The sequence below is a fragment of the Mesoplodon densirostris genome, chromosome 9, assembly GCF_025265405.1.
Source record: "Mesoplodon densirostris isolate mMesDen1 chromosome 9, mMesDen1 primary haplotype, whole genome shotgun sequence".
Lineage (NCBI taxonomy): Eukaryota > Metazoa > Chordata > Mammalia > Artiodactyla > Ziphiidae > Mesoplodon > Mesoplodon densirostris.
The window spans coordinates 95300893-95445071 of NC_082669.1; the positions used below are offsets into that span (position 1 = coordinate 95300893).

Consider the following 144179-nt stretch of genomic DNA (forward strand, 5'->3'; position numbering starts at 1 on the left):
AACAGGCTGGTCTATAGATTTGTTGCCCTTAGGTCAAGCAACCATCCTTTATCCAATCATCTGTGGCCAGAGCAGTGACAGAGAATCAAGTAAAGAACTCTTTAGAAGGGGTCTGTGGGTTTGGTCTCTCTGAATGCATGGCAACAAAATAGAAAAGAGTGACTGGAAGCACTCTTCCTCTAGATTTATCAGTTATTTTAATTTTTTTCTTTATCTTTTTTTCTGTAACTTCTAAATCGTCTGCACAGGATATATATGTTTTATTTTTATATCCTAAAAAAATTATTAAAAATCCATGAGAATTTGGTAAATATTCAATAAATGGGAAAAATTGGTCCTATAGGCACAATTAAGTTTCTTACATCACTCTATATGTTAAAACAAATTTTAGATAAATTATAAAGAGTTAAATACAAATCAATGCTTATAATATAAATGGTGTGTTAAAAGTCAGGTGCACATGTATATCCAGCATAATATAGGTTTAAAAATATTCATGTGTATGTATAGAAAAAAAAACACTAAAAAGATATATACCAAAATAGTATCAGTTATTATCTTCTAGTGGTGGGATTGTGGCCGATTTTTATTTTCTTTGTTCTTCCCGATATTTTCAACAATGAGCATTTTATAATTTTTGAAGTATTCATATAACTTTAAAATATTAATATGTCATTTAAAAAGTCTGCCACAGCAAAGAGATGTTTTATGAGGGTGATGTGTCATAATGAGAATGTCAATTTAAAAAAGGAGTAATGCTTTCCTTTATTTCTGAGTTTTATTATTGTAACACTTTGGGTTTCCTTTCATAAATTTGATGATGAAAAACAATAGGCCCCACTAAATGGCCACCCAAGTCTGCACATCTCACTGGATACTAGAGACTCTATATTATAGTTAGTTAACGAATTATAATGACAGTGTTGAAACTGTAGATCTCTGAGGATTTATTCACACTCTGGATTTTTAGTACAGTTAGGTAGCTTGATAAGAGTACAGTGAGAGAAAGAATATCTTAGTTTAGGCTGTTATAACAAATTACTGTAGGCTGAGTGGCTTAACCAGCAGACAGTTCTTTCTCACACTTCTGGAGGCTGAGAAGTCTGAGATCAGGGGGCCAGCGTGGCCGGGTTCTGACGAGGGTCCTCTTCCTGGTTTGCAGATGGCTGGCTTCTTGCTGTGTCCCCACATGGTGGAAAACAGAGAGAGGAAGCAAGCTGTCTTTCGTCTTTTCTTATAAGGGCACTAATCCCATTCATGATGGCTTCACCTCCTGACCTAATTACCTCTCAAAGGTCTTACCTCCTTATACCATCATATTGGGGGTTAGGATTCCAATATATAAATTTGGGCAGGGTGGGGTAGGGACACAAACATTCAGTCCATAGCAGAATTTTTTAAAAAAATTTTTTTTAAATGCCTACTAGGCTGCAGTGGGCTTATTTATCATCTGTTCCCACAGTGAAAAGGGTGGGTCAGACGTTCACTCAAGTCTGACCCTTCCCTCATGGTAACACATGTGCCTTTCAACCCAGCCACTTTTTGACTCCTGACTTTCAAAGCATTTTCATTTACTCTTAATACTTCCTTTGATACAAAAGAAAAGTAATTGTTTGAAAGGCAGAACTTGCTCTGTGATCCCTTTTTTGGTGTGTGTTTTAAATGAAGAGGTATTCTTTTCCAAAAATAAGAGACCAAAACGTATGTGTTTGGGGTTGAATTGTGTACATAATTCAACTCCCCGCAAATGTACATATTGGAGTCCTAATCCCAGTACCTCAGTGTGTGACCTTATTTGGAAGTAGGGTCATTACAGATGCATTTAGTTAAGATGAGGTCATACTTGGGAAGGGTGAACCTTTAATCCAATATAATTGGTGTCCATATACAAAGGAGAAATTTGGACATACACACACACACACTGCAAGGGAGCTTGGGTGATGCAGAAGCCAAGGATGGTCAAAGATTGCCAGCAAAACACGAGAAGCTAGTAGAGAGACCTGGAACAGACTCTCCCTCACAGCCTCAGAAGGAACCAACCCTGCTGACATTGATCCTGGGCTTTTAGACTCCAGAATTGTGAAACAATGACTTTCAACCATTCAGTCCTCGGTACTTTGTTACGGCAACCCTAGCAGGCAAATAAAATATATATTAAAAATCCAGTGAAATTTTTGGTGCCATTTTCTTTCCAAGTTCCCTTCAACATACTCTATTTATATCTCTTTGGCCATAAAATCTATGGATTATTGTTTTTAACTAAAAGAAGGAAGAACATCTTTATGCTTCTATAGTTTGGAATAAAAGATGTAACCCATAAAACCTAAATGCATCTAAGGCTGTGTTCAGGGCGAAAAGACTCAGTCTGGTCATACTTCTAGAGAGAAGACCTCAAGCATGGGTTAATCGTGGCCCTTTTCCACTGCAAGGGTAGAGGAAAGAGTTGTTCAGTGACTGGAAAATCCAGATGTTGGCAGTACTGGTCTCAGTGTATATACTTCTCTAGGAAGCACTTCTTGGACAAGCTCACTTACCTTACATGGAAGCAAGAAATTGGGAAACAAAGTCTTCTAGGAGCATGGGTGTTCTACCTGAAGGGGGCTAGCATTCTGTGAGGGGGTCCAAAAGCTGTTGTCTAGTAACAGGAAGACAGACCCAAGAACTCTGTCCAACCTAGTAAGAGGTACCCCCGCCTTCAAGCAAGCCATTAGACTTCTCTAGTTGATAACCAGTAGTCAAAACTAAGCAGAAGCCACAGGCACAGGAAGATTGCCCCATCCTGGAGTATCCCTGCCTGGGAATGTTGGTGCCATCTGGCCCTGGCTGTAGTTGATAGGAAGCTTAGGTCCAGCGAGCAGCCCATGTCCATGCTCAGCAATATGGAAGCTTTCCAGGAGCACTGGTTCTGGATTCCAGCCATGAACTACTGCCCAAGAGCTGCAGCCTCTGCTTGCCATTCAGACACATTGGACGTGTCCCCTTAGTATGCCTACACCACCCACTGTATTTCATCCTGGGTCAAGGACAGGCCCAGAGAGCTAATTGTACTGTGTTTCCAGTGATAGAGCTCCTGGGAACACCTCATTGAGACTTGCTTCTACCCTTTACATCTCTGGTAGTCATAACATCATCCTGGTAAGATGTGGACACCCTCACTTAAATGACAGGCTTTATCTTGCATAGACCCAATTTGGATCAGCCTTTGCTACTGCTACGTATGAACTGAAGTTAAATGTGGAATGTGAACAAGTGGAGGTCAACTTGAAATTGATCCTAGACTCATACTTCTTTGCTGAGACGGGAATCATTACGTTGGAAATACAGAGAAGAAAGCATAATCATAGCCAACTACTAGGCTTTGCAGTAAACAATTATCTATTGATTTTCAACATTTTAAATCAACCTTTAGCTAAATTATGAAAAGACATAACTATGAATACAAAACTTAACACAGGGCTTCCCTGGTGGTGCAGTGGTTGAGAGTCTGCCTGCCAATGCAGTGGACACGGGTTCGAGCCCTGGTCTGGGAAGATCCCACATGCCGCGGAGCAACTAGGCCCATGAGCCACAACTACTTATCCTGCACATCTGGAGCCAGTGCTCTGCAACAAGAGAGGCCGCGACAGTGAAAGGCCCGCGCACCACGATGAAGAGTGGCACCCGCTTGCCGCAACTAGAGAAAGCCCTCGCACAGAAACGAAGACCCAGCACAGTCAAAAATAAATAAATAAATAAATATTAAAAAAAAAAAAAACTTAATACAATCAATTTTGACAGTAAAAATTTCCAGTGACAAAGTTTAGGAGGTGGAGATGGCAAGTGAGTATATATCATCTGCTGTTGATGGAACAAGAAATGGGGATTTTTAAATATGATACATGAAGATGTAGATCTGACCAATGGAGGAACTGAAAATAGTGATAGAACTGTTTGTGGGGAGAAAAATGGGGGGAGGTTATTAAGTTAGCTAAATCCTTTCTGATCATAGCAGAAATCTCTATCAAATATATGTTTAAAACTGGCAAGTCAATAAAAGTCAGTGACATGTTATTTAGAAATAAAAAGTTTATTGTCAGAATATCTAAAAACATTTAAGAATGGTTGGCTCTCAGGAGAATGAAATTGGAGTCACTGTTACTTTCTATTTTAAGCCCTTCTATATGACTTAATTCTAACTATATGTATTTAGTAGGCTGATTAAAGTGTTAATGAAATGTTTTTAAAGAAATGAGTAAAATCGCAGAAGAAAAGATGAATATATTTTGATTATATAAACATTTTAAGTTGCTCTAGGTCCAAAACAAATTAAAAAGGAAAATAGGAAGCTATATAAAATATATATTAATAACTTATATAGGACACTATATATGATTTATAGTATATGTAACATCTAACATATATAATATATTGAATATAATATTCATATATGTTATATATTCAATTTATAATATATAATTCAATATGTAATATATTCAATTCAGTATATAATATATTATAACATATATATTCACACAAATTGATATGGAAAACATTTAGATCCTCAAAAGAGAAATGAAGAAAAGAGGTAAATAGTTCACAAAAGCTAATTAATGAATACAAGAAATAACGTGTAATCTTGCCATGAACAAAGCTCAGCTGTTCACAGTGCTCCCTCTGCAGGATGAGCTTTGCCTCAGTGGAGCTGCTTCCTCCAGAGGAAGCCAGGAAGCAGGTGGAGCCCAAAGGAGAGCAGCCAACTGGTAGGAAGCCCACTGGCCCAGATGCAGAGACTTCAGGCACCCAGGTCACACCCCAACCTTGTCCTAAAAAGGAGGACAAAAAACTAGCCTTAGGTATGCCCAATGTGTGGTCCAGATCAGGCCCCCAACACGCTTTCATTTTTCTCTGTCCTTGAAATAGCAAGGACTGCCCTATATAAACTGCACTTGTTTCTGAAGTCCTAGGAATTAGGATCAATGCCTGACTCATCTTGTTTTATAGACTCCAGCACCTCGCAGGATGCCTTGCTCTTAGAAGATATTCAGTGATGTTTTGTATAATGGATGAGAAGTTTATGCTAATATGTACAGTACTTAACATATCAGCTGCTAATAGGTCTTGGTACCTATGTATCATTGAAAACTTTAGCTCAACAGAGATATGTTCGCAAACTACTGAATGATACAAAGATAACCCAATGATCATATGGCCATTAATGGTATTTCATCTCAAAGATATATTCATTTTTCATTTTTCAGTGGCATGGAGTCCAGTGATTCCATGAAATACTCTGCATTATTTGAGTCTTGTCCGTGGTCAAAAGACTTGCCTTTTCGGCCTCCAGAAGACAGAATTTATTCACACCCAGAATCAACAATAGGTGATATTGAGGATCAGGCCCTAAAAGGTATGAGTCATTTACATATTGTTCTCATATAAATATTAATATTATAACTATATCTATTTCCCACTGTCTTTCTGTTTCTGATTTTTTTAAATTAAATGAGTGTTTAAAGTGAGAATCTCTCCTTTGAGGCAGGATGGGTTATTTATCCCCCATGGTAATAGATGAGAAACAAAGTTAAAAAAGATCAGGAATGTGCCCAAGGTTACTTAGCTACTTAGAGTGGACTGCTGCTCTGCCCATCTGGCCACACTGCCTGCAGGGGTTTTCTGGGATGAGGGGCACGTGCTCTCGAAAGGAGGTTTTAGCAACTTGGGCTGCATTCAGTGAAGGCGAAGAAACGCAGGGAAGTTTTCATATCACTGACCAGTCTCCTGCTCTGGGGGTCTGGCAGAATCCTGGCGGTTTGGGGTTTGAAGGATCAGGCCAGCCCCTCCTCTTCACCTCCTTTTTACACCTTGCTCCCCAACAGACTTGTGAATGCATGTCTCCTGGCACAGACAACATGGCCATCGCATTTTTGTCTCTGGCAATGTTCACAAAGAACATTGAGTAAAGACCTTAAACAGTGTGGGGAGACTGAGGGGCTAGAGGTGAAAATGGAAAAGGGAGAGAGTAACCCATTATGGGGCTCTGTGAGCAACTGATAGAGGAATGAATAAATTGGGGGCACTTCTCTAGGACCTGGAGGCTAAGAGGAACCACCATTAGTAGCCTGCGGGGGGTGGGGTGGTCTGCCTGAGACTGGAAGAAGACTTGAGGATCCCCTGCTTGCTCAGGTGACCATGGGAGCCAGAAAGAGAGTACAGACGTGTTAGGTCGCCAGGGACAAGAGGACACAGTAGGTGGCATCTCCAGAAGGAAGGTCCTGAATCAGGCACCTTCTAACCATTTCAGAGGTGGGCTCCCTCTTCAGGTGTAGCTGTATTCAGGACAGCTGACCAAGATGGGGCATTTTCCAGCATCTTACTCAGAAAGGAGGACAGAAGCAATACATTAGAATCTGTTGGCCTGAAATCAACAGACCGCCAGGTATTTCTCCAGCCAAGATGGGTTTACTAGTGATCACTTCGGTGTCTTACAACCACAGTGAGCCACATGCAAGGCCCCACAGGGCAAAGGAAGGTGAAAGCTTCTTATAGAGAGGGAAAGGGAATTGGGAGAGCTTTAGTAAACCAAGAGTCCATGGCTTTTCATTGACTGAGGCCTTGCCAGGAAAGAGGAGACATCTTCCTTTGGGGCTCTGCTATGGTCGCAGGGCGTGAGAGGCTCCCCCTTCTGGTCTCCCGGCTCCATTTCATGGAGGTTTCTGTTTATTAATTTTTTACAAGTCCCAAGACTCAAGTTCTAGGATATAATCCCCAATTCTCAAGTAGACATACTATGTCATCTCACAGCATGTGTGAAGTGTTCTGGGAACCCTTTTAAAGGCTGTGAGCTGCCACTTCAGAGCCTGAGGGAACCCAGGAGCCCTGGAACAGACATGTCCCCAAAGCTCATCATGGTTCTGGCTTCCCACAGGTCGTGTTCCCAGACCTTTCCCATCTCATTTTCTCTCCTCTGCCTGTATCCTTCCTTATAAATGGGATACTTAGAGTTGAAAAACTACATTCCAAACATAGTCTGGCCAGAGCAAAGGGGGGCTGTTACCCATGGGGCAGGGCTGTGGAAAGAGCATTGCATTCTGAATCAGAAGACCTGGGTTTTGGTTCCATTTCTACTATTGTCTGGCTGTACAGTGTTGGGCAAATCAATTAATGTCTGAGCCTTAGGAATAATATCCGTCCCACAATAATATAGTAATATCCTATATTACTGTAATATATATATATTATAATGTAATACATAATATAATAATACAGGACCAGCAAGGTGCGGTATGGTGTAAGTAAGAAGTAAAGTGCTAGATATCTGCTAGGTATTATGATTGTAAATTTTTATACACATAAAAGATTGTGGTTGTTTTCTGCTGGGATAGTTTCTGGAGATTTATTTCATGTGAATGGGCCAGGTTTTCCTGCTTCTTTATGTGCATTATGATCGCGTGTTGAAAATTGGGCATTTGAAAAAGCAGCTACCTCTCCCAGGACGTAGACTGGCTCCGTGCAGGGGACCCCCGTCACTGATTGGTGGGCATGTTCTGAGCCCAGGATCAGTCCAGTGTGAAGGCTCAAGGTCTTTTCAGTCCCTTTCCGGGCATGCCCTTTCCCTGACCTCTGTGTGTGCTTTTCCCCAGTTCCCCAGTATACACAGATGCTTTGAAATGAATGTATTAATTTCCCTAAGCATCTTTCTCCTGCTTTTTCTTGGGGCCTTAGCTGTTCTACGGTGTTCCTCAAGTAAGAATCTCTTGTCCCAGGCGTCTTTAGGTCTGTGCCCCCTCAGGGTTTTCCAGGAGCTCTGCCCACTGCTTCCTATGGCTTCCTCTAGCCTGAGATCCCAGCTGTGCCACTTCTAGCCATCTGGGCTATGAGTTAGGTGACACAGAGGCCAATCAGGCTGCCCCTAGATAGGCTCTCAGGAGGGAACTGGGAGCCAGGCCTCTCTTCCCGCAAACTGTACCTCAACCCCTTGGGAGGGGGAGGGGCAAAGGTGAGTAAAAACTTCATGAGATTTCTTACCGTTGCTAATGAGGTTTTTTCATGGTTGGGCGTTCACTTTGTTGCTGTAGATCACTGACTGATTTCCAGAGCTCCTATAAAGTTATTTTAGCTAGTCTCTAGCTTTTCTTTTAATGTTTCCCTGGGAGAACAAGGGCCTGGAGCTTCCTAACCTGCCATCTTGCCAACATCTTTCTGTGGTGATTTTCTCAGAAATCATATCACACTACTGGCTCTGGGTCAGTTAAACCCTCATTTTTTTTTTTTTATACGAACTGCCAAACCAAGTTTATATCATCCAGTATATGTGCTGTTGATTTTTTTTTTTTTTTACATAAATGCAACTTTTATCTTCAGCTTTTTATCCTTTTGGTTTCAGCCCCATGTTCCAACTTGATTAGATCATTTGGGGTCTTGATTCATCTTCCGTATTTTACTACTTTATAGATTTCTATTCAGCCAGCAAACATGCCACCTATGCCTTTGTCATTGTTGCTGTCAACATTGGGACCCAGGACTTGGCTAAGAGAAACATCCTGTGACAAGTCTCTGGACACTGACTTCCAGGGAGAGTCTACCTGCTTTGTGACGCTTACTCACATCTCTCTAGTGCATTCACACGAGAAACTGCGATGCATGCCTTGCATTATATCAGTCGTATTTTCTAACTCAGAGGTCAGCAAGCTTTCTGTAAAGAACCAGACAGTAAATGCTTTTGGCTTTGTGGACAATATAGACTTTTTTGCAACTACTCAACCCTACCATTGCAGTGTGAGAACAGCCATAGACAATATGTAAATGAATGGGCATGGGCTGGTTTCCATTAATCTTTATTTACTAAAATGGGCTGCAGACCAGATTTGTCCTATGGGCTATAGATTGTTGACCCCTCCCTAAGTAAAAGGGAAATTAAGTTAATTTGAAATAATTTTTCTTTGCAAATCCCTTCCAACACTTATCACTCACTACAGTTCTTTCTGAATGCACAAACCATTTATTTAATAAACTGGAATTTGCTGAGATTTAAAGTCAGGTGTGCTGGTTTGTAGATCTTTATTTCCATTTTTTAAATGGAAATATTTGCCTCCAGTACTTTTCTCATTGCAATGAATTCTCAAAGACCAGACACTCTAAGATTACTTCTGTCAGTTATTTCAGCACCCTGGGAGGTAGCTTACCTGGGTGTGGACAAGGGAACTGATGTGGAAGGGAGGCCTGCTCTTCTACTGTCTTCTTTCTTCTTTGGGGCCTTTATTTGCTTAAGATGTTTTTGTTACCCTTTCCAGCTTAAAAAAATATCTCTGTGATGAAAAACAAGTAGAAAATAAGGAGGAGCCTTTTCTTTTTTCTTTTTTTTTTTGGCCGCGCCGCATGTGGGGATCTTAGTTCCCCAACCAGGGTTTGAACCCACGCCCCCTGCAGTGGAAGCGTGGAGTCGTAACCACTGGACCACCAGGGAAGCCCCTTTTATCTTTTTTTGTCCTCTGTGAATGGGATATCATCTTCTCAAGGAGTATGCCATTTTTGCTCTAAATATACCTTAAAAAGGTCAATTTTGCCTTTCACATTTTGGATTGCATTGGTTTGTTTAATACACTGCGTCTTCCCGATCTTTATTATAAGTCACGCCATTTTGCTCACTTCCTGTAGAATCCTCTGCCTCACTCTCTCAATCCCTCCTACACTGCTTTCTCCCCACTGAGAATTCGGCTTCCTCTGTGGCCACTATGCTTCCACCTTCAGTCTCTACCCTCCAAACTCCTCTTGCTTCCACAGTCCCCAGAGGAACCTAGCTCTGTGGTTCATCCTTGGTGTCTTCCTCCTTGGTGAACAAGCCAATCTTAAAGGGCATTAGATGAGGTTTCTCTAGGAAGGACTTCAGGGTGTGTGTGTGTGTCTGTGCTAAGTCTACTCACATATGACTGAAAAGGAATATCGTGCAGGGCATTATTACAGAGGGTATGAATGAGCAGGGTAGAAGAGTAGCATAGGAATTGCTTGCTGTAGCAACCTTCTGGTCGTTGGGCAAGGCTACCCAGCCCAAGGTTTGTCCAGCCACGCACATGATATATTCTCAACCTCATCCCTTATTTTTCTTATTTGGGTGTCATTTATTTCTTATAGTTTGTTATGAATGAATTCTAAAAGTTATTCTGGTTCTTACATCATGCAATGTCTATTTTCTTTGTTTAGTGTACCAAGGGGTTAACTATACATACTGTATCTTTTTTTGCTTAATGTTTTACAGCACTACATGAACAGGTATTTCCATGTGAAAAAGGGTCTCTCCAACACAGAAGACACACGATCTCAGGCATCAGTCGCCCAGGTTCCAACACCAAACCCACCCTGCCTCCAATCCCTCAGGGCCGCAAGTAGACCCGTATCTGACGTTTGATCTTAACATGGAAAACTTGCTCTGATCATGTCCAGTCCCTTTGTCTCACCTGGCCATGGATCCTGGCTATTCCTCACTCAACCAACTACCTACAAAAGAATGTTCTATATGCCTTAATTCTCTCAGTTTCTTTTGTGATTCTTTGAATAGTGTCTATCTTCTTTAAAATGTAAGTTATTCTTAGCTTTTATAAATGGAATTTCAGTTTTTCCCACAGCTATGAATGAATTTTCTAGCTGCTTCCTGCTCTGAAATATCAGATGGCAAAGTCTCCCAAGATCTCTGCCTTGCTATATGCATAGTGATTGTGGGATAAAGCCAATGAAGATTGTGCTCTTAAAATTTCAATGTGTCCATTTATAACATTAGTGTATACTTTACAGGATTGAAATATTTTGTTCTTCTCATTATGAAAAAATTATAGAGTTCCATTTAACTTCTGACCAACATGATACCTCAACTTCCTTTAGCAATATGAAGGAATAAAGAGTATCAGGTATTTCTTTTTTTTTTTGCGGTTCGCGGGCCTCTCACTGTTGTGGCCCCTCCCATTGTGGAGCACAGGCTCCGGATGTGCAGGCTCAGTGGCCATGGCTCATGGGCCCAGCCGCTCCACTGCATGTGGGATCTTCCCGGACCGGGGCACGAACCCGTGTCCCCTGCATCGGCAGGTGGACTCTCAACCACTGCACCACCAGAGAAGCCCAGGTATTTCTTTTATTTCACCCTTTTTTGACTCTGATTATGAAAGGTTTATAAGCAATTTTCATTGTCTTTGTGGTTTCACTTCCTGCCATCTGCAGAAGAAAAATTGAGCAGTTATAGGCGAGGCTGGTATTCGGCTGATTTGTGTGAGCAAGACTATGCTGGTTGTTAAAACACTGAAATGCACCCCTTTGGATGGGTAAATCGTCTTTCCTCTGAATCCTCTGTGCATGGTGATTCTTGGGAACAAGAGCCTTCCCATAGTACGGCACTAATTGTTAAATATTTTAAATATCAAAATCCTCTAATGCTTTCCTTTTTAAAAAATATCAAAACCTCCTTTGATAATCCCCTTTCCCGTAACTCAAATTTGGGTGTAACACGATTTGCTATTAACTCCTATTTTCCACCTAGCCCTGTTCTCAACAGGAGCTGGTTAAAGTTCTTTTCTTGGGGTGGGAGAGGCTGGGAGGGGGAACGTGGAGGAGAGTACAAGGCTGAGCCAGAGAAGGGAGGCAATGCTCTCTGGAAAAGTAGGGGTGCAGAGAGTGGGTCGCTGTGCCCCAGGGATTCACCAGCATCATCTAATCTTTTTAAAAGTTATTATGAAATATTTTAGACACGCTGGAAGATATAAAAATAATAGTTTCAATTTCAAACAATATGGAAGAGATGCTTTTTAAAAAAATTTCTCCTACTAAGCACAGCTAAAAGCATAGAAATTATATATAAAACAAAGGTAAGATTGAGATTTAGAAGGAAGAAGGCAGACCACCTGAGGACCCTGGGACCTGAATAATGACATAATGGTAATTTCCCTGGGTTTCCTTTTGCTTTAGTTGTCCTAAACTGGGTGCTGGAGAAGCTACAACCCCAAAACACTAATGATACAACAAAATTTCCAACAAAGAGCCTGCTCTTTCTAGCTAAAAGACTAGGAAAGGAGCAGACTAGCAACACAGAAACCTTTTAGACAAGGACTGCTTTACTCCAGCTAAATACTGTGAATAAAATTCTGGCCCCATCCTTTTTCTCACCCTTGTTAGCAAAGGCTTCCACACTTTTCTAGCTGTAACAATGTTCCCCTTCTCTTCCCTGCTGTGATAGTATCAGGGAAATTTTTGTGGAGAGCCAGGATGTTTACCACCACCCAGTGTTAATAAGAACCCCCTCTCAGAGTATCATTGAAGGCCACTTAGGGACCTAGACTGCCATTCCTCACCTGGTAGTAATGACGCACCTTTTCCTCTTCCCATCAGGTGGTGTCAGAGAAGGTCTTGTGGAGGTCCAGCACCTTCACCACTGACCCATCTCCTTGCAGTGTCAATGGAGGCCATGTGAGGACCTAGACTTCCACACCCGCTCAGCATTAATACAGCATCATTCCCACTTTTCCCACCCTAAGTGTCAAGAGAAGCCAAGTGGAGAACTTAGACTTCTACCTCCACCTGGCAGTAATGACTCAGTGCTCTCTCCCCAACTGGCGTGGTGTCAGAGAAAGTCAACTAAACAGAAGGTTTAAATAAGATCCAGAGTCTCATACTATCCAAAATGTCTAAGATATAATAATAAAAAAATACTTATTGAGAATCAGGAAAACCTTAACTTAAATGAGAAAAGTCAATCAACATATGCCAACACAGAGGTGAAACAGGTCTTGGAATTATCTGACAAGGATTTTAAAGCAGCTGTGATGAAGATGTTTCAACAAGCAATTATGCACATGACTGAAACAACTGAAAAAGAGAGACAATCTTAGCAAAGTCTTGAAAAGAAATAGAAGACATACAGAAGAAACAAATGGAACTCTTAGAACTGAAAATGCAATAACTGAAATTTTAAAACTTATTGGATGGACTCAACAGTAAAACAGAGAGGACAGAAGAAAAAAATCAGTGAACTTGAAGACAGAGCAGTTTTAGTTACCCAGGCTGAACAGAGAGAAAATATACTGAAAAATAAAATGAGCTCCAAGGACATGTAGGACTACATGAAAAGATCTAATGCTTATGTCATTAGAGATCCAGAAGAACAAAAAAGAGTATGGGGCTAAAAAATTAGTACTGAAAATTGCCCCAATTTTGCAAAAGCCAAAACCCTACAAATTCAAGAAGATGATGAATCCCAGATAGGAAAAACCCAAATAAATCTGCAACAAGACACATAATCAAACTTTATCAAAAAGACAAAGAAAAATATCTCAAAGCAGCAAGAGAGAAACAATATCTTAATTATAAGGAAAAAACAAATCAAGTGATAGCATATTTCTCTTCAGAAACTATAGTACTGCCAGAAACCACAGAAATGGAACAACATTTTCTAGTGTTAAGAGAAAAAACCCTGTCAATCTAGAATTCTCTATTCAGTAAAAATGTCCTTCAGGAATGAAGGAGGAAATCAAGACATTCTCAGGTGAAGGAAAACTAAGAGAATACATTGACAGCAGACCTAGCCTAAAAGAATGGCCAAAAAAAAAAAAATTCTTGAAACAGAATGAAAATGATAAAAGAAGGTAATTTGAAACATAAAGAAAAAAAGAACAGTGGAAATAGTGAAAATATGGATAAATACAATAGAAGTTCCTCCTCATCTTGAGTTCTCTAAATTATGTTTGATGGTTGAGCAAAAATTATAACGTTGTCTGATGTGGTTCTCAATATATGTAGAAGGTATATATAATTTAAGGCAATTATAAGCAGGAGTAAAGTGACTTAAAAGGAGGTAAGCTTTCTACATTTCACTCAAACGGTTAAAATGTCAACACTGGGAGACGGTGATAAGTCACATATGAATAATGTAATGCCTAGGATACCACTAAAAAAGCTACTTTGTGAGATACACTCAAGAGCACTATAGATAAATAAAAATGGAATTTTAAAAATGTTCAAGTGACACACAGGAAGTCAGGAAATAGAAAACAGAGAACCAAAAAACTAAACAAAATACCAAAAGCAGCCTTAAGCTCTACCATACCAACAGTTACATTAGAGTAAATGGTCTAGATACACCAATTAAAAGGCAATGGTTGGTAGAGGGGATTAAAAAAAACATGACCAAGTTATATCATGTCTACAAGAAATTCACTTAAACTTAACAACATAGGTTGAAAATAAAAGAATGGAAAAGTGTTTGCGTATATCATGCAACCATTATCAAAAGAAAGGAAGAGTGGTAATATTTGTATCATATAAAGTAGGCTTCAGAGAAAAAAAATTACGAGATATAGAGATACATTATATAAGGATAAAAGGGTCAATCCACCAAGAAAACATAACGTGATTAACTATGTATGCACTAAAGAACAGAACTACAAAACATGTGAAGCAAAAACTGACAGAACTGAAAGGAGAAACAGTTGTATATTTCAACATCTCTTTCTCAACAGTTGATAGAACAATTAGACAAAATCTCCAAGAGTATATAATAATTCAACAACATCATCAACCAGTAGGATTTAATTGACATTTATAGAACGTTCCATTCCAGTGACAACCCAGTAAACACTCTTTTCAAGAGTGTTTCATGAATGTTCTCATGGAACATTTGCCAAGACAGACCATACCCTGGACCATGAAAGAAACCTAACAAATTTGAAAGAATTCAAATCATACAAAGTATGTTCTCTGACCACAATGGAATCAAACTAGAAATTAATAACAGATAATAGAAAAGTCTCCAAACATCTGGAAATGAAACAACACAGTCTTAAATAATCTATGGGCCTAGGAGAATTAAAGAGAGATCTATGGTCTCAAGGGAATTAAAAAAATACATGGAACTATATGGTAGTTCTGTTTATTACTCAGCTATAAAAAGAAACAAAATTGAGTTATTTGTAGTGAGGTGGATGGGCCTAGAGTCTGTCATACAGAGTGAAGTAAGTCAGAAAGAGAAAAACAAATACCGTATGCTAACACGTATATATGGAATCTAAAAAACAAACAAAAAAAAGTCATGAAGAACCTAGGGGCAGAATGGGAATAAAGATGCAGACCTACTAGAAAATGGACTTGAGGACACAGGGAGGGGGAAGGGTAAGCTGGGACAAAGTGAGAGAGTGTCATGGACATATACACTACCAAATGTACAATAGATAGCTAGTGGGAAGCAGCTGCATAGCACAGGGAGATCAGCTCGGTGCTTTGTGACCACCTAGAGGGGTGGGGTAGGGAGGGTGGGAGGGAGGCTCAGGAGGGAGGGGATATGGGGGTATATGTATGCATATAGCTGATTCACTTTGTTATAAAGCAGAAACTAACACACCATTGTAAAGCAATTATACTCCAATAAAGATGTTAAAAAAAAAAAGAAACTGAAGAGGAGGATTCTTAAATCAATAAGCTCCTACCTCAAGAACCTGGGAAATAAAAATAAACCCAAAATAAGCAGAAAGAAACAACACAGAGCAAAAATCATTGAAAATGAAAACATAAAAGTAATAGAGAAAAAGCAGTAAAACAAAAAGCTAGTTCTTAGGAAAGATCAATAAAATTGACAAACTCTCTCTGGTTAAACTGACAGAAAAAAGAGAGAAGACACAAATTACCAATATTATAAGTGAAATGGGATGAAACTTCAGATTCTGCAGACATCAAAAGGATAATAGGGAATACTACAAACAATTCTACACACATAAATTTGACAACTTAGATGGAATGGACCAATTCCTCAAAAACAAACTACCACAACTCACACAGTATGAGATAGATCATTTGAGAAACCCTATAAATATTGATATAGGAATTGAATAATTAAATTGAATTAAAGAATTCATAATTATGAAAAAGAAATCTCCAGGCCCAGATGCTTTCACTGGAGAATTTTACCAAATGTTTACAAAAGAATTCATACCAATTCTACATAATCTCTTTTAGAAAATGAAAAAGGAAGGAACAGTTCCCAACTTATTTTCTGAGGCAAATATTACTCTGATACCAAAGTCAGACAGATGGTACAAAAAAAGAAAACTGCAAACCAATATCACTCATGAATAGATGCAAAAAACCCTTTAAAAATTTCAGCAAATAAAATTCAGCACTGCATAAAATGAATTATACACCATGACCAAGTAGAGTTTAACCCAGGGATGCTGATTCACTAGTTGAAATCAACCAATGTAATCTACCATAATAACAGGCTAAACAAGAAAAATTTACATGATCAGATCAATTAATGCAGAAAAAGCATTTAACAAAGATTAACACACATTCATGATAAAAATCTAGGAATAGAGACTTTCTTCTATTTGATAAAGACTTTGGTACATGTCTCTAACCCTAAACAATATACACTTTTGTTCACCATGACTTTAAACTTTATTTTATACTGTATATATTCATCAATTAACTTTTTCTCAACTTTATGTTTATGGATTTAATCCATGAACATTGTGTTGGTTTAGTTTTAAGGTTTCTCACTGCTGTGTACTATTCCACTGTAAGAATATACCACAATTTATCCACTTTCCTGTTGATGAATGCTAAATTTGTTTTCACTTTTTTTTCCTACTATAAAAGGTGCAGCTGAAAAAATTCTTCTATGGGAGTGGAATTGCTGGGTTATAGGTATACAAATCCTTAACTTTACCAGACATTGGTTACTCTACTATGCCCTCACAAGTATGTAAGAGTTTTTATTTTTCTACATCTTCAGCAATGAGTGGAATTGACAATCTTTTTATTGCTAATCCAATAGGTGTTAATGTAAACTCATTGTGGTACTTTGGATTTCTCCAAAGTTGAACATTTTTTATAAGATTAGTGGCCATTTATGGCTCATCTTCTGTGAGTTGCCTATTTATATGTTTTGTCTAGTTTTAAATTGGGTTATTATCTTTTTCTTACCAATTTGCAGGATTTATTTATATATTCTGTTTATTAATCCTTTAGTTATATGAATTGCACATCTTTTCAAAGGAAAAATGTTATATTTTAATGAGTAAAAGTTATTAATATGGCCAAATTTTTCAAACTTTTTCTTGATAGCTTGTGCTTTTTTATGTCTTATGTGTTCCTTCCCTATGCCATAGTCGTAACTATAGACTCTTAGATATTATTCTAAATGCTTTTTTCAAAAAAGTTTTGCCTTCCCAATTTAGGTCTATACTCTACCTGCAATAGAGTTTTGTGTATGCTCTGAGGTAGGACTTAATTTTTTTCTAGTTCCACCTCTTTTTCTCTCTAATCTGTAAGACCTTGTCTCTCATATTATTTCTATAAATGTTTGGGTCTGTTTCTGGGCTCTCTGCTCTATGTTACTGTTTTATTTACTATACATTTATAATAAGACTTACAACCTGGTAGGACAAGTTATGCACTTTGATTTTCTTTAAAATTATCTTGACTATTCTTCACATTTTGCTTTCCAAGTAATTTTAGACATTATCAAACTTGCAAATGCCTTATTTGAAGTTAGTTAGAATTACATTTAGTTCATAAATCTGAGGAGGTTTGTTTTCTTTATGATATTGAATCTCCCCTTCTCTAAACATGCTCCCTTTTGTACGTTTTCTTTAATTCCTTTAATAAATTTATATACTTTTCTCCATAAAGTATATATGTATCTTTAGTGAGGTTTATTCCTAGGTACCTTTTATTTTGGTTATTTTAAGTGGAGTATTCTTTAAGATTATATTTTCTGTGACTGGTGTATGGAATGCAATTCATTTCTATAATTATCATGTGTATTATATATTCTGACAATATATTTGCAGATTATTTCAGGATTCCATGCAGATATCATACAAAATGACAATTTTTTCCCCTTTCTTTACATTCCTATTATTATTCTGTTTTTATAATTTCATGTCATTATTTTTTCTTTTAAAAACTTTCCTGGAGAGAACCTCCAATACAATGTTGAGTAGAAACAGTGATAGTGGACATCCTTGTCTCACTTTTCATTTTAAAAAGAATACTTCGAATGTTTCACTATTAAGTGTGAAATTTGCTGTAGATTTTTGGCAGATAAAAATTGGGAAAAAAATTGGAAAAAATTCTCATTTAATTCCTGGCTTACCATGAGTTTTACCATGAAAGAGTATTGAAAGGAAGGTGTTTTCTTTGTAGGGTACAAAAATTTGAGGTATATATTAATTCAGTCATATTAATTGTATTATTTGAACTGTTATTTTCATTTTTTTTAAATTTATTTATTTTTGTCTGCGCTGGGTCTTTGTTGCTGCACGTGGGCTTTCTTTAGTTGCGGTGAGTGGGGGCTACTCTTCGTTGCGGAGCGCAGGCTCATTGTGGTGGCTTCTCGTTGCTGAGCAGGGGCTTCAGTAGTTGTGGCACCACAGGCTCAGTAGTTGTGGCTCACGGGCTCTAGAGCGCAGGCTCAGTAGTTGTGGCTCACGGGCTCTAGAGCGCAGGCTCAGTAGTTGTGGCGCATGGGCTTAGTTTCTCCGCGGCATGTGGGATCTTCCCGGACCAGGGCTCGAACCCATGTCCCCTGCATTGGCAGGTGGATTTTTAACCACTGTGCCACCAGGGAAGTCCCCGAACTGTTATTTTCTTAGTTTTTTTTTTTTCCTACTTACTCATACTGAAATGTTAAAAAAAACACCCTCTCACTATGATTGGGTTTCCCTCCCCTCCCCTCTCCTCCCCTCCCCTTCCCTTCCCTTTCCTTCTTCCTTCTTTCCTTTCTTCTTTCTCCTTCCTCCCTCCCTTCCCAGATTACTTGCTGACCGTGGAAAAGTTAGTGGTAAATAAAAAACATGCTTACCGGGACTTCCCTGGTGGTGCAGTGGTTAAGAATCCACCTGCCAATGCAGGGGACATGGGTTCCAGCCCTGGTCTGGGAAGATCCCACATGCCGCGGAGCAACTAAGCCCGTGCACCACAACTACTGAGCCTGCCCTCTAGAGCCCACGAGCCACAACTACTGAGACCATGCACCACAACTACTGAAGCCTGTGCACCTCAGAGCCCGTGCTCTGCAACAAGAGAAGCCACCGCAATGAGAAGCCCGCGCACTGCAATGAAGACCCAATGCAGCAAAAACAAACAAAAAAAAAGCATGCTTACAGAAGCATCAAAAGTAAACATCACACAAATTTTTTAAAAAGCAGTAGGGTAGTGATTTTATAATCAGACAAAATAAGAGGTCAAGATGAAAATCATTAAACGATACATAAAACACCCTTTTACATTAAAACAGGTGCATCCCATTACAAAGGTATAACAGTCATGAACGCTTAGGAATTGGGTCATATAACATCAAAGTATATAAAGCAAAAAAATGTTAGAAATGTAAATTGCTTTCTATCTGAAAGTGCTCTCATCCATAAACCTAGGATTATAACAGGATTGCCTGTTAGGATTTTTTTTGATGATTAAGCTGGATGATGTGTGTGTGTAGTGAGTACAAATACCTCAGGCCACAAACTCTTAATTTTAAGCTCAAATCCAAAGTGAAAGAAATTTAATCTTATTCCCTATCAATTCAGGGCAATCTCAATCAATTCTGTTGCTTCTCTCTTGCTTTTAACCTGGGATTTCATCCAACTTCTAAGGGTTTATGGAGTTTTAAGGCATCAGCGGGAGGCATCTGGTTCCTGCATTAATGAGAAATTCTTGGGTCTTGCCTACTCTCCAGGGACCATGCCTATAGCTGCTGACACATCCCTATTATTTTGACCATTCCAGGTATGTTGACTTTTTTTTTTTTAATGTAACTTTGATTCTCTTTGTGAAAGCACATAAGAAACCAACTGCTCTGCTGTGCCAATCTGGGTCAAGGGGTCTGTCTTAGGCCCCCTCTGCCTTGACACCCTTGCAGTCTTCTTTCTTTGCTGAGTTCCCAGAACATGGATATATTGGGAGCTCAGTCAGCTGGCTGCCTGGTAGAGCTCTATATGGGAAGCCAAACAGTGGACCCCTGCTCTTCAGGTCCCACATTCAAGTAGGATTTCTATTGTATCCTAGACCTTGAAGTTATCTGTGGAGTAATGGTTCTCAACTGGATTGGCAAGTCACTCTCTCCATAAGTTTAAAAAACACCAGTGTCCAGGCTCCATCCCAGGCCAATTAAATAGGATCTGTGGGGATGGGGGCTAAGGCATTGTATTTTTTTAAAGTTCCCAGAGTGATTCAATTGGATAGCCAGGATCGAGAACCACTGCTCCCGGAAGATAGAGTGGGGGCTTTTCTAGAGTGATTGTATCAATTTTTTTGTTGTCTTCAGCAGATGACTGACCATCTCACCACATTCTTATTAGCATAAACTATATTATAATTTTTTAATGTTTATATTTTTAAATTTTTATTTTATTGAAGTATAGTTGATTTACAATGTTTTAGGTGTGCAGCAAAATGATTCAGTTGTACATATGTATAAAAATATATGTATTCTTTCTCAGATTCTTTTCTATTATAGGTCATTACAAGATATTGAATATAGTTCCCTGTGCTATATGGTAGGTCCTCCTCATTTCTTTTATATATAGTAGTATGTATCTGTTAATCCCAAATTCCAAATTTTTCCCACCCCCCAACTTTCCCATTTGGTAACCATAAATTTGTTTTCTATGTCTGAGTCTATTTCTGTTTTGTAAATAAGTTCATTTGTATCATTTTTTTTAGATTCCACATATAAATTATATCATATGATATTTGTCTTTGACTTACTTCACGTACTACAATAATCTCTATAGGTCCATCCACGTTGCTGCAAATTTCATTTCTTTGTGGCTGAGTAGTATTCCATTGTATGTACGTACCACATCTTTATCCATTCATCTGTTGATCTTTTTGAATCTTTTCTTTTTGAATTAGAGTTTTCTCCATGTATATGCCCAGGAGTGGGATTGATGGATAACATGGTAACTCTATTTTTAGTTTTTTAAGAAACCTCCATACTGTTCTGCATAGTGGCTGCACCAGTTTACATTCCCACATAATTGTTTATCATTACTAATTTGATAGTTGAAAAATGCTATTTTATTGATTAGGTTTAATATTTCTCATATGCTTATTTTTTATTAGTATTTCCGTCTTAGTGAACTGTTGGTTCATATCTTTGTTACATTTTTATCCTGGGATGTCAGTGTTTTATATTTTTGTGAGAGCTTTGTCTATTAAATATTAACTATGGGGTCTCCATTTGTTTTAAATATCCATCCCAATTTGTCATTGGTCTGTATTTATTTTAAATAGAGAAGATTTATTTTAAATAGAGAAGATTTTAACTGTGTTTTCTTATAAAGCTTTTGCTTATGTATGATCATGAAATCTATTCTCTAAAAGCAGTGCTTGTCCAACAGAGCTTTTGGTGATGATGGAAATTTTTCTAGATTCCACATTTAAGCGATATTATACAATATTTGTTTTTCTCTTTCTGACTTACTTCACTCTGTATGACAGTCTCTAGGTCTCTCCACATCTCTGCAAATGGCACAATTTCGTTCCTTTTTATGGCTGAGTAAATATATCCTCTTATTTTTATCAACTTGCTCTGTCGTAAACCATCTTGGTATTATAGTATCTCACTGTAGTTATGTTTCTGTCTCTTCTTACATATCAAATAGTTTTTTGCTATAAAAATGTTTTTCCTTTATTTTGTTTGCTTTTTTATAGTTTTTAAGTTTTCTTGCTATTTAGATTTTGATGTTATGTTAACCAGCTCATAAATGCTCAGGGCTGTTATTTCATAATTATGGATTTCACCTTGTTTCAATATAAAAGGTTCCTAAAAGAGTCCTTTTTGTTTCATCGAATCCTTTTTGCTTTGAACTTTCCTTTGATAATATCAGTGTCACCTCTGCTTATTTCTGTTTGCCTGATACATTTTGTTCTATCCTCTTACTCTTATTCTTTCCATGTGATTTGATTTTGGTCTCACTGTTGTAAGAAACATGCAGTTGGATGTTCTTTTTTAACTCAGTCTGGGTTTCTGCCTTTTACTTCAGTTGTGGAGCAAAACTATTTTTATTTCTTTTTAATACCGATGAGCTCAGTCCTTTTTCTATCGTTTCATCTTAAATTTTGACAGTTTGAGACTCTTTTATGACCATTTCACTTATTGGTTTATGTCTTTTGCTATATATTTTTTTGTTCTTTTCATTTATAGTAATTTGGAAGGTATATTTTTCCCTACCCTGATGTATATCATGGAATTTAACATGTTTGTAATTCTCCCTGCCTTTTCCATTCCCACAGTTATAAATTTAATTAGGAATTGTAGACTCAGTTTATAGACCCTCACCCCTCTTTCTATTTTCCCCAAATAAATCTTTAAGAGATGTTTTGGCTTTATACTCAATACTTAGTGTTATTTTATTTCTCTCTGGACTTTTCAGTAATGTCAATATTTACTACCAATTCTTTTATATGATTACTTTCTTATTGTCAAATTCTTAATCTAAAAGCCTGAAGGGAGAGTGAGGGAAGGGAAGCATTTCAGAAAATAGTCCTACAGTAATGGAGTAATCTTATTTCTGTATTCTAGTAGGAAAAATAAGAGGTGAGAGCGGATGGAACTCTTTTTACATTTTAAAATATTTATTCTGCTTTTCCCAGGATATATTTTCTTTCTACTCTCCCAGGATCCTGCACTCAATAAATATTCCAAGACTTTCTATATGAACTTAACTTTAGATTTCATTCCTAGTACCAGTTACTTTTGTTACTGTTATTTTGTTTGGATTTTATAAGGGCAGTGTGTTTCATTATTTATTGAATGGGAAGTTAGGATAGGTAGCTGGTAATATGCTGCCATATTAACCTGGACATGTATGTTTCAATTTCCAGGAAGCACAAAATTTTCAAGAGTTCATAAAGATGAACATATGTATGTATGTACTTATATATGGTCTACCACTGCATTCCAAAAAGGTTTGAGGACGTGTACAGTGGTGCATTCAATTCAATCAGATAACACATGAAAAAGTAAGGATATTGAGGCAAAGAGAAAGAAGATGATGCTTTAATACATCAAGTGCAAGCCCTAATTGTTGGAGGAGGGTCACAAAATTAAGCTTCCTAGTAGTCACAGTAAAGAAGGAAGCACAAGCAGTTCCACAGGTTCAAGATTCATGGTGACCTTAAGATAAAGACAAGTAGTTGCCCAGAAACAGCACAGCCTTTCTTTCTTTTTTTTTTAATGGGTTTGCTTTTTTTTTTTTACAATTTATTTATTTATTTTTTATTAGTTTCTGCTTTATAACAAAGTGAATCAGTCATACATATACATCTGTTCCCATATCCCTTCCCTCTTGCGTCTCCCTCCCTCCCACCCTCCCTATCCCACCCCTCCAGGTGGTCACAAAGCACCGAGCTGATCTCCCTGTGCTATGCGGCTGCTTCCCACTAGCTATCTACCTTACGTTTAGTAGTGTATATATGTCCATGCCTCTCTCTTGCTTTGTCACAGCTTACCCTTCCCCCTCCCCATATCCTCAAGTCCATTCTCAAGTAGGTCTGTGTCTTTATTCCTGTTTTACCCCTAGGTTCTTCATGACGTTTTTTTTTCTTAAATTCCATATATATGTGTTAGCATACGGTATTTGTCTTTCTCTTTCTGACTTACTTCACTCTGTATGATAGACTCTAGGTCTATCCACCTCATTACAAATAGCTCAATTTCGTTTCTTTTTATGGCTGAGTAATATTCCATTGTATATATGTGCCACATCTTCTTTATCCATTCATCCGATGATGGACACTTAGGTTGTTTCCATCTCCAGGCTATTGTAAATAGAGCTGCAATGACATTTTGGTACATGTCTCTTTTTGAATTATGGTTTTCTCAGGGTATATGCCTAGTAGTGGGATTGCTGGGTCATATGGTAGTTCTATTTGTAGTTTTTTAAGGAACCTCCATACTGTTCTCCATAGAGGCTGTGCCAATTCACATTCCCACCAGCAGTGCAAGAGTGTTCCCTTTTCTCCACACCCTCTCCAGCATTTATTGTTTCTAGATTTTTTGATGATGGCCATTCTGACTGGTGTGAGATGATATCTCATTGTAGTTTTGATTTGCATTTCTCTAATGATTAATGATGTTGATCATTCTTTCATGTGTTTGTTGGCAGTCTGTATATCTTCTTTGGAGAAATGTCTATTTAGGTCTTCTGCCCATTTTTGGATTGGGTTGTTTGTTTTTTTTGCTGTTGAGCTGCATGAGCTGCTTATAAATTTTGGAGATTAATCCTTTGTCAGTTGCTTCATTTGCAAATATTTTCTCCCATTCTGAGGGTTGTCTTTTGGTCTTGTTTATGGTTTCCTTTGCTGTGCAAAAGCTTTTAAGTTTCATTAAGTCCCATTTGTTTATTTTTGGTTTTAATTCCATTTCTCTAGTAGGTGGGTCCAAAAGGATCTTGCTGTGATTTATGTCATAGAGTGTTCTGCCTATGTTTTCCTCTAAGAGTTTGATAGTTTCTGGCCTTACATTTAGGTCTTTAATCCATTTTGAGCTTATTTTTGTGTATGGTGTTAGGGAGTGATCTAGTCTCATTCTTTTACATGTCCCTGTCCAGTTTTCCCAGCACCACTTATTGAAGAGGCTGTCCTTTCTCCACTGTATATTCCTGCCTCCTTTATCAAAGATAAGGTGACCATATGTGCATGGGTTTATCTCTGGACTTTCTATCCTGTTCCATTGATCTATCTTTCTGTTTTTGTGCCAGTACCACAAGCACAGCCTTTCTTGGTAATGAGACTTGGGGGACATTTCTTTCCTAGTTTTCCCAAAGGGGGTGCTGTCTGAACATGTGGACCACATTCTCCATACCTTACAGGCCTTGAAGAGTCTTGAGTTTGACACAGCTATCTCTTATAATGTCCTGCAATGTAGACTGTGTAATATAAAATCACAATCCCTACCCACCTCATCCCATCCCCAAAAAAGCAATTTTTTGAGAGGCCCTGTCTAAATATGTGGAGAGGCGCTATGATATAATGGTTATTAGCTATGTGAGGCTGCTGTCAGAATTCCTGAGTTCAAACCCTGATTCAGCCATTAGCTTGGAGTCTGACCTTAGGCAACTCATTCACGTCTCCGTCTCTTCCACCGCTGGGCTCAGTCATGGAGGGACTGATGGAGATGTCATTTCACAGACCTGGGGGTGGGGTAGCAGTGTAGGGGCTGTAATGAACCCCGCTGTAATGAATGTGGTCTCCAGCCTCAAGTCTCCAACCCTCTGTGTTGGGTCTTGGAGGAGAATTAATAATCAAGTGGTAGAAAACTGAAGGAAAAAGAAAGTGTTTCCTCAATTCTAACTGATAAATTAGAATTGACTAATTCAATATTAAATATTTTAATATTTTAAAACTAAGGGCACATTTTTAAACTGATGGCATGCCATAGCCAAATTGGCAGCATTGTTTTTCTTTCCTGGTGGAATATAAAATGATGGTGTATAATTTGTAACATCTTAGATTCCATAAAATATGATAGTGATAATTATTGCAAGAGACCAGCTTTTCCTCAGGCGCAGCTAAGGTCTGTTTTTGGGAGTAGGATGGATTCCTCTAAACTTCTGGCAATCTAAGAGGGCTGTGGCTGTCCAGTTAGGGCTCTGTCTGAGAAGGTGGTCAGCAGATATATGGTTCTCCCTTTTTTTTTTAATTTTGTTTTTTTGGTTGTGCAAGGTCTGAGTTGTGGTAGGTGGGCTCCTTAGTTGCAGCTCACAGGCTCCTTAGTTGCAGCTCACCGGCTCCTTAGTTGTGGCATGTGTGCTCCTTAGTTGTGGCCGGCGAGCTCCTTAGTTGTGACCTGTGAACTCTTAGTTGTGGCATGCATGTGGGATCTAGTTCCCTGACCAGGGATCGAACCCACATCCCCTGCATTGGGAGGCGGATTCTTAACCACTGCATCTCCAGGGAAGTCCCTGGTTCTCCCATTTTAAAAAGAAGCCCCACTAGGGCTAACCCTTGCATTAGCCATCTTCCCCAGGTGCCTTATAATGAGAGGAAAGAACTGCATGTACCAGGAAATTCCTTTTGTCAACAGGGAGAATAGTCAAACTACAAAGAAGCATAAGGATACGTAATTAGAAAAAGGTACAGAGTAAGTGGACAGCCTGCAAGGGGCCCCTCTGGGGCCACCTCCCTATGGTTATGTATTATTTCACCAAGTCAGCCCCGACTGTTGAGCAATCATTGCCAGTAGACCATCCCTCTGACTTTTCCCTCTTGTGTGGTAGCATGTTGTTGGCAAGGCTGACCCCAAATCCCCTGGGAAGGATATCAGAGACCACTGTGTTTGAGCATTCAGAAACTCACATCAGCACAGGAAGGGCATACTGTGAATAGCTACACCATCCCAGTTTGGGAAGAAACTACATCTACCTTCAGGGGAAGTTCACACCCTCTTCCCCCCAGAAGTGTTCATATAAAGTGCTTGTCGAATGATAAATGCTCAATAAATCTTAGCTGTTTTTATTTTTATAAGTACTTTTGGCAACACGTTTGGAAGATATGAAGAATCTATTAGGGAAAACCAGAAATGCTGCTGTGTTTCATGGTGCCTAGGAATGCTGAGGTGGGGGAGGACCTAAAAATTCCCTTACGGGAATTCCCAGTTTGCTTGGGGCTGTCACAGTTTATACCTGTTGTGCCAGCAAAATTCTTAACAGGGCTCCCTTTCGTTCTCAAAAGCCTCCTAATGTAGATAATAATTGATGTGCTCACGCTATGTGTAGGTCATGTGGGGTCAGTCTTTCCACTTCTATTCATACAATGTGAGAAATAAAATAATTTAAATATAGAAAGATTAAAAATTGAATTAGTGAGATACATAAAAGCTTAAGAACAAGAATTTAAAAATCAAGAAATAAAAAATAAAAACTCAAATAAGAAAAAAAAAATCCATAGTAAAAAGTCCATATGGACTTTTCTCCATGGACTTGTTAAATGAAAAACATTTGAGAAAGTGAAACAACTATTTTAAACTAAAAGCTCAAAATAAGTATTTTAGAAGTGTTACATTAGGACGTGTAATAATATATTTTAAAAGACAAAATATAGAACACAGAGATTAAATAAACTGCAAAATAGGATAAGAATATAAACAAAACAATACAAATAGAGAAAAACTCACTAAAATAATACATATCTCTGTATATAATACACACATATAGGCTTATATTTATGGAATAGTTTTATATACACACAGTATTTATCTCCTTAATAAAACAAATAAGCCAAAAACTAAAAGAGAAATGAGGGGAAAAAATGAAACCTGGGCTGTGACTGAAAGCCACTGAACACCAACACCACCTAGAATTCTGCACTCAGGTGCTTTCTCTCAGTACGGGACTCAAGCAGAGTCCCTGTGGGGGGCAGGAAGTGTGAGGGCACCCAGAGAATGACCTGACCCTCTTCTCCCAAACCATATCAAACCCCCTACACAAAGACTTATGGCAATGTTGGTGAGATGCTGCATTTTTGCCACTCAGATCTCCAAGTGCATAAGCATCATATAATATCATGTTCATACTTTTTGGAGAAGTGGTCACGTGTAAAATCTCTTCCCTGAAGTACCTGATTAATGAAAACATCTCAATCCCAAACTGTATTGATAGCAAAAGGTGTTGTTTAGAAAGATGATGAAATCAACACATAAATAACAGCTCCTCGATATGATAATTAGCCGAGCACCAAGACAGAATCTGTGGTATCACTGCTTCTAAAAAGCATATGCAGCAAGTTGTGTTGAACAAGAACTATGAAAGATGAGAGCAATTTGATCCACTAATTAGAATGGCTCCCTGCAATCAAAGTGACTCAGCTAAGGTCACGTACTTCCTGCTTGCATTTAAGGAGGAGAAAGGTCTGCAGTTTTATATTTTCTCCTATTTATTAACATGTGAAAAGCTCCAGGTTTTTTGTTAACCTGGGCAGTTGTTGGCATGAGAGATTAGTTCAGCAATTTGATGAGGTGAATTTCACAGCATGTTAAATTAGAATCCCAGATACTAAAGCCCCAAATCTAATTTTCACCCTAGTTCATAATGTTCTCTTGAAAATCCTATTATCTAATACATACCTCTAATTCTCTAACTCCTATAAGTTATAGTACTTCCTACCAATTGTAAAATCAGAAGTATTCTCAACTGCCACTGTGGAATATTTAAGTTCTTTATTTACTGGATCATTGAGCTTAGGTACAGAGATCCCATCTATTCTTCCTGAAATTACAGTACTTGTAAATTGTAGCAGAATTCCTGATCTAACTATGAATTCTGCCAAATAAAGATTTTTTTCTTGGGCCAATAATTTTACCTAAATAATAACTCTGCTTGTTTGGGGGGCAGGTCCTTAAAAACCCAGTCAATATATGATTCAGAAAGCTAGACAAAAGGAGGAAAAACAGAAAGGCAAGGTAGCTTTAAGGTGAAGGATGCTGGTTGGTTCTAACGCACATATGAAGTTAAGCTACTGCTGAGAACTTGCTGTAACCCTATCTCAGACACTCTTCCCCCATATAACCACACGGCTCGCTCCCTCACCTTTCCAGGTCTTTGCTCAGACATCACTGTCTTAGGTCTTTCTGATCAACCCATGTAAAATCTATCTAAAGCCCCCATCCCCTCACCCCCTTTCCCTGCTTCATTTGTCTCCCCAGCACTCTCACCATCTAACATTCATTTTCATTATTTATCTTGTTTATTGTATATTTCCCCTTATTAAATGTAAGCCCCAGGAGGCAGAGATAACCACGATCCTCAATTTTCAGTTTCCCATTACCTTGTGTTTTTTTCATAGTACATATTGTTTGATGTTGCTATGAAAATACTATCATTCACTTTGTCATCTTCTGAGTATTGCTTTTCTCATTCAACAGTATGTCTTTGAGATTCATCTTTGTTGATGGGTAAAGCTACAGTTCATTCATTCATTACTTTTCCATTTTCTCATTCTCTTGTCAATGACAATTTTGGTCTTTTCCATTTATTTATTTATTTATTTTTTTGCAAAGCAAGCAGCACTATTATGAACAGTCTTGGATTTGTCAGCTGGTACACCTGTACAAGAGCTTCTCATTGAGTAGAGCCAGGAGTGGAATTTCTGGGTCCCAGGACAGACATGTTTTCGGCTTTAAAAGATAACATCAAATTCTTTTCCAAGTCAGTTGTACCAATTTACACTCCACATCAGTATATTAAAAGTTCCTGTTGATATACTTCTTGTCCACACGCCATTTTCTGACTTTTCAATGTTGGCCAATCTGATGACTGTAACATGATACATCACTCTGGTTTTAGGATGTATTTCCCTAATTATTAATGAGATTGAACATCCATTCATGTTTAGAGGCCAATGGATGTTTTTTATTCTGTGAAATACTGTTTGTATCTTTTTTTCCTGTTCTGTTCTGTTGTTTGTCTTTTCCTTATTTACTTTAGGAGTTCTTTATAAATGCTGGATAGTCTTTATTTTATATATATATAAAGGATATACATATATAACAAATATGTTCTCCTATTTCATAGCTTAACGTTTCTCCTTTCCTCTCTCCTTCCTCCCTCTCTTCCTTGTTACACTTTCCCCCAGAATATCTATGGGCTTGGAACAGGGGGGGACCCATCCATGTCAGCTCAACCCATCACATTATATAGAAATTTCCAATAGACCCTTGCTTTAAAATTTTCCCATTACTAGCATTTTGGGCAATTTTTCCTAGATAACTTTTTGGAAAGATAGACAACTCCTTTGACATATGAGTTAGTCATTTTCATGTTTAAATTGTGAAAGTACAATAATAATTTTTTTCATTTCTCCTTGCATCCTTTGGAGTTGAACCAATTTCTAATATTCCTCCATAACCTTAACCAACTGAACACATAATTTATGGGTAATTACATAATTTATTAGTAATCTGACAGCTGCTATAGTGCTTAGCAAATTTTAATTTGTTGGAATTATTTGCATAAATGGCATTTTGAGAGCCAAAGTTTTCATTATGTTATTTTTTACCTTCTCCAAAGCTCTTAATTCTGCATGAAACTTAACATTAAATTTACAAAGATTCTTGTTCTCAGGTTAGGTCTAGACTCTCAGTTGATTATAAGTTCTGTAAGGGTAGGGATTCCGTTGATTTTGCTCACCAATATTCTCCTAGTGGTGGAGCACCATACCTTGCACATTAGTAGCTTGCTCAAAAAATACTTGCCTAATGAATTATGTGAATTACAGAGCCACTAAAACTTGGCCATATGTCTTTACGAATCTATAATAGAAATGTTCACAGCCTATGGACCAATAAATCTACTTCGAGGTATGTATTCTAAGAAAGGAATCTGATGAAGGCAGACAGATTTATATACAAAGGTGTTCATCACTATTTATAATAAAGTAACTTTGGAAACTATTGTTAACTATTGTTAAATATTCAACAATAATGAATTTGTTCAGTTATGGAGCATCTACATAATAGAATGACATGAAGTCATTAAAACTCCCATTTTCAAAGAATATAAGAACTGCACATTTTGAAAGAATATAAGAACTGCATACAAAATGGTGGGAAGTAAATAGGATGGACATAAAACTGTATATTTAATTATCTGAATTTTGGTATATGGTATCTAGGCATAGAAAACGTTAGAAAGAAATATACCAATATTTTTCAGTAGTTGTCTATGGGTGATGGGGACCACCAATAAGTATAACTGCCACGTTAGACTGTAAGTGCCTTGAAATTAGTTCCAAGGTTTTCCAGGTTGGTATTTTTATAGTTTGGTGCAGCACTTGTGAATTGTTGACAGTCAACAATCAATTAGAATATAATTGATTATATTATAGTACACTTTAGTACACATTAGTAAGAATTCTTAATCCTTCATAGTCCATTATCAATAACTTGTTGTTGATTGTGTATTTTTTAATTAATTAATTTTTGGCTGCGTTGGGTCTTTGTTGCTGTGCGCAGGCTTTCTCTAGTTGTGGCAAGTGGGGGCTACTCTTGGTTGCGGTGCGCGGGCTTCTCATTGCAGTGGCTTCTCTTGTTGTGGAGCACGGGCTCTAGGTGCGCAAGCTTCAGTACTTGTGGTGCACGGGCTCTAGGTACGCAGGCTTCAGTACTTGTGGTACGCGGGCTCAGTAGTTGTGGCTCACGGGCTCTAGAGCGCAGGCTCAGTAGTTGTGGTGCATGGGCTTAGTTGCTCCGTGGCATGTGGGATCTTCCCGGACCAGGGCTTGAACCCGTGTCCCCTGCATTGGCAGGCGGATTCTTAACCACTGTGCCACCAGGGAAGCCCTGATCGTGTATTTGTAAGCTTCCTTTATCGTCATATATTCCTGCCTGCAAAACAAGCAGTTGGCATGCCCCGCCAGCCACATCCACCAAGGCAGTCTGGGTACTGGAAATGGCAGAGGCACAGATTTGTCACCAGCACCTTTGAATGCCTGTGAACTGTTTCAGTGAAGCGTGTTTGTGGAATCTATGCTTTAGCTATGTGAAATGAACTCAACATGCAGTATCCACAGCAGAGTGTGTACATCTTTGATTTGAAATAGATGTATTTTCATTCACTCTTGGTGGGAGATTGTCAAGCACAAGGCACTAAGCATGCTGAGCTCAGATAATTCGTGTCTTCCATAAATTGTCTACAGTGGTTATATTTTGGCTACTTATGGATGATTCAGATATTTGGGATATATGTTTTCATTAAGAAATATTCTGATTTCGTTGACTTACCTGTTAACTGCCAAGATCTGATCCTGTATCAAAAGTGTGTGACTCCAGCATTGGTTAATGTTAGGCCTGATCTTCATGTCTTCCTGGGCTATTCAGTTCTAGGATCACAGTCCTCTTGGCATGAGGGCTGTTGAGGAGCCCTGGCAGAAATGATGAAGAGGGCTTTAGGAAAGTAAGAAGTGTGTTCCAGTTTCCACAGTGGAGCGACTCTGAAAACAGATCTGTGATCGCTCTCAGATAAGCTCTTCTAAGATTGGCCGAAATTCCTGTAGCCACTCAGGAAGGAGAAATCCTCCTTCAGGATCTAGAATCAAGGAATTGGCGTGGATGCATCAGCAGATGCCAGGGACCCCCCAGACCCCACTGGGCACCAGCTGCACCATCCCCAGTCTGGGGGAGGGGGAGTTAATGGCAGGGTGGTCAAGTCCTCTTGGAAGCTAGAATTCCAGGCAGACAGAAGGCTCTAAACTGAGGCCCCGTTCCTTCTTCCCAAGGCAGGAGGAACAAGATCTACAGTTGCACACATTGTTTCTCTGAGCCCTGATCTGCCTCTGCCTCTCCATTCTTTTCCTCCATTAAAAGCCTTTGCCTGGCTCTAATTCCCCCTCCAGAGCCTCTGTGCTCCTGCACCTGAGGTAAGTCAGGCATTTGGACCCACAGAAATGCTAAGAGTAACACAGCCAAGGGGACACCAAGACAGGGTTTCCAGGGCAGGTACTGGAGATGCAAGGTCACCAGGCTTCAGGGACCTCACCATTAAGAATGACCAGAAATTCAGAAACACACCCCCCCATTCATTTTCTAAACATCACATGAGCCTCCTGGGTCTTTGTTCAACCCCAGGGAGATGTGGGAGCCATGGCAAAGACAACTTGCGACTCCCACCAGCCTGGCAGGATGGGGGCTGGGAATCGGTTCTTTAAGTCCATTTCTTTGTATCAATTATATGTGACATTGCTTTCACAATCCCGCTTGTGATCTAAAATTCATACCCATTACACTCACACCCCCTGGGATGGTGGGGAGTGTGGTTTTTGAGCACCGATAACGAAGTTGGGCTTCCCAAAGTCGTTAGGGAAAAAACCCAAATCACATCCACAAATACTTGATCCCCATAAGGCAGGAAGCCTTCTGTCGTCCAGCACGTGACAGCAAAGTGCTAGTCTTAGCATCGGTGAAATACCTTCTGTCACCGTCAGCTGTCTTGGTTTTCTGATGCCCCTAAATGCCATTCATGATTCTATATTCCACCAAGGGTGCCCCTCTTTACGTGATTAACAACCTTCTGCAGTGGTTAATGGATGAGGAAGAAGCTCTCTAAGGAGTTGATCTTAATGCATCCCGTGCCTCCTGTAGGAAGACACGTGCTTCCGTGCCAAAAGTAGACATGACAATGACAGGGAATTTACACTAGGCCTTTCTAGAGTAATTTACTGGCAAACTTGGGTGTATATTATTGTAAACTGCTGCCGACCATGTGATTACAAGACTAAGAAAGGAGTGAATTGCTCATCTTGTCGGTCCAACTGTTTCCTTCCTTGATAACGTTCGTGTTATTGCACTTCGGGTGATGAAAGATTGTAATTGGCTGTTGACATTGATTGAAGGAAGGAGATGTAGGTTGTTGGTTTGTTTTTTTTTTTAAGAGAATTAATTAGCTTGGTGAGGGAGGTAACAATTCAAATCTGCGGCTCTCACAGCTGCAAAACAGAAGTGAACTGTCAAAGAGTGCTTTCATCTCTTTCTTCCCCACCTGTTTTCTTCCTTTTGATGACATCTTTTCCTAGATTTAACACATTTAAAATGGGCCCACCAAAGAAAGAGAGGGGGTTGGGGGGACCGGGGAGCCTTCAAAAGAAAAAGAAAAAATGTCACTTTCAGGATTTTTTACACCAGAAACACTGTAAATAGTGTGTGTTTCATTTGCATGTGTTTAAGTAGCATTTGAGGAAGATGCAGAGACAGACAGATTAAGCTAGGCCAACTCCATGTCACTCAAGCTGTTCTAAACCAGAACAAACACCTGAGCCCTGGCTGCTTGTATGACAGCTAGAAAAAAAAAGGCTCTGGTTTGCGTTTGGTTCAATCTCAATGTGGGCTGATTACAAGAGCAATTAAAACCTGCTGTCCTGCAAGTATCTGCTTAAACCAGCAACCAATACACCTTCCCTTTCCACCCACAGAGAGAAAACATGGGTCCAAGAATTAGGAGGTAGATGTGAAGTGGTTTCACACCATTACCCCTAACCAAACACTTGTAAAATGTGTGTTTTGTGTTCTCACAACTTTAAGTGCTGTCGGTCTACAAGTTTTAGGTCCCAAGGGAGGAATGCCGTTGCCAAGGAATGCAACAGATTCAGTTGAGTTGAAACTGCCATCTGGTCACTTTTGACTTGTTAATGTCACTGAAGCCATAGGCAAAGTAGGGGATTGTTATCGTTGCTGGTGGGGGATGACAGGGTGGGGATTGAGCCTGATTATGAAGGGGAAACAGAGGTCCTGCCACATCATGGAGATAAAAAATGTTTGCGACTCAAGGCATCCTCTGGGAAACTTTCTTAGTGTTTACATGCCCAGAGGTACAAGTTAATGGAAGACACCACCAGTGGAGGCAGCAACTGGCTCAGACCCTTCAGGAATCAAGGTTTGGGTCATTCCACAAGGTAAAGACCCTTGACCAAAGGGAACACAGCATAAGGAGTAGAATAAAAAGTTATAAATACCAATGATGGCCTCACAAACAGTAGCTAAAATGAGGACTAACAGCCTGCCTATATTGCTCCTTGCATTGTTAAGAATATGTTAGTGTATTAACATTAGCAAATTAGTTTTATTTTCAGCAACAAATCCCCAGCCCTCAACCTGTTTCATTTTACATAAGACATGTGGTGGTTAACTTTAAATTTTGGCTTTAGGTTACAGGATATCAAAGGGGAATTTCGACCAAACTAGAAATGGATCTGGGGACTTAAAGGGAAAGAATGAGCGCATGTCCATTTGTGTGAGGGATGTTGCATCTTATTAGGCAGAGGCATGCTGTTTTACTCGAATTGTTGGTCTGGAAGTTAAGTATTATTGTTTAATAGTCCAGCCGTGGGACACACTGTGCTGGCCTGCCTGCTGGCAATTCAGCTGTTTCCCCATCTAATCCTAATGGCTCCCCTGTTTGGGAGTCTTGGAATCTACAGTCCACAGAATCTTTGCCAGCAGTGTTCTGGGACAGATCCCTCTAATGACATGTACCCGTGTGATGTGTAAGGCAGAAATGAAACAGGAGCCATATAGCTGCTCGTCTGGTAACAGTAGGCAGATGTGGGCTTTTGCAGACGTGCCATTTTATGGAAGCTCCCACTTGCTTTCCTTGGTGACTTTCTTGAGTGGCTGAACCAGCCCCAACCTGCCTACTTCCTGTGAAAAATAAACCATTAGGTTAAGTTACTGTAGTTTGGGTTTCTATTACATGTAGTTAAACCTAATTCTGATAAAATTTGTATGAAATGGATGACAGGTAAGTTTTTACTTTCTGACAAAATTACATATGCAAACACATCTGCAGAGACAAATGTTTTCCAGTACTAAAATTTGAGCAATACTATAACATTTATTCTTGTTTGAAAAGGGGATATTAGGCAATCCAGTGGATAATGTATAATGCATTAAACTCCATTTGTGCCAAAGATACTGAATCACTGAAAATGAAAACTCTTGTAATGATCTTATAAAACTCTTATAATGGTTGAAGGTTTATTATCAAAGTGTAATTCAGGGATGGCATTTATCCAGGTAGATGAGATAACATAATTTAAATGCTTTCTGAGACAGAACTTGGAGAAACTAAAAGAATGATTAACACATACATTAAACATTTTGTAAATTACAGCTACTTAGGCAAATCATTGATAAAGGCTTTGTGATTTAATTACCTATGCTTCCATACTGCACATTTGATAATGTTGATTAACCCAAAAGTCATGTGCTTCAGGTACCAGGAATAACAGGAACATTCTGATGTGAGCATTTAAGAAGCAGAACTGTTTCAGAGTCCTGTTTTCACTGGTATTTATTTTCTTCTTTATTTTTTAAGATTTCAAAAATCAACTTTGGGTGTACAAAGTAGCATTTTATGGCAAAAAAAACCCCAGAGGTTTTTTCTTTTTTAATTGAAGTATAGTTGATACAATATTGTTAGTTTCAGGTGTACAGGATAGTGATTATTTTTGCAGATTATATTCCATTATAGTTATTACAAGACAATGGGTATAATTCCCTGTGCTATACAGTATATCCTTGTTGCTTATCTGTTTTATATACATAACAATAGTTATTTGCATCTATTAATCCCATACCCATAATTTGTCCCTCCCCACTTCACTCTCCCCTTTGGTAACCACAAGTTTGTTTTCTCTACCTGTGAACCTGTTTCTGTTTTGTATATACATTCATTTGTGTTATCTTTTATATTCCACATAAGTGATATCATATAGTTTTTGTCTTTCTGTCTTATTTCAATAGGATAATATTCTCTAGGTCCATCCGATTGCTGAAAATGGCAGAATTTTCTTTTTTATGGCTGAGTAATATCCCTGTGTGTGTGTGTGTATGTATCACATCTTCTTAATCCAGTCATCTGTTGATGGGCACTTGGGCTGCTTCCACTTCTTGGCTATTGTAAATAGGCTGTTATGAACACTTGGGTGCATGTATCTTTTTGAGTTACTGTTTTCATTTTTTTCAGATATATACTCAGGAGTGGAATTGCTGGATCATACGCTGGTTCTATTCGCAGATTTTTAAGGAACCTCCATACTGTTTTCCATAGTGGCTACACCAATTTACATTCCCACCAACAGTTTAGGAGGTACCCTCTGTATGCTTTTTGATGATAACCATTCTGACCAGTGTGAGGTGGTACCTCACTGTAGTTTTGACTTGCATTTTTCTAATAATTAGCAATGTTGAGCATCTTTTCATAGGGCTTCTTTAGAAAAATGTCTATTCATGTCTTCTGCCCATTTTTTGATTGGACTGTTTTGTTTTTTAATATTGAGTTATATAAGCTGTTTGTATATTTTGGGCGCTAACCCCTTGTTGGTTGCATCATTTGAAAATATTTTATCCCATTTCATAGGTTGTCTTTTCATTTTGTTGATGGTTTCCTTGGCTGTGCAAAAACTTTTAATTAGGTACCAGTTGTTTATTTTTGCTTTTATTTTGCCTTTGGAGACTGATCCAAGAAAATATTGCTATGATTTATGTCAAAAGTGTTCTGCCTATGTTCTCTTCTAGATTTATGGATTCAGATCTTAGATTTAAGTCTTTAAACCATTTTTAGTTTATTTTTGTATATAGTGTGAGGTAATATTCTAATCTCATTGTTTCACATGTGGCTGTCCAGCTTTCCCAGCACTACTTGATGAAGAAACTGTCTTTACTCCATTGTATAATCTTCTCTCCTTTGCTGCATATTGACCATAGGTGCATGGATTTATTTCTGGGCTCTCTGTTTTATCCCATTGATCTATTTGACTGTGTTTGTGCCAGTACCATGCTGTTTTGATTACTGTAGTTTGTAGTATAGTCTGAAATCTGGAAGGGTTATACCTCCAGCTTTGTTCTTTTTGTCTCAGGATTGCTTTGGCAATTTGTGGTCCCATATAAATTTTAGGATTATTCTAGTTCTGTGAAAAATGTTCTGGGTATTTTGACAGGGATTTTTAAAATCTGTAGATTGCTTTGGATAGTATGGCCATTTTAATAATATTAATATTTCCAATCCAAGAGCACAAGATATCTTTCCATTTCTTTGAATCATCTTCAATTTCTTTCATCAATGTTTTATAGTTTTCAGAATATAGGTCTTTTACCTACTTGTTTAAGTTTATTCCTAGGTATTTTTTTAAGGCAATTTTAAACAGGATTGTTTTTTAAATTTCTCTAAATTAGTAGAAATGCACTAATTTCTGTATCTTTGAGTAAGCACCAACAATACCCACCCCCTCCCCATCTGGACCACACCCCAGGCCCCTGGGCCACCTTTACCTCAATAGGTTGGATCTTTTCCCAGGACCTGGCCACCCTAGATCCAGTGCCAGGCTGTGACATGGAATGAATAGGCTGGGGTGTTCACTTCCCTCGGATTTGGGAGCATGGCAAGGTGGTAGCCGCTAGGGCAGACCTCTCTCTGCCCTGTCTGGTGGCAAGTCAGCACCCACTCACTCCCGATAAGTGGACTCTAGGCTCCTTCAGCCTTTCCACCTGTCCGAGGGGTTCTCCAAGCAGCCAAGGGGGCTTGTCTCCTCTGCAGAGGACCCCAGCGTTGGGCTGCCTAGTCTGTGGCTTGACCTGCTTACTCCCCAGGACGTGTGTCCACCCCTGCAATCCCCCTTTTCCTCTTAGTCTCCTCCCAGGAGTACAGGTCCCCACCTCATGTTTCTTCCCTGTCCTTCCCAATTATGTGAGAATCTTTCATGCAACCCTGGTTGTATGGGAGATCTTCTGCCAGTTTCCAGTTAGTTTTCTGTGAGCATTTTTCCACAGGTAGATGTATTTTTGATGTGTTTGTGGTGGGAGGTGAGCCCCACATCCTCCTACTCTGCCATTCTGATCCCCCTGATCAATACTTTGTATCAATACTTTGTTCTTGCTTGTATCACAGAACAGATCATAAACTCTTGGGAGGAAAAGAAGATAATAAGATGAATTCAAAGACACAGGTTAACATAATGGTGAGAAAACAGATTCAAGACTAATTGTTGACATTTGACGTATAGAGATCAACACCAAACAGAGAGACATAAGGCAAAGGAAGCTCGGTCAGTTTCTTACTAAGATTCTAGAGCTAGCGTAGTGTAGTGATGACGAGAGTGTAGGTTCTGGACTTGGTCTTCATGGGTTCAAATTCAGACTCCAATCCCACATATGAGTATCTGAGGCAACTTAGCTCCTCTGTGCTTAAGAAACTAGGGTAATTTTCTAACTTCAGTGATTTGTCATGAGGATTACATCAGTTAATACAAGTGGAGCAAGGTGCCTCACACATGGTAAATATACATTTGCTATTGCTACTATTTCATGCCATTTAGTTGTTGGAATGAAACCCATTATTGTAACAGTGTTAAAGATTCTGGGAAATTGATATAGATGTGTGGCCTTCATGAAAGGAGTGTGTTCATGCAGTAAACTTCACTTGAAGCTATTATAGGAAATAATAAACCTCCAATAATTATCATCATATGCTCCCTCAGCTTCAGAAAGCATCTGTGCACCATGTAGTCACATGCAATATAATAAAGCCAGATGCTAAGTTCTTGAAGTGCTGATTAAAAAACAATCAAACATGAACATAACTTAATTTTGATGATGGGATGATTTTATTAAGTTAATTTGCAGATAAAGAACATCACTGAAAACCTTTGACTGTTAAATACTTGTATAGCCAGATGTGCTTTTTTTCTTTTAAAGAAAAGTTTTGATACACACTCCATTCATTCATCTGTGTTTATTTCTGATAGTTGAATGCCGAATGTAAGACGAGGACAAAGAAACTGAATCTTTTCTGACATCCACCTGTGTGCTTGAGCCCTTATTAATGAGGGCTATCTAAGGCTGAGACACAGCTACAGCATCTGCAGTTATGTCTTGCTGCTGGCACTGGAATCACAGGGTACCCTATAGAACAGTGGTCCCCAACCTTTTTGGCACCAGGGACCAGTTTCATGGAAGAGTTTTTCCATGGACGGGGTGGTTCAGGTGGTGATGCAAGCAATGGTTCAGGCAGTAATGTGAGCGACGGGGAGCAGCAGATGAAGCTTTGCTCGCCTCCCCACCACTCAGCTCCTGCTGTGCAGCCTGGTTCCTAATAGGGTTCCTAACCCTAACCCAACCTAATAGAGTTCCCCAGGGGTTGGGGACCCCTGCTATAGAAGACTGCTCCACTGATGAGATCATACATTTTGCTGGGGAGTTAAACCACGATTTAGTCTCCCAAAGGGCTACTTATTTTTAGGCTTGTGGTTCATAACTTTTTAGAATTACCACCCTCTATGCCTATATTTCAGAGTGAAGGGGCTTCAGAAGCAGCTGAGACCATTCCAAAGATGCAATTACAGGCTTAGTATTGTTTAAGAACATTGAGTCCTGTCTATCTGATAAAGTTGTGCTGATTTTTTTTTAAATTGTGTGATTTCTTTTTAAAAAATTTTATATTGGACTATAGCTGATTTACACTGCTGTGTTAGTTTCACATGTACAGCAAAGTGATTCCATTATACATATACATATACCTGTTCTTTTTCAAATTCTTTTCCCATTTAGGTTGTTACAGAATATTGAGTTCCCCGTCCTATACAGTAGGTCCTTGTTGATTATCTATTTTATATATAGTAGTGTGAATCTGTTAATCCCAAATTCTTAATTTATCCCTCCTCCCCCCTTTCCCCTTTGGTAACCATACATTTCTAAGTCTGAGTCTGTTTCTGTTTTGTAAATAAGTTCATTTGTATCTTTTTTTGATTCTGCATATAAGCAATATCACATGATATTTGTCTTTCTCTGACTTAACTTCACTGGAGTGTAATAATCTCCAGGTTTATCCATGTTGCTGCAAATGGCATTATTTCATTCTTTTTTAATGGCTGAGTAGTATTCCACTGTATATGTGTACCACATCATCTTTATCATTCATCTGTCAGTGACATTTAGGTTGCTTCCAATGCTTGGCTACTGTAAACAATGCTGCAGTGAACATTGGGGGCATGTATCCTATTGAATCATGATCTTCTCTGGATATATCTCCAGGAGTGGGATTGCTGGATCATATGGTAGCTCTATTTTTAGCTTTTTAAGGAACCTCCATACTGTTCTCCATAGTGGCTGTGCCAATTTACATTCCCAGCAACAGTGTAAGAGGGTTCCCTTTTCCCCATACCTTCTCCAGCATTTATTGTTTCTAGACTTTTTGATGATGGCCATTCTGACTGGTGTGGGCTGATACCTCATTGTAGTTTTGATTTGCATTTTTCTAATAATTAGCGATTTTGAGCATCTTTTCATGTGCCTCTTGGCCATCTGTGTGTCTTCTTTGGAGAAATGTCTATTTAGGTCTTCTGCCCATTTTTTGATTGGGTTGTTTTTTTTGATATTGAGCTGCATGAGGTGCTTGTAAATATTGCAGATTAATCCCTTTTGATCACATCATTTGCAAAAATTTTCTTCCATTCTGTGTGGTGTCATTTTGTTTATGGTTTCCTTTGCTGTGCAAAAGCTTTTGAGTTTAATTAGGTCCTACTTGTTTATTTTTATTTATATTATTTTAGGAGACTGAAAAATATACTGCTGTGATTTATGTCAAAGAGTGTTCTGTCTGTGTTCCTCTAAGAGTTTTATAGTATCTGGTCTTACATTTAGGTCTTTAATCCATTTTGAATGTATTTTTGTATATGGTGTTTGAGAATGTTCTAATTTCATTCTTTTACATGTAGCTTTCCAGTTTTCCTAGCACATTTTCTCCATTGTATATTCTTGCCTCCTTTGTCACAAATTAATTGCCTTGGGTAGAACAGTCATTTTGACAATATTGATTCTTCCAATCCAATAACATGGTATATCTTACCATCTGTGCCATTTTTGATTTCTTTCATCAGCATCTTACAGTTTTCAGAGTATAGGTTTTTGTCTCCTTAGATAGGTTTATTCCTAGGTATTTTATTTGTTTTGATGAGCTAGTAAATGGGTTTGTTTCTTTAATTTCTCTTTCTGATCTTTCATTGTTAGTGTATAGAAATGGAACAGATTTCTGTGTATTAATTTTGTATCCTGCAACTTTACCAAATTCATTGATGAGCTCTAGTAGTTTTCTGGTAGCATTTTTAGGATTTTCTAAGTATAGTATGTCATCTGCAAACAGTGACAGTTTTACTTCTTTTTCCAATTTGGATTCCTTTTATTTCTTTTTCGTCTCTGATTGCCATGGCTACGACTTCCAAAACTATGTTGAATTAAAGTGGTGACAGACAGTGGACATCCTTGTCTTGTTTCTGATCTTAGAGGAAATGCTTTCAGCTTTTCACCATTCAGTATGATGTTAGCTGTAGGTTTGTCATATATAGCCTTTAGTATGTTGAGGTATGTTCCCTCTATGCTCACTTTCTGGAGAGTGTTTATCATAAATGGGTGTTTAATTTTGTCAGAAGCTTTTTCTGCATGTAATGAGATGATCATATGGTTTTTATTCTTCAATTTGTTAAAATGGTGTATCACATTGATTTGCATATATTGAAGAATCCTTGCATCCCTGGGATAAATCCCACTTGATGATGGTGTATGATTCTTTTAATGTGTCGTTGGATTCAAATTGCTAGTATTTTGTTGAGGATTTTTGTATCTATGTTCATTAGTGATTTGGGACTGTAATTTTTTTTTTTTTTTTTTTTTTTTTTGCAGTATGCGGGCCTCTCACTGTTGTGGCCTCCCCCGTTGCGGAGCGCAGGCTCAGCGGCCATGGCTCACGGGCCCAGCCGCTCCGCGGCATATGGGATCCTCCCAGACCGGGGCACGAACCCGTATCCCCTGCATCGGCAGGCGGACTCTCAACCACTTGCGCCACCAGGGAGGCCCTGGGACTGTAATTTTTTTGTGTGGTATCTTTATCTGGTTTTGGTATCAGGGTGATGGTGGCCTCAAAGAATGAGTTTGGGAGTATTCCTTCCTCTCTAATTTTTTGGAATAGTTTCAGAAGGATAGGTGTTAACTTTTCTCTAAATGTTTGATAGAATTCACCTGTGAAGCAATCTGGTCCTGGACTTTTGTTGGGAGTTTTTTAGTCACAGTTTCAATTTCAGTACTTGTGATTGGTCTAGTCATATTTTCTGTTTCTTCATGGTTCAGTCTTAAGTAATTGTACCTAAGAATTTGTCCACTTCTTCTAGGTTGCCAATTTTATTGGCATAGAGTTGCTTGTAGTAGTCTCTTATGATCCTTTGTACTTCTGTGATGTCTGCTGTAACTTCTCCTTTTTCATTTCTAATTTTATTTATTTAAGCCCTTTTTTCTTGATAAGTCTTGGCTAAACGTTTATCAATTTTGTTTATCTTTTCAAAGAACTAGCTTTTAGTTTCATTGATATTTTCTATTGTTTTCTTTGTTTCATTTATTTCTGTTCTGATCTTTATGATTTCTTTCCTCCTACTAACTTTGGGTTTTGTTTGTTCTTTTCTCTAGTTGCTTTAGGTGTAAGGTGAGGTTTTTTGATGAGATTTTTTTGTTTGTTTCCAGAGGTAAGATTGTATTGCTATAAACTTCCCTCTTAGAACTGCTTTTGCTGCATCCCATAGGTTTTGGATCATCATGCTTTCATTTCATTTGTATCTAGGTATTTTTTGATTTCTTCAGTGATCCACTGGTTGTTTAGTAGCATATTGTTTAGCCTCTACATGCTTACGTTTTTTGCAGTTTTTCTTTTTTCTTGTAGTTGATTTCTAATCTCATAGAATTGTGGCTGGGAAAGATGCTTGATATGGTTTCAATTTTCTTAAATTTGTTGAGGCTGGCTTTGCAGCCCAGCATGTGATCAATCCTGGAGAATGTTCCATGTGCACTTGAAGAGAATGTGTATTCTACTGCTTTTCAATAGAATGCTTTATAAATATCAATGAAGTGCATCTGGTCATTTAAGGCCTGTGTTTCCTTATTTATTTTCTGTCTGGATAATCTGTTCATTGGTGTAAGTGGGGTGTTAAAGTCCGCCACTATTATTGTGTTACTTTCAATTTTCCCTTTTGTGGCTCCTATGTTGGGTGCATAAATATTTACAATTGTTATATTTTCTTCTTGGATTGATCCCTTGATCATTAATGAGTGCCTTTCTTTGTCTCTTGTAACATTCTTTGAAGTCTATTTTGTCTGATGTGTGAGTATTGCTACTCCAGCTTCCTTTTGATTTCCATTTGCAAGGAATACCTTTTACCATCCCCTCACTTTCAGTCCGTATGTGTCCCTAGATCTGAAGTGGGTCTCTTGTAGACAGCATATATACAGATCTTGATTTTGTATCCATTCAGCCAGTCTGTCTTTTGGTGGGAACAATTAATCCATTTATGTTTAAGGTAACTATCAATATGTATGTTCTTATTGACATTTTGTTAATTGTTTTGGATTTGCTTTTGTAGGTCTTTTTTCTCTCCTTCATCTTTTGTTCTCTTGTGATTTGATAACTAACTTTATTGTTGTGTCCAGATTCCTTTGTGTGTGTGTATCTACTGTAGATTTTCTGTTTGTGGTTACCATGAGGTTTTGATATAGCAGACTATGTGTATACAAGGCTGTTTTAACTTGCTGGTCTTTTAATTTCAAATGAATTTCCAATATCCTGCATTTATAAGATCCCTTTGCACAAATGCTGGTTTTGATATCATATTTGTGTGTGGATGATTTCCTACCTTTACTGTATGTTTGCCTTTACCAGTAAAGTTTTCCATTTGTAATTTTCTTTTTTCTGTTTGTGGCCTTTTCTTTTCCACCTAGAGAAGTTCCTTTAGCATTTGTTGCAAAGCTGGTCTGATGGTGCTGAATTCTCTTAGCTTTTGCTTCTCTGTAAAGTTTTGACTTCTCTGTCAAATCTGAATGAGAGCCTTGCCAGGTAGAGTATTCTTGGTTGTCGTTTCTTCCCTTTCATCACTTTAAATATATCGTGCCACTCCCTTCTGGCCTGCAGAGTTTCTGCTGAAAAATCAGCTGATAACCTTATGGGATTTTCCTTGTACGTTATATGTTGCTTTTCCCTTGTTGCTTTTCATATTGTTTCTTTGTCTTTAATTTTTGTCAATTTGATTACTATGTGTCTTGGCGTGTTCCTCCTTTCGTTTCTCTGTGCTTCCTGGATTTGGGTGAGCATTTCCTTTCCCATGTTAGGGAAGTTTTCAGCTATTATCTCTTCAAGTACTATCTCAGGTTCTTCCTCTCCCTCTTCTCTTTCTGGGACCCCTACAATACAAGTGTTGGTGCATTTAATGTAGTTCCAGAGGTCTCTTACACTGTCCTCATTTCTTTTCATTCTTTCCTCTCTTCCACAGCAGTGATTTCCACCATTCTGTCTTGCAGCTCACCTATCCATTCTTCTGCCTCCTTTATTTTGCTGTTGATTCCTTCTAGTGTATTTTTCGTTTCAGATATATTGTTCATCTCTGTTTGTTCTTTAGATCTTGTAGCTCTTTGTTAAGCATTTCTTTTATCTATCTTCTCAGTGTGTGCCTCCATTCTTTTTCTGAGATTTGGATTACTCTGAATTCTTTTTTGGGTAGATTGCCTATCAATCCATCATCTGCACTTCACTTAGTTGTTGTTCTGGGATTTTATCTGTTCCCTTGTCTGGGAAATATTCCTCTGCCATCTCATTTTGTCTAACTTTCTATGATTGCAGTTTCCGTTCTGCAGGCTGCAGGGTTGTAGTTCTTTTTGCTTCTGCTGTTTGCCCCCTGGTGGATAAGGCTGGTCTAAGAGGCTTGTACAGGCTTCCTGGTGGGTGGATTCCTGCCTGCTGGTGGGTGGAGCTGGGTCTTGTCCTTCTGGTGGGCAGGGCTGTGTCAAGGGGTGTTTAGCAAGCAGCTGTGGGCTCAGGACGACTTTAGGCAGCCTGTCTGCTGATGGGTGGGGCTGTGTTCCCACCCTGTTGGTTGGTTGGTGTTCCAGCATTGGAGCCTACAGGCTGTTGGCTGGGGCCAGGTATTGGTGAGAAAATGGTGGTTTCTAGGAGGGCTCACGCCAGTGAACACTTCCCAAAACTACCACCACCAGTGTCCTTGTCCCTGCAGTGAGCCACAGCCACCCCCTGCCTCCACAGGAGACCCTCAAATACCAGCAGTTAGGTTGAGCCCAGGATCTTCTGAGGTCACTGCTTTTTCCCTGGGTCCTGGTGTGCATGAGACCCTGTGTGCACCCTCCAAGAGTGGAGCTTCTGTTTCCCCTAGTCCTGTGGAATTTGTGCAATCAAATCCCACTGGTCTTCAAAGCCAGATGCTCTGGTGGCTCCGTCTCCTGATACCAGACCCTCAGGCTGGGGAGCTTGATGTGGGGCTCAGAACTTTCACTCCTGTGGCAGAACCTCTGCGATACATTTATTTTCCAGTTTGTGGGTAGCCCACCTGGCAGGTATGAGATTTGCTTTTATTGCTAATACATCCATCCTATCTTGATGTGGCTTCTCCTTTGTCTTTGGATGTACGGTATAATTTTGGGTAGGTTCCAGTGTTTTTCTGTTGATAGTTGTTCAGCAGTTAGTTGTGGTTCTGGTGTTCTCATGAGAGGAGCTGAGCTCACCTCCCTCTACTCTGCCATCTTGTCTCCCCCATCTGTGCTGATTCTTAAAGAGATGAATTTTAATTATGCTATATTTAGTGCAAATCTATTTGTTTTATCCTTTTAGTGTTCTGTACCTAGGGGCCACTAACTAACATAATTAAATATAGACTGGGGAACAGGCTCAAGATGGCAGAGTAGAAAGACCCTGAACTCACCTCTCATGGGTACACCAAAGTTAAAACAATTTACAGAACAACTATCAATGAGAAATACTGGAACCTGAAAAGATCTAGAACTAAAGAGATTAAGGAGGAACAACCAGATGGATAGGAGGGGTGGAGTCGCCGTATAGTTAAGATCCGCACCCCTGGGTAGGCAATCCACAAATGGGAGAATAATTACAATTGCAGAGGTACTCCTGAAGGAGCAAGGGATGTGAGCCCCACAGAGGGCTCCACACCCTGGGGGGGTCCTGCACTGGGAAGATGAGTCCCCAGAACATTTGGATTTGAAGGCCAGTGGCACTTACTTTCAGGAGACCCAATGGGCTGTGGGAAATATAGACTTCATTTTTAAAGGGCACACACAAAATCTCACATGCTCCAGGACCTGGGGCAGACGTACCTGCTGATCTTGGAGCGGGAGGAGGCAACTGGAGACACCCTGGGTACAAAGACACTGGTGGCAGCCATTTTGGGGAGCTCTTACTACCATGTGGACACTGGTCCTGGCAAGCACCATTTTGGAATCCTCCCTCTAGCTTACTAGCCTCAGGATCCAGCCTTACCCCCCACCCACCAACCTGTAGGCACCAGTACTGGGACACCTCAGGCCAAGCAACTAACTGGGAGGGGACACAGCCCTGCCCACCAGAGGACCCAGTCCCACACACAAGTGCACAGGCCCTAGACTTAGAACTGGCTGAGCGCTAGCCTCGCCCACTAGCCTCAGGACCAGTCTCATCTACCAGCAGAAGGCAGACAAAAGCTCTGGGACCTGCTAGGCCCTGGCCCCACCTACCAGTAGGCCAACACGAGCTTTGGGACACCCAAAGCTCTACAGCCAGACTCCAGGACGCAGCTCTGCCCACCAGTGGGCTGCAACTAGCCCCAGGATCTGACTTCACCCACCAGTGGATGGGCATCAGTCCCAAGATCTCCTGGACCCCGAATCCACCCACCAGTGTGCCAGCATTAGCCCTGGGGCTCTCAGGGGTTTCCCAGCAAGCTGCATCATGATCTGGCCCTAACAACCAGTGGCCAGCAGCCTCCACATGAGGCAGGGCCTGGCAACCAACCAGAGCAGGGGCAAGCCATGCCTATCAGACTTCTCACAGTAGCCAGCCCACCACAACAGAAGGACCCACGCAGCCCTCATAGGGGGCATTGCTAGAGCACATAGCTCTGGTGACCAGAGAGGCATGCACTGCTTGGACTCATAGGAAGTCTCCTACAAAGGGCCACTTCTCCAAGGTTGGGAAATGTAACCAACCTGCCATACATTGAAATAAAAACAGCAAGTTGGACAAAATGAGGTGACAGAGGAACATGTTCCAAACAAAGGAATAAGATAAAAATCCCAGAAGAACTAAGTGAGGTAGAGATAAGCAATGTACCTGAGAAGAGTTCAAGGTAAGGATCATAAAGATAATCAAAGAACTTGAGAGTACCGAGTGAAAAGTTATAAGAAGTTTTGAACAAAGAAAGAGTTAGAAAATATACAGAACAAACTAGATGAAGCATACAATAACTGAAATGGAAAAATACACTAGAAGGAATCAACAGAAGGCTAAATGATACAGAGGAATGGATCAGTGAGCTGGAAGACAGAGTAGTGGAAATAACTGAAGCTGAGCAGCAGAAAGAATAAAAAGAAATGAGGATAAGAGACCTCTGGGATAACATCAGCATACTACCATTTGCATTATAGAGGTCTCAGAAGGAGGAGAGAGCAAGAATAGGCAGAGAACATATTTTAAGCAATAATAGCTGAAAATATTCCTGACTTAGGAAACAGACCTCCAAGTCCAGGAAGCACAGTGAGTCCCAAACAGGATCAACTCAAAGATGACCTCACCAAGACACACTGTAATTAAAATGGCAAAAAATAAAGATAAAGAGAGACTATTAAGAGTGGCAAAGGAAAATCAACAAGTTATGTACAAGGGAATTCCCATAAGGATATCAGCTGACTTTTCAGCAGAAACTCTATAGGCCAGAAGGGAGTGGCACAATATATTTAAAGTGATTAAAGGGAAAAACCTACAGCCAGGAATACTCTACCTGGCAAGGCTCTCATTCAGATATGATGGAGAGATCAAAAGTTTTATAGATAAGCAAAAACTAAAAGAGTTCAGCACCACCAAACCAGCTTTACAAGAAACGTTACAGGGACTTCTCTAAGCAAAAAAGAAAAGGCAAGGGCTTCCCTGGTGGCACAGTGGTTGAGAGTCCGCCTGCCGATGCAGGGGACACGGGTTCGTGCCCCGGTCCGGGAAGATCCCACATGCCACAGAGTGGCTGGGCCCGTGAGCCATGGCCACTGAGCCTGTGCGTCTGGAGCCTGTGCTCCACAGCGGGAGAGGCCACAATAGTGAGAGGCCCACGTACCACCAAAAAAAAAAAAAAAAAAAAAAAAAGAAAAGGCAGCATGAAAATCATGAAAGGGAAAAGCTTATTGGTAAAGGCAAATATACAGTAAAGGTAGGAAATCATCCACATACAAAGCTAGTAGGAAGGGTAAAAGACAAAAGTAGGAAAACATATCCACAGTAAGCAGTTAAAGGATACACAAAACAAACAGATGTAAAATATGATGCCCAAAACAGTAATTATGAGGGGAGGAGAGTAAAAAGGCAGGGTTATTAAAATGTGTTTAAAATTAAGAAATCAGCAACTTAATCATATTTATTTATGTGTATATGCATATATGTGTATATACACATATATGCGTATACACATACATATATATATCTACATTCATACAGCTAATGGTAACCACAAACCAAAAATCCGTAGTACATGCACAAACAAACAGAAAGGAATCCAAACATAACACTGAAGATAGTCATCATCACAAGGGAAGAGAACAAAAGAAGAAAGGAACAAAAATACATACATATCAATAATTACCTTAAATGTAAATGGACTAAATGCTCCAATCACACAACATAGAGTCACTGAATGGACACAAAAAGAAGACCTGTATATATGCTGCCTAAGAGAGACTCACTTTAGATATAAAGACACACATTAGACTGAAAATAAGGGGATGGAAAATGTTATTACATGCAAATGGAAATCAAAAGAAAACTGGGGTAGCAATACTTAATCTGAGACAAAACAGACTAAAACAAAGATGATAAAAAGAGACAAAAAGGATGTTACATGATGATCAAGGTATCAATCCAAGAATATATAACAATTGTAATTATATATGCACCCAACGTCGGGACAACTAAATACATAAACCAAATATTAACAGACATAAAGGGAGAAATTTACAGTAACACAGTAATGGTAGTAACACACCCCTCTTACATCAACGGACAGGTCATCCAGACAGAAAATCAACATGGAAATACTGGCCTTAAATGACACATTAGACCACATGGACTTAACAGCTGTATATAGAACATTCCATCTAAAAGCAGCAGAATACACATTCTTTTCAAGTGCACATTGAACACTCTCCAGGAAAAATCACGTTAGGCCACAAAGCCAGCCTCAGTAAATTTAAGAAAACTGAAATAATAATCAGGCATCTTTTCCAACCACAATGCTATGATACTAGAAACCAAATACAAGAAAAAACACTGCAAAAAACACAAACACGTGGAGGCTAAACAATATGCTACTAAACAATGAATCACTGAAGAAATCAAAGAAGAAATTTAAAAATACCTGGAGACAAATGAAAACGAAAACACAAAGATCCAAAATCTATGAGACACATCAAAAGCAGTCCTAAGAGGGAAGTTTATAGCAATACAAGCTTACCTCAGGAAACAAGAAAAATCTCAAACAACCTAACTTTATACCTAAAGGAACTAGAAAAATAAGAACAAACAAAATGCAAAGTTAGTAGAAGGAAAGAAATCATAAAGATCAGAGCAGAAATAAATGAAATAGAGACTGAAAAAACAATAGAAAAGAACAATGAAAATGTGAGCTGGTTCTTTGAAAAGATAAACAAGATAAACAAAAGTAACAAACCTCTAACTATACTCATCAACTCAATAAAATCAGAAATGAAAAAAGAAGTTATAACCAAAACTACAAAATACAAAGGATAAGAGGTTACTGTGAACAACTATATGCCAATAAAATGGACAAGCTATAAGAAACATACAAATACCTAGCAACATACAATCTCCCAAGCTAAACCATGAAGAACTAGAAATATGGACAGTATCAGTAATTAAATGAATCAATAATCAAAAAAAAAACCTCTCCCAAAATGAAAGTCCAGCACCAGATGGCTTCATAGGTGAATTCTACCAAGCATTTAGAAAAGAGTTAACACCTATCCTTCTGAAACTATTCCAAAAAAGTGCAGAGGAAGGAACTCTTCCAAACTCATTCTACTAGGCTAGCATCACCGTGATAACAAAATTAGGCAAAGATACCAGAAAAAAAAGAAAACAAAGGCCAATATCACTGATGAACACAGGTGCAAAAAATCCTCAACAAAATACTAGCAAACCAAATCCAACAATACATGAAAAGAATCATACACCATGATCAAGTGGGATTTATCCCAGGGATGCAAGAATGGTTCAGTATCAGAAAATCAATGTGATATACCACATTAACAAAAATTGAAGAATAAAAGCCATATGAAGGGGCTTCCATGGTGGCGCAGTGGTTGAGAGTCCGCCTGCCGATGCAGGGGACATGGGTTCGTGCCCCGATCCCGGAAGATCCCACATGCCGCGGAGCGGCTGGGCCCGCGAGCCATGGCCGCGGAGCCTGTGTGTCCGGAGCCTGTGCTCCGCAACGGGAGAGGCCACAGCAGTGAGAGGCCCGCGTACAGCAAAAAAAAAAAAAAAAAGCCATATGAAGAATAAAAAGCATATGATCATCTTGACAGATGCAAAAAAAGCTTTTGACAAAATTTAATATCCATTTATGATAAAAATTCTCCAGAAAGTGGGTATAGAGGGAACATACCTCAACATAATAAAGGCCATATGTGATAAGCCTACAGCTAACATCATACTCTATGGTGAAAAGCTGAAATTATTCCTCTAAGGTCAGGAATGAGATAAGGATGCCCACTCTCAAAACTTTTAGTCAATGTATTGGAAGTCCTAGCTATGGCAATCAGACAAGAAAAAGAAAGAAAAGGAATTCAAACTGGAAAGGAAAAAGGAAAACCATCACTGTTTGCAGATGACATGATACTATACATAGGGTATCCTAAAGAGAGCACCAAAAAACTACTAGAGCTCATCAATGATTTCAGTAAAGTTGCAGGATATGTAATTAATATACAGAAATCTGTTGCATTTCTATACACTAAAAACAAACCATTAGAAAGCAAAATTAACAAAACCATCTCATTTATAATCGCATCAAAAAGAATAAAACACCTAGAAATAAACCCACCTAAGGAGGTAAAAGACTTGTACTCAGAAAACTATAAGACTCTGATGAAAGTGAAAACACAAACAAATGGAAAGATGTACAATGTTCATGTATTGAAAGAACTGATACTGTTAAAATAGCCATACTACCCAAGGCACTCTACAGATTCAATGCATTCCGTATCAAAATACCTATGGCATTTTTTTTACAGAACTAGAATAAATTTAAAATTTGTTCAGAAACACAAAAGACCCCTAAATAGCCAGAACAATCTTGAGAAAGAAGAACGGGCATGAAGGTATCATAATCAAAACAGTATAGTACTGGCAGAAAAACAGACACATAGATCAATGGAACATAACAGCCCAGAAATAAACCCACACACTTCTGGACAATTAATCTAGGACAAAGGAGGCAAGAATACATAATGGAGAAAAGACAGTCTTTTCAGTAAGTGTGGAGAAAAGACAGTCTTTTCCATAAGTGGTGCTGTGAAAACTTGACAGCTACACATAAAAGAATGAAATCAGAACATTCTCTAACACCATATACAAAAATTCAAAATGGATTAAAGACCTAAATGTAAGACTGGAAACCAAAAAGAAAACACAGGTAGAACACTCTTCGACATCAATCATAGCAATATTTTTTTGTATCTGTGTCCTAAGGCAAAGGAAACAAAAGCAAAACTTAAAAGCTCTTGCACAGCAAAGGAAACCATCAACAAAACAAAAAGACAATCTACTGAATGGGAGAAGATATTTGCAAATGATAAGACTGATAAGGGGTTAATATCCAAAAAATATAAACAGCTCATACAACTCAATATTGAAAAACAACCCAATTAAAAAGCAGGCAGAAGATCTGATGGACATTTTTCCAGAGAAAACATACAATGGCCAACAGGCATGTGAAAAGATAGTCAACATCACTAATCATCAGGTTAGTAATGCAAATCAAAACTCAATGAGAGGACTTCCCTGGTGGCACAGTGGTTAAGAATCTGCCTGCCAATGCAGGGCACATGGGTTCGAGCCCTGGTCTGGGAAGATCCCACATGCCACAGAGCAACTAAGCCCGTGTGCCACAACTATTGAGCCTGCGTTCTAGAGCCTGTGAGCCACAACTACTGAGTCTGCACCACAATTACTGAAGCCCACGCGCCTAGAGCCCGAGCTCCGCAACGAGAGGCCACTGCAATGAGAAGCCTGCACACTGCAACGAAGAGTAGCCCCCACTCACCACAACTAGAGAAAGCCCACACGCAGCAATGAAGACCCAACACAGCCAAAAATAAAGTAAATTAATTAAAAAAAAACCCAATGAGATATTACTTCACATTTGTAAGAATGTGGCTATCATCAAAAAGACCATACAAAACAAATGTTGGAGAGGATGTGGAGAAAAGGGAACCCTCATGCACTGTTAGTGGGAATGGAAATTGGTGCAGCCACTGTGGAAAACAGCATGGAGGTTCCTCAAAAAAGCTCCAGAACTACCTTATGATCCAGCAATTTCACTCCTGGGTATATATCCAAAGAAAACAAAAACATTAATATACATGCACCCCAATGTTCATAGCAGCATTATTTACAGTAGCCAAGACATGGAAGCAACCTAAGTGTCCATCGACTGATGAATGGATAAAGATGTGTATATACACAATGGGACAGTACTCAGCCAAACAAAAGAATGAAAGTTTGCAATTTGCAACAACATGGATGGACCTGAAGGGTATTACGCTTAGTGAAATAAATCAGACGGAGAAAGACAAATACTGTTTGTTATCTCCTATATATGGAATCTAAAAAATAAAACTATCCCTGGTGGCGCAGTGGTTGAGAGTCCGCCTGCCGATGCAGGGGATACGGGTTTGTGCCCCGATATGGGAGGATCCCATATGCCGCGGAGCGGCTGGGCCCGTGAGCCATGGCCGCTGGGCCTGCGCATCCGGAGCCTGTGCTCCGCAACGGGAGAGGCCACGACAGTGAGAGGCCCGCGTACCGCAAAATAAATAAATAAATAAATAAATAAAAATAAAAAGTAAAAAATAAAACTAGTGAATATAACAAAAAAGTAACAGACTCACAGATATATAGATATATCAACTAGTTGTTATCAGTGGTAAGAGGGAAGGGGGAGGGGCAAGATAGGGGTAGGGCATTAAGAGATACAGACGTCTATGTATAAAATAAATAAGCTACAAGGATATATATACAGCACAGGGAATACAGCCAGTATTTTGTAATAACCATAAATGGAGTATAATCTATAAAACTTTTGAGTCACTATGTTGTACACCCGAAACTAATATATTATTGTAAATCAACTATACAGCAAAAAAAAAAAAAAGATTGGGTGTGGTAAACTGCCTTGAAAGTTGCTTTTGCATTAAGATTCATTTAGAAACTAACACACCATTGTAAAGCAATTAGACTCCAATAAAGATGTTTAAAAAAAAAGAAGATTCATTTAAAGGCAGCAGATGGAAGATAGAGAGCCGGCCATTGTGACATTACAGAAATACGTTTCTATTCAGGCCGAGAGGATTTGAGGGATTTGCTACAGAAACTTACTGCCGTGAACCTCTAAAATCTCCCAGAGTAAGCCAATCCTCTTTAAATTTCTTAAATAGAAACTGACCTGTAGCCTGAGAAGTGGCTTGTGATTGATCCAGCTGCCAGGCATTAGAAGACACGTTGCTTACCATCGTTTGTAGTAAAATGTCCCACCACTATACAAGGCAAAAATTGTAGAGCTTTTGAAACTGCACGCAAGCACTTGAAAGGTAATGGTGACTGGAAACACCTGCAAGAAATTTATCACTTTTATTAAAAAGCAATGATTGTACAATTCCAGATAAAAAACCAGGTGTCTGATGAGTTGTTTCTGAAGGTAGAAAATAGCTCTTTATAAGAAATCATGGTAAAAAGACTCATTCAATTTGTTTGGCAAAACATTTTATTCACAAAATGTCCCTTTCCTCAACTCTGCTCAAATAACTCGTAAGACTGGAAGCCGACATCTGATATTTACACAGCTCAAAATCTGAATACTCACTAATGTCTTAGCTGTTCTACATACTCTGCTGCTGTCTAGTCCCCTCCTCCCCCATCTCTGTTCTTAAATCACAATATGAATGAAGAGCTCGGAGGCTGGATAAATCAAATCCCCATCATCCCTCCCCAGCCCCACAACACATAATCTGTTACGAAATCCTACTTAAAAATCATCCCCCTTTTCTTTGGAGGATGATGCCATTTTCTGGAATGAAAGCAACTTAACACAGAAATGATTTGTGATTGCAAGTGATACACAAAGACATTTTTATCACGTTGGGGAATAACTACTGCTTCTCTCCGTTCACGGGAGTCTTCTTTACATCTTAAAAACTATAAATAATCCAATGTGCCAAAGAATTATTACAATTTTTCCCTTAAAAAATATGGGTCTTATTTCTTCTAAATGTAGACCAAGCTTTTCCCCTCACCTATCTCTGGTACCCTCATAGCTTGCCTTACTTGATTGAAATTGAGGACATTTTGCAAGATCTTAGTGATTTAAGTAGGTAAAGCTCAGAGGAATGTCTCAGTATGATACTGAGGAGACAAAAAGACAATGAGCTCTAGGCATCAGCTGATGCAAACCAACTCTACCAGCTTTGGAGATGTAAGGGTCACCCCAGGCAGCCTACTCCAAAAACTTTTAAGCATCTTTAATGGTACCCTGAGGGCAGCTGCTGGCACTGAGCATCAAAGAGATGGAAGGTGCTAAATTTGTAATGCTCTGCCCTCCTCCCACCAGGCAACTGGAGGACAAAAAGCCGAATACCCACAACTCCTTCCTTCCCTCTCTGGCTTAGAATCTTAGGACTGTTTCGTCTTATTTTCTTGCTAATCAACTGATGAAGAGTGGGAATGGGTATCGGGAACCATTAGAAGGTTTCTCAGAAACTTGAGGGAGTAAGAGATCTTGGTAAGGGTTTATTTATTCATGGGACAAAAGTCAGACCCTGGTCCCTCCCTTCTCTGCAATGTCCACTGTGAGGAAGCTGCTAGAAAGAGAGAGCACACTACAGAGTCTCCCACCCCAGCCTGGCACACACTGAACATATTCCAATGCTTATGACTAGTTATTTTACTGACACTGTTTATACTCGTTTTCAAAGGTCACACATCTGTAATAAAAATGGATTTTATCTATATTGACAGTTCTTTCAACCCAAGACTGAACTGCCACAGGTAAATTCCACGCACGTTTTTCAGAATAAAGCTATTGAGACCAAAATGCTCATAATTCTATTTACTCCTAGCCAAAGAGAAACAAACTACAACAAATTGTAGGATCTTGATTTCAGATCTCTACGTTGGGGTCCTCTCAAGTGTGCATCTGTGGAGATGCTCAGGTCTTTGCTACATTGTCTCATATGCCAGCTGTCCACCAATGAGCATGTCCACCAGCCCAGAGCTAATTCACTGGTTTACAATTACTCCTGACCTAATGCTTTCCACCTCCTCTTACCACAGGCATTTGGCACTGAGAGAGAAGTCAGCTAGAGGCAGGGTAAAAATGAGCAAAATACAGATACTGCTGCTTTCCAAATATAGACAGGAACGTGGTAAGGATTCTCAGCCCCACTTTGAGCTACAACAGAACATATAAATATTTTCACATTACATTACATTACATCCCGTTCATATTCATCTACACATACATTCACATACTCTGCCAGATATTCGCATCCTTATGGACACACCCCCGTAGTATCAATGCTTGTAACAATGTATAACAAGATACATGCTACACAGATATGTATACCCTGTAAAAACCCACAGAGAAACACCCAGAGGCCCCCAAAGAATAGAGGCATAAACAGATACAAGATTATAGGTGTTGCTCAGTAGAAAACTACACGAGTGACCAGAGGTTGCTGAAGAAACTGGAAGTGGGGGATCAGAAGTGAAAAAAATATGCAGAAGGGAGGAAACGTGCTCAGGGAATGACCACGAGCTATTTATTAGAATCCTTAAAAATTATCAGGTGACCTTCCCAGAAGAATGGAAGGGGTTTGGTAGGGGTGGCACAGATCAGCTCAGCTTTCGTGGTTTTTCTTCACTTGACACAATGACCCAATTAAAGTACCATATTCATTTTGCATAACTGGACACGAAGAAGGAAAAAACTATTTGGATTGTGTCTAAATACTTTAGAACTAGATAGAAACTTATCAAATGCATTAATGGTTTTAGTTGGATGAAAAAGAAAAGAAAGGATCAAAAATAAATTCCTAATAGAAAATGAAAAAGCATTTATAATATGACAATAGAACTGTGGTAAAGGTTCTGTACACATTAAATAAAATAATTCAAGTATCCCCCATATTCTCCTGGTACCTCACGACTCTGGTCAAGCTGTGAAGTGAGTACACGGGTGTACACACACACAGACACACACACACACACACACAATTTTCTGGCTAGTCATTTGCTATTTGATCTTTGTTCTAAGGGTAGAGTTTTGGATGCCTTAAACACCAATCTCTCTTGTAAACAAACTAAACCCTCTATCTCTGGGGCTCAAAAATTACATGGTCTTGATCCAGAGAAAGATGAAAGGCGTTTACTAGACATTTCTCCTCCAATTAGGGATGAGTCTGACCCTCTGTAAAATGGTTTATTTGCTCTTTTAACAGGGATTGAGATCAATTTCAACTTGGGTTGAAAAATAAGTTAACCAAAGGGAATAAATTGTTTAAAAAAGTATTAACTAGTGTCTGTTAGATTTATTTCCTTATAACCAAATACTAGAGAAAAAACCCAATTCCCAGGGCATCTCAGACCTTCTGTTCTTACATGCGCTTATTTCACTGTATGAGTGCTTTAATCTGTCCATACATATCCTCCTATTAATAAGACCAGCAGAGGTGTTCAGACTGAGGAACACACACACTCTAAAGCCAGAATCTAAAACCTCGTGGACCCAGTTACATGCTGTCTGTGTACATCAGCACTGTTTCAGTAACTAAAAATTGTAATATTTCCCATCAACATAAAAAGAGTGATACTACGTCATGTAAGGCTCTATCCTGTTAGGAGTTATCCTGTCAAGACTCCAGATATGCAGCAATCAAATAGCCCCTGGGGACAGGTTCTTCTATTAAACAATAAGAAAAGTAGCTTTTGTTGTTCTTGTTTTTAAGAGGATATCTAACACATGGTATTTATAGCACCATCAGTCTGAGGAAATCTACAGTACCTTTTGAGTCCATGAACAAGTTCACACCTAATTCCACACCTTTTAGTATAGACCTTCACTGGCACTGGACAGCTGTCAATGTCCAGAACGACAAATTGATCTGAAAACCCTGTGACTTCGGTGGAGAAACAGCATCCACATTTTATGTAACAAAAAACCCGAGCAGCCTAAGTGACTTCCCCAAAGCAACCCGGTGGTTCTAGGACACTTATTGCAGACCCATCAGAGAATAGCTCCAGATAGTAGAATAAACACACCACACCCTGGGTGAGCTCAAGAGGCCCTGAGACCCAAATCTCGATATAAGAACACAACCTGAACCCAGCGCAGGAGAGGCCTCTGTCTGTGTGCAAAAAGATGGGCTGGTAAGTCTGACGGCCTCCAGAGCACGTACCTGGGTGAGACAATGAAGGTCCGAACTGAGTGAAGGAGAAGGAAATAAAAACACTGTCACGCTTTCCTCTTCTCCCAAGTGATCACAAACCACACGAGAGCACACACACACCTACATGTGCCATCCTGACACTGTTCTTCTTTCTCAAAGTTATCCCACGGGAGGAAAACCAGACCTTTGAAATGATTAGCAAAAGGGGGGCATGTTTCTATTAATACATATGATAAAACATACACACTCCCATACCCATCAAGAACATTAAGATGACATCCCCCCCCCAAAAAATTTCCATTTTAGTTGTGATTTGGCCTGACTGATACACCACACCCACTGAATATATTGGTTCACTCATTAGCCTGGCTGGTCATAACTATCAGGGTTGCCTGGCGGAGCTGACCCTCTCTGGTTGAGAAGCATTTCAAAGGCTTAACCTCCCCCACGTGGAGCCCACCCGCAGTGCCTGTCTGTGCTCTCTGGGTGCCCCTGCCCCCGCAGCCAGCTTCTCCTGGGCCATCCTGGCGTCACCATCTCAGCTCGAGGCTAATGAACCAGAAAACAGAGAAGACAGAAAAAGTCTCTCTTTCCCAATTCATACACAACCTTTCTTTCTTATTAACGCTGTGCCATACAGAGATGCCGCAGGTTTGTTCTAAGTACAGAAAGCAAAAGGTGTGAAAGCATATGACTTTTCCATAGAAACAAAAAAAGGAATAATGTGGGAAAGGATTCCCACCAGTCCTGCCCCAGGGTCACCAGGGTGCACGGGGACACCTGCTTCTTTCCCAACACACGGGAGAAATCCCAGCCCCAGCATCCCAGTGCCTCGGTTCACCCGGCCACTCGGTTGTTCCTGGTTGGTGGGGGGTGGTGGTGCCTGGAGCATCTGCCTGAAAGTGCTGCTGTGGGTGGCAGGGTGATGGAATAAGGGGAAAGGCCACAGAAGGATAAAGACTGTTACAGCAGAGAATCATCAGGACAGGGATAATCTTGTCCAAGACCGTGGATGTAAAACCAGTAGCTCTGGGGACTCAGATTTCAATAAGCAAGTACAGTGCTGAAATTTTGGTAGAAACAACAAATGGAAAGGCTGTTCAATAGTGGAGAACTGTTCTTTTTTCCTATTTCAGGGTTGGGGGCTCCTATTCAGGGTCCACAAATGTTGGTCTGTATAGGCATGAGAAATCTGAGAAGTCCATCCCTCTGAGGATTCTCTGGCACATGGGGGGTGATTCAGCATTAACCAAGGTGAAATGGTGGCCAGCCCCTGGCTCACTAGCCTCTGGTCTCTCTACTCCAGGAAGGCCTCAGTTCTTCTTGGCCTCCTTGTGAGGCTGGCCTTTGGTTGTTCCCAGGGTGTTCCACACCTCTGTGTACATTAGGGTCCCAATGAAGACAAACAAGGTGCCCAGCCAATGCCACCGAGTGAAAGGGTTCTGGAAGTACAAGATGGAAAAGATGAGGCTCACAAACTTGCGTAGGGTCACGACGAGGGTAACGGTGAGGGAGGCGCATTCTGTGGTCAGGATGAAGACGCCCCAGATGCACACGTACCTGGAGGGGCAGGGTTAAGGTGGTTTTCTGTAGACAACCCAGAGATCAGTGGGAGAACCTTCTGGCATGGTTCTTGGCTTCAACATTCATGTTCTAGGACCCAAAAAACATGGGGCTTGGCTACAGCTGCCCTGAGACTCTCCCTTGATAGAATATCCTGCAGAATTCCTGGCCTGCCATTCCATTTGTGGATCCTAACTTGAAACTGCCTGAAAGCCTCCTATTATTCTCATCCTGGATTCTTGCCAGAGTTTACAGAGAAGTCACCTCCCCAGTAATGACAGAAGGTAACACTCTCCATAAAGGTGGTCACACCTCCTCCCAAAAAGAACTCTGTAGGGCAAACGAATGAGGTGACTTCAGAGGAATGAGGTCAATCTCAATCTGTTTCATTGTTTCAAAGACTCAATGATTTTTATATTGGACTTAACGGTGGTTCCAAAGAGCCATTTTAAAAATTAGGTTTTAGTTAATTTGAAATTTCTTGCAGGATTTTGCGGCAGCTTGTGAAACATCCTAGGACACTGGAAAACTCCATGTAGAAATCGCAGCACATTTCTGTCATGTACTAACCCTTAATTACCCACTGATTTCTACACCTCCACCCAGAGCTTTTCCTTCCTGGTGCCCTGGGACTTACTGACCCTCTACACCACCAGCATCTCTTCCCCCCACCCCGTCTTCCCGCAACAAAGGAGCTCACTGGATGGGCCTGTCTGTCTTCTGCTTACCACAGAAGAGATCAAGGCAAAAACAGAACTCATGGCACTGCACCATTAGAAGAAAAGAATAAACATTCCTATGCCAAAATACCACAGCAAAGGCCATGTGGCAGAGGGGTGCAAAGGATACTGGGTGATGACATTCATGAGGAGGTAGAACCACATGACGGGCACTATCACACCAACGACTGGAACCTGATATAATTCTGCAAAGATGAAGAGGAGAGATAGTTGTATCACTTCGGACAGCTTATGTTTTCATCTTTTTGAACAAAGTAACACAGATGAACATGATAGAAATAGAAGCGTTATTTCTCTTGCAAATACATTTGGATCATACACCACTTACTTGCCTTGATTCAAGGCTACACCAGCCTCAAGAGTCATTACATTGGTTTCTTAAAACAAATTATAATTTATTTTACTTTTAAAATAAACTTTACCGTTCACCTGAATAGGACCCCACTTTACAGAGAAAGAGTGTGAAACACAGAGAGGTTCAAAATGATGTGGCCTTAACTGACAGTTAACAGAAGATGTAAGATAACCCATAACTAAATGCCATTTGGAAATATGTTCAATCCTTAATCAAAGAATTCTAAATTATACAAGGCTGTACCATTCTATATCTATTAAGTTAGCAATTAAACATTTATAAATAATATCCTAATCTGGCAAGGTGGTAGTGGAACTAGCAGCCATTCAGTGGGTGATAGTATAAATTGGTGTTTTTTGTTTTGGTTTGTTATAAATTTATTTGTTTATTTTTGGCTGTGTTGGGTCTTCGTTGCTGTGCGTGGGCTTTTTTTCTCTAGTTGCGGCGAGCGGGGGCTACTCTTCATTGCGGTGTGCAGGCTTCTCATTGCGGTGGCTTCTCTTGTTGCGGAGCACAGGCTCTAGGCGCACAGGCTTCAGCAGTCATGACTTGCAGGCTCTAGAGCGCAGGCTCAGTAGTTGTGGCCCACGGGCTTAGTTGTTCCGCAGCATGTGGGATCTTCCCGGACCAGGGTTCGAACCCGTGTCCCCTGCATTGGCAGGTGGACTCTTAACCACTGCGCCACCATGGAAGCCCTGGTGTTGTTTTAAAAATCAATTTCACAATATGTATTAAGGAGCCATAAAAGTATTGCTGATGGGCTTCCCTGGTGGCGCAGTGGTTGAGAGTCTGCCTGTCGATGCAGGGGACACAAGTTTGTGCACAGGTCCGGGAGGCTCCCACATGCAGCGGAGCGGCTAGGCCCGTGAGCCATGGCCACTGAGCCTGCACGTCCAGAGCCTGTGCTCCGCAATGGGAGAGGCCACAACAGTGAGAGGCCCGCGTACGGCAAAAAAAAAAAAAAAAAAAAAAAAAAAGTATTGCTTCTTATTCTTAGGAATTAATCCTAGTTAATTCAAAAGAAAAAAGTTTTATATATTTTGCAGTCATATTTATAATAAGGAAAAACTCTGAATCAATCTAAATGTCCAATGATAGAGCAAGGACTATGTAAGCTAAGGTAAGCAAGCTAGATGAGGTGTTATATACTTGACAGAAAAAAAAAATCGTAAAGATTATACATAGTCATATAAAAAACTCAGAATGAAAGTGAAAAAGTAAGTATAAAATTATATCTACACAAGGATTTTGACTATGTAAGCATGTATGCGAATAGAGTCAGGAAGGAAACTGGTAAAATGAAATTAGCTCACGTGTAGGGTGATGAACTGTAACTTTCCTTCCTTTAAATACATTCTTATGTTAGTTTTATATCATGAGACTTGCACACTAAATATGTGGGAGGAAATAAAATATCCAAGATCAGAGAATAAGGACATAGTAATCCTCGAAGGGTCAGTTTTTTTATATCGCTAAATTGTTTGTGGGGCTTGAATTATACAGCATAACTGAGGAAAGTGTAACAAAGTGATGTTGAGATCTGGTTAGTAAATGAACATTAATTTTCTTTTGCAAAAAATAAAAATTCATATATATAAATAATTTATTAAAATTGTATGTCTGGACCAGTGGGAAATCCCCATAATTTGGCATTCTATTGTCTTTGAAACACTTAGCAAATACTGAAATGAAAAGAAAGTTAACAAATGTTATTACTGTTTAATAACTTCAGAGATTCACTGTATCAATTTGCTGAGTGAGGAAAGACAATCAGTATGACATAAAGTATTTAGACAGATGTACAGTTCCCTTAGAATATTCAAGGATAACACGTTCATCTGAGACACTTAAGCAAGAGAAAAAAATGTATACTTCACTTAGGAATGATTCTAAAGATTCAAATTTTTGAAAGCAGACCTTAAAAATTTTTTAATAAAAATACCCATCCCTGTGACTTTTAGAAGGAGCATTCTAGTAACTAAATCGATATCAATCCTAAGGAATTTGATAATGGGTTTATTTCCATAGCCCTTTGCTATGTGGGGACTCTAAGAGACCTTAAAAACCACTGCATCAAAAATCAGCTATATGTCAATTATACCTCAATAAAAAAAGTCAGAAATGATTGAGTAATTCAGAGCCTTAAAAACCTTCTTACACCCTGCCGCCATCACACACTTTTTTGCAGGCAAATGGGACAGGCAATTCTGCAAATTCAAACAGAGAAAAGTCACAACTTCACAACTTGTGACCAGATTGCAAACAAATGTTTACTCAGCACCTACTGTCATTCTACAAAATACACTTACCATTTTAGGTCTGAGCAACATGAAGACTTAATTTTAAAAATGTGTATTTGTTCCTTGTGTATTCATTTGTCTGTATAACAAGCTATGTCTTTTAGTAGATAATAGGATTATATCAGTAATTTATTTCACGTTAACTGGCAGTTATTAGCTAATTTATTAAATACTTTAAAAAGTAATAGCTAGGGGCTTCCCTGGTGGCGCAGTGGTTGAGAGTCCGCCTGCCGATGCAGGGGACACGGGTTCGTGCCCCGGTCCGGGAGGATCCCACATGCCGCAGAGTGGCTGGGCCCGTGAGCCATGGCTGCTGAGCCTGCGCGTCCGGGGCCTGTGCTCCTCAACGGGAGAGGCCACAACAGTGAGAGGCCCGCGTACCGCAAAAAAAAATAATAATAATAATAGCTAACTTACACTGTAGACATTTGAACTAATTTTGTTCACTCCTGCTGCCTATCTGCCCTGTAACTAGGAAAAAGCCCTGTCATCATTTTTGTTCCTCCTTGCTCAGAGGCAGCTCGCCCTGGATCTGTGAGCAGACTACCTTTCCCAGCAGAGACGGATGAACAGGAGTAAAGAAGCTGGACTGCTGCCCAACTTCTCACGGCTCCAGTCACTGCAGTATTATTACTATTTGTTTGCATTCTCAGAACATCATACATTCCACATTCAAATGCAAACTTTTTTTTTTTTTTTTTTTTTTTTTTTGTGGAACACGGGCCTCTCAGTGTTGTGGCCTCTCCCATTGCGGAGCACAGGCTCCGGATGCGCAGGCTCAGCGGCCATGGCTCACGGGCCCAGCCGCTCTGCGGCATGTGGGATCCTCCCAGACCGGGGCATGAACCCGTGTCCCCTGCATCGGCAGGCGGACTCTTAACCACTGCGCCACCAGGGAAGCCCCAAATGCAAACATTTGAAACAGAAAATTTGAAGATACTGTCTTGCTTCATTTGCAAATAACTGACAAGTGCCTATAAAGGCTTTTGCTGCTGCAACCACTGATTAATGGCACTACGTTCCAGGAAGGTGGAATGGGGACTGTTTCCGGGGTGACAGATGATTTGGATAAGATCATGAAAAAAGCAATGGTCAAGTCGAGAGTAAAATGAAGACGCTGCCTCTGAAACTGTTAGGTAATTCTACTAGATAACCCCAAACTCACCAGAATTATTGAATAGAACTGCATGGTCATAAATGTCAGAAGCCAGGAAGATGAAACCAGGAAGTGGAAGGGCATGCTAGGGGAAGAAACATTTCATGTAAATTTAAATGCAAAAACATTATAGAAGAATTAGAGTATCTTTACAATGACTGAAAGTTTTACAAGTTGTTTAACAAGCAATATCAAGAAAAGCAAGTCAGACTTATTTATTAAGTTAAAAGTATCCAGTGCTACTGACCACTTACATTGTAGGGCATGATATCAACCCCCAAATTACAGTTCTTGCCCTTTGAAGTCTGATGGTCATTACACACAAAACAAAAAAATAGAGCCAGCATCCTTTCCTCAACAAAAGGGAATGGAAAATTGAAACACACAGTCATTCTGCCCGAAGGATCTGCTACATTTTTACTATTTTTGAGAACGGTTCAACAAATAAAACGCATTTAAAAATTATATGGAATGTGCAGGCAGATTTTAGGGAGTTCAGGAAACTAGTGGGAAAAGAGATTGGAGGACAATATGAAGTCAGGGATAAAGAAATGAAGACAAGAATAAAAAGAGGTTGAAGAGGAAGGGGAAACAATAGGTAAGCAAAGATAAGGTGCTTGACAACAATCCACCACTACTACCACCGCAATAAGAAGGAATCACAGTAAACATTTACCAAGCAGTTAACTATACACCAGGTACCATGCTAAAAGAAACATGGAAACCAAACGGAATGTCCCTTTATTTTTTAAGTTCTCAGCCGCATACTCTAGTTCTAAGTAAATATCTCAAATTGCTTGTCTGCCACTTCAGTACAAACGGTTGGCAGGGAAGGAATCCCTGAGATTACTGAATCTGGAGGCAATGATATCACCATGACCTTGAGGAGCCCGGCATTATTTCAACAGAAAAGACGAACGAGAAAGAGGAAAGTTAGAGGAGGTGGCTCTAGATCAGCAGTTTCAAACAAGAAGCGAAAGCGTATATAATTAACTAATTAAAAATCTCTCCATCAAAGGACTAAAGCCCATCTGAGGGACTTACTCCTCAAATCCCATCTTCCCCAACTCTCCCAAACGCCTGCCCGCACATATTCTCCTTGGCATGGGGTTTCTGAAACTTCTATTCCCTTTCTAGGTTTCCATATTGGTTTTAACTTGATTTCATCTATAGGAACATTGGGTTCCTTGCCCCTTGGGGTTGTTCCTGGTTGGCAGACATGTTCTGTCCACACTGACTGAGGATGAGCCCCTCGTGTAGAGAACTGTGACAGCCTATTAAAAGTGCCAAAGTCCGTGCGCCCCCAAACAGTTTATTGGATAATAAATTGATCCTCCAACTACATGAGAAGGATGACATATCACATTTGAAACAACATATTACAGTAACAATAACAACTCAATAATTTTCATCTTCCCTGGGTTCAAGAAATTGCTTACATTATAAAACAAAGCCTCCTTGGAGTGTTTCCCAAATTGTTTGTACAGAGTCTCTTGGAAAATACCCATCCTTGCTGACATCAGAAGAGCGAAAGTCAGCGCCCCGATACCTAAAAAGCAAACATCAAGTTACAAGATGCCTGCATTTGCTAACTTCCAGATCTTTTCTTAAAGAACATTAAGTTCTACAAACATTACACACTAAATGTGGAACATGTACAAAATTTAAAAAGAAATAAAAATCAACCACAATATTACCATCCAGTCCTAATAGTTTGCTATCTCTCTCTGTATATATACTTAGGTAGATATTTTATGCTGAGACAGGATCATAATGAATATATAATTTTATATTTTGCTTTCTTCACGACCTTTTTCCTGGATTTTCCTTCAGGTCATTCATTAAAATTTTTTCAAAAGTATGGCTGCATATTATTCTATCATGTGGATGTACCATACTTAAATGTCTTATAATAGGAGAATGGTTAGATTACTTCCAATTATTTCATCATTAAAATCAATGTACATCCTAGTACATAAATCTTTAAACAAAATGTTGATTATTTCCTTAGGATAAACTCTCATAAGGGGGATTACTGAGTCAAAGGTTGTAGACATTTTAAAAACTCAATACATACACATACTTTTTTTCCCAGAAAGGCTGTGTCAACTTACCATAAACAGTTTATATGGAAATGGTTGCCTTACTGCATCCTCAGCAGCAATGAGAATAATCATTTATTATCTTGCCAACATAAGAGACCAAAATTAAAAGGTACTGCATTTTGGTTTCAATTTGCATTTCTTTGATTACTAGACTAGCAAGGCTGAACATAAGTTTACTGAACATTAATTGTGTCCCCATGAATTGTGTGTTCATATCTTGTGCAAGTTCTTATTGGATAAGGTATCTTTCTAATAGCTGATAAAGAGCTTTCTATGTTAAGAACAACAACCTAAAGAGATAAAGTTTCAAAGTCAAGAGGCGAGGAGAATACAGTTCTTTCATTGCTACTTTTCTTCCATTTGGTCAGTCTCAATATCTTATTGCCATCACTAACTTTCCCCTCTCTATCATACGCAGCAAGGGCAAAGCTCTATAGGAGTTGTTTAATTAATTCAACAAAGAGATATTTGTATTTTTAAAAACTCCCCAGGAGATTGTGATGATCCGTCAGGTTTGGGAACATTATTGCCATGTGGAACAGCTTATGAGGAAAATAAATCTAAGATTTAGAGATGGGTCCCTTGGAAATTTAGAGAGTCAACTGCTGGAATGTGCCCTCCTTTTGTAGAAGCTTCTGCTCAGCAGACAGATCATAAAGAAATGGATGATACTCCACTCCCAGAGAGTGTGACGGGCAACTAGACGCAGACTTTTCTTTCTACACCAGTGGCAACCAAGAAAGCATCCATGCTGTAGAACACGGTACCATGAATACAGACTTTTTTTTTTTTCGTTTCTTGAACACTAAGGTTCAGAGATATATAATCCCAGATGCCTCTCTCTTCTATGGCATAATTTGTTTAGCTGAAGCTTCTTGCCAAGAAACATATCCCTTAGGAGAAACCTCTGAAAACAGAACTGCAGAGGCAATTAGCTTTATTGTAATTACCGTACTTGCCTAGCAACCACCATGCAAATGCCTGGAATCCATCATTCTCACTCGAGCTCGACTGGGAAGTCTAGGAAATAAGAAAAAATACGAGGTACAGAGACCAGAACTACATTCAAGGGGCCTCGATACAAGGGAAATATTTATGTTACCCATTTCCCTCTTCTCTTTCAGAGATTTAAATTCTTGGATTACATGAGCATTTACATTTATTATATCATTAATAAGTACCTGGGCCCCCAAGGCAAGTAGTGAATAGAAATCATTTGTGAACAGATTCTTACCACCTGCTTTGCTGACATGAAAGTGCAAATAAATATCCCCACGGACACCAGGGCAATGGAGGTATATTTGAATACACTGTATCTGCAAAAATAAGAAAAAGAGCACCTCAGGAAAGCACAGATACAAATTTCCACATGATGTTGACAGTCAGATGGTTCCTGAGAGTACAAATCACCAAAGCACAATCAAGGGGATCACTTCCCAGCAGAGTCCACGTAAGTCTCTGCGTGAAAGAATCAGGATGCCGACTAGTTTCTAAACAACGCCCTTTCTGGTGGTGTTTAAGACGGTTTGTTTCCCATAGTTTGTGCACCAATAGATTGTTTCATCAGAACACAAAGACAGGCCAGACATGACAGCCCATCCTGCTCTCGAGTCCAGATGAAAGCCTGATAGATCTTAAGGGATGCCTGTTGCTTTTCCTGGCTTCTGGGGCCCAGACCTGAGTGTGAAGAGACACAGCACGCAGAGGAAGGACGGAAGGAATACCAGGGACAAGCAGCAGGACTCCACATGCAGAAAAGAATTCAACTGTCCCTTTTCAGGGGAGGGTACTGTTTTTATGTCTCTTAAATATTGTTTTTAAATGTTGGCATAGTTGGATAAAGCAAGTAATATTAACCTAATAGGACTATTAGCATTAATAACAGTGGCATTTCACATTAACTAAAATAGTATCAATTAACATCCCTCTCAGGCTCTTGGTGATAAAGCAAAAGGCTTCAGGCAGGAATGAAAAGAAGTTAAAACCTTACATCTGAAGTTTTCTACTCAAATACTTTGTATAGTTCTGGTCACAGCGCCTCAGAAAAAGGCCAGCGCAACTGGCTGAGGGGCCGAGCAAGGGGCCAAGAGCACCACGCTAGAGAAGAGGGGCGGCCGAGGACACAGGCACTGCTGCAGGCAGGTAGAAACGTAAGGGAACTCTTCAGGCTGCAAAGGTCAGAGAGAGAGGTCTAAAATTCAGGCCTAAACAACAATGAAGGGCATGGTTAAGGTGAATACAGATTTGGTCTTCAAATCCTGGAAAAGGGAACACACTATAAACGTGACGGGTGCTACTCAAGATAAACAAAAGGAGATAATTACTAATCCATGATATTAGACAGTCAGCTTAGGGAAATTCCTGTTCTCTGGGTGATATAGACTGGAGAGTCAAAAAAGACTTAAGAGAGATTCAAGATGACAGACTAAAAACAAGCTCTTGGGCTTCCCTGGTGGTGCAGTGGTTGAGAGTCCGCCTGCCGATGCAGGGGACACGGGTTCGTGCCCCATTCTGGGAAGATCCCACATGCCGCGGAGCGGCTGGGCCCGTGAGCCATGGCCGCTGAGCCTGCGCGTCCGGAGCCTGTGCTCCACAAGCAACCGGAGAGGCCACAACAGTGAGAGGCCCCATACAGCAAAAAAAACCAAAAAACAAAAAAACAAGCTCTTAAGGAAGACTGCAATGTTTAAGGCCCCCGACATTTGGGGTATGTCAGGAGAATACATTCCTTTTATAATAAGTTCTTTTGTATCCCTGCTATGCGCCAAAATCAAAGGTTGGAAAGACCACGGGTCTGTCCCAATGTGAACTTTGCATTACCAAGAAGCACAGGGGTCACTTCAGAGATAATGAACCTGACCATTACCTCCGTGTGCTTGAATAGAGAGAACCTAGAAATCAACTACAATGGTGCTTATCTGGGGAATACATAAGCCTCAGGAGACAAAGAACTCATGATAAGGAGCCTTTTCATGACACAGCCCTTATTACTTAAAAACTCTAGCTTCCCACACTGAATTGACAGCTACTTTCCAAGCTGGTACAGAGAGTTTTAATACTTCGGGCTGGGTATTGAATACATTGAAAAGCAGGCACCAACTTGCACGCTTTTGGTCTGAACAGTGAGGATGAACTTCCCCCTGAGAAGTGTTCCAGACTGCGTGGGCTGTCTCTGCCCCACACCTCTCCTCCCTGGGAGTGAGGCTCCGAATGAAGGTGAGAGACAAATGCTTGGAAACAGCATCCCAGATACTTCTGATATTTCCCAGTGGTACCCAGAGAGAGCCACTGGTGACAGCTACAAGGAACAGTCCTGAAACTTTTCATTGCATCTTGTTTGGCCACTTGGGCCTCTGTTAGGAATTTTCTTTAGAATATGTATGACTATTTCTTAGCTCATTATGTTGTACACTTCCTAGGACAGCATTGTCCCACAGAACTTCAGTGAAGCTGGCAATGTTCCACATCTGGGCTCTCCAAGACGGTCACCACTAGCCACATGTGGCTACTGAGCACTTAAAATGTGACTAGTGGGCCTCCCTGGTGGCGCAGTGGTTGAGAGTCCGCCTGCCGATGCAGGGGATACGGGTTCGTGCCCCGGTCTGGGAGGATCCCATATGCCGCGGAGCGGCTGGGCCCGTGAGCCATGGCCGCTGGGCCTGCGCATCCGGAGCCTGTGCTCCGCAACGGGAGAGGCCACAACAGTGAGAGGCCCGCATACCGCAAAAAAAAAAAAAAAAAAAAAATGTGACTAGTGAGATGGAGAAACTATATATTTAATTTTATTTACTTTTTAATATTTAAATTTAAATGTAAATAGTCACATGTAGCCAGTGGTGACCACGTGGGACAGTGAAGTTCTAGATCAGTGGGCTTCGTAGATTAGTATGGTACTAAAGATTCAACAATGACAAGAGTTTATTAATTCTACACAGAGAATATGCTGCTCCAGAGCCACAGGTAGGGCCTCTTACCTGGTCCACTGCCTCAGGAATGAGCACCACTGTCACAGACAGAAGTAAGAAACAAGGCAGATGGCCAAGCACAAACTTATCATCACTATGAGAAAAGGAATCCAGATGAGCTTATGGCTGGGGCTCAGCTTATCCTTCCTATACACAAAATATAAAAGAGTATTGTTTACCTTTTCTTCAAAATGATAATTCCTAGAATCATGTTGGCGATTAGAGAACCCTGTGAAAAGAGACAACGGAGTTTTAGTGCACTAGGGAAAGAAGATAACACAATTCAAGATAAGTATGAACAGGGGCAAGGTGGGGGAAATAGCTGGAAAGGAGAAGGTCAGGATGAATGATCAGTGAGGTACACCATGTTGCTAGGATGGCAGAAGTTACAAACCATAACAATCTACACGTAAAATAATACAACATTTTCAAGTTGACAATGAGAATAAAAATGATCAATTCTCAATAAGGGGTCAAAGCTGAAGCTGGGCTAGCAGGGATGAAGTATGTTACAGGCTTATTTTTGTCAAATTTCCCATCTAATTTATAGGAGCCTTTAATAAGCTTCTCCTCACCCACAGTCTGACTGAATGAAGTTGTGCAGGGATCTGTCTCTTGTCTGGAAAGTTGTCAATCAATCAGCAAGTGTCTACTGAAAGTCTATTCTGGGATCAATGCTCTGAAGGTCATCTTAGTCATTATAATCAGCTCTGGAAAGTGGCTTTAGGGACAGCACATTCCATCTCACAAAAATCTCAGGCCACACAGAAAAGTTGTAATTCCAATTTTTACCCATTTTGCATTCTTCTGCAATCCTAACTATATTCCCTCTTGGGTTTCTTTCCTGTTCTTCAGGGAACACTCTGTTCTTATTTATATACAAACTAGCTCTCCCACCATGCAGGAGGCAAAGATGAAAACCTGCTGCTTTGGGAGAAACCCTACCTTCATCAAGAATTTCCTTTTATGTAATTATCTGAACTCTCTATTTTCAAAAAAAATCAGAAAAGAGAAGTATCTATATCATGTACTAGAAGTAAATGTAATTTCATGGAAGAAACAAAAAGTGATGAGAAATAAGTTAAATAACATTCATAGCAAGAACGAATATAAAACCCACCAGATGAAGAAAATTAAAGGTAAAATCTGTTATCCAGGGAAATTTTAACTTTCCTTTTATTAATCACCTGTAAGACCTCTGATAAGTAAAAGTAAACCATCCACTTTCATATTTCTCTCTTTGCCCTACTTCTCAGAGAAAGCCAGCCTCTGCTTATTCATCCATGAGACCTATTCTTACACCCTAGACTTTACTCCTTATAGGCCCTTTCTACTTTTGTCATGTGTTTAATGGACCCACTTTGCTGCATCTTCCAGAGGAACATGACACAGGAGCCGGCAGACTTACAGATCGAAATATCATGTGCAGGGGCATGGCAATGTTGAGATTCAGGGCGTAGTTGTTCACCACGCTGACGGTGAAGAACATGGTCACCATTACAGCGTAGTACCTGAGAGGCAGAGACAACAGCTCATCACACAGCAGCCACGATTTCAAGAAAATCAAGTAGAGAAGGAAATACATATTTTTGGTTAAAAAACTATTGTGCTTATTTCCTCTGGATTGAAAGGTCGTGTCACTATTATAATGTGAAGTCAAGCACCAAGTACATATGGAAATACTTCACAAAGCCAGAATAACATGGAAAAAGTTTGAACTATAGAATGTGTTCCAAGAAACACTATTTTAATATTTTTCTAGTACATACAGCAACTATAAATGAGGCTTCGAAAAGAGTTACCTGATAGACAGCAATAGGTTTTTTATCCACAATGGATAATTTTTATTATTGTATCAGTTCTTTGTATGTAATTTTCATGTAGCTCTAAAGAACTTAAAAATTGTTCAACTCTCTCAAATATTTCCTCTATACACTTGTTTATACTATTAATTTTCACTGTTTCTAAAGAAAAGATGTGCTAAGTCAAGGGTTACTTTCACCCTAGCAACTGTTAAAATTATCCCACCTTTTGAACCAGTGGCCTCCAAATTAATGAGGGCATCATTTGACTTGCATAGATTTGTATTTAAAATTAGGGCCCCTGTTTTTTGAGAATGTATAGGTCTTTAAATAATAATAAAAAGCAAAAACTAAAAGAAATCCAGGAACTCTAATCATTTAGAAAGATAAAGGGATGAACACAAATAACAAGTTATAAATAAATAAATTAATTTTTAAGATGCCTTTCATACATATCAGCTTAAACCATTTAAAATGCCATTTTTGGTAGGTCAAAAGGGGTTGAACATCAGCAATTTCATATGATTCAACCTAATACATTCAAAAAGGGAAAAATAATATTTGAATTACATGGCTAAAGAATGCAGGGCAGGGGCTTCCCTGGTGGCGCAGTGGTTGAGAGTCTGCCTGCCGATGCAGGGGACATGGGTTCGTGCCCCGGTCCGGGAAGATCCCGCATGCCGCGGAGCGGCTGGGCCCGTGAGCCATGGTCGCTGAGCCTGCGCGTCCGGAGCCTGTGCTCCACAACGGGAGAGGCCACAGCAGTGAGAGGCCCGCGTACCACACACACAAAAAAAGAATGCATGGCAAAGGTGAATAAGTGGTTCCATATTCTTCAGGAAATGTCGGAAGTCTTTGAGCACAGATCCCCATCCTTTCCACCTCTGCACATCTGGAGAAGGTGACAGCACTGAGTCTCAAGTTATCTTCCCTGACAAGAACCAATTCTGCGTTCCTGGTGAGGTAGGGGGCTATCTGGCCTCCCAGGCAGCCACACCAGGGCTAAATGAACGCAGTCTGCAAAGTCTGAAGAGCTTTACAATGAACGCAGAACACAGTAATACACACATGCAAAGTTACTGGTGAGAGCTACTTCACAGCTTATAAATAATATACTACTGGTGATTTCATAAGCTTTCTTGCCCAATTTTCCTAGTTCCACCTTGAAAAGATGCCATCTGGAGATAGAGGTCATCAAGTTCTTTCAGGATAATTAATTCCAACTATTCCACATCACTGCCTACATAGTATTGCCTAGAAATCGCTCATGGGGATGAATGACACGAGCAAGATTTTGATTAGGACTTCCCAGATAGAAAATAAAATAGCTGGCATGAATTGCACACATGGGAGCATGGTTGTTAGGGAAGGTTCATGGGGAGCCTCCAAGGGCAGGTTAGGGAGTTTGGGCTTCACTTTGAATCTAATGGTGACCTGAGTGCATGTGGAGTGGGTGTCATGATACAATGGTAGGAAGCTGAAATGGAGGGATGAAGAGGTGAGAGGCAGGAGGTCAGCCGACCAGGCTATTACTATAGAAGTCATGGCGAGAGTGAATACGTTCCTGAACTACGCTAGTGGCAGCCAGAGAAGAAAGAAATAGTGGAAGGAGGAGGGAAAGGGCCAGAGGAATCAAAAAATGCTGGGGTTCCTACTCTGATATCAATGCTGGTCTTGGGAGCAGAAAGTTTTATGCAGATACTAAAGCCAATGGGGGAAGGGGAAGTATTCAGGATATCTAGCATCACCTTGGGATATGTAAGAATACAATATTAGTAACAAAATTCAGCCAGATTTTCTATAGCGGGCTACTCAGGAAGGCTGCAAAATAACACCAGTGGGGCTTCCCTGGTGGCGCAGTGGTTGAGAGTCCACCTGCCGATGCAGGGGACACAGGTTCATGCCCCGGTCCGGGAAGATCCCACATGCCGCAGAGCGGCTGGGCCCGTGAGCCATGGCCGCTGAGCCTGCACGTCCGGAGCCTGTGCTCCACAGCGGGAGAGGCCACAACAGTGAGAGGCCCACATACCGCAAAAAAATAAAAAAATAACACCAATGAATCTTAGCCAGTCCTTGGATGCACTCACACCAGAACGTCCCTCTCAAAGGGATTAAGTGACACTATCCTACTAAATACAACTGGATGGATTACACTCTGTGTGTGTGTGGTTCTTTCTTTTTCTTTTAATTTAATTAAACAACAAGGACCTATTGTACAGCACAGGGAACTCTACTCAGTATTCTGTAATAACCTATACAGGAAAAGAATCTGAAAAAGAATGGATATATGTATAACTGAATCACTTTGCTGTACACCTAAAACTAATACATTGCAAATCAACTATACCCCAATATAAAATAAAAATAAAATTAAATTAAAAAAATACACTTTGAGGGCTTCCCTGGTGGTGCAGTGGTTGAGAGTCCGCCTGCCAATGCAGGGAACGCGGGTTCGTGCCCCGGTCCGGGAGGATCCCACATGCCACGGAGCGGCTGGGCCCGTGAGCCATGGCCGCTGAGCCTGCGCGTCCAGAGCCTGTGCTCAGCAACGGAAGAGGCCACAACAGTGAGAGGCCTGCGTACCACACACACAAAAAAAATACACTTTGATTTCTAGTCTCTCACAGCAAGAATGCTGTTTTCAATACACTGTTCGTTATAAGATCTGCCCTGTTTTCTGTTTGGCCCCATGAATATAGTTATGCAAATTTGGACTAATGGATGCAGGTCTGGAAGCAACAATTTTACCTTAGCTTGCCGTTCATTTTCTTTTGATTGAGATGAAAGTCACATAACATAAAATCCACCACTTTAAAGTGAACAATTCGGGGGTATTTAGTACATTTACAGTGTTGTGTAACTACTACCTCTATCTCCAAAAGCCATTAGTCTTTTAAAAGTAACAACGATACCACTCTTAACATATGTGATAACTTTACCAACAAGAGGAAAATATGCATAACTGGTTAAAAATTGGTTGTCACACCAGGCCTTTGACCATATACCAGACAGATACAGACAGACACACACACACATATATATAGTTGCTTCCATGAGAGTTATTTTAAGTGTCGTGGCAGGAATTTTATTCTAAGAATAGGCTCCCTGCAGTGTCACAATGTATTAAATTCAGAAAATGAATTATTCTACTGATATAGTTGATACCAATCTTATAAAACGATGCCTCATATTCCTTTTGTATAGGTACCAGAAAAGCTCTTAACTTAAAAAAAAAAAAAAAAAAAAAAGGCTAAAATGAGACTTCAGTGTGCCATACCTTATTGGGATAGTTGGATGCTTCCTTCCCAAATCAGCTTCAAAGAGGAAGCCTTCCACAGCGATAAATAAAAATTGTGCAAATGTCACGATGTTCCCGCATCCTGGATGCTTCCTGTGTAGTGAATAATAAAAAGAAGAAAAAAATAGACACAGAAAACTGAGATAAAGAGCACTAAGAATTGTTTTATTCATAGTTCAGAATAACAGGGAAGATGGATTTCTGTTACCCATTGTCCTTCTTTATCTCCGTTTTCATATCCCACAGATCACACACACTTAGCAACAGACCCACAGAGAAGAACGTCAGCTTTCTCCCTTTACTCTTCCACAGGTAGAGCAGGCCATGAGTAAGAATGATAACGCTCATTCCTAGAACTATGATACAATTTTCCCAGTAAACTGTAGGAAGTTGGTCATAGGTTCTCGTTGAGATCCTCACTTAACCAAGAGGGCTTTAGTCCAGATCCTTGTCAGCTTGGGCACAAGGCCCAAGGAGAGAAACATGCTCAGATCTCCTGTAATGTTTACATATCCTCCCAACCAGGATATCTCCGAGACTGCTGTCAATCAAAGACTCCTACCCAGTGGTAATGACAGGGATGTTACCTTAGACAGAATCCCCATGGGGGCAACAATGGTGGGGGGCTGGGGGCGGAATCCTACTATTTTTCTGAGTATAAAGCAAGGGTTATATGTACAGGACATAAGTCCATATACAGTGTACGTGCAGAGGGATGATTAGGAAAAAATGTCTACAAAGGGTCTTTGGTGGGGGCCGGGGGAGGGGCAATAATGAAGACAAGACTGAGGAGCACCGCTGCTGTCTTACTAGTCTTCACCACCCTTAACACAAACACATCAGGGACTCAACAAACGTTCGTGGAATTCAATGGCACCTCTTCAGTGGTCTACATAAGGGTTGGGGAATCTTCCACAGTGACTGTTACGAGCAAATCTACAAGGTAGAAAAGTTCCTCTGATATCAATCCCTCTTGAGGCACTCTGTGAAAGTTGGTTACTTCAAATGTTGTGGTTTTCTTGAGCTTGTCCTCCATGAGGCACTGCCCAATCACTGGAAGAAGGACAAAGTGAGCAGTTGTCTTTGTTCTCCTGAGGCCTCCAGAGTTCCCACATTACCAATGATCCCATATTACGAAATATAGCGCCCTGTTCTGCATTTTCATCTTAACCAAAGACATTTACCCAAACCTAGTGATTAGAGGGATTTAATTGTATTATTATATATTACTATAATGCTATTTATTAAAAACAACTCCATTCTCTATGGGTGGTATTAATATTAAACAGCAATGCCAAGGATCACATTCTTAAATACTCCCATCAGGTATAAAAATAAACAATGCTAAGCCTAAGCCATTCCCGTACAGAGCTGTGCTTACCATCGGAAGCGGAACAAGAGTTCCACTTTAGGCTCTACTACCTATGAAGGTTTCCTTGAAAACTACTGCTCTATATCCAATTCAACGTTTTCTTTTAGCACTCCTTATGTGTGAGGGACAGGGCGAAACGTTGCAGGAATCCATAAACAACCATGTAAGACATTGCTCTCATTCTAGGAGCTAATCAAAACCATTAGCCTAAGTATGAGTGACAGGAGAGGGAATCTTAGTTCCAGATAGTTCCTAGCACAGTGCTTTTCAACCCTGGCTAGGCTGCTCTGTAATAACCATAAGCCTGAGAAGCCTCTCCCAGGTGGGGTGGGGCTCTGGATTTGAAAGCTTCCCAGTAGATCCTAACGTGCATCCAGAGTTGAAAACCACTAGTGTAGGTCTGGGGAAAGGTGTGTGTGTGTGTGTGTGTGTGTGTGTGTGTGTGTGTGTGTGTGTGTGTGTGTGTGTGTGTGTGTGTGTGTGTGTGTGTGTGTGTGTGTGTGTGTGTGTGTGTGTGTGTGTGTACGCACGTGCGTGTTTAAGATGCACAGGTAATTCTTACCTGCTGTCACAGGGTTGAGAGCCAGTCCACAGTGCTTAAAAGCACACAATGACATGCAGGATATCCAGCTATGCTGCTAACCTTATGACAGTAGAAGTTTATTACCCTAAGTTTAGTTTTCTTATCTTTAAAATGGGAACAGTATTAGGGCCTATCTCATTGGTTTATTGTAGAGTAAATAAGCCAGTCCCTGAAATGCACTTAACAGAAGGAAAAAGGCAAAAACTAAAACACTAGGATACCTTCAATCTAAGTATAGGAACCCTTTTAAAGACATTTATGTTGAGCAATTTTTCTCACCTGTAAAATAGAAGTGATGTGTTTTTAACGTCACAGTGAGGATTCAATGAGAAAATATACATAAATCGCCAAGCACAAGACTTAGTCCAAAAAGAGCTCATTATACTTCTTGTTTTCCCTTCCATTTTCTCTTTCCTGAAAGCTTAGGACAATTCAATTAAAGAGTAATTATCAAGAACCTATTGTGTGTGCAGGTAGGTGCTGGCTGAGAGGGAGCTGCCAATTGAATGAGACCTGATCCCTGCCAAACACGGAATACGCGACAGTAGGAACCCAGTGCCCTGTGGGGATGGTTAGAGGACCGTCCTATTCATCTTCACACCAACAACCTCTGGGCACCGAGTCTGGCTTTCACCCAAGCAACTGAATGAATGTGGGAGGCCTCACTTTAAGCAAACATGATCTAGAATATGAGGACTGTATGAAAGTTAAAAATAAACTATTTCAAAAAATGATTCGCTTTTAAAGTGTATTCTTCATAGGATGTTGTAAAAGGCATCATAATAGGATCGTATCAAGGTGGCAGAGGAGTAGGACACGGAGCTCACCTTCTCCCACAAATGCATCGAAAATACCTCTACACGTGGAACAATTCTCACAGAATATCTACTGGACGCTGGCAGAAGACCTCAGACTCCCAAAAGGGCAAGAAAATCTCCACATAACTGAGTAGGGCAAAAGAAAAAAGAAAAAAACAGAGAGAAAGGAATCCGGATGGGATCTGCACCCCTTTTGGGGAGCTGTGAAAGAGGAAAGGTTCCTGCACCCGGGGAAGTCCCCTCACAGGCGGCAAAATCAGCTGGGACAGAGGGGGAGCTTCAGAGCCGCGGAGGAGAGTGCAGCACCCTGTTTGCAAAGAGAGACCTGCATAGAAGGTCAGTGCTGCCAGCACTCCCCAGCTTGGGTCGCTTGTCCACTGGGGAGAGTCAGGGTTGGGTGCTGAGGCTCAGGCTTCAGAGGTCAGACCCCGGGGAGAGGACTGGGGTTGGCTGTGTGGACAAAGCCAGCACACGCTGAGGAAAGAGACAGCAAATACCCAAACCAAAAACTGCCCTCACGCCAAAAAAAAATTAAACCCACACAAGCTACGCAGGGACACTCCCACATATAAATAGCCCTCCAAGACTACAGTAGATAATTGTTTCTCCTAAACTCACACAGTAAGAGAAATACAAGCAAAATGAAGAAGCAGAGGAACTACTCCCAGTTAAAAGACCAAGAGAGGGCTTCCCTGGTGGCACAGTGGTTGAGAGTCCACCTGCCGATGCAGGGGACACGGGTTCGTGCCCCGGTCCAGGAGGATCCCGCGTGCCATGGAGCGGCTGGGCCCGTGAGCCACAGCCGCCGAGCCTGCGCGTCCGGAGCCTGTGCTCCGCAACGGGAGAGGCCACAACAGTGAGAGGCCCGCGTACCGCAAAAAAAAAAAAAAAAAAAGACCAAGAGAATCCCCCTGAAGGAACAAACAATGAAACAGACCTCATCAGTCTAATAGACACCAAGTTCAAAAAACAGGTAATGAAAACACTGAAAGAATTAAGAAAGGCTATTGACAGAAATGCAAATTACTGTAAAAAGGAACTAGAAACTATAAGGAGGAGCCAAGAAAAATTTAAAACTTCGTTTGCCAAGACAAAAGCTGAGGTAAAGGCAATGAATAGAATGAATAATACAGAAAAAAGAATAAGTGATCTGGAAGATAGAATAATGGAAATTACCCAATCAAAACAGCAGACAGAAAGCCAAATGAAAAAAAGAAAAAATGAAAGCAATAAAAGAGACCTGTGGGATAATATAAAGCATGCCAATCTACATATAACAGGGATTCCAGAAGGAGAATAAAGAGAAAAGGGGGTTAAAAATGTATTTGAAGAAATTATGGCTAAAAGCTTCCCAAACCTAAAGAAGGAAACAGATACCCAGATACAGGAAGCACAGAGGGTCCCAAACAAGATGAATCCAAACAGACCTTCACCAAGACATATAATAAAAATGGCAAAAGTTAAAGAGAGGATTCTAAAGACAGCAAGAGAAAAATGAAGAGTTAATTACAAGGGAACCCCCATAAGGCTATCAGCTGATTTCTCTACAGAAACACTGAGGGCCAGAAGGGAGTAGCAAAATATATTCAAAGTCTTGAAAGGGAAAGATCTGCAGCCCAGAATATTCTACCCAGCAAGATAATCATTTAGAATAGGAGGAGAAATAAAGAATTTCTCAGACAAGCAAAAACTAAAAGAATACAGCAACTCTAAAGCTATCCTAAAAGGCATATTGAAAGGTCTGTTCTAAATAGAAAAGAAGCAAGAAGATACAGGAAGGAGGAAATCACAACTGGAAAGTAAATCACTTAAATACAGATCAAAAAGAAAAAACAAAACCTACTTGTGAAAGTGATAATAAACACAAGGAACAGCAAAAGGATAAACATGAAGATGTAAAAAAGACGTCAAAATCATAAAATGTGGGGAAGGAGGGTAAGAAAATGCAGATTCTTTTTTTTTTTTTTTTTTTAGAATATGCTTGAGCCTATATGACTATCCATCTAAAGCAAGCAGATACAGGAAGGGGGGTTAACATACTTGAATAACAGGGCAACCACAAATCAAAAACATACAATAGATTCACAAAAACCAAAAAGAACACAAGCATAAAAGGAAAGCATCAAACCACAAAAAGAAAAACAAAGAAGATACAAAGAATCAACTGCAAAACAAAATTTTAAATGGCAATAAATACATATGTATCAATAATTACCTTAAATGTCAATGAACTGAATGCTCCAATCAAAACACACAGAGTGGCAGACTGGATTAAATAAACAAGAGCCTACAATATGCTGCCTACAAGAGACCCACCTTAGGGCAAAGGACACACATGGATTGAAAGTGAGGGGATGGAAAAAGATATTTCATGCAAACAGAAATGACAAGAAAGCAGGAGCTGCAATACTCATAGACAAAATAGACTTTAAAGCAAAAGCTATAAAAAAAATAAAGAGGAACGCTATATAATGATAAAAGGATCAATACAAGAAAAGGATTTTACACTTGTCAACATATATATACCTAATATAGGAGCACCCAAATACATAAAACAAATACTAATAAACATAAAGGGAGAAATTGATGGGAATACAATAATAGTAGGAGACTTTAACACCCTGCTCACATCAATGGACAGAGATGCTAAATGATACAACAGAACAGTTATATTTAATTGATATTTGCAGGACATTACATCCAAAAAAATCCCAGAACACACATTCTTTTCAAGTGCACATGGAACATTCTCTAGGAATGACCACATACTAGGGCACAAGATTCACCACAACAAATTTAAGAGTATAGAAATTATTTCAAGCATCTTCCCTGACCACAGCAGTATGAAACTAGAAATCAACCACAGGAAAAAGAACTGAGGGAGAATAAAAAAAACGATTACGGGCTTCCCTGGTGGCGCAGTGGTTGAGAGTCCGCCTGCCGATGCAGGGGACACGGGTTCGTGCCCCAGTCCGGGAAGATCCCACATGCTGCGGAGCGGCTAGGCCCGTGTGCCATGGCCGCTGAGCCTGCACATCCGGAGCCTGTGCTCCACAATGGGAGAGGCCACAACAGTGAGAGGCCCGCATACCGCAAAAAAAAAAAAAAAAAAAAACTATTACATGGGGACTAAGCAACATCCTACTAAAAAACCAATGGGTCAACGAGGAAATCAAAAAGGAAATTAAAAATTACCTTGATACAAATGACAATGAAAATACAACCATACAAAATCTATGGGATGCAGCAAAAGCAGTTTTAGAGGGAAGTTCATAGCAATACAGGCCTTCCTCAAAAAATATGAAAAATTTCAAAGAAACAATCTAACCTACCACCTAAAAGAATCAGAAAAAGAAGAACAAATAAAACCTAAAGTCAGCAGAAGGAAGGAAATAATAAAGATTGGGGAGGAAATAAATAAGATAGAGAGTAAAAAGACAATAGAAAAAAATCAATAAAACCAAGAGCTAGTTCTTTGAAAGGGTAAACAAAACTGACAAATCTCTGGCCAGGCTCACCAAGAAGAAAAGAGAGAGAACCCAAAATAAACAAAATAAGAAATGAAAAAGGAGAAAGCTCAAGTGATACCACAAAAATACAAAAAAACCATAAGAGAATACTATAAACAATTATATGCAAACAAATTTGACAACCTAGAATAAATGGACAACTTTCTAGAAACATACAGCCCACCAAACTGAATCAAGAAGAAATACATAATTTGAACAGACCAATCACTAGAAGCAAAACAGAATCTGCAATTTAAAAATATGCCCACGGGGCTTCCCTGGTGGCACAGTGGTTTAGAGTCCACCTGCTGATGCAGGGGACACGGGTTCGTGCCCCAGTCTGGGAAGATCCCACATGCCGCGGAGCAGCTGGGCCCATGAGCCATGGCCACTGAGCCTACGTGTCCGGAGCCTGTGCTCCGCAACTGGAGAGGCCACAACAGTGAGAGGCCCACGTACCACACACAAAAAATAAAATAAATAAAATAAAATAAAATAAAAATACACCCTACAGGGACTTCCTTGGTGGCCCAGTGGTTAAGACTTCACCTTCCAATGCAGAGGGTGTGGGTTCAATCCCTGCTCAGGGAGCTAAGATCCCACACGCCTCATGGCCAAGAAACCAAAATATAAAACAGAAAGAAATATTGTAATGAATTCAGTAAGACTTTAAAAATGGTCCATATCAAAAAAACCTTAAAAACAAAAAAACTCCCTACAAACAAAAGTCCAGAACCAGATGTCTTCACAGGCAAATTCTACCAAACATACAAAGAATTTATACTGATCGTTCTCAAACTCTTCCAAAGGATTGAAGAAGAGGGAACACTCCCACAGACATTTTATGAAGCCACCATCACCCTGATATCAAAACCAAAGATACCACCAAAAAAAGAAAATTACATGCCAATGTCTTTGATGAATATAGATGCAAAAATTCTCAACAAAATATTAGCAAATTGATTCCAACAACACATAAAAAAGATCATACACCACAACCAAGTGGGATTCATCCCAAGTTCACAAGGATGGTTCAACACAGGCAAATCAATCAATGTAATACACCACATTAACAAAAGAAAAGTCAAAAACCAAATAATCATCTCAACAGATGCAGAAAAAGCATTTGACAAAATTCAACATCCATTCATGATAAAAACTCTTACCAAAGTGGGTATAGAAGGAACATATCTCAACATAATAACAGCCATTTATGACAAACCCATAGCCAATATAATACTCAATGGTGAAAAGCTGAAAGCCTTCCTGCTTAAAATCTGAGAAGGATGCCCATTCTCACCACTTCTATTCAACACAGTATTGGAAGTCTTAACCATAGCAACCAGACAAGAAAAAGAAATAAAACGTATTCAAATTGGAAGGAAAGAGGTAAAATTATCACTATATGCAGATGACATGATACTATAGAGAAAACCTTAAGGACTCCACACAAAAACTACTAGATCTAATAAATGAATTCAACGAAGTAGCAGGATACAAGATTAACATTCAGAAATCAGTTGCATTTCTTTATGCTAACAATAAAATATCAGAAAGGGAATGTAAAAAAGCAATACCTTTCAAAAATCACACACACACACACACACAAAACCCCAAGGAATAAAACTGACCAAGGAGGTGAAAGACTTATACGTTGAGAACTATAAAACATTAATAAAGGGACTTCACTGGTGGCGCAGTGGTTGAGAATCTGCCTGCCAGTGGAGGGGACATGGGTTCAATCCCTGGTCCAGGAAGATCCCACATGCACCGGAGCAACTAAGCCTGTCCACCACAACTACTGAGCCTGCGCTCTAGAGCCCTCAAGCCACAACTACTGAGCCCACGTGCCACAACTACTGAAGCCCATGTGCCTAGAGCCCGTGCTCTGCTACAAGAGAAGCCACTGCAATGAGAAGCCTGCACACCACAAAAGAGAGTAGCCCCTACTCGCTGCAACTAGAGAAAGCCCGCGTGCAGCAACGAAGAACACAGCCAAAAAAAAAAAAAAAAAAAAAAAAGACTTAAACATAACACATGACACCATAAAATTTGTAGAAGAGAGCATAGGCAAATCATTCTCTGTAATATATCATACCAATGTTTTCATAGGTTAGCCTCCCAAGGCAACAGAAGTAAAAACAAAATAAACAAATGGGACCTAATCAAACTTACAAGCTTTTGCATAGCAGAGGAAACCATAAAAGCAAAACAAAACAAAACAAAACTATGAAAAGACAACCTATGGAATGGGAAAAAATATCTGCAAATTATGCAACTAACAAGGGCTTAATCTCCAAAGTATACAAACAGCTCATACAACTCAACAACAACAACAAAAAAACAACCCAATCGAAAAATGGGCAGAAGACCTTAATAGACAATTCTCCAAAGAAGACATACACATGGCCAATAGGCACATGAAAAGACGCTCAGCATCACTAATTATTAGAGAAATGCAAATCAAAACTACAATGAGGTACCACCTCACACCGGTCAGATGGCCATCATTAAAAAGTCTACCAATAACAAATGCTGGAGAGGGTGTAGAGAAAAGGGAACCCTCCTACACTGTTGCTGGGAATGTAAATTGGTGCAGTCACTATGGAAAACAGTATGGAGGTTCCTCAGAAAACTAAAAATAGAATTACCATATGATCCAGCAATCCCACTCCTGGGCAAATACATGGACAAAGCTATAATTCAAAATGATACATGCGTAGGACCTGTGAAGAAGGGGAGAGGCAGCATGTGGAAAGGGGGGCCTCTGGAGTGTGGTGCTCCAGAGTTTTCAGAGCACACTGGACACAGCAAAAAACTGGAATATCTGCAGAGGAACTCAAGAGAGTGATCAACATTAATGTGTCAGAAGATCGGAAGAAGAACCAAGATGGCGGAGTAGAAGGACGTGCTCTCACTCCCTCTTGTGAGAACACCAGAATCACAACTAGCTGCTAGACAATCATCGACAGGAAGACACTGGAACCCACCAAAGAAGATACCCCACATCCAAAGACAAAGGAGAAGCCACAATGAGACGGTAGGAGGGGCGCAATCACAGTAAAGTCAAATCCCATAACTGGTGGGTGGCTGACTCACAGACTGGCAAACACTTAGGCCACAGAAGTCCACCCACTGGAGTGATGGTTCTGAGCCCCATGTCAGGCTTCCCAACCTGGGGATCCAGCAACAGGAGGAAAAATTCCTAGAGAATCAGATATTGAAGCCGAGTGGGAATTGATTGCAGGACTCCGACAGGATTGGGGAAAACAGAGACTCCACTCTTGGAGGGCACACACAAACTAGTGTGCTCATTGGGACCCAGGGGAAGGGGCAGTGACCTCAGGGGAGACTGAACCAGACCTACCTGCTAGTGTTGGAGGGTCTCCTGCAGAGGCAGGGGGTGGCTCTGTTTCACCGTGGGGACAAGGACACTGGCAGCAGAAGTACTGGGAAGTACTCCTTGGCATGAGCCCTCCCAGAGTCTGTCATTAACCCCACCAAAGAGCCCAGGTAGGCTCCAGTGTTGGGTTGCCTCAGGCCAAACAACCAACAGGGAGGGAACCAAGCCCCACCCATCAACAGTAAAGTGGATTAAACTTTTACTGAGCTCTGCCCACCAGAGCAACAGTCGGCTCTACTAACCACCAGTCCCTCCCATCATGCTTCTTAGATAGCCTCATCCACCAGAGGGCAGAGAGCAGAACCAAGAAGAACTACACTCCTGCAGCCTGACATTCACAGAAAGATAGACAAGATGAAAAGGCAGAGGGCTATGTACCAGATGAAGGAACAAGATAAAACCCCAGAAAAACAACTAAATGAAGTGGACATAGGCAACCTTCCAGAAAAAGAATTCAGAATAATGAGAGTGAAGATGATCCAGGACCTCGGAAAAAGAATGGAGGCAAAGATCGAGAAGATGCAAGAAGTGTTTAACAAAGACCTAGAAGAATTAAAGAACAAACAAACAGAGATGAACAATACAATAACCGAAATGAAAACTGCACTAGAAGGAATCAATAGCAGAATAACTGAGGCAGAAGAACGGATAAGTGACCTGGAAGACAGAATGGTGGAATTCACTGCTGCGGAACAGAATAAAGAACAAGAATGAAAAGAAATGAAGACAGCCTAAGAGACCTCTGGGACAACATTAAACACAACAACATTCGCATTATAGGGGTCCCAGAAGGAGAATAGAGAGAGAAAGGACCAGAGAAAATATTTGAAGAGATTATAGTTGAAAATTCCCCTAACATAGGAAAGGAAACAGCAACCCAAGTCCAGGAAGCGCAGTGAGTCCCATACAGGATAAACCCAAGGAGAAGCACGCTGAGACACATAGGAATCAAATTGGCAAAAATTAAAGACAAAGAAAAATTATTGAAAGCAGCAAGGGAAAAACGACAAATAACATACAAGGGAACTCCCATAAGGTTAACAGCTGATTTCTCAGCAGAAACTCTACAAGTCAGAAGGGAGTGGCATGATATACTTATATGATGGAAGGGAAGAACCTACAACCAAGATTACTCGACATGGCAGGGATCTCATTCAGATTTGATGGAGAAATCAAAAGCTTTACAGACAAGCAAAAGCTAAGAGAATTCGGCACCACCAAACCACCGCTACAACAAATGCTAAAGGAACTTCTCTAAGTGGGAAACACAAGAGAAGAAAAGGACCTACAAAAACAAACCCAAAACAACTAAGAAAATGGTCAAAGGAACAAACATATTGATAATTACCTTAAACGTGAATGGATTAAATGCTCCATTCAAAAGACACAGGCTTGCTGAATGGATACAAAAACAAGTCCCATATATATGCTGCCTACAAGAGACCCACTTCAGACCTACGGACACACAGAGACTGAAAGTGAGGTGATGGAAAAAGATATTCCATGCAAATGGAAATCAAAAGAAAGCTGGAGTAGCTATACTCACACTAGGTAAAATAGACTTTAAAATGAAGAATGGGGCTTCCTTGGTGGCACAGTGGTTGGGAGTCCGCCTGCTGATTCAGGGGACATGGGTTCGTGCCCCGGTCAGGGGCGATCCCACATGCTGTGGAGCAGCTACCGTGAGCCATGGCCACTGAGCCTGTGCGTCCGGGGCCTGTGCTCCACGGCGGGAGAGGCCACGGCAGTGAGAGGCCCACGTACCACCCCCCCCCAAAAAAAACAAGAAGAATGTTAGAAGAGACAAGGAAGAACACTACATAATGATCAAGGGATCAATCCAAGAAGAAGATATAACAATTATAAATATATATGCAGGGCTTCCCTGGTGGCGCAGTGGTTGAGAGTCCACCTGCCGATGCAGGGGACACGGGTTCGTGCCCCGGTCCGGGAAGATCCCACATGCCGCGGAGCGGCTGGGCCCGTGAGCCATGGCTGCTGAGCCTGCGCGTCCGTGGCCTGTGCTCCGCAACGGGAGAGGCCACAACAGTGAGAGGCCCGCAGAGCGCAAAAAATAAATAAATAAAAATTAAAAAATAAATAAATATATATGCACCCAACACAGGAGCACCTCAATACATAAGGAAACTGCTAACAGCTATAAAAAAGGAAATCGACAGTAACACAATAATAGTGCGAGACTTTAACACCTCAGTTACACCAATGGACAGATCACCCAAAATGAAAATAAATAAGGAAACAGAAGCTTTAAATGACACAATAGACCAGAGAGATTTAATTGATACTTATAGCACATTGCATCCAAAAACAGCAGATTACACTTTCTCTCAAGTGCGCACAGAACATTTTCCAGGATATATCACATCTTGGGTCACAAATCAAGCCTTGGTAAATTTAAGAAAACTGAAATCATATAAAGCATCTTTTCTGACCAAAATGCTATGAGATTAGAAATGAATTACACGAAAGAAAACGTAAAAAAACACAATACATGGAGGCTAAACAATACGTTACTAAATAACCCAGAGATCACTGAAGAAATCAAAGAGGAAATCAAAAAATACCTAGAGACAAATGACAATGAAAACACGATGATCCAAAACCTATGGGATGCAACAAAAGCAGTTCTAAGGGTGAAGTTTATAGCTATACAATCCTACCTCAAGAAACAAGAAAAATCTCAAGTAAACAACCAAACCTTACACCTAAAGGAACTAGAGAAAGAAGAACAAACAAAACCCAAAGTTAGCAGAAGGAAAGAAATCATAAAGATCAGAGCAGAAATAAATGAAATAGAAACAAAGAAAACAATAGCAAAGATCAATAAAACTAAAACCTGGTTCTTTGAGAAGATAAATAAAATTGATAAACCATTAGCCACACTCATCAAGAAAAAGAGGGAGAGGACCCAAATCAATAAAATTAGAAATGAAAAAGGAGAAGTTACAACAGACACCGCAGAAATACAAAGCATCCTAAGAGACTACTACAAGCAACTCTATGCCAATAAAATGGAAACCTGGAAGAAATGGACAAATTATTAGAAAGTTATAACCTCCCCAGACTGAACCAGGAAGAAACAGAAAATATGAACAGACCAATCACAAGTAATTAAATTGAAACTGTGATTTAAAATCTTCCAAGAAACAAAAGTCCAGGACCACATGGCTTCACAGGTGAATTCTATCAAACATTTAGAGAAGAGCTAGCTCGCATCCTTCTCAAACTCTTCCAAAAAACTGCAGAGGAAGGAATACTCCCAAACTCATTCTATGAGGCCACCATGACCCTGATACCAAAACCAGACAAAGATACTACAAAAAAAGAAAATTACAGACCAATATCACTGATGAATATAGATGCAAAAATCCTCAACAAAATACTAGCAAGCAGAATCCAACAACACATTAAAAGGACCATACACCATGTTCAAGTGGGATTTATCCCAGGGATGCAAGGATTCTTCAATATATGCAAATCAATCAATATGATACACCATTTTAACAAATTGAAGAATAAAAATCATATGATCATCTCAATACATGCAGAAAAAGCTTTGACAAAATTCAACACCCATTTATGATAAAAACTCTCCAGAAAGTGGGCATAGAGGGAACCTACTTCAACATAATAAAGGCCATATATGACAAACCCACAGCAAACATCATTCTCAATGGTGAAAAACTGAAAGCATTTCCTCTAAGATCAGGAATGACACAAGGATGTCCACTCTCACCACGATTATTCAACATAGTTTTGGAAGTCCTAGCCACGGAAATCAGAGAAGAAAAAGAAATAAAAGGAATACAAATTAGAAAAGAAGTAGTAAAACTGTCACTGTTTTCAGATGACATGATAGTATACATAGAGAATGCTAAAAATGCCACCAGAAAACTACTACAGCTAATCAATGAATTTGGTAACATTGCAGGATACAAAATTAATGCACAGAAATCTCTTGCATTCCTATACACTAATGATGAAAAATCTGAAAGAGAAATTATGGCAACACTCCCATTTATCATTGCAACAAAAAGAATAAAATACCTAGGAATAAACCTACCCAGGGAGACAAAAGACCTGTATGCAGAAAACTAAAAGACACTGATGAAAGAAATTAAAGATGATACCAACAGATGGAGAGATATACCATGTTCCTGGACTGGAAGAATCAATATTGTGAAAATGACTATACTACCCAAAGCAATCTACAGATTCAGTGCAATCCCTATCAAATTACCAATGGCATTTTTTACAGAAATAGGACAAATCGTCTTAAAATTTGTATGGAGACACAAAAGACCCCGAATAGCCAAAGCAGTCTTGAGGGAAAAAAACGGAGCTGGAGGAATCAGACTCCCTGACTTCAGACTATATACTACAAAGCTACAGTAATCAAGACAATATGGTACCAGCACAAAAACAGAAACATAGATATCAATGGAACAAGATAGAAAGCCCAGAGATAAACCCACGCACCTATGGTCAACGAATCTATGACAAAGGAGGCAAAGATATACAAAGGAGAAAAGACAGTCTCTTCAATAAGTGGTGCTGGGAAAACTGGACAGCTACATGTAAAAGAATGAAATTAGAACACTCCTTAACACCATACTAAAAATAAACTCAAAATGGATTAGAGACCTAAATGTGTGACCAGACACTATAAAACTCTTAGAGGAAAACATAGGAAGAACACTCTTTGATGAAAATCACAGCAAGATCTTTTTTGATCCACCTCCTAGAGTAATGGAAATAAAAACAAAAATAAACAAATGGGACCTAATGAAACTTCAAAGCTTTTGCACAGCAAAGGAAACCATAAACAAGACGAAAAGACAACCCTCAGAATGGGAGAAAATATTTGCAAATGAATCAATGGACAAAGGATTAATCTCCAAAATATATAAACAGCTCATGCACCTCAATATTAAAAAAACAAACAATCCAATCCAAAAATTTGCAGAAGACCTAAATAGACATTTCTCCAAAGAAGACATACTGATGGCCAAGAAGCACATGAAAAACTGCTCAACATCACTAATTATTAGAGAAATGCAAATCAAAACTACAATGAGGTATCACCTCACACCAGTTAGAATGGGCATCATCAGAAAATCTACAAACAACAAATGCTGGAGAGGGTGTGGAGGAAAGGGAACCCTCTTACACTGTTGGTGGGAATGTAAATTGATACAGCCACTATGGAGGACAGTATGGAGGTTCCTTAAAAAACTAAAAATAGAATTACCATATGACCCAGCAATCCCACACTGGGCATATACCCAGAGAAAACCATAATTCAAAAAGACACATGCACCCCAATGTTCATTGCAGCACTATTTACAATAGCCAGGTCATGGAAGCAACCTAAATGCCCACTGACAGAGGAATGGATAAAGAAGTTGTGGTACATATATACAATGGAATATTATTCAGCCATAAAAAGGAACAAAATTGAGTCATTTGTTGAGACGTGGATGGATCTAGAGACTGTCATACAGAGTGAAGTAAGTCAGAAAGAGAAAAACAAATATCGTATATTAATGCATGTATGTGGAACCTAGAAAAATGGTACAGATGAACCAGTTTGCAGGGCGGAAGTTGAGACACAGATGTAGAGAACGTATGGACACCAAGGGGGGAAAACCATGGTGGGGTGGGGATGGTGGTGTGCTCAATTGGGCGATTGGGATTGACATGTATACACTGATGTGTATAAAATTGATGACTAATAAGAACCTGCAGTATAAACAAACAAACAAACAAAGCAACTAATACTAAACTTTCTTTGCATTATTTGTATGGAAATATGTTAATATGTTTCAGACGTTACATGAAATTTCTAAAAATCTTATATGTTCTGGTATAATGTTATAAGTCATAATTCTAGTTATTACTTTAAAATGTATATCTCAGAAATAACTAAATTTCCTTGTCAACTGCATTATTATGAACTTTCATCAAATCTTTAACCGTGGTCATTTTTAAGTCTTTTGTCATTTACAGACAGTTCTGGGTGTACTCTGATGCTTTTGCAAAAATGTTCCTATAAAAGGGTTTCATCTTCAAGGAATTCATGGAGAAGACTCTGACAAGTACAGGTTTCTGGTAACTGACTATACTGCTGAACTGAATGAATAAGCATTTTCAGAACTCTAATGGAAAACTGATGAATTCATAAAAGTGCTAAGAAAAGATCAAGATAAAAAAAATTAATTACATGGGACTGAGTGAACTGATGAGGATGATTATAATTTTTGTGACTTTCTGTTTGAAAAAAAAAAAAATCCCACAAGGGCTCAGAGGCAAAAAATATACAAATCAATTTTCACTGCAAAGTAAAGGAGCTGTTACAGTGGAGGAATACTGGACTGAATGTCAATATTATGACATAGTATAAGTGTGTTTCGTGTTTGGTAATTGCAATCATTGCTGCTTTTGTTGTGGTCATCCATTTACAATGCTTGGTGTCAGTTTATCTCTTGTAAAAATAGAATACAGTGTGTGTGTGTGTGTGTGTGTGTGTGTGTGAAAAAAAAAGATACATGCACCCCTATGTTCATAGCAGCACTATTCACAATAACCGAAACATGGAAATAACCTAAGTGTCCATCAATGGATGAATGGATAAAGAAGATGTGATATATACAATGGAATACTACTCAGCCATAACAAAGAATGAAATAATGCCATTTGCAGCAACATGGATGCAACTAAAGATTATCATACTAAGTGAAGTAAGTCAGAAAGAGAAAGACAAATGCCATATGATACCACCTACATATGGAATCTAAAATATGGCATAAATGAAACTATCTATGAAACAGAAACAGACTCACAGACATAGAGATCAGACTTGTGGTCGCCAAGGTGGGTAGGGAGGGATAAGGATGGACTGGGAGTTTGGGGTTGGTAGATGCAAGCTATTACATTTAGGATGGACAAACAACAAGGTCCTACTGTATAGCACAGGGAACTATATTCAATCTCTTGGGATAAACCATAATGGAAAAGAATATGAAAAAGAATGTCTATATGTGTACAACTGAGTCACTTTGCTGTACAGCAGAGATTGGCACAGCATTGTAAATCAACTATACTTCAATTTTTAAAAAAGTGTTAAAAATAAATAATTGAAATCAGGATCTTGAAGTGATAGCTACGTCCCCATATTCATTGCAGCACTATTTGCAATACCTAGTGAAGATACAGAAACAACTGAAATGTCCATGGACAGAAGAATGTATACAGAAAATGCAGTATAAACATACAATAAATATTATTCAGCCTTAAAAAAGAGGGAAATGACACCATTTGCAACAACATGGAAGGCATGCTAAATGAAGTCAGTCAGTCACAAAAGGACAAAAGGACTGCATGATTCCTCTTACATGAAGCATCTAAAATAGTCAAACTTACAGAAGCAGACAATAGAATGGGGATTGCCAGGGTCAGTGGGGGAAGGGAAAATGGGGACTTGCTCAATGGGTATAAGTTTTCAGTTATACAAGGTGAATAAGTTCAAAAGATCTCTGAAAATCGTAGTGCATATGGTTAACAATTCAGTAATGCACACTTAAGAATTTGTTAAGAGGGTACATTTCATGCTCAGTGTTCTTACCATAAAAAAAAGGGAGTACAAGGAAATTTTGGAGGTGATGGATATGTTTATTACCTTGATTATGATGATGGTTTCATAAGTGTATGCATACTCATCAATTTGTATACATTAAATGTGTCCAACCTTTGTTTATGAATATACTTCAACAAAGGTATAAAAAAGTTAAAGCTACTGAAAACATTAAAAAAATTAAAATAGGGCTTCTCTGGTGGCACAGTGGTTGAGAGTCCGCCTGCCGATGCGGGGGACACGGGTTCGTGCCCCGGTCCGGGAAGATCCCACATGATGCGGAGCGGCTGGGCCCGTGAGCCATGGCCGCTGGGCCTGCGCGTCCGGAGCCTGTGCTCCGCAACGGGAGAGGCCACAACAGTGAGAGGCCTGCGTATAGCAAAAAAAAAAAAAAAAAAAAAAAAAAAAAAAAAAAATTAAAATAAAAAATAAAAGGCATCATAATAATTTTTAATTTTATCTTTATTTATGGAGGTAGCTATTATTATGCCCATTTCATTGCTAAGACACTGGGGGCCAAATGGCACAGTATTAGGTAAGTCTCCCAGGGCCACCTGGCAAATAAATGGTCTTTGCAGACCTCCTTATTATTATCATTCTTCTTATTATTTTTTTTTACAATTCAGTGGTTTTTAGTATTATATTTAGAGTTGTACAGTCATTACCATCATTTAATTTTAGGACACTTCCAAAAGTAATCCCATACCGATTAGGAATCACTCCCCATTTCCCCCTCCCCTTGACAATTCTAATCTACTTTGTCTCTATTTCCATAGGATTTTTATATCTCCCTAATGTACTCACATAATTTTTTAAAAAATCAACTTACAGAGCTTTTAAAGAACACAATGCTGTATAGCTACCAATAGAACTATTTATTTTAACTTGAATAAGTCACTTTAAAACTTCAGAGTACAAACCTAGATCCTTTTCCCCTGAATTGCTTGTTTTCTTTCTTTCTTTTTTTGGTACGCAGGCCTCTCACTGTTGTGGCCTCTCCCGTTGCGGAGCACAGGCTCCGGACGCGCAGGCTCAGCGGCCATGGCTCACGGCCCAGCTGCTCCGCGGCATGTGGGATCTTCCCGGACCGGGGCACGAACCCGTGTCCCCTGCATTGGCAGGCGGACTCTCAACCACTGCGCCACCAGGGAAGCCCCTTTTTTTTTTTTTTTAACTAATAATTCTTTTTTTAAAATAAATTTATTTATTTATTTTTGGCTGTGTTGGGTCTTCGTTTCTGTGTGAGGGCTTTCTCTAGTGTGGCGAGCAGGGGCCACTCTTCATCACGGTGCGCGGGCCTCTCACTATCGCAGCCTCTCTTGTTGCGGACCACAGGCTCCAGACGCGCAGGTAGCTGTGTTTTCTTGAACTTTATTCCTCAGGTATTATAATCACTAACTGCAAACAGCTTCTCTTTGAATTCTCTTTGGCAAGAATCCAAATTTTTACTTTTTTAAAAAAGAAGCAACTCTGAAGAGAAAGAATTAGGCAGATAGTTCATGGCTTCTGTATTTCTTATTCTAGATTTAGAAAACTTCCTTATTTGATTCAACATTAGGCACCTGATGAAAAAATAAAATGCGAAAAAGAAAATGTTTCAGATTGTTTTCCTGACATAAGACACCTCGCCTAGTTAGTGAGCTGATGTGTATCTTGTTTCCAAGGTAGAATGTAAACTCTCTCAGAAGGGAGATCAAGGCACTCATTCATTACTTCACATCTGCCCTGTACACTGCATGGGCGCTTTATATTTTATTATAGGTCCCAATTATAAGTATGAAATCAGAAAGAAAAACCTAAATTTGTCCTCCAACTTGGGGGGAAATGGTTAAAAATGCTCACTTCTCCCTACAAGTCAGTTTTGCATTTCAATTCATACTTAGTGTTCCAAGGAAGCTATATAAGAAGCACAGTTCCTGCTCTATAAAGATTTATTAGCGTTCCACTGTGATGTCCCAAGATAAAGTCACAAATTATGAGAAAGCCAAATCTACAAAAAACCTTAGAAGACCACCTGGTCCAGCCAGCTCTTATTTTCTTTATCTGAAATATGATAAGTTGGAGTTGCCCAAGCAAATCAGGACAAAGCTGCTATTCAGTTTGGGGTACCACTCATTAAACTAACAAATGTACCCCTTACCACATTATGAAAACCCATTGTTGTATGCAAACATTCAGATGTACAAGAAAGATAAGGAGGGCTTCCCTGGTGGTGCAGTGGTTGAGAGTCCGCCTGCCGATGCAGGGGACACGGGTTCGTGCCCCAGTCTGGGAAGATCCCACATGCCGCGGAGCGGCTGGGCCCGTGAGCCATGGCCGCTGAGCCTGCGCGTCCGGAGCCTGTGCTCCGCAATGGGAGAGGCCACAACAGTGAGAGGCCTGCGTACCGCAAAAAAAAAAAAAAAAAGAAAGAAACAAAGATAAGGAATGATGGTCTTTTGGGTTTTTTTTAAAACAAATTATTCGAAGTATTCTAAATAGAAGATCCAATAATGCAGAAGAACATCCTGTAAAGTTAGATTTACCCACAACTTTTCAGGAACAGCTCATAAAACAGGGTATATGTATATTGAAACAAAAGTTGTTAGAAGGGGAACCTATTACGAGCTTCAGGCTTTGCACCTGCATCTCATTTAATCCTTCAAAACCCTGTGAAGCTGGCAAAGCAATCACTGCCCTTTCACAGCTAAGAAAACAGACTCAGGGAGACCAAGTAATTTAGCTAAGGGCTCACAACTGGTTAAAAAATAAATTTAAAAAGGCCCTAAGTTACTAACATAACATATTCTGATGTCATACAGCCTTTGGCAAGGTTTAATTCAATGGCATATTCAACACAAACATTACACTATTATTCTCTGACCTTCATTTCCATGGCTGGCCTGATTTTATCACATTTTTATATTTTTAAACCAATTTCCAAAGTGACCTTTCTTTGAAGTGTACCAGCTGACAGCTGGTACAGCTGTGAATGTACTGTAAATGACAGGATACATCTTTTTTTCATTTTCACATCCCTCACTGCCTACTCCAGAGAATGACAAATGAAAGATTTTAATCAACACTTTTTGCACATTAACATTTCAAGCTCTGTAATCGCAAAAATTAATCCCACAGAGTTTACCTTAAGCAAACTGGTTGCTTCAGAGTGACTTAATCAATGTTATCATGAAAATAAAATACATTTCTAGCAGGCACCACAGGAGGAATTGGGTGACCAAAGCCTCAGGGCTGGGCTTCCCTGGTGGCGCAGTGGTTGGGAGTCCGCCTGCCGATGCGGGGGACGAGGGTTCGTGCCCCGGTCCGGGAGGATCCCACGTGCCGCGGAGCGGCTGGGCCCGTGAGCCATGGCCACTGAGCCTGCGCGTCCGGAGCCTGTGCTCCGCAACGGGAGAGGCCACAGCAGTGAGGGGCCGGCGTACCGCAAAAAAAAAAAAGCCTCAGGGCTCTCAAGCTCAAAAATAACAGGAAAGTTGAAAAAGGTATTGAACTAGGAGTTTAGATTCCTGGATTCCACTTCTGGTTCTGCCACTTACAAGTAGTAAGAGACGACCCAACTTCCTGGGACATGTTTCACTTTCAGTAAAACAGAGAATATAATTCTTGACCTATCTTGTACACAAGATTGTTCTGATGGTCAATGGAGATAATGTGCAGATTTAAAAACATGGTGCTAAACAGCACCATAGATATTATTTTATAGATGGAAAAAGGAAGCCCAGAGAGGCTAAATAACTTGAAAACGTCACACAGCCAGGGGATGACAAGAGCCGAAGACGGAAACCCCTGAGATTTTCAGTCCTGAGCTTTTAGAGTCCACCTGTTGTCTTTTCTCTAACAGCTTCTACTCAATGAACTTTGCACATTATTACTCAACATTATTTGCGCGCCACCTCAATAAAACTACCCTGGTGTCCCTTTAGGAAAGTGCCATAACCATTCTTGATTTATAAAGCTACACCTCAAAATGCAAGCTTCCTGATGTAATATCTTAATGCTGGAAAGGCTATCCCCGGTGAATCCGACCGACCTTCAGCATAAGAATTCGTTCTACTACATCCGCGAGAGGTATATTGGGCAAAGTACTCACAACCATCTCTAAGGCCAATAAAAGAACTTCTTTGCAGGCTACTTAAAACAACTGAAACTTTCTTTGCAGCGTGTACCAAATCAGACTGCTTTTTAAGTCCAAGCTTTGCTCACGTCATATATATGGCATTAGCAGGATCGAGAAAAGAGCTGGAGGAACCTTGGGTTCCGCCACAGCTCCCTGCCGACCTTGGGAAAAAAAACTCTCCAGGCTTCAATCCCCCCAGAGTGTGAAAAGAGGGTGACGACAGCAAACACCCCCAGTGTTCCCCTCGAGGGATGCTGAGAAACTATTGGGCGGGAGAGCGGACGGTGCGCAGGATGACGGTGCAGCCGACTCAACGGGGTCCCAAGCAGCCCAGGGCAGACACTGGGCGCAGGCGGTCCCACCCTGGGCCCCGCCCGGCTCGGGGTGGGGGGGGGGGTACTGCGCGTGGGGGCGCCCCTCCTCCGGTTTCTTTAGTGCGACAGGCGGGGTTCACTCACCGGGCCAGGAGCTCTAGGAAGATCACGTTACTGCAGCAGCCTGCGAAAACCAGGCCCACCGCGAAGGCAGGGCGCATGGCCGGGGCAGGGTAAGGGGAGCGAGCGCGCAGAGGAAGCGCCCGCCTAGACTGCTACCCCAGGAAACCCGGCTGCCGCCTCGCCGCAGCACTGAACATCACCACCGTCCCGGAGTGCTGCTGTCCCGGGGCCGTCGCTGTCTCCCTTTTCCCGGCGGCCGCCACCAACGCTGCCGGTGAGGAGCTGTAGTTAGCCGTCAGCCGGGGCCCCATTCATCCGAAGGGATGTCCGAGTCCGGGCCAGACTACACTTCCCAGAATGCTGCGCGCCCGTACGTCCGGCTGCGTCGTAACTCGCCTCTGCCCGGCAGCTCCACCGGAGAGGAGAGACAGGCGAGGCGCCCGTCATGCCTCGCGCGGTAGCAAGCCGCGGGGCTTGCTGGGAAGTGAAGTTCCAACGCTGTTAATGTTGTTTCTTAAGAGGCCTCCAAGGGCTCTGAAAGGGATTCGTCCAGCACTTTCACGGTAAACTCACAGCTGACGGCACTAGAGGTACACACCTGTGACTGCTTGATCGTTGGAAGTATTCTAGTATCTGAAAATTCTCCTGAATTGGGAGAAAGTAGAAATTCTCTGAACTTCCTTCTCTACCTTTTGAAAAGAACATTGGACTCGGGAAGTTCTGGGATTGAATCTTGGCTTAGCCACTAATCAGCTCAGCTATCTCAGGCAACTGCTTTCTCATCATAGGTAAAGATGGGAACAGTAATGCCCATCTACCTGGCTGTTGTGAGGATTAAAAGCCATGATCACCTGGGGATCTTGTTAAAATGCAGGTTCTGATTCACTAGACCTGCTGTGGGGCCTGAGGTTCTGCACTTCCAACAAGTTACCAGGTGTCAGTGATGCTACAGATTTGTCAACCACACTTTGAAGAGCACATGCCTATAAACCAGCTGACTCTGGAGACCTTTCCATCCCAGCCGTCTCATTGGCTCAGGGACTCTGGGCCAGCCAACCAGCCACCCAGGCTCCTCTTTCCCTGTAGCCTACAGTCAGGCTCAAACAAACTAACTTGTCCTCCTTCACTTTAACACTGAATATCTTTCGAGAGTAATCTATATTCACGGTCTCTGCTTTTTACTCTCAGCAAAGCCAGGTTATTGAAAGTAGTCTCATTTAGAGCCCTAATGACCTCTCAATGGTCCAAACCAAATACCACAGGCTCGCCTTACTTGATCTTGCCACGGCTTTCGACAATGAAAGCTCCATCCTCTTGGCATTCTCTTGTCCCTCTGCTCATAAGACACGAGCGTCCTGTTTCTCTTTCTACTTCTCTGACTTATCTTTTTCAGTTTTCTTTTTGGGCTTTTCCTCCTCTGCCCACTGAGTTCTTCCTAACAGAGCTCCATCATTTGTCCCTCCTCTTGTTTCCCTGAACACTTTCTATTGGTGATCTCATCTCCATACCTTCAACCATCACCGTATGTAACTGAGATCTTACGTGTATGTACAGCCCCAATCTCCTCTGTGCCTTAAATCAAAGTTTCCAACTGCTTATTTGACATTTTCACCAATAAATCCTTGTAAACCCCTCAACAACAGCATATACACAGTTCATTATCTACCCTCCCACATAGGGCCCTTATTTCTACTAAGGACATTATCCACCATCTGTTCTCTGTGGGCAAAAACCTAAAAGATATTCACAGTCTTCCTTGCCTTCCCATCACACATTTATTTTATCTCTACATTCTGTCAGTTCTGCCTCACGAGTATCTCTAGATTCCAGCCTCTCCTTTCAGTTTACATCGATGTCTACGTATCCTCCTAACATATCTTGGTGCCTTCAGCCTCTTCCCTCTTCAACTCATCCTCCATGCTGTCGCCACACTGTTTCCAAAAACAAACTCAAACTCTTTATGTCACACTGCTATTCCAAGACGTCTGTTCCAATTACTAGTACGGTGTAACAAACCACCCCAAAATGTGGTGATTCAAAATATAGTATAGGGCTTCCCTGGTGGCGCAGTGGTTGAGAGTCCGCCTGCCGATTCAGGGGACGTGGGTTCATGCCCCAGTCCGGGAAGATCCCACATGCCGCGGAGCGGCTGGGCCCGTAAGCCACAACTACTGAGCCTGCGTGTCTGGAGCCTGTGCTCCACGACGGGAGAGGCCACAACAGTGAGAGGCCCGCGCACCGCAAAAAAAAAAAAAAAAAAAAATGTAGTATAGAACAAAAAGATGTTCTCTCTCTCACACAGTTCTGTATGTTGACAACGTTCGACACATACCTAGTCTGTTCTCCGTTGGAGTTTCGGATGCCGTTGTGGTCAGATGCCAGCTAAGGCTGGAGCCTTCCGAAGGTGTGACTGGGCTGATGAATGGCTCTCTCCTCATGGCCTCTCTTAGGCTGTGTTTCCTCACAATATTGTGGACTCAGGTTAGCCAGACTTCTTACAAGATGACTAGCTCCCCCTAGAACAAGCATTCCAAAAGATCAAGTCAAAAGCTGTAGTGGCCTCAGTGTGTGACACTGCCACACAGTGTCACTTGCACCAAATTCTATTGGTTCCATTGGCCAACCCAGATTCATTGTGGGAGGGGACTAGCAAAGGCATCATCTGTGTGTGGGGGAAGGGCATCTTTGGAGACTAGCTATACAATGTTTCTTGGCTCCTTGTTTGAAATTCACACTCTGTAGAAGGCATGCAAACATGTCACCATCAAGCCTCAGTTTACCTTTGTAATTTCCTCTCCTGCCATTCTTTCCAGTGCTACCTGGACTCCTGCCACATTAAATGCTCTGTTCTCTGACTTTATAGTGACTTTCAAAATTCGCATCTGTGCACATGCTGTTCTGTTTGCTCTGAAAACCCTTTTCTTTTTGGCCATCTCCTACTCATCCTTTTATGGCAATGGGGGACACAGGAGTGAGTAGATACTTCTACACTGTACAGGGGGAAGGTCCCTGCTCAGACATCACCTTTCTGTGTGTAGTTTTTCAAAGCACCATTCACAGTTCCCTCCTCTATACCTCTAGCACCCCATCCATACATAAACCAGTCCATGAATCATGTTGTATTGCAGTTATACATGTTCATGTTGGTCTCCCCCTTTAGACCATGCCCCTTTGTGGACAGAAACCAAGAATAACTAATTCATCTCTAGATCCTTAGCATTATATACATGACTGGTATATCATATGTACATACGTTTTTTGTTGAATGAATGAATGAGTGAGCTTGACTTCATTATTTGAGTCAAATAATTCACACCTCATAAATTCAATAAATATATAATATTTTTCAGCTTGACTCATTTCTAAAATGTACACATCAAGAATATACTGCTCAATAATTTGCATAAACAATGATATATAATCAATACCCTGGCCAGGAAACAGAACATTACCAGCACCCCTAAAGATCCCTGTGCCCCCTTCAAATCACTAATCCCCTCCAGGAATAACCCCGTTTCTTACTTTCTAGCAACAAAGATTTGTTTTGCCTGGTTTTCGACTTGACATAAATGGAATCATACAAAATATTTTCTTTTGTTTCTGCTTCTTTCACTCAACGACATGTTTGTCAGTTCATGTGTGTTGTTGCATGTGCTTGTAGTTCATTTATTCTCATTGCTGGATAACATTCCCTTGTATGAATGTACCACAATTTATCTCTTCTCCTGGTGATGGACATTTTGGGCATTGTGAAGAGTGCAACTATGAAATTTCTTGTACATAACTTGTGGTGAATATCAACACACATTTCTGTTGGATATCAGTGGATTAATCAAGGTCCTTAGTCAAGAAACAGAAATCATACAGTAACGAACAAGGAAAGTTTAATATAAAGAATTGTTAACAGTAACAGAGGATTAGTTAACATAATGGGTTAAGGAACTCCCAAGATTATAGGAATAGTAACTACAACCTAGGAATGAAGCAGACTACTCAAGGAAGGAACAAATTTGGAAGAGGGCCTTCTCTCTTGCAAATTGAGACTCAGGCTTTACCGAAGAGGGCATGGCTATAGCCCACTAACTAGCAGAGAAGTTCCGTAAGATGCTGATAAAACTAGCCGTGAACCACCCTCTGGGGTCCGGCTGGGGCACTGGCCAAGTCATCGGGTGTTGTACTTTCCAGGAAGCTGGCTGGGGCTCTGGAGAACTTCCTGGTAACCTCCTGGAAGGGTACCACTGAATCCACTGAGGCGAGTGCCATGGGATGTCCTATATGCTGCAGGAACAAGAAGAAAGGAAAAAGCACCAGAGCCAGGAAGACAAGGCCCTCCTCCCGCTGTGTTCCTGCAGTGCCGTCATGACGAAGGTCCACACTGTGCCACCCGGCAGAGGGGAAATGTCCAGAGGATCCAGCTCCAGCATCACAAGCAGGGCTGTGAGGGGTGGATTTTGAGCTGGGAGGCTGTAAATCGACAACTGAGACTCCCATGGGGTGGGGGTGGGGGGTTTTAGGGTCATTTCAACGTCCATATTTTAATTGTTTCATCGTAAAACCAAAGTTACAAAGTGCAGGAAAGGCTTCATCTCCCAGGCTTTTTTTCTGCTTTCCCCTCTGAGTCCAAACTTCTAGCATCTTTGAATGAATAGCGACATCTTAGCAGCTGGGCTCAACGTGTTTAAACCTTTGCACAATCCGCTTCCCTTGTGTGGAAGGACCTATTGCTTTGGGAATGTTCATCATCTTTGCTCCTGTGTTGTCAGCAGGAATAAGCTGTCAAGGTTGTCTTAAAAGCCATTTTTGCTTCTAGCTCCAGCCACTCAGACATATTTTGAATCATTTATTAAATCCACTTAACCAAGGTGTTGACAAAAAATTAAGCAAGATGACTCCTGTGGGATACTGCTTGACAAGTGTCCTCAAGTTGACACTCCTACAGAGATCTGTCACTTGATTAAAAAAAAAAAAGTTTTCATATCTATTATGTGAGGATGATTTTCTCCTCTATCACATAAATCTTGAGATGCTTGGAGCTGTGCATGGGGAAGGCACACTATAAATATACGTGAGGTATTATTTATAAAGTCAAATATTTTTGTTACTTGTTTCACAGGTCAGATTCAAGCAATGCCCCAGTGTGTTGATAGATTTATGTAATCTAGCTTCTTCAGGGATGTTATTCAAAGACAGATGACCTTTTTCAGAGTACTGTAGCTAAGGCACATGGAGCTTTGGCCAGGAAGGAAACTTTCTTGACCAGAATGTTAGTGGTAATGAGGCCAAGGACTTTGTCTTATTAGCCACGGTACCCTCTATATGTCTATGGCATTTGGCTCATAGCAGATGCTCACTGAGTTTGGATGGAAGGAAGAAAGGAATGGAGGAATGGAGGGATGGAGGGATGGAGGGACACAGTGAGGGAGAGAGAGAGGGAGGGAGCGAGGGAGAATGAAGGACCTTTAGGAAAACCAGCTCCTATTTAAGCAACTCATATGCAAAACCGGTGAGGGGTTGAAAATGGTACCTGCTATGGTAGAAACTACTAAGCAGGTTAAACACCTGAAGAAATAATCCTGAGTGCTCAGGGCTATGGGCGAGCTCCTGATGGTAAGAACTATGTCTACTTGAACTGTGTGCCTCCCAGTTTTCCCCTTCATTGTTGCTGACTTGATGTTTGTTAAATTGTATTATTGAATTGAGGTGGCAAATCTCACTATGAGGAAAAGATACTGTTAAACCACTTTTAGGAAAAAAATGATGTCAGAGAATCAAGTGTTGGCATCAGGTATGACGTGTCTCTAAGTTACTTACTATGCTTCCACCTTCCCCAATCCTAGGAAAACTGATAATATTTTAAGAGAATAAAACAAACCCATGGGGTCATTTCATTTTGATTTTCCTACCCTGGTTCCATCACCTTTTCCCCATCTCAGGCATTAAGCTATGTTACTAACCCACCTGCTGAAACACGCTTTGATCTGCTATTCCCCAGGGGTGAACACAGCACATCGCAGTGACTGTTTCAGTTTCTAAATGCTTCTGCACAGAGCCCATCTACCCCTCCATCAATTATGTGAGGTAGATGGGGATTATTATTCCTACGAGAAAATCTGAGGGTCAAAATGTTTAAATATATTTGCTAAGGCTCACAAATTTGAATGCATGTGGGACTAGGCAGGTGAGGTCAACATGAAACTGATTTTCGAGGTAAATGGTGAAACTGTGCAGAACATATTGAGTTTTTTGGGGAATCGGAAGGTGTAATCCATGTCTGGGTACATTCAAATTCAAATTTTTTAAATTTAATTTTTAATTGCGGTAACGTATATTACAAACAGTTTACCATCTTAACTGTTTTTAAGTGCACAGTTCCCTGGTATTAAATACATTTACATTGTTGTGCAACTATCACCACCATCATCCCCAGAACTTTTTGCATCTTGCAAAACTGAAACTCTGTAGCTATTAAACAATCATTCAACCTTACTTTCTCCCCGCCAGCCCCTGGCAACCACCATTCTAGTTTCTGTTTCTATGAATTTGACTACTCTAGGTACTTCAGGGAAATAGAATCACACAGTATTTATCTTTTTACGACAGGTGTATTTCACTTAGCATAAGGTCCTCAAGGTTCATCCATGTTGTAGCAGATGTCAGAATTTCCTTCTCTTTTAAGGGTGAATAATATTCTACTGTCTGTATACATCACAATTTGTTTATCCATTTATTAATTGATGGACACTTGAGTTGCTTCCATCTTTTGGCTGTTGTCAGTAATGCTGCTATGAACATGGGTGTACAAATTTTTCTTTGAGACCCTGCTTTCAGGTCTTTTGGGAGTATACTCAGAAGTGGAATTGCTGGGTCGGATGGTAATTCTATCCTTAATTTTTTAAGAAACCATCATACTATTTTCCACAGCAGCCACACCATTTTCTATTTCTACCAACAGCACACAAAGATTCCCTGTATTCTGTCTCCTCGCCAGCACTTATTTTCTGGTTTCTTTTCTTTTCTTTTTTTTTTTTTTCTTTAAAAATAGTAGCCATCCTAGTGGGTGGTGAGGTGGTATCTCATGGTGGTTTTGATTTGCAAGTCTCTAATGCTTAGTGACACTGAGCATCTTTTCGTGTGCTCACGAGCCATTTGTATATCTGCTTTGGAGAAAGGTGCATTCAAGACCTTCGAATTCACATTTTTAAAGCATGGAATTTTGAGCCAGGTTCTTTCTGCGGGCTGATGGCTTCTGACCCCGGATCACGCCCTAAGCAACAGAGCCAGGACGAGAAGGAGGCAGTCCTCGCCCAGCCTGCATCTGGCACCTGCACAGTCTGCTCCACCATCTCACCCAAACAGGTTCCCTTTGCAATTGATGACACTTCTTTTTCTTCATTAAAAAAATTTTTTTGTAGATTTATTTTTGAATTTGTAACACATGCACATAGTACAAAATTCAAAAGGCACAAAGGATCCCAGTGTAAAACAACTTCCTTCCCTTTCCTGAACCTCCATCACCCAGCACCCCTACTTTGAGGCTACCATTGTCACTAATGTTTTGTGCATTCTTCCATTTACTACAAAATATGTAGGTTTTTTTCTCACTCAGACACCATTTTTTTTCTTTAATAATACATCTTGGAGAACGTTCCATTTTAGTGTTGTGTTGTTCTTTTTAATGACTGCGTAATATTCTATTTATGGATGTGCTGTCTTTTATTTCACCAGTTCCCTGTTGTTGGATCTTTAGGCTGTTTCCAATATTTTGCTCTAACAAACAGCACTTCACTGAATATCAATGGCATGTATTATTGAGTAAACTGAAGAAGTGGACAATTGGTTATGACTTAGCTATGAAACATAGTCCAGTTAACTGACTGACTCATGTCGTGTTTCAGATTCATGTTTTAGATTGGTAGGATTAATAGTACCACGCTTTTTCAATGCAGCATTATTTACAACAGTCAAGATATGGAAATAACCTAAATTCCCATCAATGGATGAAAGAAAATGTTTTATATATATATATATATATATATATATATATATATACACACACACACAGTGGAACACTACTCAGCTGTAAAAGAGAATGAGTTCTTGCCATTTTCAACAACATAGATGGACCTTGAGGGTATTATGCTAAGTGAAATAAGTCAGAGAAAGGCAAATACTACATGATTTCACTTACATGTATAATCTAAAAAAACAAAGCGAAGAAACATACAAAACCAAACCAAACCCAGACTCATAGGTACAGAGAACAGATTGGTGGTTTCTAGAGGGGAGGGAAGTTGGGAGGGTGGTGCAAAATGGGTGAAGGGGATCAAAAAGCACAAGCTTCCGGTTATAAAATAAACATCATGGGGATGTACAGTACAGCATGGGGAATATAGTCAGTAATATTGTAGTAACTTTGTATGATGACATGTGGCAACTAGACTTATTATGGTGATCATTTCTCAATGTATACAAAGGAATCACTATGTTGCACACCTGAAACTAATATAACATTTTATGTCAATTGTACCTCAATAAAAACAAAACAAAACACCAGGATCCAACCCTCAATTTACACATTCACCTCACCCACCTGCCTATATTTAAAACAGTTATTTTATTCATTGTGGATTTTTCTGCATTGATTTTGATTTTTTGAAATATTGCATTAAAATATTATTTTTTACCACAAGAAAAAAACTGAAAGAGAAAAATAGCGCCAAGCTTTCACAGGACTCCCATACCAAAGGATACTTCTTCCTAAACCCTTTCCCATAACTAGATAGTGAAAAAAACAAAAACAAAGTAGATATTTTATCTAATATTTATGTACAAGACAAAATATTATATAGTATGCTTCATACACATTGTCTTTAAAACTATGGCCTAACAATAATTCCTCACAGGTATAATATCACTAGGAAATAAATGTTAGTGCCACAAGGGCAAGATTCCAGCTAAGCAAATTTCCAGATAATGCATCAATTTTAGAACTGAAAATTGTACTGAAATAATTTTTAATGGAAATCTTCATGTTATTCCCTGCTTTATCACATTTAATACAGGGAGCACTGACTGTCCTTATCTTGTGCAGTGAACATTGTGGTTTCGAGCATCCATTATTGCAGTGTGGTGATTCTTACTGAGTCACTGGGTGAACCACGGCCTCTGAGCGCCCTGATACTAAATGGCCTCCGATTTTCTCCAGGAAACGAACTCTGCAGGATGATGCTCCTCCGGCGCCCTCTAGTGGCCTGTGCTCGCCCTTGTCTATCACTTAACACTATTGAAATTGTTTCCTTGCCTATCTTCCCGCGCCGCAAGCTCTGTGAGGCAAGTAGGAGGTTCTTGTCGCTTTTGTGCACCCAGCTCTCAACAATAGTGCCTCGCCAACAATAGCCACCCATAAATATTTGTTGAGTGAATGAATTATTGAATAAACGAATGAAGGAGTGAATAGATTCCTGTATTCCTTTTTTTGAGTTCTCCTCCCTGCTTTTTATGGTTTTAATTTGCTCTTTTGCACTGTTGCTCTGTATACATTAAGCTACATTAAGCATGTTGGCCTTTGGCCACTGTCCCTTCCAACTCTCTCTAACCTAAGAAACCCGACTGACTAGCCACGTGATTGCGTTTAAAAACAAGTTAGAAATAGAGAGCTCTGCATGATTCAAGTTTATAGCTTTAGCGCATAATCTTTCTAACAGGTGTTTTGGGAATTTAACGATGTATTTTGTTTTCCTTCTGGTTCTTGGGTTCCAAACAGAGTTGTCAGTCAGCTGGTTGCTGGGTTAGAAAGCTACTGCTGTTTTGTAAGTCTACAAAAATTCAGTAGGCGTTGGGTTATGTGGTCAACACAATGCTAGGAATTATGGGATTATACATCACAAGGCTTGCCCATGATAAGAGCTTCATACAGATCTGTTGATGGATAAAGGACAAGTGCAGAGAATGGGTCTGCTGCCCTCAATAATAATAGCTAACATATGGAGCACTTACTGAATGCCGGGCACCTTTCCCAAATTATCTCATTTAATCTTCATAAAAATCCAATGAGATAGGCGTAGGCACTATTATGATCTCCACTTTCTAGGGGAAGCAATTGAGGCTTAGAGAGATTAAGAGATATTTCCAAGATGATATAAAGTTGTGCACTTGGTTAACACCCAGACCTGTCTGATACTAGAGACCAGAGTCATAACTTCTCTGCTCCAGTGACCCACGAGGTTTTCAGTTTCATCAGAGAGACAAGATAAACACACATGAAACCACCAAGGCGTCTCAGAACACTCCAGATATATTCCAGCCCCTGGTACCTCTCCTCTGCTCATCTACCACTCTTCCCGGTGTATCTGTTCTCCAGCCACTCTGGGCTCCTTGCTTTTTTTGCAGGATGCTGAGCACATTCCTGCCCCAGGGCCTTTACACTTGCTATTCCTTCTGCCTGGAACACTCTTCCCCCAGATACATCCATGGCTTTCTTCCTCATTTCATTCAGTTTTGTGCTTCAGTGGTACTTCCTCAGACATTCTGACATTCTATCTGGCCCTGCCCTGCTCTATTTTCTTTATTTTACCATTACCTAACATGATGGTAATTACCTCTTTATAGATTTATTTTTTATTTTTGGTGTCTTCCACTAGATAGCAGACTCCAGGAAGCCAGGGACTTTGTGTACACCTCCAGCAATGAGAACAGGGCCTGGTACATAGTAGCACTTCATATACCTGTCAAATGAATGAAGACCATTAAGATAATTATCCTTTAAGATAATTGGCAAGTATTAAACAGCAGTTCTGTGCCAGGTATATGATATTTGTTTTTCTCTTTCTAACTTACTTCACTCTGTATGACAGACTCCATCCACCTCACTACAGAGTTCAATTTCATTTCTTTTTATGGCTGAGTAACATTCCACTGTATATGTGCCACATCTGCTTTACCCATTCATCTGTCAATGGACACTTAGGTTGCTTCCATATCCTGGCTATTGTAAATAGAGCTGCAATGAACACTGTGGTACATGACTCTTTTTGAATTATGGTTTTCTCAGGGTATATGCCCAGTAGTGGGATTGCTGGGTCATATGGTAGTTCTATTTTTAGTTTTTTAAGGAACCTTTGTGCTGTTCTCCATAGTGGCTGTATCAATTTACATGCCCACCAACAGTGCAAGAGGGTTCCCTTTTCTCCACACCCTCTCCAACATTTCTTGTTTGTAGATGTTTTGATGATGGCCATGTTTGAAAGAATTCGCCTGTGAAGCCATCTGGTCCTGGGCTTTTGTTTGTTGGAAGATTTTTAATCACAGTTTCAATTTCAGTGCTTGTGATTGGTCTGTTTATATTATCTATTTCTTCCTGGTTCAGTCTCGGAAGGTTGTGCTCTTCTAAGAATTTGTCCGTTTCTTCCAGGTTTTCCATTTTATTGGCATATAGTTGCTTGTAGTAATCTCTCATGATTCTTTGTATTTCTGCAGGGTCAGTTGTTACTTCTCCTTTTTCATTTCTAATTCTGTTGTTTTGTGTCTTTTCCCTTTTTTTCTTGATGAGTCTGGCTAATGGTTTATCAATTTCATTTATCTTCTCAAGGAATCAGCTTTTAGTTTTATTGATCTTTGTTATCATTTCCTTCATTTCTTTTTCATTTATATCTGATCTGAAATTTATGATTTCCTTCCTTCTGCTAACTTTGGGGGTTTTTTGTTCTTCTTTCTCTAATTAATTTAGGTGTAAGGTTAGGTTGTTTATTTGAGATGTTTCTTGTTTCTTGAGGTAGGATTGTATTGCTATAAAATTCCCTCTTAGAACTGCTTTTGTTGCATCCCATAGGTTTTGGGTCATCGTGTTTTCATTGTCATTTGTTTCTAGGTATTTTTTAATTTCCTCTTTGATTTCTTCAGTGATCTCTTGGTTATTTAGTAGCTTATTGTTTAGCTTCCATGTTTTTTTTCCACGGCTCATGGGCCCAGCCGCTCCATGGCATGTGGGATCCTCCCGGACCGAGGCACAAACCCGCGTCCCCTGCATTGGCAGGCGGACTCTTAACCACTGCACCACCAGGAAAGCCCCATGTGTTTGTATTTTTTACAGTTTTTTCCTGTAATTGATATCTAGTCTCATAGCGTTGTGGTTGGAAATGATACTTGATACAATTTCAGTTTTCTTAAATTTACCAAGGCTTGATTTGTGACCCAAGATATGGTCTATCCTGGGGAATGTTCCATGAGCACTTGAGAAGAAGGTGTATTCTGTTGTTTTTGGATGGAATGTCCTAGAAATATCAATTAAGTCCATCTTGTTTAATGTATCATTTAAAGCTTGTGATTCCTTATTTATTTTCATTTTGGATGATCTGTCCATTGGTGAAAGTAGGGTGTTAAAGTCCCCTACTATTATGGTGTTACTGTCGATTTCCTCTTTTATAGCTGTTAGCATTTGCCTTATGTATTGAGGTGCTCCTATGTTGGGTGCATACATTTTTACAACTGTTGTATCTTCTTCTTGGAGTGATCTCTTGATCATTATGTAGTGTCCTTCTTTGTCTCTTGTCTTTACTTTAAAGTCTATTTTGTGTGATATGAGAATTGCTACTCTGGCTTTCTTTTGATTTCCATTTGCATGGAATATCTTTTTCCATCCCCTCACTTTCAGTCTGTATGTGTCCCTAGGTCTGAAGTTGGTCTCTTGTAGACAGCATATGTACAGGTCTTGTTTTTGTGTCTATTCAGCTAGTCTATGTCTTTTGGTTGGAGCATTTAATCCATTTACATTTCAGGAAATTATCGATATGTATGTCCCTATTACCATTTTCTTAAGTGTTTGGGGTTTGTTTTTGTAGGTCTTTTTCTTCTCTTGTGTTTCCTGCCTAGAGAAGTTCCTTTAGCATTTGTTGTAGAGCTGGTTTGGTGGTGCTGAATTCTCTTAGCTTTTGCTTGTCTGTAAAGGTTTTAATTTCTCTGTCGAATCTGAATGAGATCCTTGCTGGGTAGATTAATCTTGGTTTTAGGTTCTTCCCTTTCATCACTTTAAATATGTCCTGCCATTCCCTTCTGGCTTGCAGAGTTTCTGCTGAAAGATCAGCTGTTAACCTTATGGAGATTACCTTGTATATTATTTGTTGCATTTCCCTTGCTGTTTTTAATTTTTTTTGCGTGTATTTAATTTTTGATAGTTTGATTAATATGTGTCTTGGCGTGTTTCTCCTTGGATTTATCCTGTATGGGACTCTCTGCACTTCCTGGACTTGATTGACTATTTCCTTTCCCAGGTTAGGGAAGTTCTCGACTATAATCTCTTCAAATATTTTCTCAGTCCCTTTCTTTTTCTCTTCTTCTTCTGGGACCCCTATAATTTGAATGTTGGTGCATATAATGTTGTCCCAGAGGTCTCTGAGACTGTCCTCAGTTCTTTTCATTCTTTTTTCTTTATTGTGCTCTGCAGTAGTTATTTCCACTATTTTATCTTCCAGGTCACTTATCCTCTCTTCTGCCTCAGTTATTCTGCTATTGATTCCTTTTAGAGAATTTTAAATTTCATTTATTGTGTTGTTCATCATTGTTTGCTCTCTAGTTCTTCTAGGTCCTTGTTAAACATTTCTTGTATTTTCTCCATTCTATTTCCAAGATTTTGGATCATCTTTACTATCATTACTCTGAATTATTTTTCAGGTAGACTGCCTATTTCCTCTTCATTTGTTTGGTCTGGTGGGTTTTTACCTTGCTCCTTCATCTGCTGTGTGTTTCTCTGTCTTTTCATTTTGTTTAACTTACTGTGTTTGGGGTCTCCGTTTCACAGACTGAAGGTTCGTAGTTCCTGTTATTTTTGGTGTCTGTCCCCAGTGGGTAAGTTTGGTTCAGTGAGTTTGTGTAGGCTTCCTGGTGGAGGGGACTGGCGCCTGTGTTCTGGAGGGTGAGGCTGGATCTTGTCTTTCTGGTGGGCAGGGCCACATCTGGTGGTGTTTTCTGAGGTATCTGTGTACTTAGTATGATTTTAGGTAGCCTGTCTGCTAATGAGTGGGGTTGTGTTCCTGTCTTGCTAGTTGTTTGGTATGGGGCGTCCAGCTCTGGAGTTTGCTGGCCGTTGGGTGGAGCTGGGTCTTAGCATTGAGACGGAGATCTCTGGGAGAGCTCTTGCCAACTGATATTACATGGAGCCAGGAGGTCTCTGGTTGTCCAATGTCCTGAACTCGGCTCTCCCACCTCAGAGGCACAGGCCTGACACCAGGCCAGAGCACCAAGACCCTGTCAGCCACACGGCTTCAAAAGAGAGTGGTATCTATGGTGAGTCTGGCCTCCAGTCGCTGGGCCTGATGCTGACGTTCCCATTCCTGCTCCCATCTCAGAGCATCTGCTGACCCCACCTGTTCTCACTTTATAGGTACAGACAAGGAAACCGAAATTTAGAGGTTGAATAACCTGCACCAGGGCAGTTACTGGCTGAGCTGGCATGTGAATGTGCTCTTTCCCACTATGGATCATGTCCTGAGAGTTCATTCTCCCCAGGCTTATTTTTCCAGCAGGGCTACAGTCTATATCTCTAAAACTGTTAGCAGAAAGTAGTTTTCTCTTCCATTTTGCACTGATTTCAACAAGTTCTAACAGTACAGAGAAGGTAACTGGAAGATGAGCTTTAAGCCTAACGTCAGCCTAAAGTCAACGGCACAGCCTCACCAGGGTCAGCACATGGGACAGCTGCTTGTCCAGGACCGATTTCCTCCAGGATGCTTTAGATTGCTCTACTTTTTATTTCAGCCATGACAGATGGCTTATCAAGAACAAATAACTCTGTGAGCACTAACGAGGAGAGGAGAGTGGCCAGAGGACCTCCAAGGCAGAGGAGGGTTTTTGTTCCTACCCACCTCTTTAATACAATGAAAGCTTGTTCCTAGGCAGAATATTTTCCAAAGTTTTCGATGATGTGTCAACGGGTGTTTTTTCCAAGTGTGGTTTTTGCATCCTGCTTTCCTCGCACTGTTCTGATTGCTGAAAGTTGCATCATGCCCTTGGAAAGTGGAGCATTGGTCCCTGATCTCCTGCTGGAGAATAATTATTCTCTGAATGTGGACCTGGAAGATTCCGTCTTTAACAAACCTACCCCACTTGCTTTAGCTTGGTCTTAAGGGGAAGGGTGAGGGAAGGCAGTTCTTTCATGCAAAATCAAAACAACCCAGAATTAATATCAGCTCTGTTTACCCCGAGGCACCAATGTGGTAGTCTGGGTTTTTGTTAAAAATAAAAGTTTCGGCATTTCATTATTAACAAACCCTGTAACAATACAGATGCTCTTTTTGTCATTGTTATAGAGTCAGCATTGGTTTCCTCCCCCAGACCCCCAACACCCACAGTTTCATGCAACAGGGTGGAGGGTGGTATGGGGGGTGGGTGGATTTGAAAAGAGGAAGTTCTAGTCTGCTCAGCATCAGGCCTGTGGGGGCAACAGCTGAGAAAGGAGGCTGCAGCTCATCCCGAGATGCCACGTGTTGACAAGGCAGCTGGGGGATTCTAGGAAACTAGCGTCTATGTGAAACTACTTGGCTGCAGGCAGTCTTACACAGACAGACCCTTGAGGTGGATCTCATTATCCGTAGTTTTGCAATCCCCAAACCGTGACATAGAAGCTCAGAGAGGTTGATAGTTAACCCAAGGTTACTTACCTAAGATTCATTTCTCTATTTAAAAGCCTTCATTGGGCCTCCCTGGTGGCGCAAGTGGTTGAGAGTCCGCCTGCCGATGCAGGGGATACGGGTTCGTGCCCCGGTCTGGGAGGATCCCATATGCCGCGGAGCGGCTGGGCCCGTGAGCCATGGCCGCTGGGCCTGCGCGTCCGGAGCCTGTGCTCCGCAACGGGAGAGGCCACAACAGTGAGAGGCCCACATACCGCAAAAAGAAAAAAAGAAAAAAAAAAAAAAAAAAAAGCCTTCATTGATCTCCTATATCTTTACAGAAAACAAAACCAAACTTCCTTCCAGGGCCCTTCTCACCCTATCTTCCCAGCCTCATTTCATACTCTCCATCCCATGCACTGGGGCCTGGGTTACGAGAAGCACCTGGGCCCCCCACCAGCATGCGCTGTCCACCTTTGTCCAGCCTTGCTGCTTTGCATCTGTTATTTCTGTCTCCAAAGCCCTCGCTTTAGAACCACCTGGCAAATGTCTGCTCATTTCTTCAATTCTGCTCAGGTGCGACCTCATCTTCCAGGCAGTTCCCCCGACCTCATCCTGAGTTGGGACTCTGGCTTAAAAGCCCCTGTGGCACCCCGTGCTTTGTGTGCATTGTGTCCTGCACAATGCTGCGCAAATCTGACCACTAGTCCTTTCAAGACTAACACTCCTCAGTGGCTTCCCATCACCCACAGAATAATGTCCAAAGCATAGCATCAGATCTGTGGCCCTCTTGCTGTGAACGCTTCCCCTCACTTTTTCTTCTAGAACTGCATTGACCAATTTGGTAGCTACTAGCCCTGTGTGGCTATGTAAATTTAAAGACTTTAAAAATAAATAAAATGGAAAACTCACTTCTTAGTAACATTAGCCACATTGCAAGTACTCAGTAGAAATGTGTGGCTTGTGGTTACCATGTTGGAGAGATTTAGAGAACATTTTCATTGTCAGAATATTAGAACAGAACAGAAAGTTCTATTGGACAGCACTGTTCTAGAACCATCTACCCCCACTTCCTGTACCACCTCTGTGTCTTTACTTGTGCTGGTCCCTCCCCAGTCCTTTTTAACCCCCCAAGCCTGCCCCTTCTAGTCCCAGCTGGGCAAACTGCAGAACCTCATGCTTGAGGAATGGCCTTCACTATTGCCACTGTCCTGTTTTTATCTTATCAGGTGGTAGAGCGTCCCTGCTGGATTAAAGGTGATTTAGGCTCTATTTGGAGGGTATCATTTCAAGGCCAACAAATTCCATTGGTTTGATTGGAAAGACACAGCTACTGTAGAATGTTTTTTACCTTCTATTGACCTGGGACCCTGTGATTCATCTGCAGCAACAGCTTCCACACCACAGTATCATCAAAAAGATCTTGGCGTCCTTACTGGCATTCTATAGAAGCCTTAGTGACAATTCTGAGCTGATGGAAGGGTCTTAAGCATCATGAATATGAATATCATTATTCAAATGCCTCTGGTAGATGTCAAAGATAAAAGGCAATGTTTTATTTTGTGTTCATTAAGCACTAGAAGGTATGTTTCCCCTGGATGAGACTCATTAAGCCTGTAATGGTTAATGGGAGTTAAATTCCAACATCACATCAAGGAGGAGAAATGATCCCTGAAGTATTTGGAAACTCCTTCCTCCAAATTGCAGATCAAAGCTAGGTTATGAACTTCTGTGCTGTCTTGCTAATGGATTAGACTAACTGCATTCTTTGAATTTTTTTTCCTTTCCAAACACTAACTTTCCCTAAAGTAGAGATGATTACAGAAATTTTGTAAGCGTGAGGAATTGTGAGGTCTACAAGATCCAGCCACTGTTATCGGGTTTCCCTCCAGGGAAGAGAAGCTAAAATTGTATAAATGGCAGTTATATATCAGGGGCTTTACTTATGTCCTCTCACATCTCGTAGAATCCCAGTGAGATGCTTGCTTCTGTCTTATCCATGAGGAAACTGAGGCCTGGATGGTGAAGTAACCTACTTCAAATCACATGGCTGATAGGAGGATGAGGCAACAAGCCCAGTGCTGTCTGGTTTAAAAACACATTCTAATCCACTGTTTTGGGCCATCTCCCAAGTGTCTGTCAGATACCTCCTCTGTGATAAATTTTACGTACGGGGCTGTGGTAGGCACCCAAGAAGAGGAAAAACAGAGCTAAAAAAATTGCCAGAGAGGTGTGATTGATTCATACGAACTCATCCAGGCTATCTGCTGATGTGGTTTTCTCTCCTGCTGATGAAAAAATGAATGAATCCCAGATCATGGTGAGCGAGTAGCTAGGAAAGTGCCCTTGAGGTGCCTTGGGAGAGGAAAGAGGAGGTCAGGGGTGTGGACAACGCTGAGTGGTGTCCTCAGCGTGCTTGTGGGATGGGACCTTCCTCCCTGCATCTCACCTCACTGTAGGGGAGGCTTCTGGTAACTTCTGGAAGGAGAGACCTCAGAAAGCTCAGCCCCATTCAGAGTTTAATGACATTTAAGACAATGTCTCTGCTGCTGAAGATGGAGGAGAAAATGGATCCCTGCTCTCCTTATACCATCTTCCTGTGACTGCTTCCGGGCTCTAAGTAGAACTCAGCCCAGCTTTGTCATCTTCCCTCCCTGGACCCATTCAGTGGGTCTGGATAATATTTGTGCTTTTCTCCTTTGTGCTCTCTTTGGCTTATCCTGTCTGGAGTGAAATGTGAGGCTCGGGGAAAAAAAGAAATGGATTTGCAAAGCAATACTTGGAGTAACAGACGACCCTGCTGAGACCCCACCTGGAAGACTGTGCTCAGCTCTGAGCATCTAATTACCAGCCGGGTACCGATAAATGGGGTGAGTGTTGGGAGGAAAGATACAAGAGTGATGGAGGACTTATAAAACTGGATTTATGAAGAAAGATTAAAAGAGCTGAATGGTGGAGACCCGTAAATGATGATCTGGGGGAACTCGGGGACCATCTACTCATATCTGACGGTCGCCAACTGTCAGCAGAGTAAGAATTATTTTGGTTAGACCTAAGAAATACAACAACGAGTAATGAAAAGAAATATATAATAATAATAGACTGTAATTTTATACCTATTCCCATCCCAAGAAACCTCAACACATTTTATAGCTCAGTATAATATATACCCTACAGTGGGGTGTATCGAGGCTATAAAGCGGCTTGTAATTTAGCTAAAGCTTTTGCAAAAAAATAATATTTAGTGAGAGGGTAATGGGCACTTTGCGTATGAAGTGCAGAGCCCTGGTTATGTTTTGCCTGCTGCCTACTCACGGGCAGAGTGGAGGTGGACGAGAGGATTACTTTGTATAAGTAAGACCACTTACCAAGTTTCCCGCTGCCATTTTCAGAGACACACACAATTCAACCCTGTTTTACAGACAAAAGAAAACCTTCCTAGTCCGAGAAATATAGGTCTCAGAAAACCACAGAGGCTGCTACAGCTCAGCTCTGAACACAGGCTCAGGTTGTCAGCTACCTGCCTGAGCGGCAGGGACCAGGGACCACAGCCAGACCTCTGGGTCTCTACCCTGCTCCCCTCCAGACCCTGGAACCTTAGGAATTGGGCAGGGTCCCTTGCCTCTCTCTCTGGACCTCAGCTTTCTCAGCCTTCACTGGAGGAGGCAAATCTCTGTCCCTTTTCTGAAGGTGATGCTGAGCAGTGCTGAGACTTGCCTTTTGCTGTTCCCTCTGCCGAGAATATTCCTTCCTCCAATATCCACATGACTTACTTCCTCATTGCATTCAGCTTTCTGCTTAAATGCCAAATTGTAGACAGACTGCATCTGGCGACCCTTCTACAAGAGCAGTACCGTCGCCACTTCGTTACCCTCCAGCCCCTTACCTTCATTATTTTTAAGGCGTATTTATCAACACTCGAAATATATCATATACCATATCGTATCATATCATATATCACATATTTTATGTCTCTTTTGACTAGAACCTAAGTTCCTTTGGGCAAGGGCCTTACCTGTTCCATCCACTGTGGCATCACCAGCAGCAGTAATGTTATTGGATGTTACACTTAACCTTCCCAAAATGATTTGACCTTTCCAAATGACATCGGGATCTATAAGGAGAGAGGGGGAGGGAGGGTCTCAAAGAGAAGGAATAATTGAAAATTGAGGGAAGTCATAGGCTCCAGAAACTTTGTTCTTTTATCACTTCTTCTGCCCCTTGTAAATGGGACCAAGAGGTCTGCCCTTACTTGCTGAGCTGTTGTGCAGAGAAAAGCCTTCTGCAAAAACGAAGCCGAGCATCACCTCTCTGACTATCTGAGGCAGTGCTCAGGAGACAGGGAGAAAAAGCCAAGGCCAAATGGCCTTTCTGTCACACGGCCTCACAGTGTGTCCCTGGAGGTTTTGTGTCTCTGGCTGCTCCACCCTTGATTAAATGAAGTGGTTTCAGAGGCTTCCCACATGACGAGTAGCATATGGTGGCCTCATCTCCCAAGACAACAAGTCACTTGCTTGTTCTGCTTCTCAAATCTCCTATGCAGCTCTCACGAGGCCCCCACCAAGGATGGTGTCTGCCTCCTCCAGGTTCCCATATCGCTACCTGGCATACTGTTGACTCTGCATTAAGGACAATAAATGAAAAGGATGCTGACACCTGCCAATAAAGGAACCAGAGGGGAGAAACCTCTGAATCCTCTTGAGGCTTCAGCAACTTACAGGTTGAGGACAATCATTGAAAACTTAGGTTGGAAAACACATTACCAGCCATTAAGATTCTTAACCAGGTGGAAGGCAGAAAAAGCACAGCAGCAAAGCACCTCTTCCACTCTCCTGGCTACTTGGAACAGCAAGACATACAGCCAGTCGAAGTATACATTGTGCAAACAGCCTGTGCCAGAGACTTCAGGTGGCTGTGATCATCAGCAGAGGGGAGTTGGCCTGGATTTACAGATTTCCCTAGGATGAGATTGTTACTTTATACATATATCCAATTCTGCATGAAAAGTTTCTTTATAATCCCTTTACAACTTTCTACAAGTTTATGTAAAGTAGAAGGCAAGGAGCTTATAGACATAAAACTTGGACTCCGGTAGGAGATGACCATGGGTCCCAAGATAGTTCTAAAATTTCAGGAGCTCTAGCTTTAAATCTGGCTCCTGCAATGCGAAGTTTCCTCGAGTTGTAATCTTGTGCCTCAGTGTTCCTATCTGTAAATTGGAGAGAAGTTCACTAGTGTATCCCATAGGACTATTGTAAGGGTAAGAATTTTAAGAGATTAAAAACATGCTGCAGACATAAACTACATGTGCAATGTATAAGGTTCCCTTATTCTGAGATACCAAAGAGATACATCAAGTAAACTCACTTTCTAATATTTACTGAGCATATGCTGTGGGTGGCCAGGAAGTGATAAGGGAGGGGGGTGGACCAGTCTCAGACACAAAACCTCCAGGGACATGCTGTGAGGCTGCGTGACAGAGAGGACATTTGGGTTTGGCTTTTTCTCCCCATAACCTGAACACTGCCTTGGATATTCAGAGAGGTGATACTCCGCTTCATTTTTGCAGAAGGTTTTCTCTGTCCAACAGCTCGGCAAGCAAGGGAAGACCCCTTGGTCCCACTTACGAGGGAGAGAAGAAATGATAAAAGAACAAAGTTTCTGGAGCCCATTAACTTCCCTTGATTTGCAAATTATTCCTTCTCTTTGAGGAAGCCCCCCCCCCGCCCCCCACCATCTTCTTACAGACCCAGATGTTATTGGAGAAATACAAGACCAAAAAAGTCAGGTGCCAGTTAAGAAGTACCTTTTCTGAAAGAAAGCATTAATGGAGCCACCTCAGATGCTTTGTGCAGACTTTCCACACTAGGTGGTTAATGATGAAGGGAGCCCTCTTCTTTCTTTTTAATCAAAGATCTCCTTTTTCCTTTTTGGTTCTTCACCTGGCAGTGCGGAGAGTTCATTAACCGGGTGGCCAAAGGGAGCCCATTGGGCAATGTGCTTTAAAAGGGAAGCAATTAGGTCTATTTGCTGTTTGAGGCTACATTTTATGGGAAAAAATTACACAGATAGATTTATTCTGGCTCCCGAAATGGTGAATGACAGAGTTGAAAGTTCAGTGTGATTTGGGCATTGCGGCTGCCTAGGTGAGCCTGTGCTGAGGTGAAACCTGGACCATAAAGTTCTCTAAAAGAGAATGTCCTGCTCCATTTGCGGAGAAATTCTATCTGACTCATATGTCAGATGTCACAGTCAGATGTCATGCTGAACATGCACAGAGGTAAATAAATCCAGAGATGAAAGTGGCAGGATGTGGGCAGCATTCTGAGCATTGGGTGGAGGGGTGATTTTAATTGAGTTCAGTATGTGTAATTTTTGTGTGTGTGCAAATGATTTTTTTGAGGCTATCAAGCTCTATCTATTAAAGCTCTATCAAGCTTTAATTTAGGAACGTAGAGCTGGTCTATAAGAGTTAATGGGCTCTAATTTTAACATAAAACACTGAAGAAGGGGAAACTGTGTGGAGTTATGGGAAAAGTAACCACATATTTGGAATCAGATGCTGGCTTCAAACCCTGACTCAGCTTCTTATTAGGTGTTGTGACCTTATGCAAGTTGTTTAAAAACCTGCAGCTTCTGTTTCTTCACCAGTAAAAGGGAATAATATCATCTATTATAAGTCCAAGAATTCAGTGATATTATATACGTAAAGCTCCCAGCACATGGGATGCACTCAATTAACTTTAACTTCTTTCCACCCTCTGTCCACCTTAAGATGCATCACATGAAACGCACAGCCAAGGTTAGTGGAGAAGCCTCTGTTTCCTGCGTGAGACAGCTGTTGCTGATTGTGCCTCCAGGCACCCGGTCTCACGGTGGCCAGATCAAACCCACAGCCTCAGGAGGCTTCGGGGCCCCCAGGGGGCTCTGGGCAGCTACTCACTGCACACCAGCTCCTTTTAGAATCCAGATCCTTTAATGTTTCATTCCTCTTTGGAGGTGTGATATGACCTTGGGGAAGTCAGCCTCACCTGGGCGTGGGGAGCCTGGATGATGAGTGAAGCGACCAAACACGCCTCTCTTCCATGCGGCACGTGCACTTCCACCTTGGCTCCCAGAGAAGAGAGAGGTGTGGGGTGCTCAATGGCATTCTCAGAACTCCTACAGGAAGCCTTGCTCTCGTGGTGCTGCTGGGGAGTAACCACAGGCTCTGCGGAGGACTGGAATACAAACCACACCTATCCCCCTGTGACCTGTGACACTTCTTTCCTCCTGAGTGAATGTACTGAGCAGTTATGCCCTCCCTGCCTTGGCAGGACAGGTGTCATTCTGTCTTGCGAAGCAGGGGAGAACTTTGCCTTCCACTTTCTCCTGCTTTCTCCTCCATCCTTTTGGATTCTCCTAGAGATTTTTCTGCTTACAATCAAGTCTTGTTCAATACAAATGGGAAAAATCACTTCCCTTAAGCTAATGGCCTCCACAGTCCTTAGAAATGCTGATACGTGTCTAGCATGGCTTAAAACCAACTCAGGACGCCCCTGTAGGAGATTTCCTAGTTGCAGGAAAGTGGCCTGGGGTGAGCTGGAGGTGGTTTGGAAGTAAAGAGGAAAGCATGAGAGCCAGGGGGGCTGGGGTGTGTGAGGAGGATTTATGAGAGGTAGAGAGGTGGGGTCTTTGAATAAAAAGTGGGATTCAGGGGAGGGAGGGATGTAACCAGACTAGCTGGGGAGCCCGGCTCTCTCTTAATTATACTGGGTTGGCCAAAAAATTCATTTGGGTTTTTCCATAACATCGTTCTGTAAGAAAAAAGAGCAATTCTCACACAGGAGGAACCAAGATGGCAGAGTAGAAGGACGTGCTCTCACTCCCTCTTGCGAGAACACCAGAATCATAACTAGCTGCTGGACAATCATCGACACAAAGACACTGGAACCCACCAAAAAAGATACCCCACATCCAAAGACAAAGGAGAAGCCACAATGAGATGGTAGGAGGGGTGCAATCACAGTAAAATCAAATCCCTTAACTGCTGGGTGGGTGACTCACAGACAGGAGAACACTTATACCACAGAAGCCCACCCACTGGAGTGAAGGTTCTGAGCCGCACATCGGGCTTCCCAACCTGGGGGTCCGGCAACGGGAGAAGGAATTCCTAGAGAATCAGACTTTGAAGCCTAGTGGGAATTGATTGCAGGACTTTGACAGGACTGGGGGGAACAGAGACTCCACTGTTGGAGGGCAAACACAAAGTAGTGGGCACATCAGGACCCAGGGGAAGGAGCAGTGACCCCAGGGAAAACTGAACCAGAAGTACATGCTAGGGTTGGAGGGTCTCCTGCAGAGGTGGGGGGTGGCTGTGGCTCACTGTGGGGACAAGGGCACTGGCAGCAGAAGTTCTGGGAAGTAATCCTTGGTGTGAGCCCTCCCAGAGTCTGTCATTAGCCCCACCAAAGAGCCCAGGTAGGCTCCAGTGCTGGGTTGCCTCAGGCCACACAACCAACAGGGAGGGAATCCAGCCCCACCCATCAACAGTCAAGTGGATTAAAGTTTTACTGACCTCTGCCCACCAGAGCAACAGTCAGCTCTACCCACCACCAGCCCCTCCCATCAGGAAACATACACAAGCCTCTTGGATAGCCTCATCCACCAGAGGGCAGACAGCAGAAGCAAGAACTACAATCCAGCAGCCTGTGGAACAAAAACCACATTCACAGAAAGATAGACAAGATGAAAAGGCAGAGGGCTATATACCAGATGAAGGAACAAGATAAAACCCCAGAAAAACAACTAAATGAAGTGGAGGTAGGCAACCTTTCAGAAAAAGAATTCAGAATAATGATAGTGAAGATGATCCAGGACCTCGGAAAAAGAATGGAGGCAAAGATCGAGAACATGCAAGAAATGTTTAACAAAGGCCTAGAAGAATTAAAGAACAAACAAACAGAGATAAACAATACAATAACTGAAATGAAATATAAACTAGAAGAAATCAATAGCAGAATAACTGAGGCAGAAGAATGGATAAGTGACTGGGAAGACAGAATGGTGGAATTCACTGCTGCGGAACAGACTAAAGAAAAAAGAATAAAAAGAAATGAAGACAGCCTAAGAGACCTCTGGGACAACATTAAACACAACAACATTCGCATTATAGGGGTCCCAGAAGGAGAAGAAAGAGAGAAAGGACCAGAAAATATTTGAAGAGATTATAGTTGAAAATTTCCCTAACATAGGAAAGGAAATAGCCACCCAAGTGCAGGAAGCACAGTGAGTCCCATAGAGCATAAACCCAAGGAGAAACATGCTGAGACACATAGGAATGAAACTGGCAAAAACTAAAGACAAAGAAAAATTATTGAAAGCAGCAAGGGAAAAATGACAAATAACATACAAGGGAACTCCCATAAGGTTAACAGCTGATTTCTCAGCAGAAACTCTACAAGCCAGAAGGGAGGGGCATGATATACTTAAAGTGATAGAAGGGAGGAACCTACAACCAAGATTACTCTACCTGGCAAGGATCTCCTTCAGATTGGATGGAGAAATCAAAAGCTTTACAGACAAGCAAAAGTTAAGAGAATTCGGCACCACCAAACCAGCTCTAAAACAAATGCTAAAGGAACTTCTCTAAGTGGGAAACACAAGAGAAGAAAAGGACCTACAAAAATAAACCAAAAACAATTAAGAAAATGGTCAAAGGAACATACATATTGATAATTACCTTAAACGTGAATGGATTAAATGCTCCAATCAAAAGACACAGGCTTGCTGAATGGATACAAAAACAAGACCCATATATATGCTGCCTACAAGAGACCCACTTCAGACCTAGGGACACATACAGACTGAAAGTGAGGTGATGGAAAAAGATATTCCATGCAAATGGAAACCAATAGAAAGCTGGAGTAGCTATACTCATACCAGGTAAAATAGACTTTAAAATGAAGAATGTTAGAAGAGACAAGGAAGCACACTACATAATGATCAAGGGATCAATTCAAGAAGAAGATATAACAATTATAAATATATATGCACTCAACATAGGAGCACATCAATACATAAGGCAACTGCTAACAGCTAAAAAAGAGGAAATCGACAGTAACACAATAATAGTGGGGGACTTTAACACCTCACTTACACCAATGGACACATCACCCAAAATGAAAATAAATAAGGAAACAGAAGCTTTAAATGACACAATAGACCAGAGAGATTTAATTGATGTTTATAGCACATTGCATGCAAAAACAGCAGATTACACTTTCTTCTCAAGTGCGCACGGAACATTTTCCAGGATAGATCACATCTTGGGTCACAAATCAAGCCTTGGTAGAATTAAGAAAATTGAAATCATATCAAGCATTTTTTATGACCACAATGCTATGAGATTAGAAATGAATTACGCACAAAAAAAAAAACGTAAAAAAAACACAATCACATGCAGGCTAAACAATACATTACTAAATAACAAAGAGATCACTGAAGAAATCAAAGAGGAAATCAAAAAATACCTAGAGAAAAATGAACAATGAAAACACGACGATCCAAAACCTATGGGATGCAGCAAAAGAAGTTCTAAGGGTGAAGTTAATAGCTATACAAGCCTACCTCAAGAAACAAGAAAAATCTCAAGTAAACAATCTAACCTAAAGGAACTAGAGAAAGAAAAACAAACAAAACCCAAAGTTAGCAGAAGGAAAGAAATCATAAAGATCAGAGCAGAAATAAATGAAATAGAAACAAAGAAAACAATAGCAAAGATCAATAAAGCTAAAACCTGGTTCTGTGAGAAGATAAACAAAATTGATAAACCATTAGCCAGACTCATCAAGAAAAAGAGGGAGAGGACTCAAATCAATAAAATTAGAAGTGAAAAAGGAGAAGTTACAACAGACACTAGAGAAATACAAAGCATCCTAAGAGACTATTACAAGCAACTCTATGCCAATAAAATGGACAACCTGGAAGAAATGGACAAATTCTTAGAAAGGTATAACCTTCCAAGATTGAACCAGGAAGAAATAGAAGATATGAACAGACGAATCACAAGTAATGAAATTGAAACTGTGATCAAAAGTCTTCCAACAAACAAAAGTCCAGGACCAGATGGCTTCACAGGTGAATTCTATCAAACATTTAGAGAAGAGCTAACATGCATCCTTCTCAAACTCTTCCAAAAAATTGCAGAGGAAGGAACACTCCCAAACTCATTCTATGAGGCCACCACCACCCTGATACCAAAACCAGACAAAGATACTACAAAAAAAAGAAAATTACAGACCAATATTACTGATGAATATAGATGAAAAAATCCTCAACAAAATACCAGCAAACAGAATCCAACAACACATTAAAGGATCATACACCATGATCAAGTGGGATTTACCCCAGGGATGCAAGGATTCTTCAACATATGCAAATCATTTAATATGATACACCATTTTAACAAATTGGAAAAAAAGACAACAACAAATTGAAGAATAAAAACCATATGATCATCACAATAGATGCAGAAAAAGCTTTTGACAAAATTCAACACCCATTCATGATAAAAACTCTCCAGAATGTGGGCATAGAGGGAACCTACCTCAACATAATAAAGGCCATATACGAGAAACCCAGAGCAAACATCATTCTCAAAGGTGAAAAACTGAAAGCATTTCCTCTAAGATCAGGAACAAGACAAGGATATCCACTCTCACCACTATTGTTCAACATAGTCTTGGAAGTCCTTGCCGCGGCAATCAGAGAAGAAAAAGAAATAAAAGGAATACAAATTGGAAAAGAAGAAGTAAAACTGTCACTGGTTGCAGATGACATGATACTATACATAGAGAATCCTAAAAATGCCACCAGAAAACTACTAGAGCTAATCAATGAATTTGGTAACATTGCAGGACACAAAATTAATGCACAGAAATGTCTTGCATTCCTACACACTAGTGATGAAAAATCTGAAGGAAAAATTGAGGAAACACTCCCATTTACCATTGCAACAAAAAGAATAAAATACCTAGGAATAAACCTACCTAGGGAGACAAAACACCTGTATGCAGAAAACTATAAGACACTGATGAAAGAAATTAAAGATGATACAAATAGATGGAGAGATATACCATGTTCTTGGATTGGAAGAATCAATATTGTGAAAATGACTCTACTACCCAAAGCAATCTACAGGTTCAATGCAATCCCTATCAAATTACCAATGGCATCTTTCATGGAACTAGAACAAATCATCTTAAAATTTGTATGGAGACACAAAAGACCCCTAATAGCCAAAGCAGTCTTGAGGGAAATAAAACGGAGCTGGAGGAATCAGACTCCCTGACTTCAGACTATACTACAAACTACAGTAATCAAGACAATATAGTACTGGCACAAAAACAGAAACATAGAGCAATGGAACAGATAGAAAGCCCAGAGATAAACCCACGCACCTATGGTCAACTAATCTATGACAAAGGAGGCAAAGATATACAATGGAGAAAAGACAGTCTCTTCAATAAGTGGTGCTGGGAAAACTGGAGAGCTACATGTAAAAGAATAAAATTAGAACACTCCCTAACACCATACACAAAAGTAAACTCAAAATGGATTCGAGACCTAAATGTAAGACCAGACACTATAAAACTCTTAGAGGAAAACATAGGAAGAACACTCTTTGACATAAATCACAGCAAGATCTTTTTTGATCCACCTCCTAGAGTAATGGAAATAAAAACAAAAATAAACAAATGGGACCTAATGAAACTTCAAAGCTTTTGCACAGCAAAGGAAACCATAAACAAGACGAAAAGACAGCCCTCAGAATGGGAGAAAATATTTGCAAACGAATCAATGGACAAAGGATTAATCTCCAAAATATATAAACAGCTCATGCACCTCAATATTAAAGAAACAAACAACCCAATCCAATAATGGGCAGAAGACCTAAATAGACATTTCTCCAAAGAAGACATATAGATGGCTAAGAAGCACATGAAAAGCTGCTCAACATCACTAATCATTAGAGAAATGCAAATCAAAACTACAATGAGGTATCACCTCACACCAGTTAGAATGGGCATCATCAGAAAATCTACAAACAACAAATGCTGGAGAGGGTGTGGAGAAAAGGGAACCCTCTTGCACTGTTGGTGGGAATGTAAATTGACACAGCCACTATGGAGAACAGTATGGAGGTTCCTTAAAAAACTAAAACTAGAATTACCATATGACCCAGCAATCCCACTACTGGGCATATACCCAGAGAAAACCATAATTCAAAAAGACACATGCACCCCAATGTTCATTGCAGCTCTATTTACAATAGCCAGGTCATGGAAGCAACTTAAATGCCCACCGACAGACGAATGGATAAAGAAGTTGTGGTACATATATACAATGGAATATTACTCAGCCATAAAGAGGAACGAAATTGAGTCATTTGTTGAGATGTGGATGGATCTAGAGACTGTCATACAGAGTGAAGTACGTCAGAAAGAGAAAAACAAATATCGTATATTAACGCATGTATGTGGAACCTAGAAAAATGGTACAGATGAACCGATTTGCAAGGCAGAAGTTGAGACACAGATGTAGAGAACAAACGTATGGACACCAAGGGGGGAAAGTGGCAGGGAGGGGTGGTGGTGTGATGAATTGGGAGATTGGGATTGACATGTATACACTGATGTGTATAAAACTGGTGACTAATAAGAACCTGTTGTATAAAAAAATTTTTAAAAATAAAAAAATAAAAGCAATTCTCTCTCTGCTTCCTTAAGACACTTTCAGGAAAGGCATATATTACCTTCCACAGCTTTCTGTGACGGAATTGGTATTTCTTTTGAATGCAGCCCTGCACTGAGACATGCCTTTAACAAAACAACCCAGCTAAATTCAGGGTCCAGGAGTAATCATGACATGTTTAATGCGCCCTGGACACTGGTGATAGTGGTTGAACACTTCATGTTCATTTGCTCACCTAACCCTTACAGCAATCTTACATTTATCCCCATTTCACAGAGGAAGAAACCAAGGCTTAGCAGGGTTTAAATTTTTTTAAAAATTAAACAACAAATATTTATTTCTCACCGTTATGGAGGCTGGGAAATCCAAGATGAAGGCGCTGGCAAATTCAGTAGTCACACAGATGTGAAGTGGTGAAGGAAGGTAGAAGTGGTAGAAACGCAGGAGTATCTGGCTCCAGAGTCCATGTGTTCTCCCTCTCCCTGCACTCTGTTCTTCCTCTGTTATAGAAGATGCTATGTCTTGGGAAGGCAGCTGTGCTCACCACTGCACCACCAACACTGGGCTATGTCTCTGGACATCGTACAAGTGAATTGCTGGAGTAGCACGAACCCAGTTAATCCATACAATGCACCTGTGCTGAGCAAGATGGCGAGAGTCAATCCTCTTTGGCTCTTAAATTTAGAAGGCTTCACAGGAATATGCTTCTCAGTTCATAGTTACCCTCCCAAGCAAAGCATTCCATGGCTTAACTATCTCAGGAGACCTTGAATGCCTTTCAGAAGTGCCCATTCACTCAAAATTCGGAATGATGAATGGGCAAGGAAAATCAGCAAATCAGCAAATCCAAGATATGGTCAAGCATGGGAATAGATGCTTAACTGTTGTTCAGGGACAGAAGTAAAAGGGATATAAGTTTCTTAGATTTAATACAGACCCCAGAGTATGCTTCAAGATACGTTTCTGATGGATTTACAAGGATGTCCACCTCACCCCATCAATAAAATCGGGGCAAGAGAGAACACAGGTAGGGGGATGGGTGCAGTCCATCAGGGCATAACTTCTGAAATCAGAGGGCAGAGTTGGGGAGAAATGAATAGTATAAACTCAGGACCGGAAGGAATTTTGAAAAGTTATCTAATCTGTCCCCCTAAATCATCTAAGGCAGGTTCACTTTACTTTGAAAGACCCCCAGGGAAAGACACTCAGAAACCTCTTTTTGGTAGAGCCATTGCAGTGTTAACAACTCTCGCTTGCAGAGATTTAATCCCCCTAATTCATCACCTGCCGCAGCAAAAAAAAAAAGCTGAGGGGGTCTATTTTTCTAAGGATTTACACCCCTACATACTTCCAAAATGTGTGTGAGGCAACCCGCTGATGGAGTTGGCTCAGAGTTTAAGGAAAAGAGACTGTAAAAAAGTTGACCGTTATGTGATGTGTTGCCCTAAAGAAAGACAAAGGATGGCCTCAGTGTGTGAACATCTGGGCTGGACTTTGCATAACTGGAACGGAGCAGAGAGAGTCCCAGGGCTATAGCTGGTGCAGAGTGAAAGAACTGTTTGTAAGTTGCTTTGAAATAGTCTAGGGAAAGAAGAAAGTGGCAATAGGTAAATTCTGACACAGTTGAAGGTTTGAGGAAGTAATCCTCAAATTTTAGGGTCTTAGTTTATAACCTGTTTCACGGAGGGTCCTTAAGGAATCTGTGCGTCTACGTGGGGAAGTTCAAGTGAATTCTGCCATCATTCCAAAGCTGGATGGATGAATGATCAATAAAAAGGCAAGTCCAGGTGGTAGAAAGAGGAAGGGACCTCCTGGGAAAGGGAGAACCTGTGGTTCTAGTAGTGGCAGCAATTAGGGAAGACGTTGGCCGCGGCAGGGATGCCGGCTAAGCCAGGACGGTGTCTGCTGCAAGGGGAGAAAGAGGCTTGCTATCATGTGTAGCACAACAGGAAAGAGACTCATCAGTCTCTGTGAAGGTACTTCGCTGACCTTTAAGGCATAGCTAAGAAGAGTGTTTCATGCTGACAGGCTGAAAGAAAATGCAAATGTTGAAAGAAACAGTGAACTGAGGGTGAGGAGCCTTAAATTGGTTGGAGGCAATCTAGGCTGTGCTAAAACACAGTGTGCATAATTTGGAAGCTAGAAATACTCCTTCTCTTCATTAAGAGGAAGACTGTTCAATCATGGTGTTCTTATTATTGCTATGGTTACCGCTGCGAACTCAACTCAATAATTAAACTGGGATCCGAGGTGCTTTACCAAGACTAAACACCAGGATGGATATCATGGTGTGAAGGTGAGGCAAATCTTGCACAATTCCTTCAGAGGCAGAAAACAAAAACTAGTAGAAAAGGAAAAGGAAAAGGAAAAAGGAAAAGAAAGGGGACTGAGGGCTTCTCTGTGTGGACCCTTGTGTGACCTGCACCTTAGTGGGAAGTCCAGGACTTGGATGGAAGGAGGAGCTGAGGGATGGATGGATGGATGGATGGATGAATAAGTGGATGGAGGGATAGGTGGATGGATGGGGATGGATGGGTAAGTGGATGGAGGGATAGGTGGATGGGTGGGTGGTGGATAGATGCATGGATGGATGCATGGATGGACAGGTAGGCAGATGGATGACTGGATGTTTACAGTTAAAAGTTTACCTAGAATAGCCGTAAAGCAGGAAGGGGCTGGGAGGAAAATATGGATAGTGCCATCGTTAGCTGTGTATAATAGACAAATTCTGGGGCACTGGCAGCACCCCCCACCCCCATGCATAGGCCTTGAACTGGTGCTGGTTTAGGTGACTATATCAGCAGCTGTTGTTCTAGCTTTTAACGCCTGCCCTTTCCTTGCTCTGTGACAGCTCGCTTGTCTGGTTTTCTTCATTACTCTCCGGCCATTGCCTCTCAGACTTCCTAGCTGATTTTCCTCTACCTAAGCTCTAGATGTTAGAGTTGTTCCCTCTCAGCCCTGGGCCATGTTCTCACTCACTTTGTATTTTCTCCTTGGGTGAACTCACCCACTGCTGTGATTTTAAAACCCTCTTTATCCTCATAGCTCTAAAATGTATCCTTCTTGGCCAGAGCCCTCTCTGAGCACTAGATTCATATGTACAATGACCTACTCTTCAACTCTGACGTCTCAGAGGAAGCTGATGCGTCACGTGTCCGAAGCAGAGCAGTTTTCCCGTCCTGCCCCATCCTCTCCTGCTCCAGGGCTCTGGTCTCGGTACTGGCACCTGCCGCCACCCAGTTGCTCAGACCAGAAATCTGGGGAGCGTTCTCGGTTCTACCCTTTATCTCACCACCCCTCTTCCCAATAAAATACATCACAACACCTGTTATGTCTGTCTCCCAAATGTATCTTGAATCCTTTCCTTCTCTTCTCTTCATCTCTGTTGTCATAACCTTGGACTAAAAAGCCAGCACATTTCTCCTCTGGACCCTCAGTTGCTCCTAACTGACCTCCTGTTTCCACTGTTCCTTCCCAGTCACCAGTTCACGCTGTCACCAGAATGATCTTTCAAACTAAACCAAAAAATGATGCATCTGCTTAAAACACTGTCATTGTGCCCCATTGCACTGCCAGTAAAATACTTCAACCTGGCTGTGAGATCTAGCATGGTGTGAGATCTAGCTCACACCTGTGAGATCTAGCTGAGTCCTGAGACTCAGCCCAATTTAGCCTCTGGCCACACTGGCATGTAAGGTTCTCAAATAAACTCAGCTCTGCCCTGCTGTGGGGTTTTGTTCGTGTGGTTCCTTGGCCTGGAATATTCTTTCCCTTCCCTTTGAATGACTAATTCCTACTTCTTGTTCAGAGGTCAGCTTAAATCTCACTCCCTCAGGATAGCAATTTGAACCACCAATTTATGTAACACCCCAGTCTTGGTCTGTTGAGGCTGCTATAATGGAATGCCATAGACAGGGTGGCTTATTTGACCAGAAATGTATTTCTCACAGCTCTGGAGGCCAGGAAGTCCAAGATCAAGCTGGCAGATTCTGTGTCTGATGAAGACCCTCTTCCTGGTTCATAGATGGCCACATTCTCACCATGTCCTCACACAGCGGAAGGGGTGAGGGAGCTCTCTGGGGTCTCTTTTATAAGGGCACTAATCCCATTCATGAGGGCACCACCATCGTGACCTAAGCACCTCCCAAAGGCTCCTCCTAATACCATCACACTGGGGGCTAGGTTTCAAGATATGAATTTGGGGAGTGGACCCAAACATTCAGTCTATAGCACACCCCCCAACCATTCTTCTCTACCATAGCAGTCTGTACATCTGCATACTACTTCCTCTCACTTTGTAATTTATAAGTTTATGTGCCTATTTTGGTAGTATCTTTTTCTCTCTACTAAATTATAACTCCATAAAGGCTGGGGGTACTTTTTTTGTTTGCTGTTCACAAGTTTCTATTTTCTAGGAATCTGGAACTGAGAATCAGAGATGGTGTCAGTCTCTGCTGGTTGCCTGCATTGAAGACAAATCCTCCGGGAGCTGTGGGAACAAGTCTCTTGCCAGAGAAGAGAAAGCAAGAGGAGAGGCTCCCACAAGAGCAGTGACATAGACCCAGTGGTGGAGAGACAGAGACCCAGAGAGAGGCAGATACACCCATGCTCGCTCTGGTTTTGTTTTGTTTTTCCTAATAAAATCTCAGAATCCTCACACCAATCCCCTTTTAGCTTGGGCTAGGCTGAGTGCATTTCTATAACCTAAAACCAACAGGGGCTGGTTGGAGACAGAGACAGAACAATTGGAAAAAATTTCCTTAGCAATTTAAGCAAAAAATACACATCTTGAACTACTCGCTGCAACTGACCCAGTGACAAATTTCAGGAACTGGGGCATGAGCTCTCCACATCCCCACTGATTTGCCTGTTACCTGTCTCTGGCTTTGGAGGGCCCTTCTCTTATCTACAGTCTCTCCAACGGTCTTCATGCTGGAATGTAGCTGTGGCTAAGGAAGGCCAAGTCTCTGACCACCCAGACACCGGTCACCTGGAAGCAGAGTTAGATGTGAGCCCTGGAGTTCTCTCTCTTTGCAGCTGCAGCAGTGTAGAAGCCATTCAGGACAATGATGGATTTTGTGTTTCTGCCTTTGAAGGACGAGGCCGGGCTAATGCAACATATCCTTCCTGAAAATGATGCATGTCTAGGTTTCTGTGCTTTAGGGTATGTGATTTCTGAAGGGTAAACATGGCCTTAACAGGGGAAAATTGTTCTGCTTAAATATGCAGAGAATTCCCAGCAGTTCCTTTAATTTGGTTTTCTCCAATAGGGCACATTTACATTTACTGACTTGTGGCTTTTTAGAATAGCAAATGAATCTCTCTCTTCTCTGTGTTTCACTGAATGACTTGGCGGTCTCTAAGCTACAGTAACATTAGCCAGTCCCCCTGAGATTTGGAGGCCCGTCCATCTAGCTGGCTTGTTTCTTTTCCTCCACCATCCCTCCCCCACCTTTTTTCATTTTAGATCTTTCTGGTCATGTAAGGACTGGGCCTCAGAAATGAGTGTGTATGTGTGTGTGTGTGTGTGTGTGTGTGTGTGTGTGTATGTGTGCAACACACAGATGCAATAGGATGGGGATAGGAGAGGAGAGGAGAAAAAGTGTATGGGGCTTCCCTGGTGGCGCAGTGGTTGAGAGTCCGCCTGCCGATGCAGGGGACACGGGTTCTTGCCCCGATCCGGGAAGATCCCACATGCCGCGGAGAGGCTGGGCCCGTGAGCCATGGCCGCTGAGCCTGTGCATCCGGAGCCTGTGCGTCCGGAGCCTGTGCTCTGCAATGGGAGAGGCCACAACAGTGAGAGGCCCGCGTACCACAAAAAAAAAAAAAAAAAAAGAAAAAGTGTATGAAATCTTGCTTAGGATAAAAAAGATCGCTTTGGTCTACAGCTGAAGTTAGTAAAGGGAAGGGGTGGATGTTTTTATTGTTTTACAATTTAATGTTTTATTAGCCCTTCACCGTGTGGCACTTAATATTTGGTGTTAGTGACACATGTTACCAGTGGCTTCCCCCCATCCAGCAGTGACGGGGGGCAATTCTGAGCAGAGAGTCTGTCACTCCCGTGGTCACGTGGCCCCTGAACTCCAGAGCCTGAGAGAGCAGGGGTTTCTGAGACTAGCAGGCTTTGGAACTCACATTCCACAACATCACAGCTGAGTGAACAGAGAGAGAATTCCCTATACTCTAGCAGAGAAGCCAAGTTATTGAGGTTGATCTAACACACCCTTTGTGGCTGGATGTTTTGTTTGCTCCAATATTTTGTAACTACAAATAAGGCAGATCAGGAATCACTCACTGGGAATGAATTATAAGTAGAGAAGAAAAGGGTTGAAACCTCTCACGAGGAACTCTGAAAATTTGATAGAATTCCCTAAAAAGGCAAGAAAGGCTACAAAACAATCCCACGATGCACTGGAATTACTAACGTGTAAGATAATAACTTTTAACCAAACTGAGTTTGCACCCAGATTGTCCTTTTGATTCATTTAAGTAAGTTTCTTAGGGTCAGATGATCTAAATCCATGCCTAGTGGGAGAGAACTAGTCTGGGAGTCAAATATCCTGGTTTTGAGACACTATTTTCCCACCCAGCCTGGGCAAACTGCAACCTTTCTAAGCGTTCCTTCTCTGAAAAGAACAACTACTTCACCTGGTTGTTAGAAGGATTCGATGTGATATGGTAGGTGAAAGTATTCTGTAAACTGTGAACCATGAAGAAATTATTATTTCTCCTCTGGGCTACTAGCCACAGTTTTCAGCAATGGTTGATCAAAATAGTGAAAATTCTTTTTCCACTTGCACAGCATCTTATAGGCACACGATATTCAATATTTATGTGCTTAGTGCTATAGTTGCTCTGTTGGCTTCTCTGCATTCATCCTGAAGCCAGAACCCATCAACTTGTTCTAGGGTGTGTTAGGATTAGAACCTTCTAGGGCTATATATACTCTGGGAGTAACTTACATTTCTGGAACTGCCAAGTGGAATTCAAATGATTTCATTTCCTTCACCAATATGAATCTCCTCTGATCATCTTCAAAGTTCCTCTTGCGTGCTTAGATGGAAGGCATGGTTCAGGAGCACTGCATCCATATTTCCTACAGATCCAAACTCTAACATGACAACAAATTCTCTTAGGGAGTCTGCCCCATGGGGCATTCTATAATGTGCTGACTTAAAACCCATCCAGGATTTAGTGCAACATTTATTACACACCTGTTTGGCATAAGGCACAGGGCTAGGGCCTGTGGGATGTAGAATACACGTAATTCCACTCGTCCAAGGTAAGAAGCCACCCCAGATCTATGCAAATATTCACACAAAGTGAACTGAAGATTATTTATAAAAAGAGTCTTGCGGGCTTCCCTGGTGGCGCAGTGGTTGAGAGTCCGCCTGCCAATGCAAGGGACACTGGTTTGAGTCCTGGTCTGGGAAGATCCCACATGCCGTGGAGCAAGTGGGCCTGTGAGCCACAACTACTGAGCCTGCGCGTCTGGAGCCTGTGCTCTGCAACAAGAGAGGCCGCGACAGTGAGAGGCCCGCGTACCGCGATGAAGAGTGGCCCCCGCTTGCCACAACTAGAGAAAGCCCTCGCACAGAAATGAAGACTCAACGCAGCCATAAATAAATAAATACATAAATTAAAAAAAAAAAAAAAAAAAAGAGTCTTGCATTTTTGCTGGTAACATGCTCTGTGTGGTTTGATAGGTGACACAACAATGTCACTAAACATTCCAGGGCCATATTATCACAAAAACACAAAAACAGCACAGGGTCCAGAAAGGCTCCTCTGGTGGATATTGCTTCCTTAGTTGCCAGAAAGCAGTATGGCCCGAGCGTTTCTTTTCCTTGACTGTGAGAAGCTCAAGGCAAAATAAATCTGGCTGATGATAAAGCCTTAGATTCAGCCCACTCTCAGGACCAGATGAGTTGTCAGGAGGGCACCATGGCCAACTTGCTGATGAAGTTACAGGCACAAGAAAGAAGAAGGCAGAGCAATGATCTTGGCTGGTGGCTTTTGAGGGGGTGCCTGAGCAGTTGTTATCTTGATAACTTCTGTTTCATAAAAGGATGTCAATTTTGCCAGTTTTTCTTGTCGTTGACTGCAGAACATTTACCCTTGGAAGTGATGGTACCAACATGCGTCAGCTCTTTTCCAACTTAAAATGGGAGGAAGTTGATATAATCAGTGAAGTTGACATAAGCTTCTACAAACAACAGTGGATGTGGATTTGGTGGACAGACCAATGTCTTCCAATCCAGGCTGGACAAAGCCTGCCCCGGGATGACCTGCTGATGCATGCTCGCCCACCATCTTCCATGGGCTGTTTAGACTGTATACAGTCAACGAGTGCCAATCAAGTAAGCATCACACAGCTGAGAATAGACACAACTGTTCAAAAATGGTAACTATGTCTCCCCATTTTCACCTTCAGAGTGATGCTTTCAGAGATTCATTAAAATATATTGCTTTGATTGTTGAAATTTAAGAAAAATTACTTCTTTCACAGTTTCAAGGTTTCCCAAAGCTTAAAGAGTTTTGAATAACTTTGATTGCCAAAGTGTTACAATGTAAAAATAGACCTGGAAATTTCTCTTGGCAGTAAGAATTGCTGCTAATTCGATATAGACCCATACATTCTGGAGAGAGGAATATGTTTTTAAGGCATTCAGGTGCCAGGGATACTCCAAAGCCCGTCATTTGGGGTGGGGTTGGGTGGGCGTGTCTCTGTAGCTTTCCTACTTCATAAGAGGATGTTGCTCCCACTCTTGGCCTCGGCCGGGAAGACTCCTCAGGCATGGGGCTGGATACTCAGCCGTAACGTAACACGCCTGCCCTCTAGTGGTTAGCAGGGAGTGTAAACGGACTCAGTAGCCCTCTGCGAACAGCGCACTGCAGGCTGCTGGTTCCTGGGCTTTCCGATGTCTAACACCAGGGAAGGTGCCCAATACACATTTTGGGGGCTAACATAGGGTTGCCACTTTTTTCAATCTGGTTAAGTAAACCTGACCAAAAAAAATATGTTAATCTTCCATCCACAATTAGCATCATTTCATGAAGAAAAGACATTTTAATGCCAAAAAATACAGGAAGGAAAAAAATCACAGAATACAGGACAATCTTATAAAATGAAAAATGTAGCTTTTTAGGAACTCCTCAGATTGATATTTTATCATTTGCTCCTGACTGTAAAAAAAAAAAAAAAAAAAAAAGCGGGGGTGGGGTTGTTATTTAGAATTAAAAGATTTGGCTCAAGGCTCAATTCCTGACCCACTTACCATGGTTCCATGGCTTGGGGAGAGGTACTTTCTGTCTCTCAGCCTCAGTTTTCTCAGTCATAAAACAAGGACGGTAAGTCCCCTTTTCGGGACTGTTGTGAGGTTCCAGCGAGATTCCATATGTGAAAGGGCTTTGTGAATTGTCAGGAGGCAGGCAGAGGTCAATTACACCCAGACTCGGGAGCCTGCGGGCACGCTGGTGATTTTCCCCTTCCTGTAGGATTGAAATGATGTAAGAGATGTTTTCACTCCAGCCGTGCGGACAGTATGGTTTCTCATCAGAGATTCTGCTTTGAGGGGCGAAGTACTCTTTCTCTGGCAACAGGGCTGTTGACTGCGAAAGGGCTGGGGAGTCACGAGGGTTTCTGGGGGTCTCTTTTGGTGACAGTATTGATGGCACAAGGTGGAAGCGAGTCGGGGTCTGTCTGTCCTGTTTGGTGTTTGTGTTCTTTTCCTTTCTAGTGCTTTGCCTTTGGTTTCCTGACCGGGTGAGGACTCTGTAAATGCCCTGAAACGTTCCTCCCCTTCCTCAGAACCTCTATCCCAGAGAATTCCTACAAAAGTATCCTAAAGATGTTTCCCGAAGTTCCCAGACTCACCCAGGTCCTCCTCCTGTTTCTCATTCAGTTACTTCAAACGGTTCATAAGAAATCGCTCCCTGCGCCATCATCTAATTCAAGCTAAATCCCATTCCGGCCACTTCAGAAGCCCGGTGGCTTGAGATTTCCCTAGCGCAGCAGCATGGTCCGGTATTGCTGTCCTGTATCATGGGCCACTTTTAACGGAGGTACATCTTGAGGTGCGAGGTGTCTCCGGTACAATTGGGGGGGCTGGATTCGGGGGATTTTTCTGAGGATTGGAGGCCACTGTCAGAGGCTGACACCCAGAGCCTCGTTTTCCGTTCATAGGGTCCCACCTGCCTCTCACGCTTGGCTGAGCTTCCCTGGCAACAGACCCCGTGAGCCACGTTAAAAGGAGGTGAGACCTACAGCACCTGCTGGAGGCAGGGCTGGACCCTCCCTGTTTCATGCCAGTGCCCCACTCCTGCCTCCTTGGCTGTGGACTTCTGGCCCCATACTCTGACCTCTTTTCCGCTTCTTGTCCTTTCAGTCCGGTGTGCCTGCCTGTAAGCACCCCCTTCCACCTCCTGGATCTCCATGTTCTGCTCAAAACTGGGCTCTGGCGTCTATTTGCTCCTCGGCTTTTGTTATCATCCAGATACTTAGTGAAAAACATCATGCACCTGCCTTGCGGGAGCCCCCATCCAGCTAGCTGCCTCTCTGCCCCTCCTCTGGGGAGATGGGAGATTTGAACAAGTGATGCTTGTTTAGGATCACCTGGGCAGGAACGGTACCCAGAACCAAGAAAGAAGCCTCTGGGCCTGAGAGGATCGTAGGGACAGGAACGGGAAGAGGCCCCACTCGCCGCGTTCTTCATGCCCAGGACACTGACTGGCATCTCTGCCACTTTCCCGCACATCCCTGGCTCTTCTTTCCCCAGCCGCCTCTCCTCACAGGCGCTCCCACTGCCCTCCCTTCAGCTGATGTAATCACCTCCCACTGGAACACTGAGAGCCTTGACAAGCACTCTCGATCTCTCCCCCTTGCTTGCTTCACCTGCCCTTCTCTCAACACCTCTTTGGTCCCAGACTTTCTCTCTCCCTCCTTCACCCCTCTCCGGAGACACTTCCTTAAGCAAGCGTGACTCACACAGCTCATAAGAGCTGTGGGCACCCAAGGGAAGATGGTGATCCCGGTGTGTGTGTGTGGGGGGGGGTCTTTGCATCACCCTTTGGGCCTGGACCGCAGCTGCTTCAGGCTGCCCTGGCGGGCTAACCCTCACGCACAGCCGTGCTCATCTCCCCCTCATTATGGGGATGTCTGGCAGCCCACCTCCCCTACAGGTGAAGTTCAGTAATCACCCCACCCCCACGCTGAGAGCTCATGCCAGGCGAGCCCTCAAGATGCGTTGAACCCTCTCTGTGAGTCTCACTTAGCTCGGAAGGTCAAGAGGTTCAGAACGTGGAAACCGGCAACCTAGTCCCCGGGTGAGAGCCCAACAAGATGCGGCCTTGATTGGTAGGCAAACCGTGCGGCATGTAAAATTAGAAGAAAAGGCGGCAGGCACATATAGTAAGGAGGCTGTTCAGGAAGCTCCGCCCTGACAGCAAAGCTCAGTGCACACCCTGTGGGCTGGAAGGCATCCAGACTGGGGTTCAACACTCTAGGTCTGCCTCTAATGAGTGGTGTGATCTTGGGCCGGTTAGTCAGCCTCTCAGAATTTCAGTCTCCTCATCTGTAAAATGGGGATGGAAGGTAATACCTTGGGTCCTTGTAGAATAAAGGGAGGTAATGCAGGGATCACTCCCCGAGCAGTGCCCGGCACTTGGCAGGTTTCTGTTCCGTTGGGAACCGGAATTGCAAAACGTGATGTGCCACCGCCACCTGGTGGCATATTTTGGAGTTGCAAATAAAAGGCTCCAGAAGAAAACGGTTTGTAAGAAGGCTTGCTTTGACTTGCTTAAATAATATGATGTATAAAGATGGGTCGAAACTGGGGAAGATTGTACAAAGAAGTGGGGATGAGAAGGCATCCTATTCAGGGAGAATTTCATGTGGGGAGGTATAGCAAAGATATTTAAGAGATATGATGTTCCACATATGGCCATAAACCCTTCACAAATAGGCTATGGACAGGGATACTGCTTGACCCCAGGGTGTGGCCATATGACATTACCACTACATCTAGGCTTTAGAAAGTCCATGGCTTTTCTGACCCTATACCCATTTCTATGGTGAAAGTGCTTTTCTCTGGAATGCAGTAATTCTAGCACTGCTGGGCAAGACCCTCCCAAGAGGGTGTCCTCAGGGTCCGTGGATTCTGCAGGGGCTGGTCTGGCCATATAGATATCTCCAGTCCTGACAGCTAAGGAACCATGTTCACCCAGCTCCTACTTTCACTGGCTCCTCTCAATGGGGCCCCAAAGGGATCAGCAGGAAAATCTTGGGTTGTACACAGTGGACATCACCCACAACTTCAAAAAGAGAACTGTGGGCTCCCTCTTGCGAGAGCACTGGAATCACAACTAACTGCCAAAAAATCCTTGAAAGGAAGACACTGGAACCCACCAAAAAAGATACCCCACATCCAAAGACAAAGGAGAAGCCACAATGAGATGGTAGGAGGGGTGTAATCACAATAAAATCAAATCCCATAACTGCTGGGTGGGTGACTCACAGACTGGAGAACACTTATACCACAAAAGTCCACCCACTGGAGTGAAGGTTCTGACCCCCACGTCAGGCTTCCCACCTGGGGGTCTGACAATGGGAGGGGGAACTCCCAGAGAATCAGATTTTGAAGGCTAGCGGGATTTGATTGCAGGACTTCGACAGGACTGGGGGAAACAGAGACTGCACTCGGAGGGCACACACAAGGTAGTGTGCACATCAGGACACAGGGGAAGGAGTAGTGACCCCCTAGGAGACTGAACCAGACCAACCTGCTAGCGTTGGAGGGTCACCTGCAGAGGCAGGGGGTGGCTGTGGCTCACTGCGGGGACAAGGACACTGGCAGCAGAAGTTCTGGGAAGCACTCCTTGGCATGAGCCCTCCCGGAGTCCACCATTAGCCCCACCAAAGAGCCTGTAGCCTCCAGTGCTGGGTCACCTCAGGCCAAACAACCAACAGGGAGGGAACTCAGCCCCACCCAACAGCAACCAGAGCTCTGCCCACCAGAGCAACACCCAGCTCTACCCACCACCAGTCCATCACATCAGGAAGCGTGCACAAGTCTCTTAGATAGCCTCATCAACCAGAGGGCAGACAGCAGAAGCAAGAAGAACTACAATCCTGCAGCCTGTGGAATGAAAACCACATTTGCAGAAAGATAGATAAAATGAAAAGGCAGAGGACTATGTACCACATGAAGGAACAAGATAAAACCCCAGAAAAACAACTAAATGCAGTGGAGATAGGCAACCTTCCAGAAAAAGAATTCAGAATACTGATAGTGAATATGATCCAGGACCTCGGAAAAAGAATGGAGGCAAAGATCGAGAAGATGCAAGAAATGTTGAACAAAGACCTAGAAGAATTAAAGAACAGACACACAGAGATGAACAATACAAAAACTGAAATGAAAAATACACTAGAAGGAATCAATAGCAGAATAACTGAGGCAGAAGAACAGATAAGGGACCTGGAAGACAGAATGGTAGAATTCACTGCCATAGAAAAAAATAAAGGGCTTCCCTGGTGGCGCAGTGGTTGAGAGTCCGCCTGCCGATGCAGGGGACGTGGGTTCGTGCCCCGGTCCGGGAAGATCCCACATGCCGTGGAGTGGCTAGGCCCGTGAGCCATGGCTGCTGAGCCTGTGCATCTGGAACCTGTGCTCCACAACGGGAGAGGCCACAACAGTGAGAGGCCCGTGTACCACAAAATAAATAAATAAAATTAAAATAAAGAAAAAAATAAAGAAAACAGAAAGAAAAGAAATGAAGATGGCCTAAGAGACCTCTGGGACAACATTAAACACACCAACACTCACATTATAGGGGTCCCAGAAGGAGAAGAGAAGGAAAAAGGACCTGAGAATATATTGACAAGATTATACTAGAAAAATTCCCTAATATGGGAAAGGAAATAGCCACCCAAGTGCAGGAAGGGCAGCGAGTCCCATACAGGATAAACCCAAGGAGAAACACGCCGAGATACATAGGAATCAAATTGGCAAAAATTAAAGACAAAGAAAAATTATTGAAAGCAGCAAGGGAAAAATGACAAATAACATACAAGGGAACTCCCATAAGGTTAACAGCTGATTTCTCAGCAGAAACTCTACAAGCCAGAAGGGAGGGGCATGATATACTTAATGTGATGAAAGGGAAGAACCTACAACCAAGATTACTCTACCCAGCAAGGATCTCCTTCAGATTGGATGGAGAAATCAAAAGCTTTACAGACAAGCAAAAGCTAAGAGAATTCGGCACCACCAAACCAGCTCTACAACAAATGCTAAAGGAACTTCTCTAAGTGGGAAACACAGAGAAGTAAAGGACCTACAAAAAAAACCCCAAAACAATTAAGAAAATGGTCATAGGAACATACATATCGATAATTACCTTAAATGTGAATGGATTAAATGCTCCAACCAAAAGACACAGGCTTGCTGAATGGATGCAAAAACAAGACCCATATATATGCTGTCTACAAGAGACCAACTTCAGACCTAGGGACACATGCAGACTGAAAGTGAGGTGATGGAAAAAGATATTCCATGCAAATGGAAATCAAAAGAAAGCTGGAGTAGCAATACTCATATCAGATAAAATAGACTTTAAAATAAAGGATGTTACATGTTAAATAAAGAGACAAGGAAGGACACTACATAATGATCAAGGGATCAATCCAAGAAGAAGATATAACAATTATAAATATATATGCAGCCAACATAGGAGCACCACAATAAATAAGGCAAATGCTAACAGCTATAAAAGAGGAAATCAACAGTAACACAATAATAATGGGGGACTTTGACACCTCACTTACACCAATGGACAGATCATCCAGACAGAAAATTAATAAGGAAACACAAGCTTTAAATGACACAATAGACCAGAGAGATTTAATTGATACTTATAGGACATTCCATCCAATAACAGCAGATTACACTTTCTTCTCAAGTGCACACAGAACAGTCTCCAGGCTAGACGACATCTTGGGTGACAAACCAAGCCTCGGGAAATTTAAGAAAACTGAAATCATATCAAGCATCTTTTCTGACCACAATGCTATGAGATTAGAAATCAACTACAGGGAAAAAAAACATAAAAAACACAAACACATGGAGGCTAAACAGTATGTTACTAAATAACCAAGAGATCACTGAGGAAATCAAAGAGGAAGTCAAAAAATATCTAGAGACAAATGACAATGAAAACATGACGATCCCAAACCTATGGGATGCAGCAAAAGCAGTTCTAAGAGGGGAATTTATAACAATACAATCCTACCTCAAAAAACAAAAAAATTCTCAAATAAACAACTTAACCTTACACCTAAAGGAACTAGAGAAAGAAGGACAAACAAAACCCAAAGTTAGTAGAAGGAAAGAAATCATAAAGATCTGAGAAGAAATAAATGAAATAGAAACAAAGAAAACAATAGCAAAGATCAATAAACCTAAAAGCTTGTTCTTTGAGAAGAGAAACAAAATTGATAAACCTTTAGCCAGATTCATCAAGAAAAAGAGGGAGAGGACTCAAATCAAGAAATTTAGAATGAAAAAGGAGAAGTTACAACAGACACCACAGAAATACAAAGCATCCTAAGAGGCTACTACCAGCAACTCTATGCCAATCAAAGGGACAATGTGGAAGAAATGGACAAATTCGTAGAAAGGTAGACCCTTCCAAGACTGAACCAGGAAGAAATAGAAAATATGAACAGATGAATCACAAGTAATGTAATTGAAACTGTGATTAAAAATCTTCCAACAAACAAAAGTCCAGGACCAGATAGCTTCACTGGTGAATTCTATCAAACATTTAGAGAAGAGCTAACACCCATCCTTCTCAAACTCTTCCAAAAAATTGCAGAGGAAGGAACACTCCCAAACTCATTCTATGAGGCCACCATCGCCCTGATACCAAAACCAGACAAATATACTACAAAAAAAGAAAATTATAGACCAATATCACTGATGAATATAGATGCAAAAATCCTCAATAAAATACTAGCAATCAGAATCCAACAACACATTAAAAGGATCGTACACCATAATCAAGTGGGATTTATCCCAGGGATGTAAGGATTCTTCAATATATGCAAATCAATCAATGTGATACACCATATTAAACTGAAGAAATAAAAACCATATGATCATCTCAACAGATGCAGAAAAAGCTTTTGACAAAATTCAACACCCATTTATGATAAAAACTCTCCAGAAAGTGGGCATAGAAGGAAGTTACCTCAACATAATAAAAGCCGTATATGACAAACCCACAGCAAACATCATTCTCAATGGTGAAAAACTGAAAGCATTTCCTCTAAGATCAGGAACAAGACAAGGATGTCCACTCTCACTGCTGTTATTCAACATAGTTCTGGAAGTCCTAGCCACAGCATCAGGGAAGAAAAAGAAACAAAAGAATACAAATTGGAAAAGATGAAGTTAAACTTTCACTGTTTGCAGATGGCATAATACTATACATAGATAATCCTAAAGATGCCACCAGAAAACTACTTGAGCTAATCAATGAATTTGGTAAAGTTGCAGGATACAAAATTAATGCACAGAAATCTCTTGCATTCCTATACACTAACAATGAAAGATCAGAAAAAGAAATTAAGGAAACAATCCCATTCACCATTGCAACAAGAAGAATAAAATACCTAGGAATAAACCTACTTAAGGAGGTAAAAGACCTGTACTCAGAAAACTATAAGACACTGATGAAAGGAATCAAAGATGACACAAACAGATGGAGAAATATACCACGTTCTTAGATTGGAAGAATCAGTATTGTGAAAATGACTACACTGCCCAAAGCAATCTACAGATTCAGTGCAATTCCTAACAAATTACCAATGGCATTTTTTACAGAACTAGAATAAAAAATCTTAAAATTTGTATGGAGACACAAAAGACCCCGAATAGCCAAAGCAATCTTGAGGGAAAAAAACAGAGCTGGAGGAATCCAACTCCCTGACTTCAGACTATACTACAAAGCTACAGTAATCAAGACAGTATGGTACTGGCACAAAAACAGAAATATAGATCAATGGAAAAGGATAGAAAACCCAGAGATAAACTCACACACCTATGGTCAACTAATCTATGACAAAGGAGGCAAGGATATATAGTGGAGAAAAGACAGTCTGTTCAATACGTAGCGCTGGGAAAACTGAACAGCTACATGTAAAAGAATGAAATTAGAACATTCCCTAACACCATACACAAAAATAAACTCAAAATGGATTAAATATGTAAATGTAAGACCAGACACTATAAAACTCTTAGAGGAAAAGATAGGAAGAACACTCTTCAACATAAATCACAGCAAGATCTTTTTTGACCCACCTCCTAGAGTAACAGAAATAAAAACAAAATTAAACAAATGGGACCTAATGAAACTTA

The 144179-nt window shown here is 41.1% G+C and overlaps 2 protein-coding genes across 3 annotated transcripts in view; one reads left to right on the top strand and one right to left on the bottom strand.

Moving 5' to 3' along the window:
• The window catches only part of LRGUK (leucine rich repeats and guanylate kinase domain containing), a 120172-nt gene extending 109641 nt beyond the window's left edge, over window positions 1-10531 (top strand). For both annotated transcript variants that reach the window (XM_060108213.1, XM_060108214.1), the window contains exons 19-20: window positions 5238-5386; window positions 10232-10531. In XM_060108213.1, coding sequence (XP_059964196.1) covers window positions 5238-5386; window positions 10232-10362 — 280 coding nt within the window. In that variant the 3' untranslated portion in view covers window positions 10363-10531. The remainder of the gene's footprint in view (window positions 1-5237; window positions 5387-10231) is intronic.
• Window positions 10532-54552: 44021 nt separating this feature from the next.
• Window positions 54553-97788, bottom strand: SLC35B4 (solute carrier family 35 member B4). Its single transcript, XM_060108031.1, has 10 exons — window positions 97448-97788; window positions 75513-75626; window positions 71842-71944; window positions 70613-70662; window positions 67703-67784; window positions 67428-67488; window positions 65803-65912; window positions 64373-64448; window positions 60662-60737; window positions 54553-59809 (listed from the first exon to the last, which is right to left on the bottom strand). The coding sequence occupies exons 1-10, from the start codon at window positions 97522-97524 to the stop codon at window positions 59563-59565; spliced, it is 996 nt and encodes a 331-aa protein (XP_059964014.1). The 5' UTR covers window positions 97525-97788; the 3' UTR covers window positions 54553-59562.
• Window positions 97789-144179: the final 46391 nt, after the last annotated feature.

Excerpts from the sequence above, each read along its gene's own strand:
- SLC35B4 (XM_060108031.1), bottom strand. The coding sequence starts at position 97,524 with ATGCGCCCTGCCTTCGCGGTGGGCCTGGTTTTCGCAGGCTGCTGCAGT. Across the intron at positions 70,663-71,841 it reads TGCACATGATATTTCGATCT|GGTTCTCTAATCGCCAACAT; the intron begins GTAAGTCTGCCG and ends CTCTTTTCACAG. Across the intron at positions 67,785-70,612 it reads ATTATCATTTTGAAGAAAAG|ATACAGTGTATTCAAATATA; the intron begins GTAAACAATACT and ends TTATTTTTGCAG.